Source organism: Ciconia boyciana, chromosome 4 (assembly GCF_034638445.1).
Source record: "Ciconia boyciana chromosome 4, ASM3463844v1, whole genome shotgun sequence".
NCBI classification, from domain to species: Eukaryota; Metazoa; Chordata; class Aves; order Ciconiiformes; family Ciconiidae; genus Ciconia; species Ciconia boyciana.
In genome coordinates, this window is record NC_132937.1 from 51,352,744 (window position 1) to 51,474,639 (window position 121,896).

The following is a 121,896-nucleotide window of genomic DNA, read 5'->3' on the forward strand; positions in this document are numbered from 1 at the left end:
AATATCGAGAACAGATGAATCAATATTGTGACCAGCAACTGTTAACAGATATAAATTCCTTTAATACACTCTGGTTAATCTGCTATTATCTCAAACCCTTCGTGCCTCACACTGGACACCAAAAAGGACTGTCGTGGTTTAACCCCAGCTGGCAACCAAGCACCACACAGCCACTCGCTCACCCTCCCTCCCTCTCCCCCGGTGCGATGGAGGAGAGAATCTGAAGAGCAAAAGTAAGAAAATTCATGGGTTGAGATAAGAACAGTTTAATAATTGAAATAAAATATAATAATAATAATATTAATAATAATAATAATAATAAATTTTAATGAAAAGGAAAACAACGAGAGAGAGAGAAAAACAGAACCCAGGAAAAAACAAGTAATGCAACCACTCATCACCTGCCGACCAACGCCCAGCCTGTTTCCGAACAGGAATCGCTGTCCCCCAGCCACTCTCCCCAGTTTATATACTGAGCCTGATGTTATATGGTATGCAATATCCCTTTGGCCAGTTTGGGTCAGCTGTCCTCGCTGTGCTCCCTCACAGCTTCTTGTGCACCTCCTCGCTGACAGAGTATGGGAAGCTGAAAAGCCCTTGACTTAGTATAAACACTACTTAGTAAGAACTAAAACATCAGTGTGTTACCACAGTATTTTCATGCTAAATCCAAAACACAGCACTATACCAGCTACTAGGAAGAAAATTAACTCTATCACAGCTGAAACCAGGACATACAAGGAGTGGCTAAGGACTCTAGGTTTGTCTAGTTTGGAGAAAGGGAGGCCGAGGGGTGACCTCATTGCTCTCTTCAGCTTCCTGAGGAGGTGAAGGGGAGAGGGTGGTGCTGATCTCCCTGGTATCCGGTGATAGGACACGTGGCAATGGTTCAAAGCTGCATCAGCGGAGGTTTAAACTGGATATTAGGAAGCATTTCTTTATCTAGAGGGTCATCAAACACTGGAACAGGCTTCTTAGAGAGGTGGTCGATGCCCCAAGCCTGTCAGTGTTTAAGAGGCATTTGGACAATGCCCTTAATAGCATGCTTAAACTTTTGGTCAGCCCTGAAGTGGTCAGGCAGTTGGACTAGGTGATTGTTGTAGGTCCTTTCCAACTATTCTATTCTATTCTATTCTATTCTATTCTATTCTATTCTATTCTATTCTATTCTATTCTATTCTATTCTATTCTATTCTATTCTGTTCTATTCTATCCTATCCTATTCTATTCTTCTGTTTTATTCCGTCTTCAGATTGAATGGCAGCCTAGACCTCAAGTGTGTCACTGGTGTAAATCTGAAAATACCAACTTGATTTCATCTGCAAACTTGATGAATAAATAAGGACAGATGATAAATACAATAAATAAATAGGACAGATCCCAGGATAGACCCTGTGGTACCCCATGTATTACCAGCATCCTGATACAGTATATTCTATTACCTACTGGCCTCTGAACCCAAACATTCAATCAATTTTCCTCCATCCAGACCCTCGTGGGTTAATGCTGACTGTTTCCATTAAGATTCTTCTTCTTCATGTGCCCTGAAATGGCTATCAAGAAGACTGGCTCCATTATCTTCCCTGTGACCAAATTGGGGCTGATGAGTTTGTAGTCCCTAGCTTCTCTTTTTGCCCTTTTTTGAAAATAGGAGCAACATTTGCCTTTATCCAGTTTTTGAGGACTTTCCCTGATCTCTATGACCTTTCCAAGATGATGGCCTTCTGACAACATCAGCTGGCTCTCTCAACACCCTTGCTTGCAGCTTGTCTAGTCTCATGGACTTATATAGGTCCAGTTCTCTAAAGTAGCTCTTGACTTGAACCTTGTCCACTACTCATCCATTTTGTCCTGGAACCTTGTCAGTAGACTCAAAATACTGAAAGGCCTTGCCTTTGAAGACCAGGGCAAACAAGGCAACTAAACTTATCTGCATCTACTGTTTCTAAATCACCTATTCAGCAGAGGGACCACAATTTCCCTGTTCAGAATTTTGATACTAATATAACACTAGAAACACTTCTTGTTGCCCTTTGTGTACCTTGCAAGGTTGGAATTTAGTGGAGCTTTGGTTTTCCGAACACCGTCCCTGTGTGTCCCTGAAGTGCTGCTTCTATATTCCTTCTTTGTTGCCAGTCCCTGTTTCAACCTCCTATACATGTTTCTTTTCCATCAGAGCTGTTGTGAGTTTCCTGTTTTGCCACATTTGTTTCTTGCTGTGCCTATCCTTTTTTCCACTGAAAGGAACCGTTCTTGCTATTGGAGAATGCTGTCCTTAAGACCTGCCAGATTTTCATTGTCCTTCAGTGCTGCCTCCCATACCAGTTCCCTGGATAAGTTGAAATGTGATCATTTGAAGCCCCTGGTCTTTGCTCTGCTACTCATCTCCTTTGCACCCTTGAGTATTTTGAACTCTGCTATACCATGTTCACTACAGCCAAGGCAACCATTGCTACATCAACAACCAGTTCTTCCTTATTAGTTGATAGTATATCCAACTGTGCATCAGCCCTGATTATCCCATCCAGTACCTGTATCAAGAAGGTATCTATCTGTGATGTCCTCCTGAAATCTTGACTGCTTACACCCAAGAGTTTTGCCTTGCCAGCTGATATCAGGGAAATTAAAGTCCCCAGTGAGAACGAGGATTTGTGACACAGACTTCCTCCAGTTTGAAGAAGGCTTCATCCACCTCCTTACCCTTGTTGGACAGACACACTCCCACCATGGTGTCACCATTACTGGCTTGATTCTCTGTCCTGGCCTCATGAGCTCTCACCCTGCTCTCATCAGCTCTTGACCTCTTCCTACACTGCATCTCTTCCCATCTTCATAACCCTCTGCAAAAGGCCCATCATATTGAAGATGGTCACCAAACCTCACTTGCTGTGGCCATGTGGGGTTTTATAGCTGCTGGAGGAGGAGGAGGGAGAAACTTTCATGTGTAATCATAACAAGTGTCTGCTGGTGCACTGACTGTACAAGCACCTCCAATTGTACAGTCACAGTAGACCTGTAGTGGCCTGTCTATTTATCCACACTCCTTCTCAAAACGTCAAATAAAACTCCCAGACAGCTGCTGTACAGTGATTCTGGCTGGCACTGCCCATGCCCACAGCCTTCTCCTCCTTAGCCACATATCTGGCAGAAAGAGTAGCTGCCCAAACCTCTCTACCATCAGCCTTTAATTTTAAAGAGAACAAATTGCAGGCAGGTAAGTAAAAATTCCTCTTATCCTGTTTTCTTGCAAGCTCTGAAAAGATACAAATAAAAAAAACCCCAAAGTACTCCAGGCATTATACACAGCACTGCCTAACTGCAAGACTGTGGGATCTGGGGCTTGTAACTGGTTTTGCAATAATCTGTTGGATGACTTTCTTGGTTTTTTTTTAAATTTGCACAATAATCAGGAGTTTGCCTCCTTACTTTCCTTAAATTATTTCATTGCTACCAAATGGGTAATCTCTGCTTTGTCTGAAAGCCCAGAATTATGAAAAAAGGACACTGTTTCATATTTCAGATATGAATTTTAAACCTTTCTCTCTAAATTCTCTACTTATAATGTAAGCCTTACAATCTGGGACTTATCCCAGGTAGGTAAGAAAGGAGTACCTGGAGAGATTAATAATTCTACTTTAGCACAGAGTTCTCCATGCTTCCATATTTGCTAAACATGTGGTTTTGTCTCAGTTTGAAGTATATTATTTTTAAAATTTAAAATATTTTAGTGAGAATAATTCTGGGGGGGGGAACCACCAAGCAAAACATGAGGAATAGAGACAAGTGCCACTGGAGATGTAGACTGACAAAGATTGGGAGTAAAATCCTGTTTTCTCACTTGGTTCCTCACCCGGGCATTTTACAACTTTGTGAATTTTCAGTATGGTGTTAAAATTCCTGCAACCTGACCATTAAACACTTTATTTTATTGAGTTTCCTCTACACTGAACCTTTTATTTTGCATTTGCTGAAATGCATTTTCCATGACGACCATGGTGCTGAAGGAAGAGATACCTTATTTTCAGAAGCACCTTGTCTGGTTACGTATGATCTGCTTCTCCACTAAATGAAAGAACTATTCAACATCTGGTAATTTTGTCCCCTGAGAAATTACACTCAGTAATTAGATGGGATTGGGGTGGGGAACAGTTGTTTAGTTTTGGCTTAGGTATGGTAAGTGGGTTGAATTCTTCAGGTTTTTTCATGTTAGGCTTTTTTACTATTCCTGAAATACTTTTTTTATCTCTTGCAGAACTGGATCAGAGTATGGCTCAACACATAGACTTGTTTTCCTAACAGGACTTCAGATGGGACTGAAATCTGTATGTGTAATACCCCATAGAGCCTGCTGGAAGAATTCAAATAGAAAAACATTAATTATGAGACAAAATTATCACATGTGTGCATTCCAGTGTCAACATTCATTATATCTATATTTTTTCTCTGTTAAAATATCATGACTCAAAAATATGTATTTCATTTCTGTATAAATGTAAATAAAGGGACAGTCTAAATATAGCAGGAAAATGATACAGACGCTGAAATATTTAGACAATGTACCATCTGTTTTTAGTTGTCTTTCTGTTTAATTTCACACTGTAATTTTAGATAGAAGTGAAATTGTCACTAGAATAAACAAGTATTCTGTTTGAGGCACACTCATAAGATGCTGTTTTGTCTCCAAAAACCTGCACATTTCACAGATGAGGTACAGTAATATCTAAAAGGCAAGTAGCTAATTCTTTAGCAGGATGCAGAGATTAAAAATAAAAATTTTTATGAGATATAGTTACAAGAAGAGTTTCTGTATTTGTAAAAGGGTTAACAAGCCCCTCCTATCCCCTCCATTGTGCCTATGCAGTCCAGCAGAAAAGCCCTGCTCCTCATCTTCTCTATGACTTGAGTCAGGGAGTTGTCGTCAGTGGTCTCCAGGAACCTCCTGTATTGCTTATGCTCTGCTGTGCTGTCCATCCAGCAGATATTGAGGTGGTTCAAGTCCCCCATGAGGACCAGGACCTGTGAATGTGAGTCTGATTGCAGCTGTCTGAAGAAGGTTTCATCTACTTTTCTTCCTGATCAGGCAGCCTATAGCAGGCACCCACTATAGTGTCACCTATGCTGGTCTGCTCTTTAATCCTTGCCCAAAAGCTCTCATTGATTCATCATTCATCCCCAGGCAGAGCTCCATGCACTCCAGCTGCTCTCTCACATAAAGGACCACTGCCCATCCTTGTCTTCCCAGCCAGTTCTTCCTAAAAAGCCTGTATCCATCCATTATAGCACTCCAGTCATGGGAGCCACCCCATCATGTCTCTGTGATCCCAACAAGATCATAGCCCTGCAACTCCACATGGATCTCTAATTCCTTGTGTTTATTCTCCATGCTGCAACCATGTACAGGCACTTCAGAGAGGCACCCCAGCATGCTGATTTCCAGAAAGGCTCTGTGTTTTTCCCCCTGTAATGATGTCATGGAGGCACTTCCTTGCTTATATGCAAATGTTTGAGGTGGCTCTGCTTAAGCCCTGTTCTGCTGATTACGTGTTCCCTTTTTTTCACATCACCCCAGGCCCTTTGCTTGCCAACCTTGTCCGTCACTCCCGCACAGAGCTGCTGGTAACTCTCTCCCTTCCCCATCGTTCCTGGTTTAAAGCCCTTCTTATCAAGTCAGACAATATGAGTTTCTACTCTGCTCGGGAACAGAACAGCAGCAGAATCCAGCCAGCGGCGACTCATCCAGTAGAGGTCACCCTCCTTCTGCACTACCTGAAATATGCTGTCACCAGCACCCTGTCCCTGCATTTGGTGGGGACCAGCTGCCACCCTCTCACGTAAGAGTTGCCAGTACTAAAGAGGGTACAGAAAAGAGAGAAACTATGATCAGACCCTGGGTTTTAGCTGACATTCAGAGTCTTGATGTCATTCTCCCCTTTCGGGGAGGATGGGGTGGGATGTTTGTTTTGCTTTTACTTCCATGGTTCGCCAGCTAATAATGGAAGCAAAGAGGTCTGGCATTCCAAAACCATGTACACAAGATTGTGTGCTTTAGCTACGTGAAAATCAAATATTTGTATGTAAGAAAGAGGAAGCTCTTCAGAGGTATATACAGGGAAAAGAAGAAGATGGGACAAGTCTGGCTGGTACTTGCTGACATTTGCTGCATTAGTGTCTGCTGCTGTTCAAGAAGGCTCTAGAAGTCATGGCAGTCACTGTTGTTGTGTCTAGGGACAATCCATAACTTCCTGACACCCTTTCTCATTGCAGGGTTTCAAAGGCACTGGACTAAGTAGTCTCTAAAAGCTGTGAAAGAATAAAGGAGAACTATTTAAAAACAATACTAAGTTCATCTTTGGTGAAGTGACTGCTGAAAGTGTTGATAGAAAGACAGAATTCCTAGTTCTCAACCTCACAAATATATTGATATGGCAACCACGTTGTTTTGCTGGGCTTCTCTGTACAGTACCCATTCTCTGAATGCCACGTTTTGCTGTTAGTGGGTGGAGTATACTATAGATGGTCACTGCCTTAACCTTGCAAATTTTAATCATGTTGGTGCTGTGTGAACTGCAAAGCTGGAGACCTTATCACATGTAAATATCTGCTTCAGACATCTGCTGTGGATAAAAGCCCCACAATGGGACAAGAAGTGCAATATCTTCATGGCTCCTTTCTTCCACTAAGCACTGCTTACTAAATGGTGAATGACTAACCTATACAGAAGTTACCTTCAGTACAGCTTGTAGAACTGGGACTTGCAGGTCTGTAAATGGCTTGAAAGACTACTGCAATATGGAGGGCGCTCGGTACATAGTTTATTATTACACGGATTTTTCCACTCTTTAATTCAACTCCAGAAGATGACTCGGAGAGAAATACCTCACCCCTTTTCACTCCCGAGCACTGATTTGCAAATCAGCTATGTTCAGAGACAAGCAGAAATGCCCAGTCTTTGGTATTGTCTTCTTAGAATGAAAAGAAACTACCAACTGAGAATGTTTAATGGTCATATTCAAAGATTATTTCTTTTACATTCTTTCAATCTATAGATGCCAGGCAACAAAGTACCAATTCAAACTGCAAATCTCTTGTAAACTTGCAAAATCCTAAGGAGCTTAGTCTCCCATGTAGACTTCTTTGCATACAATGCATCCTCCCTTAAAAGAGAAAAGGAGCATTGTTAGCCAAAAAAAAAAAAAAAAGGCAATATCCATGCTAATAAACAAGAAAATCAACATACAAAGACCCCAAATGTTAAGCACTGGTCGAGATACTGAAGCAGCATTTGTAGTGTATGGTCTTCGGAAAATATATTAGTTGCAGTAAACAGATAAAAAGAGGACTGGAACAATAAAAAATTAGCTTTCTCCTTTCCTTCCTTCCTTCCTTCCTTCCTTCCTTCCTTCCTTCCTTCCTTCTTTCCTGCCTGCATCCCTCCTTCCCTCCTTCTCTTTCTTCCTCCCTCCTTTCTTCTCTCCCTCCCTTGCTTCCCTTCTTCCTTTCCTTCCCTTCCTGCTTTCCTGTAGTATAGCAGCTCCCACAGGCAACAAATCTTGTGTGCAAACTCATCCTTGATTAGAAGGTCAATAGGTGATTAATTTCTGTGAATGAGCAGCACAGAAAAAAAGGGCTGAAAAAAGCAAAACTGGTGGTCCGTTCAGTGGCACCAGTCCGTACATAAGGACCTCTTAAAAGGAAGCAAATCTTCAGAAAAAAAAGTGATGGAATAACATTTCACATTATTTCCCAAGCCCTATCAGCAACAACTTCACCTATGTCTTTACACTTAAGGACATGAAAGTATACATACAATCCAAGCTTTTGTTTATTTTTTAGTTTACTTGTCAACATTTGACCTAAAAAATCCAAATACTTTCAAGTTAGACTTTCTCTGTTAGAACCTGTTTTCGCTTATTAACAACCTACTGATTTTTTTCTCCACAGATTTCTGTTAAGAATAGAAAAAATTTAAATAAATTATGTTTATATCCAGGTCTACATTTAGTAACAATGTAAGATAAATTATTTTCATGATATAAAATTCATTCTTTATATTAAAAAATAGTTAAAAATTATTTTATGCATAAGGAACAGTCATAACATTTTAAGCTTTCTGATGCCATGGTAGATCAGGTAATGAAGGCTATTTGGCTTTCCTTTTAACTTTCTACATAATTGCTCTTATTTTCCATTGCAGAATATCTTTAATGTGTAAACCATTATCATTTATTCACTTACAGTTTGTATAAAAGTAGAACTTTAATATCTTTAGCTGATGATCTCCATATGATATGAGACAAACACAGTATGTCCTTTATTCACATAGCAACTCATGATATATTTTCACAGAGTGATTCTGTATTACTTTGTGTCACTTGATCGGTCACTCAGCAAAACTGGGTTGCTAATGTCATCAGCAGAGACCTTTCACTGCTGTTCACCAGCTCCAACTTCTCTTGCCAAAGTTCTTATCTGTCTCCTTTCATTGTTTATCATCAGCAGAACTTTTTCTTCTTTCTTTCTTTCTTTCTTTCTTTCTTTCTTTCTTTCTTTCTTTCTTTCTTTCTTTCTTTCTTTCTTTCTTTCTTTCTTTCGTTTTTCTTTTTTTTTAATCTTTGGGACAACTGAAATTTGAATCAGTTTCTCTAAGTTGACAAGAATAATTTTTAAATAAAGCAGAGCTCTATTTCTTCAGCATCATGGCCTTCTATAGGACATTTTTTATTTGACAAGTGTCAGTTAAGTCCAATACTTCTTTTTGTCTTTAACCCATGCACCACCACATGTAGCCCTGTGGGCCTGTTTCCCACAGATGTGTGGCCGTGACTACATCTTACCTGGAATACTTTTAACAACAGACTTTTTTGGTTGGAAAATTACTGTCTTGTTGAGGTGGAAACATTTTATGAAGACACATCAGTTCCAACAGAGTTTTTGACAAGAAGCTTTCCTGACCAAATTTTTTCAATCAGAAAGAGAGAAAGAGAGACCTGAACTGAGAAACTGATGGCTTTATGTGATAACAGACTTTTAAAATTTTTCAGCTTCTCAAAAGCAGCCAATAGTTCTGGTAACTCACAGAATCATTCCTGTAACAATCTCACAATGAGTTGCATATTTCAATGGATGTCTTCCACCATTGGTCACAGGCAAAGCAGTCTAAAGTTAGAGAATTTATTTGACATATTGTCACTCAGTACAAACCTCCAGTCACCAACTCAGGAACTATGAAAAGCAAAACATGAACATAAACATTTACATAAACACCTACATAAACACCTATCTTCTCCCCATTTATAAGATTTCCCACATTTTCACTGCAGGTTATGCCTCCAGCTTAGGTGACAGGCAGCATGGGGAGTGAGGCTGTGTGCCTGATGGCTCCTTTTACCCTTGGTCAGGGTCTCATGCTCCTTTGATCCCTCAGGGGTGTCCTTCCTGCAGCGTGGGTCATCCACAGGCCCATCCGGGATGTCTTGCCCTGGCATGGGTCCCTCAGGGGTGACCTGTTGAAATGTTAGTATTGATGCAGTCTGTGCATCTTTTTTTCCTATTCCAACTTTATCTTCAAATTTCAGCTATAAGGCATGAAATGTCTTCATGTACTAAATTAAGGACCCTGTGTAGCAAATTTTAGGTTGTAGTCACCATCCAATTAAATGGTCCCATGAAAAAATTACTCATAAAAGTTGTTTAGTTTACCATTACAAGGCATGCTTTCTTTAACAGTACATTCTTATAGGTTTTTCTGCTTCCTTTCTTCAGGAAACCTGGCAATAGCACTAAGGAAAATATGGTTAAAAAACAATAGGTGGGTTTTTTAATATGTTTTCAGCCCATATTATCCACTCGCTAAATTCTTCTCATTTCTTCCATGCATCACCAACAACTTTTTTGATACAAAGCTGTGCTCCTAGAACTTTACATAGTTAAGATATCCTCAATGCCACCTCCAGCAATGACGTAATCTGGATGATACTAACTTCTTTAAAATGCAATTGCTCCTAGCTTCCGTAACCAACCATGTATCAGTGATCTGCTTCTGTTGTATAGCATTTCCTCTATCTTTGGATCATCCCTGCTGTCAGGGAATAACTTATTTTCTTCCAGATATTTGGGTGATATCAAAGTGATATAAAAGGCTGATATCAGCTTGGAAGATGTACTCAAATAACATACTTGGAGATGAAGAACAAAAGCTGATGTATCTAATAATTTGGCCAGTTTTAAGCAAAGATATTTCACCTTCAACTTTCATCCGCCATTCTTATTTTTTTAATAAGCATGTGTGATATAAAGGTGTTTTCCTTCATAGTTATGCTTCATACAGGCTACATCATAATTTGGTACACATTGCCAAGCTACTAGATTGCATTGTTATATCTTTTCCAAGCATTTATCTTAGTAGCTGAGCTAGGTAGAGTTTTTAGGAGTATTTGGAGTATTTGAAACTTTCTTTCTGCTGCATCTCCTGCTGGAGGTGCCTCTGTCTACACATAAGACACAGCAGAACAGAAGGCTCACCTCCTTTTCATCCACAATAGTACCCTCATGACACCAAGCTGGTGTCAACATCAAGGTTTTGGCTTTTATGATCACAGGACCTTTGAGGTTCAAGGACTGCTGGTAAGTTAAGTGATAGCTCTGGCAAAGTGGGGCAAGAGCACTTCTGTCAAGAGGCAGGCCAACCTGGTCAGAAGAGCTTTAAACTAGGACAATGGAGAAGTGAGATTGCAAACCACAGTCAAGTAAAGAGATAAACAGTAGAAAAGGGTGGAAAGCAAAGGGTGCAGAGCAATGGTAACAAGAAAGACCTAAGGAATGACAAAACAGGGTGGAAGGGGACCAACCTCAAGTACATGTCCACAAATGTAAGCAGCCTGGGAAACAAGCAGGAGTGACTAGAGCTCCAGCCACACAATTGGGATGTTGTTTGAAAAACTAAGATATGGTAGGACAGCTAGCACAACTGCATTGAGCGATGGACAGGTGCAAGACCTTCAAGAGAGACAGCATAAGGAGAGAGGCTGCCCTTGCTGTGACGGAGCAGCTTCGATACGTGGGGCTCCTTTCTGAGATAGGCGAGAGGTGAGGTGAGAGCTCATTGGGCCAGGTCAGGGGATCACGCCAGTAAGGGTGACACCATGGTGAGGTTGCGTCCACCCAACCAGGGTGAGAAAGTGGACAAAGTTTCTTCATACCATAGGAGGAAGTCTCTGTGTCACAAATCCCAGTTCTCATGGGGGACTGTAACCTCCCTGACATCTGCTGGCTGGCAGTGCAGTGAGCTTCAAGCAGTCAAGATTTCTGGAAGGTGTTGGGGGTCACGTTATGATCTGAGGTGACATACAGCTGGATCTACTGTTCACTGACAAGGGAGAATAGGTGGTGGATGTGATAATCAGTGGCTGGCTTGTCTGTAGTGAGCACGATATGGCAGAATGGTTATGAAACAAGTTCTAAAGCAATTTAGTCTTCCAGAAAACCATGACAGTATCAGAACAAATAGTGCAAAGGTATGTGTTAGTCTGTGAAGGCAGCTGACTTTTTTACTCTGAAAAATTGCCAAGTGATTACATAATTAGAATGATGTGCTCAGGTCATGGTTTTCAAGATCTCCTAGGAACCACATAGGATTTAGAAGAGTGAAATAAAAAAAGAGGTTCAGCTTGGAAGAGGATTTCTTTACATGTAACAGTCAAATGAAAAGTCTGTAATCTGTAAGGTACTGAAATGGCAGGCCTCCTTTCTTGCTCTGCATGTGCACATGGTGTGTGTTGGATTTTTAATAATTGTTATTTTAACAGCAAGGATTACTCCCTTGAGATCACATCAGAATCACATGATACAGATTTTCATTTTCTTTTAGTGCATTTACAGCTATGTCTAAATGAAATTAACTGTGTTGACTGCTATGTATGAGATATAAATAATCCGTCTTTTTTTTTTGCAACCAAAATAGGGCAGTAGAAGAATATTTTGGGCCAAAGACACTGTGGAAGTTCATGCAGATGATTTTAAGGGATAAACCAGTATTGATGGTGAAAAGAAAAAAAATACCTAAGCATATATACCTCAGTATTAACTTAATGTTAACTCATGATCAGTAAACAAATTCTTTAGTAACTGCATCAAAACAATACGCAAGCTATTTAATGATCCCTCACTTGACTTGGCAGGGTGCTTGCCCATAGAGAAAGTAGTATCTACTGTAACTACATAAGATGGACCACATAATTACAGTGGTTTTGAAATAGATATTATTAAAATAACAATTCATAAAACATATAAAATAGTAAAAAACTTGAAAATACAATTATTTATGCTTACATATGAATACATTATATCTCTATATGAAAGGTTTTAATTGTATCCCTAATTATATCCCTAAATTCAATAAAGTCTCAAAAAGTGTTAAAAATCTTGAGAATCATAGAATCATAGAATGGTTTGGGTTGGAAGGGACCTTTAAAGATCATCTAGTCCAACCTCCCTGCCATGGGCAGGGACATCTTTCACCAGACTAAGATGCTCAAAGCCCCATCCAATCTGACTTTGAACACTTCCAATGATGGGGCATCCACTTCTCTGTGGATGCCTGTTCCAGTGTTTCAACACCCTTATCATAAAAAATGTCTTCCTTATATCCAGTCTAAATCTACCCTCTTTAGTTTAAAACCGTTGCCCCTTGTCTTGTCACTACAGGCCCTGGTAAAAATTCTCTCTCAATCTTTCTTCTAAGCCCCCCTTTACATAGTAAAAGGCTGCAATAAGGTCTTCCTAGAGCCTTCTCTTCTCCAGGCTGAACTCTCTTAGCCTTTCTTCACAGGAGGGGTGTTCCAGCCTTCTGGTTATTTTTGTGGCCCTCCTCTGGACCCTCTCTAACAGGTCCATGTCTTTCTTATACTGGGGACTCCAGAAGTGGATGCAGTACTCCAGGTGGGTTCTCACAAAAGCAGAGTGGAGGTGGAGAATCACCTCCTTCGACCTGATGGCCACACATCTTTTGATGCAGTCCAAGATATGATTGGCTGTCTGGGCTGCAAGCACACATTTCTGGCTCATGTCCAATTTTTTATCTACCATTATCCCCAAGTCCTTCTCTGCAGGGCTGCTCTCAAGCAATTCATCACCCAGTCTGTACTGATATTGGGGATTGCCTCATCACCTGGTCTGTACTGATATTGGGGATTGCCTCAACCAGGTGCAAGACCTTGCACTTGGCCTTGTTGAACTTCATGAGGTTCTCATGGGCCCACTTCTCAAGCTTGTCAAGGTCCTTCTGGATGGCATCCCTTCCCTCACGCATATCAACTGCACCACTCAGCATAGTGTCATCTGCAAGAGTCATTGAGGGTACACTCAATCCCACTATCTATGTCCTTAATGAAGATATTAAATAGTATTAGTCCCAGTATGGACCCTTGAGGAACACCACTCATCACTGGTTTCTGTTTGGAGTTTGACCTGTTGATGGTACTCTTTGGATGCCACCATCCAGCCAATTTCTTATCCATGTAACAGTCCATCCATCAAATCCATATCTCTCCAATTTGGAGGTAAGAATTTTGGGGTCCATATCAAAGGTCTTACAGAAGTCCAGGTAGATGACATCAGTTGCTCTTCCCTTGTCCACTGTTGCAGCCACTCCATTGTAGATGGCCACAAGATTAGTGAGGCACAATTTGCTTGCTGTCTCTAATCACCTCCCCATCTTCCATATGCTTCAATATAACTTTCAGGAGGATCCGTTCCATGATCTCACTGGGCACAGAGGTGAGGCTGACTCATCAGTAGTTCCCAGGTTCCTTCTTTTTACCCTTTTTAAAAATGGGTGTGACGTTTCCCTTTTCTCCAGTTAGTGGAGAATTAGCCTGACTGCCATGACTTTTCAAACATGTTGGAGAGCAGCCTGGCCACTATGTCTGCCAGTTCCCTCAATACCCTGGGCTGCATCTTGTTGGGTCCCATGGACTTCTGTATGTTCAGGTTCTTCAGGTGGTCTTGAACCTGATCTTCTCTTCCAATGGATGAGACTTCATTCACCCAGTCCCTGTCCTGAGGTTCAGGGCCTTGGGGATGTGAGAAGAGTGATTGCCAGTGAAAACAGAGACAAAGAAATTGTTGAGTACCTCAGCCTTCTCCACATCATTGTCACTAGTTTTCCTGTGAACAGGAAGATTATTTTCATTTGTAACGTCTAAATATTTATTTGTGTTGACATCCAAACAGAAATTCAGGATAGAATTTGAACTGTTGGACACAATGCTATTCTTCATCTTCTCTAAGATAGCACATTTGCCTTCACTGGTTTGACGCAGCTTTCGATGCAGGGAGGGTTTGAGTAGGAAGTTGCAGCAACATAAGTACAAACTAGGATACGTTCATTGATAACACCACTAAAGCTGTTTTGGGAAAATCCTGTCTCTACAATTGTGGTCTAACCCCAGCTGGCAACCGAGCACCACACAGCCACTCACTCACTCCCTCCCAGTGCAATGGGGGAGAGAATCAGAATGGTAAAAGTGAGAAAACTCGTGGGTTGAGATAAAGACAGTTTAATAGGTAAAGAAAAAGCTGCACATGCAAGCAAAGCAAAACAAGGAATTCATTCACTGCTTCCCATGGGCAGGCAGGTGTTTAGCCATCTCCAGGAAAGCAGGGCTCCATCACGTGTAATGGTTACTTGGAAAGACAAACACCATCACCCCGAATGTCCCCCTTTCCTTCTTCCCCCAGCTTTATATACTGGGCATTCCATATGGTATGGAATATCCCTTTGGTCAGGTGGGGTCAGCTGTCCCAGCTGTGTCCCCTCCCAACTTCTTGTGCACCCCCAGCCTACTCATTGGTGGGGTGGGGTGAGAAACTGAAAAGGCCTTGACTCTGTGTTAGCACTGCTCAGCAATAATGAAAACATATCTGTATTATCAACACTGCTTTCATCACAAATCCAAAACATAGCCCCATACTAGCTACTATGAAGAAAATGAACTCTATCCCAGCCAAAACCAGCACATTCTCCACCTCTTATTCCATAGCATTTACGTCATGCTCAGGTCCCACTCTATCCAATATAGCCTCATTAACACACCCCTTCCCATCCTTTGATACAATACACAGATATCATTCCCTTAGTCTATGGATTACTTCTCTGAAATGTCCAGAAATGTCCACAAAATGTCCATTGAGTTCATTTAGTCCATGACTTTGGGCTCCATCTGTTATGGTGGTCACTCAGGACAGGAGAGGTGGTGTGTTGCGTGGAGTTACTGGGCACCAAAGCCAGCTCAGGTCAGGTCACTGCTGCACTTGCACTGGTTCTTGTAAGGCTTCTCCTCCATTGGTTCAGGTGGTTGCTGCTATAGTAATTCCTGCAGCATGCAACTCAAATCCTGGGTTACAACAACTTAAAGGTATTTCCATTACAATCTTCACCCGTGGTCCCTTTGGGCCAGGTTATAGGGTTTAACATTGCAATGAACTCCTTCCCTCTCTCCTAGCCTGGCTAGCAACAAGGGGTTCCCGCTATAGTACTTCCCATACCATGCAACTCAAATCCCAGGTTACCACAATTTAAAGGTATTTCATTACAATCTCCACCCCTGGTCCCTTTGGACCAGACCATCAGGTTTAACATCACAATGAACTCCTTCCCTTGCCCCTGGTCCGGCTTGGACTTATCCACAGACTGCAGTCCCTTAGGGGAGTACCTGCTCCAAGTGGAGCCTTATCTACAGCCACAGTCTCTCCAGGGGTACGCCTGCTGTGACATAGATTTATCCACAGCCACAGTCACTTTGAGGTGCACCTGTTCCAGCGTGGCCTTCTCCATGGACCACAATGACTTCAGAGACATACCTGCTCCAGCGTGGCCTTACCCACAGCCACAGTCCCTTCAGATGTAAACCTGCTCCAACATAGCCTTACCGATGGCTGCAGTCCTTCCAGGGGGACTCTGGAGACAGCCATGTTGTGGGCTTATCCATGGCCACACGCTTTCAGGTGCTCCAGCATGACCTCATGCACAGCCACTGATGCTTCAAGGTGTACCTGCTGCAGCATGGACTTACCCACAGCCACAGATGCTTTGAGGTGTACCTTCTCCAGCGTGGACTTGTCCTTGGGCCACAATCCCTTCAGAGGTATACCTGCTGCAGCACAGACATAACCATGGCTACAGGCACGTCAAGATGTACCTGCTCTGGTGTGGGCTTATGCACAGCCACAGATGCTTCGGGGCATTCTGCTCCCACGTGGGTTCATCCATAGGTCACAGTCCCTTCGACTCAATTTCACACTGGAGTTCCAGCCTGCCCAGTACAGCAGCACACAAACAGCAGCGATGCCCTGGCCATCTGCCAGCCCACACACATGGCCATTGCTGTTATCAAAAGGTACCCAGGCACAGCAGTCAGATGATCAGCAGTACAGCAGTATACCAAGCAGCAAAACCAAAAAGCAGCCACTAATGAGCACGAGACTCTAATGTACAGTAAGGCAAGCAAGCCCCATGGCAAGAACAGGAGCCTGTCAATAGTTAAACAGCAATAATAGCTATAATTTCCATCTAGCGCATTCCAATCAAACCTGTTGTTATCTCAAACCCTTTGAGCACCACATTGGGCGCCAAAAAGGACTATCGTGATTTAACCCCAGCTGGCAACTAAGCACCACACAGCCACTCACTCACTCCCTCCCAGTGGGATGGGGGAGAGAATCAGAAAGGTAAAAGTGAGAAAACTCATGGGTTGAGATAAAGACAGTTTAATAAGTAAAGAAAAAGCCATGCCTGCAAGCAAGGAAAAACAAGGAATTCATTCACTACTTCCCATCAGTGGGCAGGTGTTCAGCCATCTCCAGGAAAGCAGGGCTCCATCACACATAACAGTTACTTGGGAAGACAAAAATCCATCACTCCGAACATGTCCCCCCGCTTCCTTCTTCTTCCCCCCAGCTTTATATACTGAGCATTCCATATGGCATGGAATAGCCCTTTGGTCAGCTGGGGTCAGCTGTCCCAGCTGTGTCCCCTCCCAACTTCTTGTGCACCCCCAACCTCCTCGCTGGTCGGGTGGGGTGAGAAGCAGAAAAGGCCTTGACTCTGTGCCAGCACTGCTCAGCAATAATGAAAATATCTCTTTACTATCAATCAACACTGCTTTCATCACAAATCCAAAACATAGCCCCATACTAGCTACTATGAAGAAAATGAACTCTATCCCAGCCAAAACCAGCACAACAATGAATTCAACTAAATGAGCTCAGGAATACAAAAGCATTGTTTCAATTTTTAAGTGTCTTTACTGGAAAAAGAATAAAGTCCACACAGTATTTCATAATATCTATAAGTATGACTTTTAACTGCAATTATAATTGTAAAAAGCTTTTTTTCTCTGTCTGATTTGGAAAATGTATTTCAGTTATGTTTATATTTGTTTAAAAAATACTGAGAGACTTTTGGTTCTGTCCCTCCAGATTCATAGTCATATAAGTATTCTTTGTTGATACAAGAAACGTATGTAGTTACTTGTCATGCAAGAATTGCTGATTTGCATGAATGTGTCAGTCTTGGTCTCTTCTGATGTCTTTTTGTCTCGCACCGACTTTTGTCTTTCTGTCTCACAGCAGGTCCCATAAGAAATTAAATGTACTTTTCTTTTTGGTATTCTTGACAAGAAATCCATTTGCTTGCTTCTATAAGAGATGATGTCCTTGAGTAGAATGAGCACAGTTCATCATTCTGTTCCCCATTGAACTTATGATCTTGAAGTATTCTTGGTCACAATGACAAATCCCACATGGTAAGATTAGAAGATTGATTGTAATATATTGATAGTAATCCATTGCAATATTCAGTTTTCTTCATGAAGAGTAATGTAATTACATCTCCACTGAAAATTAAAGTTTTTATTATTGTTGTTGTTCTTGCTGTTGTTATTATTATTATAATTATTATAATATTCCATGTATTTTCCAGTATGATTATTACACTGGAAACAACAATGGAATTCTTCTTCTCTTCATTTTTGTTACTTCTTTGAGCAATGAGTATGTTTGAAAGCTGATCATGCCGTTCATACATTTGACAACTTCTAAAGCTAACATATGAGCTCTGAATACATTGTAAAAATAGCCCCAAGCAGCCCCATTTCACATAGGAGCAGAATCTGACTTTTTACTTACTGGTTGGTTTCATCCATTACTTTGATTCTTTTCTAAAATATACACAGCTCCTTTGTCTGTAATGTATTGTATTACACATTACAGCTTTATTGAAATGCTGCTTTGGAATGACAGTGCAAAACCAAGCTGTTAATCGAAAAAAGTTTGAGGTCTGAATGCTCAATATCTCTGAAAATCAGACCTTCAGTGTTGTTCAGGGAAAAGAGTAGTATAATTCATGGATTGAAATTAAAGTAGACCCAGATAACAAGCAACCTGTAATCATAGTTTAGCCAGGCTCAGTTCTTTCACTTGGAAAACAGTGCTTATTTTCCACCCATGAGATGACCTCAGCGTTGATGATGATTACTACAGAGACCTCCTCTATGGAAAAGAAGTCAGATTTTATCATAGGGTATAAAACAAAACTCTTTGTTTCAAATGCCCTTTCATAAAAATAAAAAATTTCCACTGCTTAACTTACTTTTTAATGAAAAGGTCTATTTCACATGTTTCCTTTTTGGTGTTCTGCAATAAACCTCTTCCGTGAGATAAACTCATGACTGGTGTCAATGCCTGCCCATATCTGTCTTAATACCTGTAAGAATTCCAATCTCCTACTCCAGCCATCACATGACCCAAAAAAACCTCTAAATATTTAATATCTACAGTGAACACATATAATTTCTGCCAGTGTTCAGGAGTTTAAGACCTAATGTGACATTTACACAAAATATAGGAGTAAAAAAAGTAATGGGGCAATCAGCAGTTTTAATTTTAAAACTCTGAAAAATTTCATGATGGAAAAAGAGACAAAACTTAAAACCACTGCACAAAGTTCCAATAGCTTTTCACCAAATCAAATATGTTCTAAAAGCTTTAAACCAAGATGATGTGTATTTACCAGGAATTTTAGCTTGCATTGGATTCTGCTGCTGTTTAACATTATTCTGAATCAATTTATACAGAATCTATACACGTTAGAAAAAAAATTGTTTTTTTTTTCTTGTCTTACTTTAGATCAAGGAAAAGCCTTACTTAGTTTCTAACTTTATTCTGCTCCTGTCAGGTGAAAATAATCACACAACTTATTTTATCCTTTTTCTTCTTATCCTCTTATCCTCTTCTTATCCTTAATAGTGGGATATTTCAATGTTTATAGATTCCAGTGGTTTCTCTAAATAAATTCCCCCTTTTTCAGGTCTCCTCTCTGGGAGATGGATGTGCCTAGAAGAAGATATCACATGCATAGTGGATGGGAAAGCTGAATGCAGGGAAGCCTGTGCTGCTGACAGCTGCTAAGCTGACACCCTTGTAAAATCCAACATGCCTGAGTTTTTTCTTATACTTAGATTTGAAAATAGATATGGCTTAGTTGTCTGCTTCCTCAGTTTCCTAAGCGTTTGCATCAAAAACTGTTTGTGAAAGAGGGTCTGCATATATTAATTTATTATTCAGATTTGTTTTCCAGCTACACAAGCCTTGAGCAACATGCTTGCTGAGGAACACAAAGCAGGACATTATATGGGGGACTGAATATAAATAGTTATCTTTTTCTTCTTGCTCATGCTAGGACCTGCAGAGGACCAGCTTGTTCTCTCATTCAAATGAGATTTGCCTCAAGGGTCTCAGAAAGCACCACCATTAACCTCTCAATGTGGACTTTATCATGATGCTTTAATAAAGTACCTATTACCCCACTACACTCTTTACACTTATTTTAAATGTTCTTATAAGATTTTGCTACCCTAACAGCAACTTTTTTTTTTTCATTTGCACATATTGTTCACATCAATCACTGCCCCTATTTTAAAAGAGTATAAATATTCAGCCGACTGTTTGAGTTTATTAATTTATTCAATTTTTATTTTATTTATTAATTATATAATTATTATAATATTGTTATCATTCATCTATTTACTCATTTTAATCTTTCCACTATTACAATGCGGTTTAGGTGAAAATAAGATAATGATACGTATTTCATTTCTTTAAGACACATAGTCATAATTCCTGACAATTACTGAGAATTAATTAGATTTTGCACAATGATAATGAATTACCTTGGTAAAGACAATCCTTGCTGGAACTATTTGTTAAGATGCAATCAATTTGATCAGGGACATATAAATCTCGTCTCACTTCATCTTGTATAAAACAGAAACAACTTCCCTAGAATTTCACAGCTGTGTAAAATATGAATTTGTCATATCACTGATGCCCAAAGGAACTTAGGCATGCTGAAATGACCATTCTGAGGAATATTTTAATGATGTAAGTCCAATGAATGACACCTCTTTTTTCCTGGGCATTACTTGTATATTATGAGTAGAAGATGATAAAAGTGTTGTTTACATCAAAAGTGTGGGGAAAAGAGCAAACTAGTCAGTCTTTTTTCTTTTAACTCAAACATTCCTAATTTTTAATATGTTTTATGTGACTTCAAATAAAACTAAGAAACATTCAAAGGAATTTCTTCATGACTAGATGTATGTATAGCTTCTTATCTTAAGAAAAGCAGCTCTACCTTTATCAACGTTTCTAACTCAATACAGGAATTCATTATAGAAAACTGGGTCTCTTCCCCAACAAGGAAGCCTCTTGCAGTTGGACCATTCCCAGATAAAGACTTGGTCAATCCCCTGTAGAGAGACCCACACAGAAAAGAGTAGCCGCTAGTGTACTAACTGAACAACTGTAACACTGAAGTCTCATCCTACAAGCCTGACACCTACCTGCTCTTTGAAAACTCTTGTACCACTTTCTCCATGAGTAAGTGGCTGTCATCCTCCAGCATTCAAGACAGAGAGCCTTTCTGGGCCTTACAACTCATCTTTTAGACACATCACAAATTATTACCAGTGTTTGCTATTTAGTAACACTTGGGAAAGCTTAGAAAATCCTCTAAAATTACTAACCTGGTTTGGAATCCATGAGTTGAAATATCAGTGTATTTTCTGGTTTTAGGCTGTTCCCTTTATCTAAAATAAGGCAGTACAAAGTGCAGGCTTATATAATAATTATGATCTTTTCCTTCTATGTATTTGATGTTTTAAAGTATGTCTTTTTAAGTTTAAATTGTGGGTATTATCTGTCATTATCATAGCAATAAATAGCTTTGTAGAGAAAAAAAAAAAAATATTGTCATCTATTGCTATTATTCAACATTGTAGTCTTCAAATAATACTTTTCCAGGACCTTGCAAAGCGTATCTCACAGAATCTCAGAATGACTGATGTTTGAGAAGACCTCTGTGGTCTTCTGGTCCAAACCCTCTGCTCAAGCAGGGTCAGCTGGAGCTGATTGCCCAGGACTATCTCCAGGCAGCTTTTGAACATCTCCAAAGATGTTCACAATGTTTCTGGGCAACCTGATCTAGTGCTCAGTCACTCTGACTGTAACAAAGTGATGTTCAGAGGGAACCTCTTGTGCTTCAGTTTGTGCCCATTGCCTCTTGGCCTGTCACTGGGCACCACTGAAAACAGCCTGGCTCTGTCTTCTTTACACCCTCTCTTCCCTTCCCAAGCTATGTACATACATTGATAAGATACCCCAGAGCCTTCTTGTCTCCAGGCTGAACTGTCCCAGCTCTCTCAGCCTTTCCTTATGGGAGAAAAGCTCCGGTCCCTTCAGCATCTTCATGGCTCTTCATTGGACTGTCTCCAGTACGTCCATGTCTACCTTGTATTGAGGAGCCCAGAACTGGACACAGGACTCCAGGTGTGGCCTCATCAGTGCTGAATAAAGGGGAAGGATCACCTCCCGTGACCTGCTGGCAATACTTTGTTTAATGCATCCTAGGATCTCATTAGCCATCTTTGTGGCAAGGGCATATTGCTGGCTCATATTCAACTTGGTGTCCACCAGGACCCCTAGGTCCTTTTCTGCCAAGCTGCTTTCCAGCTGGGTTGTCATATTTACTAAGCAAACCTCATTTAATCATTGATTAGCCAATGATATCCCAAACTATCACATTGTGGTTATGATGCAAATCTTCCATATACCACCATACTGCCTGTTAATAAAGGGACCAAATATTTTACCTTTTGCAAAAATGCTAAGACTACATCTAGGTTTGCAGCCTCCCAAAGCATATTGTAACTGGTTTTACTAAAAGCATGGTTTTAGTAAAAGTAAGATACTAATTGATCTTCATGAATAATTACTATTATTGCAGATAAACTTATTATATCTAATGTTAAAAACATAATTTAACAGGAAAAAACACTTTTAATGTTTTAAAGAGTCACTTTGTATGATCATTGTAGGGTCTAATTGAAATTCAAAAATTTTTACACATACAAAAGGATGTCGAATGTACAGTGTAAGTACCTGTCAGTAGGATTTGTTGAATGAAACTGTTAATCAGGAGCTCAACATCCAATTCATGTCAGCTAACTTTAGTCTTCTACACCCAAATTAGCTGTGTGGCTCTCATTGCAGGAAATGGTGGGAAATAGGTGTTGTTAGAACATGATTCATCTGATCTGTTTTATACATTTATTTTAGAATGAGATACACTGCATTCTGAAAGTAGCTGTTTCTTTCTGTTGACTGTAAAATGAGCCTACAGTGACTAGTTCAGATGTTGACATCCACAGCTAGACATTATAAATCCAAGCCCTGGTGCCTGATGTATAATAGCCATCATGTCGAGCCTTAAAAGGTATTTCTGTTCTCTTATGTATAGTGTATCATTGTCTTTCAATTCAACCCTTAAAAGCAAAAACAGTCTGAAGAAATAGATAATCTTAGCAAAACATACAAAATCAAGACTTGGATGCTTTCAAATGGAAAATTGCTTTCTCTTTGACCTATAATACAGAGACTCCAAAATTCAAGCATGCTAGTAGCTCTCAATTGTCAAAGCCTTCTTGCAGAAATTGCTGATCACTGATACACAGCTAAAATTGCCTTTTAGTACCAGCTGAGCTTCCAGACTAATGCTGAAATACAGCTATGAGAGTTCATTGCAATTTGAAGGGATCAGGGCAATGAAGCGGAGGTGCTCTGAATGAAATCTGTACCACTTCAGCAATCCTATTTCCAGGACATCTCACTGAAGAGGTCTCCATGAAGTGGAGGAGAAAGTCATCCATACCTCTTACTTCTTTCCCTTCCCCCCCCAGCCCCCGCTCCCTAGATACTCAATGGCATGTTTTTGGACAGGTGGGTAGCAGGCCCTATTCTCTGTCACATTGATTAAATTGTTTCTGACAGTATCTCTAAATTCCTGTTCTTTCAATAAACATCTTTTCTGAAAGATGATACAAGATACGGTTATTGATCCTCTTTTTATCTCTCCAGTAACAGTAAAAAATACATATATAATTTACATTTATCTAGTTTCACTTTTTCTGACCATGTTTATTTATAAAGTCAGATGTAAAAATAATGTGTTCAGTGAAATATTGTGAAAAAGCCTTACCAAAGTCCACCCAATCATCCAGTCTTCATTTATTGAGCTAACAATATAAATTGATTACATTATTCCTGCATGTGAGCAGTCTGTTTTAAGGACTTTTGCTGCCAAAATGACGTCATTGCTTTCAGAGCACTCTCTGGCCAAAGAAGTCCAAGGTAACTCGTTCCTTTGGAAATGTCCCGGTGAGCACAACTGCAAAGCATGTCACTTTTTATTTCTGAAAAGTTGTACCTTTTTTCTTTCTTTGACTGTCATATCTTGCCATAACAAGTATTAAATGCAAATATATACAAAATTAAGAGTGCTATATTTAGTTTTAAAAGAAACTGATTTCTTTAAAATTTTTACATCAAGATTAATTTACAGCCTCTTTGACAAGTCTGTCTTTCCTAATGAGATTAGCCATTCTTGCATATGTCACATACACAGAGTTGGGACAAGAATTGTTAGGTATTTTTAGGTGATATGTTTTATTTCTCTTTATAGAAATGACAGTGTTTAAATACATTGTCTGTGTATGGCTTTATACTGGACCACGGTAACACTTTTTTCTGTAGGAGAAAAAAATCTAGCTTTCCTCAGATTCAGTGAAGAGTTTTCCCTTCTTACAAATTCATTATGGATTTAATATATCTGCTGTAGATGGTCAGTGATAGACTTGAACCTTGCTTAAACTCTAATTCAGCTTTTACATTACTGAACAGCTTTTCAAATACTGGAATCACATCACTAAATCTGACATGTTCTCAAACATTCAGTTATTTTTAAACTAGATATTACTTTTTCTTTAATTGAAATAATGTTATTCCCAGGGGTACACTCCCTTATAAATATTGTGTTTCTCTATCAGTAGGGCATAATGAAATATATTTGTCTAAATTAACCCAGTAGTTACTACTACTTATTCTGGGGACAACAGTGAATAATACTTAATGCAAGTTGAGAACCAAACCCTCTTGTATTGCACATGGACACATTCTATATTGTTTGCAACCCTTACTTTACAATTAACCATTTCACAGGGTGACAGTTACAGAGATTTTTCTCTTTAATATTAACACATGATGTTTTCATATTGGAGTGATATTCAAATGCTAAGTGGTCTTTGCAAATTTCATGTCAACATTTTTTCATCCTTTGCATTGATTTCTCTGCCCTATCAAACAAAAGATAATTTTCTTCCCTTGAAAGAGCCTTCCCTGCCTATTTACCTCCCTACTGACCATGTTTCATTCACTACTGGGAATGACCATGTCACCTATTTTTATCTGCCCACAGGGTCAGACATCATTTTCCTTCTTTCAAATGCATTCTGCATTTCCTTAGGCTGTCATTCAGACTTGGCAGGATCACCTATACCCAGATATAATATTTTTTCATTGATTTTCTTCAAATTTTCCTAGCTGCAACGTCTGCTAAAAAGTCTAGTAACAGCTAGTCTGCTATTCTGCTGAAGCTATGCCCTTTTAGCATGACAAGTATTGTCCTGTGTGTTTTTTTCTGTTTCTGTACACCTACAGTTTCTTATCTTACGTCAGGTTTGATTGTGCCCTGTGTTTTTTACAGTATTTTACACCATTGGTTCCTAGGCAAAGCTTCTAAATGCAATACTAATAAAAATTATTTGATCAATTTAACAATGAACCCAGTGCCACCCACACCCTGCCTTAAAAATGCAATATGAAACGTGATTGATACACTTGCAGTCTTATAGGAGGAAGCAGTATAGATTAAACAGTGAACTGAGCGAAGAACTTTCATCTGGAAAATGAAAGACATAATACCTCCAAAATGCTGCAATGCATTCAAAAAGCCCTAGAAAGTGTAAAGAAACTGCAACATTAGAAAGCAATTTTATTCTTTACTTTTACTAGTAGAAATGTCTTCTTTGTTTACTAGATTAAATTTTTGGGGAGGCCGCCTTACATTTCTTGCATTTGACAATATTTTGTTTAGACATGAGGTCATTGTTTTCCCTGCATTCAAGTCTATCCCTAGATGAACAGGAAATGTTCTTTACATACGTTGAAAAGTTGTGTTAAATGCATGTATTTCAATTCATTGAAACAGGATGTTGCTGGTGCTAAGATCTTTGCAAGATTCAACAACAAATAGGTATTCCTATTACAAACAAGACTGAAAATTCTGCAGGGTATTGTTTCTGCTTGAGATTCCAACAGGCTGGAAGTATGCTGATGGTGAAAGAGCATGCAAAAGAAAAAATGAGGATGACTAGACTGGTCAACCTCACATCAATCCCATGAAAAAAAAATATAGAAAACTTAATAAAGTATCTTGTTAAAAGAAGGTGGAATATAATTATTGGAAGTCCATATCGATAAAATAATCTTAAAAAGAAGATTTTTTTTTCTTCCAAAATCTATCACAAGCATATTGACAAGTTCATTCAAAAAATGCAGATAGATGTAAGCAACAAACTATGGCTAAATGTCCTCTCTTTTATTTCTGATACAAAATCAATGACAGAAAGATTATTACCTAAAAAGATCAATTTACTCTGAAAAACTGAAAATGTATTTACAGTACTCACCCTTCTTAGGAATATTTTGTTCAGCAAATAGCTCAACATTGTCTAAAGTTATATATGTCTGCCCTCATTAGACACATATTTGCCCTACATGCTTGTTTGATCCTCTTGAGTTCTTTGCTCAGTCATTTTCTTCAGAAGTTATCACAGAGCCTTCTAGTCAATAGAAAACATTATGAAGTTTTAAAGGATTTCTGTGACATACCAGTAAATCTTTCTGTGTATTGGAGCCTTTAGTGCTCATGGCATTTAGAAGTAGTCTGTGATCCTTGCCTGAAATGCACATAATGCAGTTTTGACCATTAGTAGTGGAATCAGATTTCATAGTTGTTTTTTTCTGCAAAGTGAGACCCCCTAGGGTTTAGCTTTAATGTGTCCTGCCTCATTTTTAAATCTTCATTCAGTTAAGGATTTCTGAGCAACTGGTGACAGTTCCACTATAAAAAATACTTCATCATGTTCTCTTTTATTAACTGCCCACAGAACAGAAGGTGAGTCGGCATTTCTTTCTGGTTTGCTCAGGGAGATTTTCTTTTGACATACAACCAAAGTAGAACCCTAAAACCACCTAGACAATGCTAAGAAATTGAGTAAGTGTGTAGAGAAGTTAAAACTGTATTCCTAGCTTGTTAGATTGTAATGTATAGAGTTCCTACTGTGTTGCAGTGGCTAATACGTTTTTACAAAAGAAACAAGTTTTTTCAGGCTAATAAGATAGTTCATAATATACAGTAGGGGATAATATCAATATCCTCTACAGATTATCAGGTACATCAAGGGTTTAGATCTGATCTGTGACCTTGATGCTATAAAGTATTAGTGAGATTTTTCAGGACTGTTCCGTAATGAAATTCCCAAGGGCTTTAGTTAGAGTTATGGGACTTAGTACTCCTTAACATCAGTTCTTAACATATATCAACTTCAGTCACAACTGGAATGAAACACTGCCCCATTTTCAGAACTAATGACTCAGTAGCAGCACTATAAAACAGTCTGCATGTTGAAATGAACTATCCTATTTGAAAATACTGAGACACATTAAATGGGTATAATACAGTTGTCCAGACTAGTGTTGATCAAGGACTCCGTCATTTTGTTGCAAAAAAGTGTCACTAGAACTTTGATATTCATAAATAACAAATATGAACTTCAGTTTCAAAAGGGATCTGCAGATATTTCTTCCAGTAAGTAAAAAGTTCGCTCTGTGCAGTGGCAAAGGATAGTCTTAAAGGACAGACTGCCACTGTTATGTCATTAACATTATCACTCACAGCAGCCTCCCTTGCTTTTTCCCATACATTTTGACTAAGTTGTGAGACATGATCTAAGGTAGCTGTAAAAATGCAAAAGAATGCTTTTTATGGCCATATATGGTTTTCAAAAATAATAACAAGTACCTCTTTTTCCTCTAATCAAGAATTATTTGACACGTCTTTTAGCCTTGATTTCCAATGCACCAGCATCAACTTCTAACTTAGCAACTGAAAACACTTCCAAAGACATTGGCATGACAAAAAATATCACAAAGTTTAATTAACACCAGAAGATCTTCACCCATTTAACCCATAAAAGTTATTTTCATCAAAGCTATTAAGCTAACTCATAAAGCTTGGCAGGGGGGATTTAACATTCTGTTTCTTAGAGAAAGCCATTTGTGGTTTCATATTAGGAATTTCTGTCAATAGGGATGGACCTGGTCCACAGTCCAGCAAAGTCAAAAGAAAGACTGCTATTAATTTCAGTGGGCTCTGAGAAAAGCATTGACCCTGGAGACAGTAGCTATTAGTTAATTGTGTCTTCTCTATAAATAGCTAAGTGTCTTTCCTTGCACTGAGCTTCTGTTTTCCACCTACTTCGCAAATATGTCAGTAATTACTCTTTAAAGATAAATTACAAAGCAATAATATATTAGGTTGGTACAATAATTCTCCACAAAGTATTTTTATCTGTGAAACTTAAGATATTGATCATTATTACCCAGCGCACTCATTATTTGCTTCAGACCAGAGGCTATGTGTCTATCAATGGTAAAACACAAATTTAAGAAAAATTAATCTTCTGCCAGTATTTTTTTCATTTTCAAGGCCTGGAACAAAATGCCGCATGACAGTAAGTATAATCCAGCAGGTTTTTTACCTCATAACATTGGAAGATTGTTTTTCAAGCAAACAACAAAAACCATTTCAGCAAAGAGGAAAATACAGATTCAGTTTCTTGAAGCACAGGGGACTTGATTCTCACTAAATATAAATCACTGTGGCTTGTTGGACATCAGTGGCCACATCCTGAACAGTATAATTTGTTGGACCTATGACAGTTTACCCCAAACAATGATCTGGCCTCTTATGTCTTCAATTTCATCGTGCTTTATAATGGATAAAATGTGTTAGACAAACACTATCTTCGTCCTTGAAGATGATTCGATCTGAAAGGGCAGGAAAGAGAATAATATAAATCAACAGAATCATCTAGCTTGTTTTGGGTTTGTTTTATTTCAGATTTGTTTGGATTATAGGTTTTTCATTGCTGACTTTTACATCAGTAGCAAAACTCCCATTTACTTCAGTAGCTCAGGATCTTGCCCAGAAGACTTCTACAATAAAAACAAAGCATATAATGCTAGCCCTCTTGATAAGAAGCTCCTCAGAGTGGGGGCAGAGGAGAAGGAATTTCCTGAATACTGTGTTGGCAGGTGGATAGAGGAGAGCATGGGGTAGGGTGGCAGGTGCATGGCGCTGTTGGTGATGGACACCTTAATTCCTGTAAACTCAATCTCTGTGTGCAGAGACACCCCCCCGCCAGGCTTCATTGACAGCCATTCTGGGTTCAATGACCATATGAAAGTATGTTAGACAATTTCCTATATTAAAGTTCAGAGTTTTACGTTGCCCAGCTGCCGTTGCAGTGTGCCAGTCAAAACAATATCTTCACTGTATACGCTCACAACACAAAGCCAGCTTTAATATCAATTTTGGCCCTAGGTCTATAACATACCTTAGTTCCTTCCTCTTAGGCTGCTAAAAAAGTCACATTTAATCAACAGTCACTTACAAGTAAAATTCATGACTCCAGACTCATTGTATGTATCACTCTGTAAATTCAGGAGGGAAGAAAAAAGAAAAACCCACTTTTTCTACTTTCTGGAAGCTCTATCCAATCTTGTGCCTTTGTCAGTCAACTGTTTCTCTGAAATACTGCTCTCAAATCTTACATATATCTTCAAGAGGCAATAGTGATGTGTGTTATTTTGGAGCTATTTCGAACTCCTAGACAAGTGCTACTTATTTTCATTTTATGCCTATCTGCAACACTCTTCTAGGTCTCGCTCATTTCTCTGTAGGCAGTCATTTGTCACCTCTATTGCATCATTTTGAAACTGCAGATCTCTCTCTAGGCACTCGACTGTGTTTGGTGAAAGTAATAAAGACTCCAATCACTTATATAAGTTTCCCTGCTGAAGGTGAACTCTTGAACTACAGACAAAGACTAATTTTTCTGCACTTTGCTTTGCAGAAGCCACTGCGGGGCAATTTCATCTTTCAGCCATACTTAAGCTCGTTGATATCATCCCAGAATAAGAAACATGAAAGAACATGGAGAACATGTTGAGAAATTATTAGCATTATTATGACATGCATTTAAGTACAGTGGCTAAAACTTTTGTTTAGTTGAATGGAACAGTATTTAACACATTTTATGAAGTAGATATGACTGAAATTACTTACTCTGCTTTAAACTGTTCATAGCCTATGTGAGACTAATTATGAAAATTTGGTACTTTAAGAAAAGCAGTACCAATTAGTCTCAAATATGATTTGACTTGATTTAATAATTTTTTTTTTAATCAGGTTCTCCAAAACTTCAAAGAAAAATCTTGTCCTTTGCCTTATTTATTTTTCCTATATATGAATTTATAGTTGGTCCAGCTTTCAAGGAAACTAGCATAAATTTTCTCCCAATGAAAACAGAATTAGCTTTATTTGGGGGGGGGGGGGGGAAGTGGTTAGTAGGAATCTGAGAAAAACATTATTCAGTCTGCTGCATGAAGATTATAAAATTATTGCCCATAAGACAGATGACTCGTTAATGCTACTTTAATTATCGTTAATCCAGATTTCTATCTTACAGTAGAATACAGTACAATATCTACATGTTTTCCAGAGAAATTAATAATATTGCTCTATGTACGAGATGTATCTTAGTACGTATGGGGCTTTCAAAATCTGACACAACAAAGGGAAGACCGTAGGAGGAGACTAAACAATTTCAGGAGTGTGTAGAAGCCTCATGTATAATCCAAACCATGCAAAAAAGTCTTTTTATTTCTATTCTTTCAGAATGGTATTTCCAATTCCGTAAGGTTGCACTAAGTGGAGTTTCGTGTTGACCACTGGTTTGACTTTCAATTCTCTAACAAAAAGGGAGAGAATATAGACTAGGACAATACATGATAGAACTAACTGGGAATCACTGCAGTTCCTTGCAACAGTAAGTATTACTTTTGTGGTGTTCTAGTCAGCAAATAAGCCTACTAAAGGTTAACCTGTGCAAATGAGCCAAGTCTTCATTGTAAATTGCCACGCTCCCTCAGGCTCACTGTAATTCTATCTGTTATTAAAACCAATGGAGTTATGTTGATTTGCTTTATCTTAGACTGGAACACTGTCTTTACCACTACAGCAAAATGGTTATTTAACAGACCACTAAGGTTTAAATGTTTGTAGTTGCACTCACCAATTCTAGTTGGAAGTAATTTGCTAAAACCTGAAGTTTGTGCAGCTAGGAGAAATGAGACTTTTATGTTTTCCTTATGATTATGTACCTTTACAATTTGGATGATAAATATCAGTAAGACCACCTTTTATCAGTTTCACTGCGTGGGCTGATCTGAGTAAAACATTTCTAGCAATAAGTTTCCCATTGGTTGTGCTTCCAATTATAAATAGAAATTTATCTGCTTTACATCAATTAACATCAGTGTTGTTTGTTGCCCTGTCATTTCATAATTTGTTTATAAATTCATACTCTTCTGCATCCACATGTTCTGCTAATGAAACTGCAGCACCATTTCCTGAAATCTGGATAATTGCTGTAATCTCTGCAGCTGTCTACCGATGTCTTGAGACATTAGTTTTGACTGCTTATTGCTTATTATATGCTAGAAAAACAGTAACATGATAGGCTGTTCTTTTCTTTTCTTTTTTTTTTTCACTGCTTTTCAGGAAAAAAAATTATTAGGTGAATTTTGTTCTCCTTCACATTAGCCTTGCTTTGTACTGTTAAGATGCACCAGCTAAAATTAGAAGAAATAGCCTAAACCTCAAAATGTAATGTGCTTATTCAAATATGCAGAACTGAACAAGCCTATGGCAACTGAAGAAGTGCAAAGGAATGGTTTACCTGAATAGACAACCTTGTTCCACTATATATTTTCTATGAGTTTGGTTGATAAGGATCTGTTTCCTGGCACTGACCTTTAGTGATTCTTTAAGGTACTGTTTCACAGGAGTAAAAATATGTGAAGCAGTATCATTACAATCATATGTCTTTTCATGTGTTCAGGAATGGAGCTTATGAATGAATACTATGTTCTCATACTCTAAACAAACAGATGTGTGTATTCCAGTTCTGGACTTTCTGCCTACTTTGAAAATGCACTAAAAAGCCTTTATCAGTAGGCTGCTGTAGGAAAGATGAGCATTTCATCTCAGCAATATCTTCTATTCCACATCCAGCCTTATTTCAGAGAGACAGTGACCTTGGTTAACTGGCCATGTGTGGTATTCAGTGCTGTCCTTCAGTGCTGCCTAGTTTGTTGGTCTCAGACATCTGTGACAAGAGATGCTGAACTGACCCAAGATGAAAGCATTTGAGTGCAAAAAACAGCAGACTCTTCAGAAGTCTGTTTACATTTCACTGTAAGATCTATGAACCTAAGCAACCGGAGAGAGAGCGGGTGAGGATTTTACAAATTATTTAGTGTAAAGTCTGGGCTGCACTTGTGCAAGTGATGACTGGAGAATCCCAAGAAGGGAGAGGTTGAAAGCTTATATTTGATTGAAGAAGAAGGATTTCCTGTCTGCCTTGAAAACTTAATTTTCACAACTGGTGTAGTACCAAACAGTCGGAGCAAAGGGGAGCAAACTCTGCCAGAGGTGTTTTCAGAGCCCATTGCACCTAAGCACTGGGCACAGGAAGAAGAAATGGGAGGTGGCAGTGGTTGGAGATTCCCTCCTGCAGGGAATGGGGCACCTGTCTGCTAACCTGGCATGTTGTCACAGGTGATTTGTTGATTGCTGAATGCTCAGATCTGGAATGTTGGACAGATACTGCCAAGGTTTGCCTGGGTCTCAGATTAATACCCCTTGTTGGTCATCTATGTGGGCAACAGTGGTGCTGTCAAGGGACACCTGGACTAAATGAAAAGGTACTACAAAATTCTGGAGGCAAACATGACTTCCAGAGGTGAGATTTGACAGCTACCAGTGGAAGGCTGAGTAATGTTCACCTACATCCTACAGATGAAAATGAAAGGCTTGAGTAGAAAAGGGCACAACTTGTAAATTAACAACTGGCTGAAGGGCTGGTGTTACATACAGGCAGCACTTTGGCTTTTATGGTCATGAGTCCCTTTCTGAGGAATTAAGACCACTATCAACAGATAGGATCTGCTTGACAAAGTAGAGTAAGAGCATCTTTGTCAACAGGCATGCCAGCCTGGCAAGAACGATTTTAAACTAGGCACCAGGGAGGCTGATGATAGCTGTTTTCAATTAACTCAAGAAGCAGAGGTCATAGGTGGTATACGCAGAGGGTGGGAGCAAGGCAGTTTTTGAAAAGGATAAAACAGGTTGAAAGGAGACTCACCTCAAGTGCCTGCACACAAATGAACACAACCTTAGAAACAAGCAAGAGGAGTTAGAGCTCCACACGTGGTCACAGAGCTATGCCACCACTAAAATGACTGAGACACTCTGCAGTCATGGAGTTCTCTGATGGTGGGATACAGGCTGTTCAGAAAAGACAGGCAGGGATGACAAGGAGGAGCGCATTGCCCTGTATGTGAAGGAAGAGTTCAAATGTATGCTTTTTAATGGGATGGGTTACAAGCTATGTGGAAGCATGTGACTCAGGTGCAGGCCAATAATGGTGACATCATGGTGGGAATGTATCCACCCAAATAGGGGGAAGAAGTGGGAAAAGCCTTCTTCAAACCCCTGGAGAAAGTCTCTGAGTCCAAAATCCTGGTTGCCATGGGGGACTTTAACCTCCCTGAAATCTGCTGGCAAGGCAGCATGGTAAAAAAAATTTCTCTATAAGATTTCTGGATATCAAGAGTTTATCAAGCCCACATGTACTTGATGGGCCAAAAAGGGCTGGCACACAAATGGATCTGTTATTCACTAATAAGGAAGAACTGGTTGTGGATGTGATAACCAATGGTTGTAGTAACCATGAAACAGTGGAGTTCGAGGTCATAGGAGAGAGAGGAATGAGAGCAGAAGAGCACAGACCCTGGATTTGAGGAGAGCAGACTTCGGATTATTCACAGAATTGGTATGGCAAGTGCCACTGAAGGCAGCACTGAAGGACAAAGAAAATCTGGCAGGTCTTGGGGACAGCATCCTTCAGTCACAAGAGCCATCCCTCTTGATGGAAAAAGGAATAGGCACAGCAAGATACCAACGTGGCAAAACAGGAAACTCACAACAGCTCTGATGGAAAAGGAATGTGTATGGGAAGTGGAAACAGGGACTGGTAACAAAAGAGGAATGTAGATGAAGCATTGCCTAGGCATGCCAGGATGGTGTTAGGAAAACCAAAGCTCAGAAAAGTTGAAACCTTGCAAGTCACATCAAGGGCAAGAGGAAGAGATTCCACCTCATACTGACAGTAAAAGGCTGAACAAGAAAAATATGTTCATGCTCTGGTGGGTAACAAGCGGGGTACCACAAGGACAATCCTGGAACTTGCATTGCTTGACATTTCTACCAGTGACCCAGAGGAGGGGACAGAGGGCAAGTACATCAGATTTATAGCTGACATCAAAGCGGGGGCAGTCACCACACTTGAGAGCCATGCTGCAGTCCAGTAGGACCTGGACTGGGGGAGGAAGGGGCTGACAGGACCCCATGAAATTCAGCAAAGATGAGGCCAAGCCCTTCCCTGTGAAGGCAGAGGCTTGCAAGGGTTCAGGCTGGGGCCAGCAGGGCCAGGGAGCAACTCTGGGACTGTCCTTTCTGCCCAGCACTTGTCAGATCCCTGCATTAGAATAAGTTCAGAGGTGGTCACCAAGATGGTGAGGCTGGAGCCCTTTCCCCACACGGAGAGGCTGCGGGACTGAAGCTGTTTCAGCCAGGACAAAGGACAGCTTTGACAGCACCCAACAGCAGCCCACCAATGTTGGCTTCCAAAAACACAGGACAGGTTCTGACCTAGAGTAAGGAAGAAAAAACAGCCACCTCGAGGACAGCCCAGCAGTGGAACTGCAGCACAGAGAGGTTGTGCCATCTCCATCCTTTGAGTTTTCCAAGATCCAGCTGGATACAGACCTGAGCAACCTGTTCTGAATTCAGTGTCAACTCTGCTTTGAGCAGGAGGTTGGACTAATGAGACCAAGTCCCTTCCAGCCTGAGCGATCCTCTCATTCTGTGATTTTGCTCCCTTGGCACCTAAGGTCTAGACAGCTACTTCTGCTTCTTTTGTAATTCTTCTTAAAAACATTCCAGCTCAAATCACTGGTAATATTAAATTCAACAGTTGGAGGGGGAAAAAGTGAAATTTCACATATTGAAACATCTTCTTGACTGCCTATAATGTCTCTGTATAAATGGGTGTCACTAGTACAAAAGCTAACAGGATATTAGAAGAGCAAGAAAAACCAAGTAAGGGTTTGTAAGAAATACAGATGAGGAAAAGACCTGAAGAATAGACAATTTAATCAGAAAAGGACAACAGAAGTAGAGATGAAGGCCTGATTTTAATCACGCTTTGTACTGTGCTTTATAAACCATTAACAAATTTGGCTGAGGTTGTGGGTGATACAGAACCAGTGCACTGAGTGCATATGGCTAGCTGAGCACTGCACTCACATGTGATATTACACTGGCATTGGCTTGAGATGAGTCAGAAGTGGAACTAAGGATTCCACTGTGGAATTGAGTGGGAGCACCAAAGAGTGGCCAGAAAGGCCTAGGAGTGCCATAAACTGAAAGAGGAAAGACATTATTCAGGACCCCTGTAGGGTCAAGCAGTAAGAAACAACCCGAGGCCCCAAGATAGGTGCTTGCGACACAGAGGAAAAACTCTAGAGCATAAAAATGGAGCTGTCAAAATAGAAAATGAAGAGTGGTATACTAGGAAGAATGAAAGAGAAAGAGCAGATCTAGAAGAAGACTGGAAAAACAATACTTTTAAAGTGAGTAGGCTGGCATTAAGGCAGAAAGAAAAAAAAGAAGTGCCTCTGATCCAAAAAAACATAATCATAGGATCCAATACCACTACTGTATGCTGACAGCTTCTTCCTAATGATGTGGATGCATGTGACAAGGAAGTCCTTCATTTTGGGCTGGTACACATTCATCAATGGACACTAACCAACATGAAGTGTGGGAAAACTTGGCTTGTGCTATGAGCGGCCAGACTTCATTTTTCCGCCTTGGTTCACACACATCAAGAGATATTTCTTCAAAAGTATCAAATGAAAAAGTGGAAGCTGAGAAAAAAAAAAAAAAGGAAATCAGCTTTAAAATATTTGGGTTGTCAAACTCAGGACCTTGACATTTACTCAACAATGCATTCGAGTCATTTGAAAATGTGCTGTTAGTGCTGTTACCACCTATCTGTGCCATCAATCTCCGTGCGCTTATCAAAAAGCCCTGCTCCCTTTACGATGTGAGATATTGTCAATTGCTTCCAAAGTTTGCCTAGTTCATTTCACATAAAATTCTAGATTTCTTTAGCTTACTGAAGTAAAATGGAATGATCTTATAGTTAAAACTGTAAAATCTATTCAAATGTGTTCATTTCTGAAATTTCTTTCCTTTTTCCCAAACCTGAAATTTATATAACTTTTTGCTTTTTCAGAAAAATGCTTTTCAAAGAAACATCTTACCAGAAATCATATTAAAATTAATGATCCAAATGTTTGTAGCCATGCTATCTCTTGTAAAAGATACTGCTGGGCTCACTGTGAAACTGGTAGCATAATCAAGACATTTAATATAATCTATGGCTTAAAATACGATACTTTTCCTGCAGACATGAACATCTGTTTGGAGACTGTTAAAGCACAAACCATTACATTCACAACTTTAACAAACTTCTATTGCATGATCTCACATACTCTTTATCTATTTCAGTTATCTAACCATGCACCATTACACTGTGATGACATATATAAATAGGTAAGCTGAGGGATGCCCAAGCACAGCTCAAGAGCAAGCACAGTGCAGAGTCCCAGATTCTCCGCCTGGGTAGCACAGAGCAGCCGGCACGCTTACAGCACAGTGACACCCTCGCAATGATGGGGACATAAGGCTGGAAGGTGAAGGTGTCAGGGACGAGCAAGGGCTGGCTGCTCCCCACAGGAAGGGAGCCAGGAGCCAAGGGTGAATGCCAGCCAACCTGGACACAGACAGCTGCTGAGCAGCTGAAACATGGCTCAGGAAGAGACAGCAGGGACAGCCCCTGCTAAGAAGCAGCTCCCCAGGGGAGGACGGCAGCCCAAGCTTCTGGCTTCTCATCAGTGATGCAGCTGACCTTCAACTTGTCCTACTGAGCATGACGTTGAGCCCCTTAACTCATCCCATTGAGACCCCCATGATGGGGTATGTACCCAGGGTGCTGACAGAACATGGGATCCTACTCAGATTTTTCACAAACATTTCAGAGGTTCTGCCAGCTTTACTGGAGGAGTTGGTCTTCATTTTTTGCCTTGTAATGTCCTTAGGAGAAACTCTGCAACTTCAGTTGAACTTTTTTCTTTTTTGTCAGGAAGAGAAGGAGGAATGGTTAAAATGACATTGTTTCTTTAACTGAATGTGAAAGCCTCGTTTGGTCAAAAAAAAAAAAAGAAAAATGTCATTTCATATTTTCCAGTATATACATCACAGGTTATGACACATCTGAAGAAATACTGACATTTTCAAGCTGAGGTAAAGGTCTTGTAGTACTATGTGATCCAGCAGCAAATTCTAGCATACCTGCCATCTCAGGTAATTCCTTTCCATGAAAAATGCAAGTTTACTTTTAAAAATGATTGACAGAAGTCTCTTTTTTCCAGTACTCTTCTCCTGACAACTTGCCTGCACTTTCAATAAACCTTATTTTATTTATGTGTAGCTACAGAGCAAAGCAAAAGTGAACCATCTGTGTTAACAACAATGATATTCTCTTTATAAAACCCTATAACTGTATATCATGTTCAGTGAATAGAAATGTCAGTTTTATATATAAATATCTGAAATTGTATTTCCCAGTTCAAATGAAAAGATGACAATGGCTTCTCATACTCACTTTAATAATTTTAGAATCTAATGAAATAAAAATCACTTTCCTTAAACTTTATTATATAATACATATAGTTTCATTCTGGAAAATTGTATTTTCACATCTTCACATCTAGACACAGATGAGGGTTAAATGTGCTCTGGTAACTCGCTTTTCACAAAGAGAGATCCCATGCAGCATTTGGATTCATATGTGAACCCAAATTTTCTGAACATTTGTGTTTGTACTGAGGTGTTTAGATATAGGAAACAGAAGGTCAGTTCTGACTCATCTTCAAAGCCCCCACTTATCATGTAAGTGATATTTAGCTCTGCTTTTTTTTATAAAAGCAGCGTTATTTTCTTCTACTGGGAAGGAAAAAGAAATTCAAAACAATTCAAAGCTGGCTCTGTAAACTGAGGAGTTGGCTTATTTTGTGGAAAGATTGACTAATGATTGTACTGACAAGGAAAAAGAAAGGAAAAAACCCAAACAACACTGAAAACTAACAAAAAGAAGCTAAGGCATTTAAGACCTAGCCAAGATCCACAGGTGATGTAAATTATGGATCAGTTTATACCAGATGAAGATGAGGCTGTTGGTTTCCAAATTCTCAGAAGGTTAAGACTGTGATGATGAAGGTTACTACAGTTGTACCTTCATTTCAGATGCTCATTTTCCCACTGTCAAATTCATCCACTTGACCACTCCTATATTCAGTTCACAAACACTTGCAGTGTGGTGTCATCACACTAGAGATGATACACAAATAACAGTAATAACACTAAACTACTTCCCATGCAACTTAGGCAAAGTTGACAAAATCTAATTTTTTTAGGGATCTATGTGTCCTGAGACTGGGGAATAAAAATCTTAGTGAGCTATAGTAGCTCTCAAAGTACATCATAGTTTAAAGAAGTTGTAGAACTTGGGCAGTCAGTAAATACCATAGGGTAGCTCCTAGAGAACTGATGGTTGACTGTATAGCTAACAACATGAGGTAAGACAGAACCAGCACATCAGCTTTCGTCACCACTCAAGCACAAATAGAACTGGCTATATTTTTATAAGATTTTCCAGTAGGTTAGGCCATAGGCCACAGCTAAACCTCATGTGGCTGTGTAGAGACCTGTTCTCAGCATGAAGAACTAATGTTTACACAAGGAAAATTGTGCAAACTATATGCGAATGTCTAGCATATTAACTGTCTTTGCAGGGCTTTTAGTCCCCCCAGGCAATTAGTGAGCTAGTGGTTCACACACAGACTTTTTCCTCATTACCTTGCTTATGTAGACAAGCCCTTTTTGAACAGAGCCACAGAAACACAGACGTTGTACATTTGGATAATCTCCAAGGTCAAATCTTTCCAGGCACAGTAGGGGAGCAGGAGTCTCTAAGGGCAAGAATATTAAAAAAAAAGACTGTAAAAGGGATTGCATACCGCCAAACTGTTTAGCAAGATTTTCAGCAGGAAACCCAAGGGAAAATATGGGGGCAAAGAAGGGAAATGATCCTCAGCTGTGCAGCTCTAGTAGTCTGCTGAACAAAATTCATAGGTGCTGGCTACACAGAAGGCTTACCAAAGGTTGACATCATGTCCACCATTATAAGGGGAAGTTTTATCATGCCAGGTAACCCCAGGCAGTGTATCCGTTTGCTCTTTTTTACTGAGGCTTTGTCTAAGGAGCAGGATTTATCCCTTCTAAGCTTATTATGAATTTGCTGTATTTGCTAAATATTCATAGCTAAAACCTGTGTGCTTCTTCCTTGATCTGGGAGTTCTTTTCAGATAAAATCTCAAGAGCTTTTTTACTAGCTCTGGTTTACCTTCTGATGTGATAACAGTGAATTTGTGTTGCATGTGTCCCAATAGACATGTTCAAAGAGAAAAGGTTTAAGCTTGGAAAGAAGCAGGATACGGAATAAGCTAGTAAAGAAAAGAATATAGGCTCAAATAGAGAACAAAATGAAAACCAGAAAAGGAAAGAGTTTCATTTAAGTATTATCTAATATTCCTGTCTGCAAATGGAGAATGAATTAAAGATATGGAGAAGTGTACTAAAAGCCTTGATCCTACATTGAAGCAAGCTATAGCATGTTTGGTTATACAAGCCACAGATGGCAAGGTTCACTGCTGTGGTCCATGGCAGGTTGGCAAGAATAAACACACAAAAAAACTGTTTCTGTAGCCTGTCAGAATTGGGTGCACTCTCACATTTTGACTTGCATACAGAGAAGCAAAAGGAGTAGGTAATGCGTTTTCTGCTCGATGTCAGTTGCACTGTGGTTGAACCTTTTCCCAGAAAACTTGTTAATGTGTTGTCTTGGTGCCAGTGAAGAGGTTTCTTGACAAAATATTCTCACCCCACTGAAAGCCATCCTTATTAATGGGAGTAAGAGAGTAAGAGCTTGAATAAGGTCAGTTTTGCACAGTGGAAATTGTCCTTGCAAAGAATAGAGAAGCATTTTGTTCATTTCACAGGCTGTTTTTCTCTAATTTTTTGTCTCATTACCCTTCATAGCACCTGTTCAGCATTTAGCATTTCAGGATACTCCAGTATGATCATTGCCTTTTTATTTGATTATCAAAATAAATAGTTAAACTGAAAGCTGTAAGTTTAAGATTGGAGTGTTTCATTTTCTAAATTACTTATTTTTGTAACTTACTTCAGCCTGATCTTGAAAATGCCATTTGAAGAATTTTTTTTTTTTTAATGTCTGTTAAATGTGAATTTCTCCAGTGTTCTTTGACTGTTTTCAAGTGAGCCTTTCTTTCCAAGTAATTAAAAAAAAAACCCAACCTTCACAGTTGTTCTGTTTTGAATTCAAGTATTTGTCTCTGACCTTTGCTAAAACTTGTAAAATCACAAGGAGATAAGCACGAAAGAAATCATGTGCTGTTCAAGTACTTAAAGTCCAGGGAAATGCACTGAAGTAGAAAGGGGATTAATAGAAGGAGGGTGAGGCCAAGCCATACTGTGTTGGTAGAAGAAGGATTAGTAAGCAGACTGAACCAGGAGAGAAATTAGCAGTGCTTATTTTGGGTTAGACACAGCCGTAGGACGTGCAGAGATAGAACAGAATCTTAGCAGAGGAGAGGTACCAGAGAGGGAGAACAGGTACAATGCATGAAGCATTGTAGCTTCCCTTTCTGGTAGAGCTGCCATTAGAGAACAGCAAGCGAACACGGAGGGGAACTGTTGAGTAAAGAACAAGATACACTAATTAAATGCAGAAAAGAAAGGCATGAAGGGCGGGGGAGGTTCAAAAAACTGGTGTGTTACACAGGTTTTAGCATTTTGTGGTAGTGAGGTAAATCTGGTTGGCAGATGTACAACATGAATGAACATTTGGGAAGCACTTAGAAGTCAATGAGCAAATATAGCTCTAGGTAGTTACTATCTTTTCTGCAGATAATGAGAGGAAAGAACTTTAGTGTCTGTAGTTAGAGTTCTTGCTTTTCCAGTTAGAGTATTGAAGTGCACGGTTTGGAGGCACTTTCTGGGCTGGAAGGGGGAGCCTGGAGGTTTGTATAACTTGTTTTTGTTCTTTTCTCTTTCTCTCTTTCTTTCTCTCTCTCTCTCTGTAGAGGGAGCTGGGTGTCCCATCTCAGGAGAGGAGAAGTCAGCGTGTGTGGACCGCCGGCTTTCGGAAGGAGCCGGTTGTGCTGGATCCCGCCGTCATGCAGCTCCCCATGCTGCTGCTCCTTTCCCTGCCACTGCTTCTTAGCATGCTCGGCCAAGCTGGAGCTCAGTTCCCTCGCCAGTGTGCTACCGTTGAGTCTCTGAGGAGCGGCATGTGTTGTCCAGACTATTTCCCTGTGTTCGGGCCAGGTACTGACCGGTGTGGTGTTTCTACGGGGAGGGGCCGGTGTGTACAGGTGACTGTCGATTCGCGACCCCATGGCCCGCAGTACATCCATGATGGGCGGGATGACCGTGAGCAATGGCCCATACGCTTCTTCAACCAAACCTGCCGATGCAACGGTAACTTCTCTGGTTACAACTGTGGGTCATGTCGCCCCGGCTGGACTGGACCTACCTGTAGCCGACAAATCAATATAGGTAAGACCATCAGAAATATGACATGAAAGTTGCCTGTTGGTAGTGCTTGCTTCTAAATGTACTTACCGTATTTCTTTTCTTTAAAATATAGAATGTCCCTTATATTTATTTAGCAAATGTACATTGCCATAGGGATTATTAAGGCAGCCGCCAGATGTACCAAGCACCTACCTTTACTACCCAATAAAAGGAAGAAACAAAACCTGTAGGCTTTGGGACCAAGGACCAAGTCCATTAAAGAATAGAACATCTAAGTTGAAAAAATTGTATTATTTGGAATTATTTAAGAGTAAAACAATGTATATAGTTGCTTAGATGCTGGCTGGGGTTAAACCACAACAACATATATGTGTGTTTGTGAGTATGTCTGGGAATAATACATGTCTAGATATCATGTTTAATACCCTGCAACTACTTTAAGTGTGACAGCAGCTCTTTTGATTCAAAATCTCTTGATACATTTCTAAACTATGTACCTGGCCTTGTAAATTTTTACTTACCTAGTTGCTGTCAATGTCTTTAAAAACCTTAACTCATGACTATCAGCTGTTCAGATGAATCAGTACAGGGACTGGTGGGCCTTTCTGAGAGTTCTCCAGTTTCAGTTTAGTCCAGAATATCAGTAAACAGATGTCTAAAATTTTTTGAAGCGGTTATGAAATCCTTGTAGGACTGAAAAAATGCTGTATATTGCAGGTTAATTGAAAAAGACAAGCAGGCTTGGGGACAGATCCTTGTCCTCAAGTCAAAAACATCTGAATGAACAAAATTTCAGTCTTTATTAGTGAAAGTTTAAATGTGTTATTGAAATCCTGTAAAATCTATAATCCCTCAAATGAATGATGGGTTCTGTTGACATGAGAAACACCAGGTCTCTAGCACAAATGTGCAGTGCCTCTTGCAAAAACAGAAATCAGCACTGCCATTATTTTCACTAGATAGGAAATGCTCCACAAATGTGAGTGCATGTTCCAGCAAGGGTTAACAAAGGACCGCTTACGAATTCAAAATCTTAACAATAAGATTCCTTAAAAACAACTTATTGAGGGCTGTGGGAAAGACCTTAGGATTTTATTTATCCTTTGAGCTCCAAGAAGCAAACTAGAAAACAGAAAGTATGACACATGAATTGGATCTGCTAAGCCAGGTTGCACCGTCTGATGCTCTGGCCTGCTCTCATTAACAATGATGATAACTCTGAAAAATAACAAAGAAATAAATGTTAACACACACTAACTTAGCAAAGTAAATCTGGAGATAGACAAAAAGCATTTTTAGCTGATTTTCTAGGGTATACAGGAGCATTTTTTACTTTTCTTGCTTATTAAATCCTTTACAACTCAGTAAAATGCTAAGCAAATCAGATTTATCATGCATGACAACATGAGTTTAAATAGAGGAAATTAGCTTCTTATTATGCTTTAAGTTTCCACATGGAGGTCACCTCTTTTGTCCATCCATAGAGCTGGCCCCAGCTGCTCAGACTTTAGAAACAATTATTGGATTACTGCTGGCATAGCCATATAAAATATCTGTAAAATGCAGTTTAGTGCCTTCATATCTTCTAAATGCATGCCTAATTTTAATAATAGTCTGAATTTTTTATTGTGGTTCAGGCACATATTCTGAAAAATAAAAAGGTTAAGATGTCTATGTAAATGAAAATTAGATGGATATTTTTAGTGCGCTACCTAAAATCAACAACAAAAAACCCTTCAGTGACCAGGGCTAGCATATCAGTTCAGTTCTGCAAAACAGAAAAGCATGTTTCAGCATACAGAGTCCTTGGATGAAATTCATGCTTCATAAAAGTGTTTCTATAAACTTCAGTGAAGCCAAAATATCCCCCACTGAACCAACTTTATATAGTGAAAAGTAATTCACTTTTATTCTTCATATTGATTCATGCTGAAGACCTGTTGCTTCTCATCTGAACATACTCTATCACTCATTTGGGCAATTATGGACTTTGCAGTATTTTTTATAATGAAAATGAGTGCATGTTGAAGAATACCTGTGAGGACATCTACCCATGTCTTAGTCTAAACTTAACCTGAAATCTTCTGAGTCCAGGTGAAAGAGTGCTGGACTGGGACTGAGGTGATGTGGGCTCTGTTCCTCTTGCTGATATACTGGTATTTCAACAACTCAATTTTCTTCCTAGTTTCACTGTCTGTTTGCAGAAAATGATATTTTTAAATGGTTTTGAGATATAACTGCTAAAAAGGACTAATATATGGCTGTTGTTAATACTAGAAGGTAGTGACATTAAAGAGAGATGTTGTACTGTGTGAAATTCACAATTCACTGGTGAATCTGCCATTTTTCCTACAAAGGTTCAAGCATAAACAATGTACTTCTTCACTAAATTGTCAGGTGGTAGAGCTTCTGATTATTATAAATTGCTATATAGTATTCTTTTCTTGTAAAGTAATACGACAGGAAACCTTAAGTATATGGGATGAAGTTCTGAAAGGTTTGTGTGACAAAGAACTGTCTTTGTCATTTCTCTGATAGGATGGAAGGATAATCTGTAACAACACTTCTAAAAACACTAAAACCACAAGGTTTTGCACTTTATTTTTATTCAGCTCAACCTTTCTGATATTAAATAACATTTTCTATTTATGCTCAGTACTCTCTGAATTGCCCCAGTAAAAAAATGGATGAATGCTTGAAGAAAAAGGGACTTGCCCAGAATTATTAGGAGCAAAATAAATTAGTCTTGTGAGATCAGCCTTGAGTGCCTATTACTTTGGTAACTTGCTTTTTCTGTATCCTCACAGTCAGGAGGAATCTTTTGGATCTGAGTGCAGAAGAGAGGAGGTATTTTGTGAATGCCTTACACCAAGCCAAGGTGACAATCCATCCTGACATTGTTATTGCCACACGAAGACGTGAGGAAATATTTGGACCAGATGGCAACACACCACAATTTGAGAATATCTCCATTTATAACTACTTTGTGTGGTCTCATTATTATTCTGTCAGGAAGACTTTCCTTGGTGCAGGGCAGCAGAGCTTTGGGGGAATTGATTTCTCTCATGAGGGACCAGCTTTTGTCACGTGGCATAGGTACCATCTACTGCAGCTTGAAAGAGACATGCAGGTAAAGTTTGCGTTAATGCTGAGCCATGTGTTCATGCTATGTTTTGTACAGCTACAGAACTTCTCCCCGTATTCCAATAGGCAAAAATCATAGCAGTTCTTCCTATGCATTGAAATAATTCTGCTTCAATTTCAGTAACTCATTAGGTATACTAAACTTAATAGAGTGTATTTAGGTTTTACTGTCATTGTTATAGAGATGCTGAAAATAATATTTCAATCAGAGTAACGAAAAATGTAAAAGTTACATAAAAATCTCCTGTAAAAATAGATACAAATTCTAGATATATCCATAGAAGGCATTTTATTGGACCAACAAAACTTACTGCCAGTATTATTTTTAATATCAAGGCCCTGATTCTTGACTAAGTTAGACTAATCAAAGCAGCAGAAATTCTAAAGAAAAGTATTACAGAAATGGCTTGGGGATTCAGAATCACATTTTATTTGTATAATTAGCGTAACTGGTTACAGAAATTAGTGCTTTGTTACACTTTGTTCCATAAATCAGTGATTCTCTTGTTTCCCTTTCCATGTGCAGACCTATTCATAAAAGGAATACATTATTTTATGGACCATCATCCTTCTTAAAGAAGAGAGTATTAAGTTTTCAAGGTTAGGATTAAATAGTCTTTGAAATAACTTCAAGTGTTTCCACTAGCTTCAATGGATCTGCAACAGGGTGAAGCAAAAAATCCTTTCAAAACCTCACATTTGACATCAGTGGCATTTCATTGTGTGGAAGCCCTAAGCAGTTCTAGCTCTTGGTGATTTAATATATATTCCTATTTATGTTAGTAAACTTGATGATTAGTTAAGCTAATTTGGCTGGCCAACACCTCCTGGTATATAAATATTGGAAGTCAGGACACACTCTGGAACTGTTCAACTCCAACCCATACTAAACCAAACAATGACAATTTGAAGGGCCGGTATCCCTTTTCCTTGCTTTACCATCTGCGTAGTTGTTCCACAGTTGGCTTAGTTATTCTGCGTGCTACAAATGCTGCTGTTGTTGACAGACCATGAAAAATATTTGGAAAAATGGGGTATCAGTATTAAGTGATGTTTCTTACTACTCCCAATATGGTTTCATGGAAGAAGTACTGTCTTATTAATGAGGGAGATCCATGACTCAATGCAATAGTCCAACTATCTATTCTGTTGAACAAAGGCATCAATGTCAAAAACTACCAAAAGCTTTTATATAGATTTCATAGATTTTCCATAGATTTCCTCCCCTCCATGAGGCAGGACTCTGACTCTTACTAAGATGTATTTAACTGTTTTTTAACATCCTTCTGGCAGTAAATATTATAGCTGTTTGGGGCACACATATATTAACACCATATTTATGTGGTTTAGAACATGCTGCAGGACCCCACTTTTGGACTGCCCTACTGGAACTTTGCAACAGGACAAAACACTTGTGATATCTGCTCAGATGACTTGATGGGAGCTAGAAGCAATTTTGATGTCTCCCTTATCAGCCAGAACTCGATCTTCTCTCAGTGGCGAGTGCTATGTGAAAATATAGAAGACTATGAAACTTTGGGAACCATCTGTAACAGTAAGTATAACTGCTGGCAGACATTTGGAGAGGAAATCCTTTCAATAATAAAGAAATATACTTTACATTGCAATGGCTTTTCCCAGCCAAAATGTCTTAAAGTGGTTTTTGAATATTCTTGATGCAAGTTTCATCAGTCTTCTGGCACAGTACATACTTATCATCTGCCTTGCACTGAGGCACCAAGCAGTTCAAAATTTGATCAGGAGCTTGTAGCAGAGGGAGAGCTTTGACTTCCCTTCTTATGCAGTACCTATTCATCTCCTGTGCCATAAATAATTAAATCTGGCAGTGTCATTTCTTAACTGAAGCTTAAGTTTTCTTCTGACCACTCCACTTACCACCTTTATTGCATTCTGCTTCTAAAAGGAGAACATCTAATAAATCCCTGTGTTAACTATGTGGAGCATGTTTTGAATGTGAAGAATATTGAATCCTAACACATCTACCTCAGCCACAAGAGCTAAAAAATCCCAGCAAGATTCTTGTATATTCATCACCTTCAAGCCACAACTCAGCATCTTCATGGAAATAGGGGGAAAAATAGGGAAAAAACACAATATTGGGTTAGTCACCTACATAATCAGCTACAGTCCTTTCCCCAGATACTCTGTCAGGACATCCTTGAAACTTTTGTCCCACGTCTCATTAAGAAATCACATTGAAAAACTATAGAAAATTTTCCCAAAGCCCTTACAGAACCACAAATTTCAGTAAGAGGCTTCTAGATGCTTTTTTAAATCCTGGTGAAAAAGGTCCAGCACACAGGACACCATGAAGATTCAGATTCTTTGCCTGACATGAGGAACTGACCCATTCGTTCAGTTTAAGTGTCATTTGCGAGGAATTTTTTTTCCGCCATGGTTCAGTCATTAGAAGGATGCATTCTGTGGCCTACTGTTTTGCATCAGTATTCTTTTCTCTCTTCTCTCCACCCCCAGGCACTGAGGGTGGTCCCATTCGAAGAAATCCTGCTGGAAATGTTGCACGGCCTATGGTACAGCGTCTCCCAGAGCCCGAGGACGTTGCTCAGTGTTTGGAAGTTGGTGTATTTGACACTCCTCCTTTCTATTCCAATTCAACAGACAGTTTCCGTAACACAGTAGAAGGTAAACATGGCAAATCAAAGGACCTGGAACAACTCCAAATAAGTCAAGGGAGCAGGCTTGCCATTTTTCCTGTTGGAAGTATGAGTTTGGAGACAGTCTATTGGACACTAAGAACACATTGTTTTTAGCATTAAGTATTAGCTTAGTATTAAGGGGGAAAAGGCTCTGGGTAAAGTACTTTATAGCTTATGTCAGCTCTTTAAATGTGTAAGAGCCTCAAAAGTCTGTCACTGGTGTTCTAAGTAGAAACTAGCTGAGATCAAGTCCTTGCGACCTAGTAATAGGTTGCCATTCCTGAAAACAGAGAGCCCTTGCCTGCAGATTGATGCAACTGCATCCTTAAAGGAGGCAAAAAAGTGCTCAGAGAAGTTACTCTTGTATCTGAATTAAAACAAACAAAAGAAAGCAAAACAAATTGTAAGCCTTGGTAGACTTAATGAAATGGTATTGAAGTAGAAATTGAAGTCTGGGTACAGGATTTACTGCTAGACATGTTAGTCCTTCTCTCTGGGCCATTTAACTCTGTTCTTCTCTAAGCTCTACACATTTAAAATGAAATTTTCAGTCACTGGCATCTGAATACACACCCCCTAACACAGAAACCAGTCTAAAGAAAGCAGCCCATGCTGTTCAGCCAGTGTACTGCCAGCTGCTTCTTCACTTTAATAATCCTGAGTTCTTGACAGGAAAGACTAGGATTCATGAGAAAAGATTACTAAGTTCAGATCCCTGACAGACCTCCCGTAGATCCTCTGGCTCTTTTGAAGAGGCTTAAGTCCTACGAAGGGGAAGATCTGCTCCATTTGCTTTCTCTTGGAGAACAAAACCAAGAATCTGCACCAAACTTTTAAGTATATAGGAAAGTTTTGGATACTTACCACATTTCACAAATGGTTATCAATATCTAGGTATCTAAACATGGCTTTAGCCAATTAACTGTACAGACCCTTCTCTGGACAGTTTGGCCAGAGCTTGAAAACAGGAGGTTTTCATGATGCTTCAGATCCTGACACCTGACATGAGAGTTACAAGGTGTTGAGCACTAACAGAGTTACATAGGGTATCTTCACTGAAAAAAACAGAGCATGTGAAGCTTTCTGAGATGTGTTGCAGTAAGCATGGAAATGATGTGTGGAAACATAACAGCTGGCTCATTAGAACAGATGGCAACATATACACACTTAAGTCAGCAGTTAGAAAACACATGCAATTATTTCAGTTATGCTGAAAGATATGTAGGTCCCAAATATATACCCTTATTTTCATGCTATGATGTGGTTTATTTTGGCCATTTTTGCATTAGATCCCAAGAGCTTTGCACTCCACATTCTCAGCATTCTTTTGTAAAGGCTATTTTAATCTGCAAATTATGCATGCTAGGGACATTTCTCAAATACCAGTAGGGAGAGAATTTGCTGCTCATTTATGTTAAGAAAGGCAACACAATAACATGACAGCCTTTCAGAAAAAAAAGTATCCAGCTTGGACTGCAGCTTCCAAACAAAACCTTCACTGGGATTTTTTGTGTTCTTCTTTGTTTGTATATTCAGGGTACAGTGATCCTTCAGGGAAATACGACCCAGCCGTTCGAAGTCTTCACAACTTGGCTCATCTATTTTTGAATGGAACAGGAGGGCAAACTCATTTATCACCAAATGATCCCATTTTTGTCCTCCTGCACACATTTACAGATGCTGTTTTTGATGAGTGGCTGAGAAGGTATTCTGCAGGTAAGATGTGCTCATGGACAGAGGTGGGATGGGTAGTTGTCAGTCTTTGTAGTCACAGGAGCTCAGCTGCTCCATGTGGGACAACAAGATGCCCCTAAGCTTAGGAGAGAGGACTGGAATTTTAACAGGTAGTATAGTTAACAAAGACAAAGTAATAGCAAGCAAGCTCCCTTCCTCACCCCACTGACATCCATTTTCAAATCACTGGGACTTGGCCAGAGATACCAGGCACAATTCAGGAAAACAAAATGTACAAATACATTGTCTCCGCAGAGCAAAGACAGTGTAACCATGGAAGGTCCAAACACTTCATGGACATTCTGTCATTGTGTGCTGTAAATATCTATGTTTCTTCTTGTCAAACAAGATCAGATGCCATGCACACCCTCACGATTCATTTTGACCACCTTTGTGATTTACTACCAGCATTCCATAACCATTTCCATATCCTTTCAAAGGATGGTCACTGTTGCTGCCCTGCTTCTTTAACTCTGAAAAGAAGAGAGAAAAGGAGTAAGGGAGGAAGTGAAGGAGAGGGAGGAAGGAAGGACAGAAAGAAGGAACTGCAAGGAAAGAAGAACAAAAGAAATAAAGAAGGAAGGAGACTGGCATCAGTGAACTAGGCAGAGAATTCTGTGTAACCCCAATATCTGTGCATTAGTCTGCACAAAGCTGTGACTGTATTCGTCTTAGGACAATCCAGCCCCCTCGTCCTTCTTCCACCGAAGACAGCTGCTTCTGCAGAGGACAGTTGTTGCACAACTGAGACTCCTTTGTGCAGCTTCCACAACTTGCCTCATGTATTTTTCCCATGTCAACTATCAAAGAGCAATTGTATCCCCTTGTGGTACTTACATGACCTGTCACAAGCTTTTGCACTATCTTACCAAGATAGACTTTTTTTTCTTTTTTTTTTTTTTTTGCTTCGGCTGACTTTCTCCTGATCTACTATAACATTGCAAAAAAATTCCACTGGAGTTCATATCAACTGCCCTCCTGAAATGCATGAGAGAGCTCTTCATCACTGTTATAATCAGACAAAGCCAGATTGTAGCAAAAAGGTTTTCCAAGTCCTCCATATATACATATTTCTCCTTTTCCATGTGAGAAGAAATGAAAAGCCCAACACAGGCTGAAAGTTTTACAATTTACTGGTGGTTTCTGTTAAAAAACAGAGATATCATTAGTGGTCTTGCTTTTGGACAGAGCAGAGCCCTCCATTCTGGCTCTGTTATACTGGAAAACCAATCCTAGATTAATTTAGGTTAGGAAAAAAAAATGGAGGTACTCAAAACCTTGAGTCACTGTTGGAAAAAAAATGAAGTAGTGTAAATTACTTTGATTTTATTTACAGAAGTGTGATTTGACTTTCAAATTTAGATATCTCAACATATCCACTGGAGAATGCCCCTATTGGACATAACCGACAGTACAATATGGTGCCTTTCTGGCCTCCAGTTACCAATAATGAAATGTTTGTTACTGCACCAGAAAACCTGGGATACAGCTACGAAGTCGAGTGGCCAGGTAAACTGTCCAACCTATATGCTGCCTCTTTTTTTCTCATCATGTCTTTCTCCCTTTAAGTTTATGCATCATATAACAAAGTTGGTTCAAATTTCATAAACAATATTTAATACCTTTGTAAAGGTCTATTTCTTTTTTCTTGCTGGGCTTTCCAAATCAGTTGTGTTTGGGATTTAGTACAGCTAATAGCTACTGATTATAGATTGTTCCTGCATGAAGCTCCCACCATCCACTTCAAATTTTGGAGAAGTTCTTATTTGGATCTAAACCTTGCAGAAGGTCCTTATTCCTATATCATGTGCCTTCATTAAATCACTACAAAGAATGCAAATCCCTCACAAACCAGATAGCAGAAAAAAGGTCCAGGACTGTTTTTAGAGTGTGACAAGAGAGACTGAAATTTTCTCACATTTTGGAACAAATAGTATCAACCAAAATTTAAACTAGTTCTGCTTCATGACTCATTGAATAATGAGAGATACTGAGCTTCGGTCTGTCCCTCTGATGTTTATCCATATACTTGACATTTACTTTTAATAACTTTCCCTTTTGGTCTCCTTCTTCTAGGTAGGGCTCTCCGTGTCACAGAGATGATAACTATCGCAATAGTGACTGCACTGGTTCTTGTTGCAATTATCTTCGCTGCTGCTGCATGTATTGTACGTGCCAAGAAAAATAAGGATGAGTTGCATCAGCCTCTTCTTACTGACCAGTATCAGCATTACTCAGATGATTATGATGGCATACCAACACCGAGCCAGTCTGTTGTTTGAAGAGACAGCACTTTTTTGCATCTGACTGAAACTGTTTATTTTGCTGTATTTTGTAAATGGTGGTCATCCATCTGCTTTAAAATAAAGAGCATAAACTGTCAGCTGTCTTGATATGTTTGCTTCAGGCTTCACCTGTTTCATCACACCTAGGCATCAATAAGTCACCTTTACAACGCTAATTCTGTGTTGATTTTAATAGAATTCAACTAACTCTTCGGGGCTCACCTGCAAGCCTTTTTCATGCATATTTCTCTAAAATCTGGTAAAATTTAGTCAAATTGCCAATGTCATCTGACTTCACCTAGCCTTTATACCCAGAATACTTTTACGAGGTACTTTTCTGAAAAGGTCAAGTCTAGAATGGGACAGAAGCAGAATCCAAAATACAAGTAGACACCTTTGCTAGGTGAGTGGGAATGTGTTTCAAAACAGCCAGCGTGCCAGGCAGAGAGCTACAAGGGAATTCTGAGGTGAGCAGTGTTTTTGAAATCCAACTTTATTCACAGAACATAGTTTTGATCTTATTGCTGCTTTTAGCTGGATCTGTGAAAAGAGATTCACCACCGAGAAGCCACTCCAGCATTTGGACACTTCAGCTGTATGTTCAAATACAGCAGCCTGAAGGGGACATCCATTTGAAAGGATAGCTGGCAGCAGCCTTTGTTTTATTTTCATTTTGATTTTTCACTCTCACTCTCTTTCTCTCTCCCACTATCCCCATGGCAGGGCATTCTCCCCTGCAATGAGAAACCTTGCTTCAATTCTTTCCTGCAGGAATTTAAACCTGTATCTCTTGTACTTTGAGAGAAGGCCCTAGGCATCAGACTGTAGAACAGACTTGGAAAAATAGCCATATGCAACTGCTGTTTAATTTATTCAACATGAGCCAAAAGGAGAGCAACAAACTGACACCTGCCTTCACAGCCTGAGGCAGGGCTTGAGGAATCTGGCTTCAAGACTCACCTTCTATCTCATCATAACTGGTTACCAATAAATAATCTGATTGTCTTCCTATGATGGCTTATCAAATCTAAATTAGCAGTTATTAGCTGACATACAGAGATGTTCCTGGGTTCAGACTACTGAATCCCACATCATGTACTCAACCCTCTAATTGTCAGACTATAAAGTCAAGCTGTCTCTTGTCTCTCTGACCCCAGCTTCAATAGAAATGGCAAGTAATTTGGATTGAGCTCCTTCAGTCTGAGGCAGCTCTCCTAGACATTAAGTTATTAGGCAAAAGCAGGCATCATTTATCTCCTCCTTCCAGCCATGCCTTCTACGTGCTGTGTTAACCTCAGTGGTTTCAGTGAGTACCAGGTGTGCTCAAAGCACATTTACTCAGTTGCACAGAGATACGTAATTTATACATTGAGGATGATGTAAATAGGAAGACAAGTACTCTTGGCTAGGCGAGTGGAAGATGAGTTATCATCTTAACCCATCTTACCAAGCATGGGGCATGGACAACAACAAAAATTTACACACATAACTGATATTTAGGAAGAAAACTTTCACCTGTGGCACTCACAGCACAAAAGTAAATTAGACAAAGGTCTTTTGGGTTGCGCTCTTGGTTTTACCTACAGTCTAGCCAATCAGCATTTCAGGTACACAAGCAGCAGCTTGGATTTCAACTTAAATGCCTGTTTCTGCCATTCTTGCTTGTACTGAGTAGCAACTTAACAAGTCATCCACTTTAGTCATTTCAATGGATTAAAGCAGGGTGATCCAATGTACTTTGGATTGGGGTCAAGAGACCTGGATTTTATTCTTAGCTCTGTTACGGACCTGCTGAATGTTCTTAGCATATTTTTACCTCTGTGACTCATCTGAATCATTTATAAAATGAAGATAACAGAATTTCTTTTGTAAAGTGTTTTTACTTCAGTGGATGAAAAGAAGCATACAGAAGCTTGATCACAGAAGGAAAATGGCATAGCAAAATCAGATCTTGTGAAGAGGACGTTAGCCATTAAAGCCATTCAATCCTTAAAGCAAAAGCATACACTCACGTTTTGAGCAGGCCATAAGTCTTGTGGGTCAGAGAATGAGGAGACCTGCCTGTTAGTTACAGCTGCCACCCATAAATGAAGGAAGCAAGGTAGATTTTTATAACAGACTTAAAAAGAAAAGGAACAGCAAGCACAGGAATTAGAAGGGGAAGGAAAGTGGAGAACTGTGTGTGTGACCCATTCTTGATAAGAGTCTCACAAGTCCTTCTTTCTCTGGTCACTATTTGCAGTACTCTGAACTATGTCTGGGTGTGGAAAAAAGTTCCTGCTGTTCATTGAAGCCGCTTGGTGTTTGTTCCTGAGCTAATCTGATGGGGAAAAACTGGTTTTGGTTTGAAATCTGAAATGGCCAGCATTATGAGAAAATTAAGAAAAATAAATAAACACTAGAAAATTGAGTGTGTGATAACTATAGGCTTTCACTTGTTATATGCAGGCAAGAACAGGTAGCAGAAGTCAATGAAGAGAAGAAAGGAACTGAAAAGCTGGAAAAAACTGCTAACGGAGAAGTCCTAGGTGCAGCAATTATGAAGCATGTGATGTCACTTCTCCCCATGACTGTTCTTCTCATGAAGGTTTATTCATATAAGGGTTGTATAAGACAGCTGTAAAGGATATCTGGAAATGATAAGAAAATAGAGCTAAGTTCATGTTGAACTGATAACCATGCCAAAAGGAACTGTGACATAGGTAGCAAAGGGTTGGCACCATTAAGGAAAAACTGAAAGGAGCCTCAGATTTGGATATAAGCAGAGATCTCTACAGTGTTGACAGACAGAAATTCTCACACAAATTAGAACTGTGTAATTCGTGTAAAATTTGGAGATTGCTGAATAAGCGTTGATAATGATGCTAAGGGAACCAAAATCCATGTATACAATTGGTGACAGACCCTTTTTCCACAAATAGTTATTGGCCTAATAAAATGTCATATTGCTATTGTTTTGACTTAGATTGCAGTGACTGTATCACAAAAAAAAAAAAAAAAAAGAAAAAAAAGAAAAAAAAGAAAAAATATTTTTAGGCCTCTTAGGTGTCCTCTACAACTGGGGATGTTAATGATTTTTTATGGTTATTTGCCTTCTTAGCTCTCTAACAGTATCTAAGTTTGGCGTTTGAAATTTATTTCTTATAAAAAGCAAATTAGTAGACAGTAACCAGTGAATTCAAACAGTAACTCAGATTCTCTCCAGACAATATTAAATGAACAGAGGTTTTGAGAATATGCAAGAGAGAAAAGGAACAGGTCAGGAATTTTAGAAATAAAAAGAAAGCTGCCAAAGCTTTCTGGAAATGAAATATTGAAAAGGTTCTTTGACCATATAAATGAAAATGCAATAAATGCAGAGTCAAGATTAGCACTATCCAGGTACATTTTCCTATGTCAGTGATAGTCAACCTCCATTTTCAGTAAGATGAACTATGCTGGTCTTGTACAGGAAGAGTCAAAGACTTATGGAATGAGAGACAGAAATTGCCTTTTCCTTGCAAGAATTATAAGACAGAAGTTAAACAATATATCTGCATCAAGACAGCAGGTAATTTCCATCCAAGAACCTAAAAATTATATACGAAACTGTAAGTCCATCTGTAAGGTGTTTGAATAATTTTATCAGGTCAGCCGAAGTATTGTGCAATTGAGAGCAGCAGTATTTTATGGGGAAGAGAAAGTAGAAATGTTCTGTGCAACTACAAGCGTATTAATTTAGACTCAATAGCATGACAGTCTCCAAAACAAACCATGAAAATACAATTGGAATCAAATACAGCACAGATTTATCAAAGTTAGACCATGCTAGCTAGCTTAATAGCTTTCTTTGAAAAGATAATTCAAAGGTTTTATTTAGGAATTATATTGACGCTGAAGCCTTTAATAAAGTGCCATGTGCTTAAGCCTGAAAAGTTAGGAATTGGAATAGGATCTGCAGACCGGGAAGCGAGTTAACTAGAGGAGAGATGATGTCCTGGTTTTGGCTGAGATAGAGTTAATTTTCTTCCTAGTAGCTGGTATAGTGCTGTGTTTTGGATTTAGTATGAGAATAATGTTGATAACACACTGATGGTTTAGTTGTTGCTAAGTGGTGTTTACACTAGTCAAGGACTTTTCAGCTTCCCATGCTCTGCCAGGTGCACAAGAAGCTGGGAGGGGGCACAGCCAAGACAGTTGATCCAAACTGACCAAACGGCTATTCCATACCATACAACATCATGCTCAGTATATAAACTGGGGGGAGTTGGCTGGGGGGCAGCGATTGCTGCTCGGGGACTGGCTGGGCATTGGTCGGCAGGTGGTGAGTGGTTGCATCACTTGTTTTTTCCCTGGGTTTTGTTCCTCTCTCGCTCTCTTTTTTTCCTTCTCATTACAATTTTTGTTATTATTATTGTTGTTGTTGTTGTTGTTGTTGTTATTTCCAATTATTAAACTGTTCTTATCTCAACCCACAAGTTTCCTTACTTTTGCTCTTCCGATTCTCTCCCCCATCCCACCAGGGGGGGAGCGAGCGAGCGGCTGCGTGGTGCTTAGCTGCCGGCTGGGGCTAAACCACAACAGATGATGATACAGTACTAAAATAAGTACCAGAGCTACAGGGCTAGTCCCTATAGCCCTTTACTAGCAGAATTACAAAGACTGAATCAGCCTATTTAATTCTTTCAAGAGAGATGTTGCACAAAACCACACTGCGTGGATAGTCATCACCCCTAGGACAGTACTGAAAGAGAACATACAGAGGGATAAAGATAACCTGCAGAAATACCTTGTGAACTTTAAGATTTGAAGAAAGGTGAGAGGAAGTGAAACAGCACAGTAATGATATCTTCCCTCTTCCCCTACATTCCAGTAACATGAATTTCTATTCCCACATGCAAAATTTTCCAGTAAAGAATAAAAAAGCATTGCAAACAAGCCTATAACAGAAAACCTTATGCCACCAATGTGATACTAGTGTGAAAACAGCAAAGGCAGTTGGTCAGATGAGGTAGCATAGTTTGTTCAATAAATGTACCATATATCCTGGAAGTTTAAAAGATTCTGTAAGTTGGCTGCCCACAATAAAGGCAGCATCTGGGGAAAAATCTCCCTTGCAAACTGGGATTTCTACATGAAAAAAAATATTTTCAAAGACAGATTGAAGAATTTAGTGGAAGCTGGTGCGCGATTAGGCTGTCCAGTTATGTTCCTCTTAAATGGTGGGTAGTAAAATCATAACTTGCATTAACATCTGCTTTGGACACAAAGCTGAACTATTTTTGTAACTTAGAGAAACATTTCTAACCTCAGAAGTTTCACCTCTCCTATGTGTGGAAAGGCTAAGCAACGCTGGTTAATAATGGCTTTATGTTGACATAGAATTGGAATGACTCCCAAAACAAGATTTATTGCTGAAGTGTATTCAGTTTGTCACCTTAATATTTTTTATTGTCCAAAAAATGCCTCCCAGCTAAACATTTGACTACCGAAAGAATAATTTGACAAGGAAGCTTGATTAAAACTGAGATGTTTATTTTCAAAATATTAATTTGGAGCAAAATGTATGGATCTCCTCTCTCAAAACTGAATTTTAACTTGAAATCTCATTTAAACTCCAATTTAGAATGAAAGTGCTGGCTTTAGCAGATGCTTTGTTCAGGTGCTGTTTTATGGTAAAGGGAAAGGGAAATGGCATTCACAATATTTGCTTCTTGCTGCTCATTGGAGGGAATGAAAATAGCACAACTCCAACTAAAATAAACCTTGGATTGATTTCTGTGTAGATTTTTAAATATAGAGCATAGTGTGCATTGTTTTTTGTCATCCTGCCAATCCCCCCCTTAATGCCCAGAGGTATCTAAGGTAAGCCACTGCCAATTTCAATTATGTGCATCTCTTTTCCCCCTTCACCCCTCAAATGCTGGAGGCAAAGGAGGGGATCTAAACAGTAATTTTACAGTAAGTTAGGTTTGCATGCACATAGAAACTGACTTTAAGACCTTTGGCAATCAGTCAAGCATGGATTTGGATTTTATAACTAGTAAGAGGTCTTCAAGGAATAGGACTAGTATCTTGCTGAAGTCAGTACCCCTGATCAATACAACAGGGACCCATGGTCCTTTGCTTGAAGCAAAGGAAGCTGCAAGGGAAGACACAAGCAATGCTGTAGAATTAAACATCCTTAATTTGAGGCTGAATTGGTGATAGGATGACTGCCTAAGAGGATTTTAAGCGGTCCACACAACCTGTCTGTTTACTAGTCTTGTTAAGTTTTATTTTGCTTCAGTTCAGAAAGGTTGAGAGAAAACTACTGATATAGATAAAAGGCCTTGTGCTGAAGAAAATTTTTCCAAAGAAAAAAATGTCAAGGGAGGAGAGAGGAGGGAGAGAAAATGTTTGTTTAGAAGCTGAAAGTTGTGTTGTAGCTGAAATGGTCTCAGGCTATTAAGCTTGAAGTTTTCAGGAAAAACAATATCTCTCTCTAGACTACCAGATAATATACCAGAAAAAAAGTAGCTCCAAACAATATTGTTGCACCTAAGGCCTCCAAGAGGAATTTTGTCTCTTTGTATCACCTTCTACAAATCAATATATAGGAATGATTCTCAGTATGAGCAACATAGTTAAAGACAAAGAGTGAAATAGAATCAAATAGTATCGAGTGATTGAATTATTATGTCATGCATGAATCAAAAGTGAAGATGCTGGTTTCAACTGGACTTTGGATAACACAGATCATCTGTACTTCTTATTTATTAATTTATATGGCAAAAAAAAGTCACCCTTGATAATGCTTACTAAGCAATTGCATTTAATATGAGCATAAAACAAAAGTCTCCTGTTTAAAATAAGGTGAAATTTCCATTTTACGTCTCCTTAGGAACCGTATTTTACTTATACCATGGCTTCAAGATTGCTCGCAGTAAAATTCCCTTGTGCTGCGCCCACATCCAAGCAGGGACTACACAATGTAGGGCCTTCAGCCGCAAACAGGGTTTGCTGCTTGCCACAAGGTGGCACTTCACCAAACAATTCAAGTTGTTTTCTGACATGGAATAGAAACCTTCTCTACTTAACTAAAAAGTCACTTCAAGTTCCAAACACAATTTTCTAAGAAGGTATTTTGATTTGTGCCCCTCAACCTCCTATTCCAAGAGAAGTCTGGCTTCTTTTTCTTTGGGACACTATTTAAATTGTTGCAGCTCATTATTTTAAAAACAAATCCTTAACAGAAAAAATACATGCCTAACTGTCTCATATCTGCAATTATTGGTTCACAACAGCAAGTAAATGCTGTCCATTGGGGAAGGTAATTTTTTTTTTCCTTTTTTTTTTTTTTTAACAGGGCAGAGCAGTGATTGTCATATTGTCTTTTTTTATCCCTGCATCTACAAGTGAGAAAAAAATGAGGGCCTACTAAACACTGATACTATTTGACATTAGCAATTTATGATCTGAATTTGTCCTTTTAGCACTCCTAATGTTTTTCTTGTGGAAGTCTTGGAAGATAAATCAGCAGCTGCAGCAGCAGGGCCTGCAAAAAGAGTATCAGTTCTTCAAGTGAATAAGAATTCAGAAAAGTGATGCTGATAACAATCAAGCTGGCATAGAAGTGGCCAGATACAATTTTTTGAGCTGGACACCATCACTCAATAGCAGCCCCTGGCCTGGATTTTTACCTCAGTTTGGTTTGGGCATAGGTGCTGGCGGTAACCTAGAGCAACTCCAATGCTCTGGAGTGCATCTATTCCCTGAGGCTCCCTGCGGACCACCATGCAGCTCTTGCCACTGTGCCTTTCCCCTGTGGTATTCTCTGCAAGGGTGAGCAAAAGATATCGCAGTGGCACCGCATGAGAGACCTGTTCATCCATTCTTGAAAAAATGTATAGTAATCAAAGATAATTTGGAAACAGGCTAAAATTAGGCTGTGAACTACAGAAAAGAGGCTGAAACAGTATTTAACTGGTGGTGTTTCCTTTTTTGAGCAACTTTTCCACATGTTCTGTCATCAGTGTGAGGATTGTGTAATTACCTTTAAAGGGCTCTTTAAAATGTCTTTTCTAGGAATGGAGATTCGGGGTCAGAGAGGAGAGTACTTCACATTTCAGCTTCATCACAGACAGCAAGTGCTGTTTCTGCACAAAATTACCTCAAAACGATTTCTGATCTAGATGCAAATAGCCATACATTTTAATTATAGCTCTTACCCTTCAGATGTTAGTGAAGTGGCAGGAAAAATAAGGTCTGTCCTCTTAGCTATGGAAGATGAGATGAAGTAAAATGAGGGACAGTGAAGGATAATGACATGGAAAGCAAAGTTCAAACAACGTTCTTGGTAATCGATCAATAGTGGCTATCTGGCACAAATGCTGTGAAGCTTTACATCTCAGGGTCATGTCCTGTATCATCTTCAGGGGTTGCATTTTACTTGCTGTGGACCAGGAGCCTCAGCTCTGACATTTGCTTCATGCATGGGTCATGTGAGGCTGCAGGAGCTCCCCCGATGTGCCTGGTTGGTGTCAGTGGTTCACCCTCTGTTACTGTGAAAAGACCCTTCTTGTTCTGCCTCCACGCTCAGCCCTTATTCAGATGCAGCCCAGCAGTGCTGAGGCTAATGGGTCAGATCACAAGAAAAGAGAGAGTTTGCTTTTCAAATATGTCATCAGCCTGCAACTTGGAAACCTGTAAAGAGTTACTGGTGATACCAGTACTGGAGAGCTGGACAGGTCAGGAGAACTCCATAAACAGGAGGCCAGAGAAGAAAGTAATTATTGCTGGTTCATTCAGGAGGAAAGTTATCTCTGTCCATAATGTCTGTTCACTGAGTTTTCAAAGGACTCGTGATGGCTGGCATCATGCCTTGCTGAAAGAAGGCCCTCTGCATGTGGATAAACTTCACTTATTTGAGGGGAAACTTTGCCTTCTGGAAAAATATTTTCATCCAAACTTTTGATTTGAAAATTTCCATCCGAAGTAGAATAATCGATTGCTTTGCTGACAAATGAAAAAAAAAAGAAAAAAAAAAAAGAAGACAAAAAAAAAAAGAAGAAAAAAGAAAAAAAAAGAAGAAAAAAGGAAAAAAAATATAATTAAGAAGGATTGAGGGATGCGAGGCCATAAAGGGAAATGAGAGCTAAAACATAAATGAGTTTTGCTTGCTTTAATCAAGTTTTGGGAAGATGTTTAAAAAAGGAGTAATGAGTATTCCATCATGGAAATATTTGCCTGTATTTAAACTGCTGTAGTTTCCCTCCTGCATGGGTCTTTCTGTTCAAGTATCTCTTACTCTATCACTCTAGCACAGCCTTCTTTTCAGGATAGCCATCCCTCTTGTTTATTGTTTGACATCCATGTGTTTTGTGCAAATAAAATGTGCTATGCCTCCTAATAACTTTCTCAAAAGCTCCAAATCCAAACTGAAACAGCCTCTTCTAATCACCCCTTTCTGTGGGCAATAGCCTCTTCTAAAATCCCAAGAGGAATACACTGCAGCACTGGCTGTTCACAGGTCTTCCCCAGGAGCTGGATGTAGCCATCAGTGCAGCTCGTTTCCAGGGTTGCCTTCATGGTCAGGCCTTGGGACTCTCCAGCCACCCAGCAGCTCTGCAGGCTGGGCAGCTGTAGAGGGGCCAAGGTCCCCGAGCCCAGGGCTGGGGCCGGTGCCCTGTCCCCGGCGTGCCGTGATATGATGGTATTTCAGAACGCTGCTGCGGCTGGGGGTGGGCGCAGGGTCCCGGGGAAGGGCTGCGCTGCCTGTGCCTTGCACCCTCAGCTTTGTAGGTGCCAGTGCAGCCCTCCAGCCCTTTCTGCGGCATATTTTACTTCCTGCTTTTAACAAGCAGATTAACTTCAGCTCCTGTGTTCAGGCACTTCCAGGCACAGCTTCTGGTTTCTCAATTGGCTTGCACTGTGTTTCCACCCCAGAGAAGCGAATGGAGTCCAGTAGCTCTCAAATAAAATTGCATTACTGTCCCAGGTGTGCACAGTCTGGAAAAGAACAGGGAAATTTTTATCATCTACCACCAGGTGTTGGTGACATTGAATTTTCACTTGAAGCTACCTAGGGGATATGCTGCTGATAGTCCCTGAGAGATGGGTGCATTATAGATGATACGTGGAGACATGACTCCTTTGACGCCTGGGGAATGAGGCCAAGATGCCAGGGAAAAAAAGGGCAAGATCATGACTGCATTTTGGCTACAGCTTTGCTTCCTCCATAGGAACGAGGGTCTGAAAGGATATCTGTGACACCATAAAACTAGCCAATGAGGTATTGTATTTCCTTCTGGACTTGTACTTACTTCAGTGAAAAGGGTTTGTAGACCAAAGACTGTATTTTAAAAATAAAACAGAATTTCAGAATAACACTTTGTGGCCTCAAAAGCCAAATGCTTGGGTGACTATTTACTTGACAACACCATGTATTTTTAACTGAAGAGATAATTCCCTTATGGTTCAATTTTTTGAATGAATTTATCATTATATAACAGAAATGCCATTACTGTCTAAGTCAAAAGACTTTCCGTATGTCTAAACAGCACATAGAGTCAGCCCATATAACCTCCACATCTCTCTGCCCCAGGCTATTCATTGTCACAGACCATGCTTCTGGACCTCTTTTCATGAAGCACAGAGGGTAACTTCCTTACAAAGCAGAAAGTTAATTTAAATTCTTTAATCTATTCCAGGGTTAGAATTTGTGCTGACACATTCTTCAACTATGGCTAGGCATGGTGTTCTTCCATCTAAAACCAATGATTTCAGACATCACCTTGCTAGATACAGGTTATCGGAAAAACAAGCGTAAGATAGAGTAGATCAGCTAGGGGAAAGGTTGGTGCCAGGAGATCTTCCAAAAACTGCAATTAGGGATCACGAAGACAAGAAAAGTTGGCTTGAGATATCTGACTGTATTGAAGACTTCACAGATCCACCCAGGGCCACCTGGCAAAATTTGTGTCTGTGGTAGTAACAATCAGCTGGCTGCAATTAACCTTACCCTGAAATCAAACCTAAATATGATCACCTGACCTTTAGGCTTAGTTACCTTGTCAGGCTGCAATCTGGGTCTTCTCCTGAGGCAGGCAGAGTTTAATCAGGATCAGGAAACACCAGGAGAGGTGATTTAGGCTACAGTCCCTGCTAGGTAACTGTTGCCATCAGGGGCTATCAATCTTCTAACTTGCCTAAGGCAAGCTATAGATTAACCAGTTCAAGCCAGTCGGAGGGGATCAGCTGGAGTTAGAAAGTTAGGCTTTGTACGGGCTGCCCAGATAAGTTTAATGCTCACAGTGGCTTGTCTTAACTAAGTAATTGTAGGTCTAGGCCACGCAAGCACCATCAGCTAAGGTAAAGCAATGGGGATGATATCACAGTGCATGTATATGTAATTCCATATTACTGCTGATAGGCTAAGTCCAGCAGGGTCAGACCTGCTCAGGGTATGGGGGTGGACACTGGTAGGGGACTGTGAGAAATGAGGATTACTTGCCTAAGCTGTACATCTGCAGCCAGTGCTGTAACTAGAGACTTTATTTAGACTTGAGTAACCGTGTACAGTATTCTAACTGGTTTGGAAGGCTTCCTCCAGGTCTTACCTCAATTTATAGAAAGTTGATGGGCTAAAGCAATGATAGTATTGGGATTAATATTCATGCTGGCAAGGAAGACAAGCAGTAAGAATTACTTTTTTGAAGAGAAGAGTTTTCAAGACTAGGTCTGTGCTTAGTGAAGGTGATGTGGAAGGGTAGGTGGCTAAGGTCATCAAGAGGCATTTAAATACAGATCATTGTGTTCCTGGCTCGGGTTGCCAAGTATATGTTAAAGTGGATGCCTTTAAGGGATGCCTTGTAGGAAAGTGCATACTAGGGTACACATAATGTCTGCAACATGTTTGCTAATCTGGATTAAGGTTGTCTGCCTAAAGAGAAAATATTAAATCAAATTAATATTAAAGGAAATAAATCAAATTATAAAAGCCATACGGACTTCCAGGTGTCACTGGTTTATTATGAGACTAGGGCTCAAACCAGCAAGGACTGCTCTGCTGGTTTGGCAGTCAGAATTTGGATTAGCAGAATTTGGTTTAGCAGCTGAAAATATCCCACAGGCTAAATCTACATTTTGGGTGTGTTTGGGTTCAGAGCAAATGACGCTGCTAGACCCACATAAAAATGGCAAAGAGAATGGCTGAGGCTGGTTTAGGGCTGACCATTGGGGCTAGGGATCAATCAAGGATGGAGGTTCAGACTAACAGGCAAAATGAGGTTGATGGGGTCATTGGGACAGACCTACAGACTATCCTGGTTGAACTTGCTGGTTGGATGGTGGCACAGAGCCACTGTGCTGAGGCTGAAATAAGGTTGGAGGTGTGCTGCATGCTTACTACAGTTGGAACAGATCTCCACTTCACATGAAACCAAAGAGCATCACTGACACAGAAGAACATTCTGGTTGACCTTAATGGACACTGGTGTTTGCCATTAGTTTGTTAATACTTAACAAGGGTATAAACTGAAAATCTTCAGCTGAAAATTGCGTGTAACCAAGTTGGGCATGTGTTAGAGTTTCGGTGTGCTTTACCTATCTAGGCAGGAAATAAATCGGCCTAGGAATTTTTTTACCCCTTGATCCCTGCCCATAAATGTTAGTGAAGTTACTGTTAAAAGCTGACAACAGGAAGACTATTGATTCCACTGTGTTTGTTCCATGTTAAATATTTTCCCAGTAGAACTGGGAGGGATGGAAAGCAATTCAAGCCACTTAAAATAATGAGCTATTTCCTCTCCTTCCAGCACTTAAAACAATTGTCTTGGGGGAGGGTAAGGAGTCATTCCTGGCAATAATTGAATGGGTTCTCTTCATTTTATTCCTTTCAAAGATATCAAAGTTGTCTGTACTAAATGATTCTTCTACAACTGGCAGCTTTGATAACACTGTTTACTCCCCATAATAAATAGGATCAGCCTTCAGCACCATTTTCATTGACATTTATCTTGTGACACTGTTTTCTATCAGTGCAAGGCTAAACACAGACCTTACCATGTTTGTGACAGGTCTTGAGCCTGTCTGCATAGCTGCTACTGTAGTGAATAAACATCTGCCCCCTTTATCTAATAAGCAAAGACTAGCTGACATCAAGTGGTGTGCAAAGGAAAAAAGGGGAGAGGTTGCACGAGGACTGTCTTTAATAAAATGTCAAAAGTGAATCTTTCAACAGCAAGATAAAAAGTAGGACAGCAATCGTGACCTCCTTTGCATGCACTTCTTGACCTCCCATGCTCTTCCACTGTCTGCCTGGGGAGGATGAGAAGCCTTGTGCTTTGAATAATGAGTGTGGTATCTCTGCTAGGAGAGCCCAGAAGATTTGTGCCAGGTCTGGGTTTGGATTGCTATCACCTCCCTGGGAGACTCTATTTATCTGCGAAACTCAGAGCTGGTAGAAGAGCTAGTAATATGCTCTCAACAAGAGTACTGCTGTCCTAGTTCAGAAGACAGAACCGTTCTGCTATTGTCTTGAAATTTCTGGGGAATTAAGGTTTGTCTTAGCAGCAAACCACACCAGCTAATACACATTATAAAATACTGCAAATCCAAGAGACTATTTTAGCTTACTTACCAAATCTATTTAATTCCTGAAGTGAACTTATATAACATCAGAATCCAGAGGATTTAATAAAAAAAGAATCCAATATAGTGTCTCAAAAATTAAATAGCTTCATTCACTTGCACTTCTAATGTAAGGAGGAAAAATCCTTTGTACTGGAATTTAAAATAGTATTTTTCAATAGAAATTTTTGGAGACAGACTGGAAAGTAACCAGTCCTTTAGAAGCTGTACAACTTCTGGCACTGTCAAAAGCATTTTGTCTCTTTTGAGTTTTCCTTCCACCCTCTACCCCTCAGCACTCCCACAGTGGATGGACACAAGAATGTTCTTGTTGAAAATTTGACCTGCAAAAGTTTCTTCCTGATTGCCAAGAATACATGAATACTCTTTTTTAGTGAAATTAAACGTGGAACAGAACAAACTCTCAAACTTTTGAGCTATTATCTAGGAGCCATGGCCCTGCAAGACCAATCAAAGGTTCTGAAGATGGAAGATCAACAACGAATGTAGAGATCTATTGAACCACGCTGCATGGAGGCACTCCAGAGGAAGGATTGAGTGGCAGAAGGAAGTAGTGTTGCAAATTATCAGCAGTTTCCTGGGGTAGGGGGAGAGGTAACAAGAAGCAAGGGGACAATACCTAAATTATGGAGTGCAGAAGATTTTACATGGATCTTTGCATGATGAGGAACAACCCTAAAAGTATTTAGACAGTCTTAATGGGTGTCTCAGTGTCAAGTTACATTCATGTGGTTTCTCTGCACTAGGAGTTTTACTGCTTGGACCTCAGTAGTTCTTTCATATAAAAAGAGATGAAGAGTACCCTCCCTAGAGATGGAGTTGATGCAGGCTGGGAAAAATATGTCTTAGCTCCTGTTGAGACTGTGTAAGCTCTGGTGATGCAGTTTTGTCCTTCATAACTGTGATTCTTTTTCTTTGAGTTATTTGTGCCTTGAAAATCTGACCAGCTTCTACTGTTAGGAATATAGCTAACCTGAGTATTTTTATTTTGAAGTCTAGAAATAAGCATAATGCTGATGATAAATATATCATTAAGAAGAAGCATCCTATCTTCCACTTCTTAACATGACAAATGTGTGGAATACCTTAAATCTATGCTGTTGGAACAACAAAAATAGGAATGAGCAGTTTGTTCCCTGTGCTTTTGCTGAAACTGAAAATATGCACCTTCACATTACTCAGTTTCATGTGATACAAAAGTTTCAGGATCCTGAATGTCTTCATGGTGCCAGAGAGTAGTTAAACATCACAATTGGCTTACAAAGCCACAAGGTTTTCTCTGTCCAGCCAAGCTGAACAAAAATAAATTTGAATGGCTTTGCAAATCATCTGTTCCTTATGAATCAGTCTAATAAAGAGAATCTTACACTACTGTTTGTTCATTGGTTAGATTGGCACAACCGTATGTGCTATTATTGTGGCTCTTCTTTGCATTAATGATCTCGCTTCCCATGCTTTCTCTTTTCATCTCTTGCTCCAGGCAGGATTTAACTATTTTGCTACCATTTTCCAAGTAAACAGACTTCATTTCAATATAATATGAAAAGATGCTTCCATTCAGGTCTCTTCGGGTGGAAAGTAGGGTGTGGTTTCTATAGCTTACCCAGTAAGTTGGACCTAACTGGCCTCTGCTTGAACCTAGGTCTATTTAGCTCCTTTGGCATTTCTCAACAGTATTAGAATGGCTGTAGTCCCAGGAGTAGTTTACTAAGCATATGAGCTCCTTTTAGCAATTCTTGAAGCCCTGAGTAGCTTCACATTGTCTGTAGTCCAATTCTGTGCCTAGAAGTAGTGATAGCCCTTTCTTAAAATACAGCCTTTCTTCACCTCTGTCCACCTTGGACAAAAATCTGCAAATTAATATGCAAACACTTACATTTGGTAAAAATGGCTAGTTCTTAAGAAAACTAGTTGGTTCAACTTCTCAGTAATCCACTGTATCCCAGAGGCATAACTTCAGCCTTTTATTCTTAGTTCTTTCCAGGGTCAAACCATGAATCCTAAAGCCACAGAATCCTTTTTATTTCTATAAATCTATTACAAACTCTAAACTGTTTCACAGTACTAAAACAATGAGTTCACCAGATGTCTGGCCATTTCCAATAGCAAGGCTGAAACCTGAAATAATACTGGTTTTATTGTAACACCTCCTAAAAGAGGAGGCAAGCTGCAAGGGGTAATATGGTGGGTCTTCTGTGCTGGCCAAGGAGAGTCAGTCATGGCAGTGACATGCCCTTTTGGCCTGCTGAGCACAATCCACCTGCAGCAACCTTGGGCGAGTTTATGTAGCTGGACTTCTAGTAAAACAGTAGATTTTCATGGCAGCTACTGAAATAAAATAAGGGAAATTTTGTGGTTGTTTTTTTTCTCCTTGTTTAACAGAGGAGAGGTAGAAGATATGTGAAAACTCAGATAAGAGGTATAAGAAAGAATCCAACAGTTTTCACCAGGCAGAAGAAAATGGGGGAAGGACCAGGAAAAAAAAAAAACCAACAAACTGACAAGTCCATTGTTTTACATTTGGATACATGCATTAATTTTTCCTCTCAGAAATTGTTGCTTCTCTTCTAGCACCTCTTTGCTTTCCAGGTAAAATGTGTATAATATACCCACAAAGCCTGTAGACCTGACTGTTGTTGAAAAGGATACCTTACTCAGTTGGCTGGCTTTCTCCACCCTGAACTCCTAAACCCCTCAATGATTTATGCTCCCTCATGTAACATGCTCCCTCAATGAGCACAGTGGCTTTGCTCTATCCCCTTACAACCAAGTGCAGTGAGAAGGCACATACACCATTTAGTCAGTCACTGACTGCTAGGACAGATCCTGATGTTTGCTTTCCACAAGTCCAAATCTGAAAGCAGAAAACTACTCTCTCCTTCATTTTTACTGAGCCCACCATGCTGACCTTCAGGAAGTAAGGGAAAGGAACTGTATGTACTGTATGCTGCAAGAGGAAAAAAAACCAAACAAACCTGGAAGTCAGGTGTAGATTAAGGACTGGGAGAGACTGAGTGGAAGGGAAGCAGGCAGGTGGAAGATGAGGGGGGAAAGTGTTATCAGATGAAAAGTGAAGGAGATTCTGAAGAAAATGAGTGCTGGAGACTGATCTGAAAAGGAGCTGGCTTTAAGCAAAGAGATGGAAAAGGAAGGGCTTCCTGGCCTTACATGATGGTTCTTAATGGTTGGGAGGTATACTGGGGAAAACAACAGCTGGCTGGGCTGTAAGTGGAAGACAATAAAGAAGGAGAAATAGGATATTGTTGGACTTGGACTGGGACTTGATTGGCAGAAGGGAAATTAGACATTCAGCAGTGAGCTCAGGACTAAGAGCAAGAAGAGTAAGACTGAAATGAGAAAGCTGAGAAGAGAGCAGGGACTGAAAGATGTGGGTGAGAGAAATAACGTTGAGTCAGGAAGCAATTGAATGGGGAGAAGTAAGACGTGGGTGAAAACAAAGCCTGTGATCACATAATTAAAGGTAATATTGAGAGTATACAGCAAGACAGTTTGCACTGAGCTGCACAGAGTTATATGTATTCTTGCAACACTTTCCAAACTTTTGAGAGCTTTATTTCTGAGACCACTACTGGAGTCAATATGTACTGTTTGCAGGAAGAGGTAATTTTGTTAGCAAAGAAAGAGGTGGCAGGGCTAAATCTTAACTGAAAACTCATGCTGCCTAGTTTTCCTTTAATTGCAGTTGTTATAGAAGAAAATTTAAATTTTCTCCAAAGACATAAATGTAAAGACACTGAGTTCCAATGTTATAGTCCAGGTGCTTTGAATGTTTTCATCATATGCTACAAGGGTCTACCATTTTGCCATGTATGCTAGACTTGGAAACAGTGAGGAAGAGAAGCTTGAAGGATTCATTTGCAAGAGTATGTTTATCCCATGACCTACCTTCCCAAGTCTTTTTACAGAGAAATATTTCTTACATACATAGTAGGAAGAGATGCAATTGCACTGTCGGCCATAATAATGTACAAAGTTTATAATGTAGAAAGGAAAGTTAAATCAAAGCAGCTGTTCTTCACAATATATTAAAGCACAGGACTGCACATGGCCAAGACTCAACTGAGTAAGGCTTCATTTGAGTTTGCAATGCTGCTGACACACCTCTGACAAGAAGGAAATTGTGAAAAAGACAGAGAAGGCGGAAGGGTAGCATGTTCCTAAATGCTCAGGACAAGTTCTCCAATACCTTTTGTGTTTTGTTTTTTGGGGGTTTTAGAGTAAGCAGTAAACAAAAAAGTGTATGGTTTCTGAGGCTACCCTACTGTACTGCCAGCCAACTCACCTGTTCCTCTTCTTTGCAAGTTGCTAAGGAAATTTCTGAGAAACCTGCTGGATTTTATTGCTTCAGTATAGCTTGCTAGAAGGACTGAAAGTTGTACTCATAAAAACTGAACAAAAACTGTTGCTGTATGCAAGAGTATTTTTGGCACTTGCCTGGGATACACTTGATGCTTTCATGAGGATACGTGAGGATTATGTGAGGAAAGACCTTGGTGTTCTGGGCCTCACAAAGGTGGTTGAGTTTTCAGTAGCATGGAAACTCCTTCCCTTTGTGGACAGAGATAGACAGATTATGTTTTGGAAGCAAAGCACCAGAAACTGAAGTAAGTTATAACCTCTGACAATAATAAGATACTTCATTATTCTACATCCAGATAAGCAAGAACTATCATAATTAGAATAAGGCTCCTTTGAAACCCTTTTTTCTTATGGAAGATTTATTTATGTCCTTAGGTTTTACTATGCAATTTGAAAAGCTTCTAACTGAGAGGCCAAGTTTAATTCACTCTGTAGATAGGGACATGATACATACAGACCTGAAGTGATTTTTCTCAAGGCCTCAGAATGCCTGAATACTCAACTAAGGCCTCCTGAATGCTAATTTGGTATTATTTGACTGTTTGTGCCATGCTGATCCACCCAGCTTTTTCCCCTGGGGTTTTTTCCCCTCTTCAGGACAAGAAATGATCCTCAGGTAACATTTCTACACCGGTATGGCACAGACTAAAAATTGTCCCCATAGATTTTCTCTGGCTAGTGTGTTAGATATCTTTCACCTGATCTTTCCACTGTGGATGCTGGATGCTGTTTTCTCAACTCACCACACAGGCTGAGATTTTTAACAGAATAAAACCACTGGTGCTCGTGTGTGTGTCCAACTCTGTCAGCAGCAGAAATGAAAATGGCTCCAGCAAAGTGATGGTGTCTGAAAATGCTGTTGCAATAAAATAATAACATTCCATTTCATAGCAAAAGCAGTTCCCATACTCAAGCTTTGCATTATGATGCATCTGTGATATTAGAAGGGAAGACAATCGAAAGATTTAGAAATTCCCCTAGGCAACTCTCACACTTCCTCCTGTAACTTGTCAAAACAGCAAAGGATGAGCATGATTCATAGGATGTTGTTATTCTGCTGCTTCCTTATGTGTCAGATCTGACTGCTTCTAGAATTTTAGTTTGCATTCTGCTGTGGATGAGATGTAACTCAATGCTTGGGCCTGATGTGAGGGTTTTGGCACAACTCTAGGAAAACTAGATGGTTGGAGGTTTTTTGTCCCAGTAAAAAAGGCTTCAATCTAGACTGTTGCATTGACTAGAGTTCTCTTGTCTATTTTATTTGTAAAACTGAAACACATTATTAATTTCACAGCAGCTAAAGGACTCTTCTGTTGGTGCAATGGGAACACAGTTCGTTGAAGTAGTTTTTTAATCAGTGGCTCACAAACCTTGGGAGATCTGTGGACTGCTTCTTTGTTAGGCTTGTTTTGCTAAGGAGACTGTAAAAATTACTGTCAGTAGATTTAAAGCTATTGTGCAGCAATGTATCTTTCTGCAGGAAAATATTATGCAGTTTGCAATTGGGAAAAAAGTTTAAACCACTGGACTTGGAGGTTGCTGAGATGGCTGCATGTTCTTGGGTGTTGCCCAAGAGTCTCCAGTGTTGCTTACAGCCTTATATAAATCAGTATAGTTACCACTGTAACTGTGAGACAGATGCTTACCACAACCTTTAAGGCTTTTATATTGAGCTTGACCCATAGGTGCAGTTCATTTTTCCAAGTATTTTTAAAGTAAAGGCTGGGTTGTATAACTGGTATCTACAATCTTTGCCCAGTGGCAGTAATGGCTAATGAAATCATGTATGTACCTGGGCAAAGCAGCAGAGAAAGAATAATAATGCTTTAGATATGCTTCTATATTCTCTATGTGCAATGATTAATGCCTCTGAAGTCAGTAGGGTGCATTAGTACAAGTTGCTGTGAACACATTGAAAAACTGGGCCTTCTCTGTATGCCTTTAGTTCTGATTCATCTGTGTTCTTCTACAAGCCTGTGAAACAGCAAATCCAGCAGTCTCATCTCCTCCCTTTAAACAAAGTCAAGAAAATACTCATCTGTGTTCCTAAATGCTGTTCCTTTTTCCTTTTTCTGCTCTCTTTTCCCAGCTCATGGCAAGGAGCTCAGGAAAGGGGATTAATCACTTTTAGAAGGCATTGCTGAGGCAATGTGTCAAGACTGATAGAAATAAAATGCCCTGCTCCTTTCTCCACCCCCATGTTCATGTTCCACTGTTCACGGGCCTTTAGGCGTAGGACAACCCATCGCAGCAGTATTCCTGCTGCTGCTGAGGTAACAGTTTTTCAGTTCAAGGTGCCCTTGATAGCCATTTCAGACTTTCACAGTTCTCTTTCTTACAGCCAGATACAGTCTTAAATTTGGGGAAAGCCTGTTTTGGGGTGAACTACGTACACACTGCATTGCCCCAGATGAAAGTTCTGACTTTGGTTGGTATGACCCAAACTTTTCCTGCTCCGTAAGCATGCACCAGGCTTTATTTTGTTAGTGGATTTGAGCAATAGTCACCTTGATGATGACTATCAATGGCTTCTGTTAGTCTGCCTGAGCTTACTCACCTGCAGTAGCTCTTCAGTTCTAGAGTACCTTCATTCCTCCTGGAGGAAACTACTTAAGAAGTTCAGCATTACCCTGCCCGAGCAGGAGTCACACACTGTGACACTGAAGCATGACCAATGAACATCCAGCTCAAACTGCCTCACCCTCCTCTGGGTGTTGGTTTGAATAAACAAATAATGACTGCTTCCTAGAAGCTTCTGACAAAGAACATTGGCATTAGTGAGATAACTAGTTGAAAGCAGGAAAGGCAGGACTCCTGCCTACCACACCCTGTGTTGTCATGTACCTGGAACTCTTTTAATGCTCCTGCAGCCTTTGAAAACAAAGGTCCTACTTCTGTAGCCCATACTTCCAAGGGAAGGTCCACTTACAGCAATTATTTACGTAAGGCTTATTTACTTCAGTGAGACTGTGGGATTCCTTCAGGAGCCAGATTACTAAAACCTCATCTCTTACAGTTTATTCATCAGAGCCCCCAGCTCCTTGGCATAAGCAATGCAAAGAATATTTTCTCCTCTTTATGCATGGTATTGTCTTTGCCTGACACTTAAGAAGAAGTATAATTTATTATTGGGAATAGTTTCCTCATTAAAAAAAGGCTTTTTTATTACATCATGAAGAATAACCCCTACAAACCTGGCTGTCCTCCAGGAAAGTTGTTTTTTTAAACCCTTACTCATCCACAGTCTGATATGACATAACTCCAAGTTAAATATCAACCAAACTTTTTGCTGTACTGTAGGAACCTGTCTGACACTGTCAACAGATTAAAGAAATAGAAGATTTGTATGGACCTAGGTACCTGCTGGCTACTTTCCAAGATATTCTTCCAGCATAATTTTTATAAAGGGGAACTAGTGATGACAACATCTGAGCACTCAGCTCAATATGGCTAAGCATTTTATGTTGGCCAAAGGTTGAGATCTGATTGCCCACCCAGTTAAGGGGAAACCTTCGGCAGTCTCTGGATTGGGCTAATCTTTACAATATCATTGAGTCAAATTCATCTTGGACTGCACTCTAGCTGAGGGAGGGCCTGACTATATGTGTCCCCTTTGGATCTGGCTTCAGGAAAATTCCTACATTGCAGAATCATATTACAGCTACTTTTGACCTCTAAGACATCTTAAAGACTTTCTTTAATAGGAATTGAAAAAAGTATTATAAAGAGATACATTATTATTAAAATCGATGATATAAATAACCTGAGCTGCTGTGTCTCATCCCTTAAGTATAACATCCCCATAAACAAATTTGCTTTTGTTTTGCTGTTCCTTTCCATTTTGAATTCTAGCACTCCTTGATAAGCACCATCTTTTATGGAAAGCAAAAGAAAGCATAAACTGAAAACAAGCCTCTTCCTTCCCAAGCTGCCTATTGTTGTCTTGTTTAATGACTTTTGTCCTCTTATCTCCCATGGGATTAGCCTCAGCAAACATTCAAGCGCTAAATCTGCAAAGAACTACCATCAAAATAAGGATCCTACCTTACAGGCTGGAAAGTAGTTAGCTGGTTGAACTACGTGCCCAAAGTTCATAAAATCAAGTTGACAAAGTGATCTTTGTAAAATGCAGGTGTGTTGCGTGATGGCACTATGGTTTTGTTTACAGCATTTTCACCCTTCTGGACAAAGACAGTACCGTGTTCCAGCCTTCATAGGTTTAAGGTGCCAAGAAAAACTATACACTGGAATCATTTTAGGATCACCAGTTTACTTTCAAAATGTTTAGCATAACATCCACTCTTCAATTTCTTATGTAAAGTCATGATTTGACCTAAGGCAAGTCTAAGGCAGTGCTCAGTAGAGTCACGTGAAGAAACTTTTATTCCTTGGCTCTTACACCCAGTAGGAGATGCAGATGAGATGGCGTGACGACAGAGAGCCTATCCAACAAGAGGCAGAACAGCTTCATTTCTTGTCCACAGAAGCATCCACACTTTGCTGGACTGAACTATCAAGACTTCCGGCCACAGAAAGAATGAAGTGGTTGATAGGAGGATTTAACAAGGCATTAAAATCACTGAATATGTCTATGTGGACTTTAAAAAAAAAAAAAAAAGCTAGCAAAGACTGATCTAAATGGCCTTATTTAGAGATTTAATGTAAGAGATTCACAAAGCTCTGAATCTCACCCAAAGAGTGGACAGCACAGGGCAGAAGAGAACAGGCTGACACAGGAGGACTACAGAGATGCTGTTCACCACAGCAGGGAGAAAATTTGTGTGGCCAAAGCTCAATTAGACTTCAAGATGGCCAGTACTGTGAAGGACAGCAAAAAAAGGCTCTTTTTAATATGTTAACAGCAAAAGGAGGACCAGAGATAACATTGGTCCGTTACTTGATGAGGTTGGTCACCTCACAAATAGGGACGTAGACAAAGCAGAGATGTTTAATGTCTTTTTCGCCTCTGTCTTAAACACTGATGATGGGCCCTGGGACCCCCAGAGCCCTGTGTTGGAAGATTGTGACTGGGGGAATGATAAACTCCTAGCTGACTCTGAACTTGTCTGAGACTTGCTGCTCCAGCTGGATGCACATAAATCTATGGAGCCCAATGGGATACATCCCAGGGTACTGAAAAAGCTGGCCAATGTCATTGTGGAACATCTCTCTCAACAGTCTTGGGAGTCTGGACAGGTCCCAGTTGACTGGAAGCATGGCAAATGTTGTCCCAATTTTCAAGAAGGGTAAGAAGCAAGACCCTAGTAATTACAGGCCTGTCAGTCTCACTTCAGTGCCTGGTAAAATTATGGAGATTTATTGAAAAACACTTGAGAGACAACATAGTCATTGGTCATAGCCAACAGTGGTTCATGAGGGGAAAGTTCCTTAACTAACTTAATTTCCTTTTATGACAAGGTCACCCATCTAGTTGACCAATGGAAGGCAGTAGATGTAGGGTTTTTTATTTTAGCAAAGCTTTTGATACTGTCTCTCACAGTATCCTTCTGGACAAAATGTCCAGCATACAGCTAGACAAGTCCATAACACATTGGGTGAGCAATTGGCTGACAGGTCAGGCTCAAAGAGTTACAGTAAATGGGGTCATATCAGGCTGGTGGCCAATCACTAGTGGGGTTCCCCAGGGCTCAATTTTATGGCCAGTACTCTAATGCTTTTAAAAATGATCTGGATGCAGGAATCAAATGTACATTAAGTAACTTTGTCGATGATACTAAACTAGGAGGAGCTGTGGGCTCCCTCGAGGGTAGAGAGGCCTTACAGAGAGATCTGGATAGACTAGAGAGCTGGGCAATCACCAACCATGTGAAATTTAACAAGAGCAAGTGCCGGATTCTCCACCTGGGACGGGGTAATCCTGGTTATATGTACAAACTGGGGAACGAGAGGCTGGAGGGAAGCGGCAAGGAAAGAGATCTGGGGGTTTGGGTTGACGGAAAATTTAATATGAGTCAACAGTTTGCCCTGGAAGCCAAAAGGGCCAACCATGTCCTGGGGTGCATCAAGCACAGCATAGCTAGCCCATCAAGGGAGGCGATTGTCCCACTCTGCATTGCACTGGTGTAGCCCCACCTTGAGAACTGTGTACAGTTTCGGGTGCCTCAATATAAGAGGGACATCAAACTATTAGAGTGTGCCCAGAGGAGGGCAACCAAGGTGGTGAAAGGTCTTGCAGGCAAGACTTATAAGGAGTGGCTGAGGTCACTTGGTCTGTTCACCTTGGAGAAGAGAAGGCTGAGACATGACCTCATGGCAGTCTGCACCTTCTTCAAGGGGGGCTGCGGAGGGGGAGGTGCTGATCTCCTCTGGTGACCAGCGACAGGACACGAGGAAATGGAATGAAGCTGAAGGGGAAGTTCAGATTGGGCATTAGGAAAAGGCTCTTCACCGAGAGGGTGGTCAGTCACTGGAACAGGCTTCCCAGGGAAGCGGTCACGGCACCAAGCCTGTCAGGGTTCAAGGAGCGTCTGGATGATGCTCTTAGTCATATGGTTTAGTTTTAGGTAGTTCTGTGAGGAGCAGGGACTTGCACTCGACGATCCTTATGTATCTCTTTCAACTTGAGATACTCTGATTCTAAAATGAAGATAGAGGATCTGTCCCACAGGACGAAAATACAATTTAGACACTGTTTGACGTACATGTTTTTGTTTACTTAAAGAGAAACCGATTTCCCTGAAATGCAGATTAGTCTACCAAATCTGGTAACCCTGAAGATTTAACAGGGTGGCTTTTAACATAGGCATATTTTTTTATCTGTGTAACTCAAGAGTAAACCCGTTGACTTGCATGCTGTTATACTGATGGGACATGAGAATCAGGCCATCAGATAGTAAAGCATAAATTCATGAATGCATAGGGTACATTATATAGTTTACTTTCTGAATGTTGCTCCTCTGGAACAACAGAAAGGACTTCTTTTCATTATTTTCAGATTATTTACAGTAGGGTTCGGGGAACTTTTTTATCAATAGGAACACTTTTTTTAAACTAATATGAAACTTTGGATTATTTCTTCTTCCATTTTCATTTTAAAAAGCTTGATAATTAACGTAACTTGAAATCTTAAAAAAAAATTAATCTTTCAGATCTTGTTTTAAAAAGTCTCTTCAAAAAGAAAGCTTGAATACAGCTGAATCATGGTCTTTTTTATAGGATGCTTACAAGACAACCCTCCTTTTATAGTTCAATATTGTAGCAACAGTAATATAAACTTAAACTTTTACTTAACAAGATGTTCATAGTTCACATAGGAAGAACTTCAACATGATCCTTGCTAATTTACAGAATGGCACAAATCAATATTAATATTTGAGGTTATAGAGAAGCTGTTCTCCAAACATCCACAGATTAAAATAGAACTGTACGACACATTTGGGGGTGGTGGCAGTAAGGAGGATTCTGATTTTGTGTGTGTGGCTGCTTTCGGCTTTCTTTTCTGACAAGAATATTGAAGTTTCTTTCTGTCATAACTAAACATTCCCAGCAAATATGAGAGACATAAATGTCTTTGCATATGTCTCAAGCAAAGGATTTCCAGATGGTCTGATTATATTGATGCAATAAGGGTCCTGGCCTAAAATCAATGCCCCTATAAGATTATCACAAATGTCTGTGGGATTTTTGTTTGACTGTACTAAACCATTGCAAAGTTCTCTGATCAATAACTCTTAGATTTTAAGACACTGATGAAATTATTTCACAGACAACATCCAGTTTGCTGTAACAATATTTTGTTTTCCCAAGCTCACCACACCACTTTTTCTGATTCTAGTTGCTATAAAGGACCTGGCACCCGAACAGAGTGGCTGGCCTCACTCTCTCAAGCCCCCTGACATGCATCAGCTACAGGTCCACGGATGGGGCTATTCACACCTCAAGTTTCATGCATAAAAGGTTTTTCCACGCTGTGACAGGTGTATGCAGCAACACCCCAGGCCAAGGAGCAACAAGGCACTGCCAGCACTGCTATCTGAACGGCCAGTGCATGCCTCGCTATCAGTTACAGCAACTGGCTCAGCTAGTGAACTTTGATTTTTAAAGAGGAGGAAGGGAGTACAATATTATTATTATTATTATTATTATTATTATTATTATTATTATTAATAATAATAATAATAATAATAATAATAATAATAATAATGAGGCGGGGAGGATGGAGGAGAATCAGCCTGCCTGCAATAAACCTGTTTGACAAGTGGGAATAACATTCACACTGTACTTATACCTATCCCTGTTAGAAAGTGATCTAGGGTCACAGAGCTCTGGAGACTATTTTCTCTTTTTTTCACTTTTTCTTTTGTCTTTTAATCTGTTCTTTACCCTCTCCTCTCCTCTCCTCTCCTCTCCTCTCCTCTCCTCTCCTCTCCTCTCCTCTCCTCTCCTCTCCTCTCCTCTCCTCTCCTCTCCTCTCTCCTCTCCTCTCCTCTCCTCTCCTCTCCTCTCTCCTCTCCTCTCCTCTCCCTTTCCTCTCCCTTTTCCCCGAGGGAACACGCTGTTCCCGAGCCCTGCCCGGGACCTCCCGGGCGGGGGGCCCACTCCCCGTCGTGCGGGGGCGCCTCGCCGCGGCCGCCGTGCCGCGCCTCTTCTCCAGGCATTACGGTAGGAGGGCCGCGCCGCGCCTCTTCCACCTGCCAGCGCGCTTTAAAGTTGCAGCCGGCCGAAACGCGCGATGACTCGGATCCCGCTGCCCGGGGCGGGCGGGCAGGCGGCAGCAGCCGCTGTCTCCCGCAGCCGGAGCAGGGCCGGGGCGCTGCCCCGCGTGGCTTACGGGGACTTTTTCTCCGTCGCTCCCGCCTGCCTGGTTTTGTCTTTCCACCCGGTGGCAAAGGAGGGCCGGGGAAGGGCGGGGGAAGGCCGGTTCGCCCAGGAAATTCCCATGTCTGCGGCGGGTCACCTGCGCGGCTCGGCCGCCGGCCCCGGCGCTGCCGCGGATTACCGCGCCTCCGCGCCCCTGCAGCGGCCGGGCGGCCGCGGGTAGTGCCAGCGCCGCCGCCGCGGGCCGCCCCGGGGTGAGCCATGGAGCCCGGCACCCCGCCAGACCTCCGCGACGTCGAGCAAAAGCTGGGGCGCAAAGTGCCCGAGAGCCTGGCGCGGCCGTTGCGCGGGGAGGAGCTCCCGGGACGCCCCGCCGCCGCCGCCGCGCCCGCCCGCGGCCCCGCCGTGGCCCCCGGCCCCCGCCGCCGCCGCGCCGCCGCCCTGGCCAGGCTGGAGACGAAACTTCACCTCCTGCGGCAGGAGATGGTGAGTAGCCGGGCGCCGGCCGAGGGGCCCTGCGGCAGCGCTTGGGGCGTTTGCAGCCCTCCCGCACCGCCGCCTCCCTCCCGGCGGCACTGGCCCTCCGTGGGCAGCGCTCCCCCGCAGGGCCGGCCGGGGACGGGGACGGCTTTCCCGCCGCCCTGAGGCCCGGCCCCGCTGCAGGAAGGTGGTGCTGCCCGCCCCCGGGAGCCGCCGCCGCCGCCGCCTGGCATCTCTCCGGTCCGGCCATGCCGCGACCGCCGCGGGCCGGTGCCGCCGGGGTGTTAGCAGGGAGGCTGCAACCTCGCTGCTGCTGCTGCTGCCGCTGCCGCCCAGGTGAGGAGGCCGTTCAGCTGAACGGCGTGCAGGGCGTGTGACTAGTCGGCTCTTTTTCTCGCAGAGTGGCAGTTAGCTAGTGACTCGCTGTTGGCTTCTGTTCCTCTGCCAGCTCCTTAAAAGTACTGAAAGCTGGTGTCTCAATAAACAAAATAATGCACTCCTCTCTCTCTGTTGTAAATGCATTTTCTGCATCCCACCTGTTTCCTGCTGATGACTTGGACCTAAAGAGACACTGGGTGTTTTCGGGCTGAAAATTTGGCCTGGTATTCAGTGACTCAATTTCCGGACATTGGTCTTCAGAGACTTTTTTAGTTCCAAACAGACAGTGCAGAAGATGCGCAGTAATTCTTGAACAAACAACTATTTATAGTTTGGCTGAGAGGGTTTTTTTGCCAGTGGTCTGTGATGGGACTGTGCTGTATTTAGTTCAGAACTTCTGACTTGTTTACTATCTTAATGCAGGTGCTTGTCCTACTTTGTATGTCACCATCTCAATAAATTTATTTTTTGATGATGTCATAAAAATGGCTTTCTTTTTTTAAGGCAAACCGAAAAACACTCTTTGCAAGCAAGTGAGCAAGCAACTAGTGAACACTCAGCAGATATGATTCTGACAGTGCAGAGTATTTCAGATGTGCAAGCACAGTTGTCTTCCATTTTTATTTGTGAGGTCCCAGAAGACTCTTTTTGGTAGCAGTTCTTTCCATAGCTTTTGCCACTAAGCTTATTTGAAAACAGTATGGAATTTGATCTTGTTGGGATGAGGATTTTGCTGGCAACATGTTGAGATGACTTTATGCAACTATCTTGGAACTCAGCTGTTTACAGCAAACAAAGCGATCTCATCCTATGTGAACAAGTATAATGCCATACCATCAGTCCCTGTGCAACGTTACATACGTATAGGCAAAAGGTGGGTGGCTTTGTAAAAGTTTTAAAAGAATAAGCTTGTTAGGAGAAAAGGGAAATCAATAATGGATATTCTGAGAGTTAATAGCCAAGATGGTGACCTTAATCTTGAAAGGTAATTTATAAGTCACAGTTGCTATTGTATGGCTTCATATGGTTTAAGAGATCCTACAAATCAAACTATCAATGTGTTTTAGCATAATGATCACTGTGAATTTCAGTTTTAACACTAAGTTCCACATTGTCAGCAATCTCATGTTTATTTTTGAATTTTAAGTTGCACAAGAGTTGGAGAGTGACCTGCAGGTAGCTTATAATGTAACACTGTTAGGGATGTCAGACTGCAAAGGAAACAAATAAGGTAGCCAGAGTTCTTGGCATGACTGCCTAGACATGTCATGACGGTTAGGCTTATTAAGGGTGGGAAAAAATGAGTGACTTGCCCTCATCACCCTTTCCTTTCAAGTTGGTCTCTTCACCTACTTTACACTTGCAAGTTTCATGTCACAATCTTCAATTTGCCTTTTCTTCCTCCTGCCACCCGGTTTCCTCCCCGCCCTCAGCATTAACGTGGTTTAGTCCCAACATCCTTGACCTCTCCTGTTCCTTGTCAGTTCAATGACTGACTGACTTTCACATCTGAACTCATTGCTCATGCTAAGTAAGGGGAGTTCTGTTACACACCCTTCCTCTTTGACTTCTAGGCTGTGTATGCCCGTTGAACCACCAATATAATGACTATTTTTAAAAGGTGAAGTATTGGTACTCTGTCTACATCTTTTTCGTGCTCTCAGCTGTCTTCTGTGATCCAGAGCAAGAAAGTGAACTATCTTCCTGGGGTTTTCCTCTACTCTCTTTAGCAATTAAGGATTTTCCTCTATCCTTAAAGTTTTTTCAGGTTATTAAACTGTCACTTTCCCCTCTGCAATTTTCTTTGTGACATTGTACAGATCTGATCAATTTAAAAACAATATCAGATAAAAATCACACTGTTTCTTTCTATGTTTCTTTCTCCTTTTTCTGCACATCATTCGTAAAACAGAGCCAAAACTTCTATCTAGCTTCTTATTTCACACCTCTTTGTAGCATATTATTCTTTGGCTTTGCTGCAAGGCCTAGGAGGCCTTGAACATGTAGAAAAGTAGTTTGTAGCTGCTGCAGTAGTAAACAGATGAAAAAATGGAAAAGATTAGAACATGAGAAAACCAAGTATCCATCAAGCTATCTTTTTCTAGTTGCGCTGTGATGGCAGCTTCTGCAGCCCACTCACTGAACTTTGGGTAGACACATCCGTGCTTTTTTTGCTTGCTTGCTTCAGACTTGAGAAAAACTTTTTGTAAGCATTTACAAAACAAGGTTATTCAGGCTCTTCTTTTCTAGTCATATAAAAAAACTTGACACTGGTTACTGTGCTGACATCTTGATCTTTGATGCTGAGCAGTGCTGTCTCATTATCTTCATGTATTCTTGTTTTTGTTAATGAAGATATTTTGGACAGATGTGGCTATTTTCTGGTTTGTTTGGTTTTTTTTAAACTTGGCTTTATACAAATTGTGCAATTATGCAGCTCAACTTCTGTCCTTTCCCACAGCTATTGTTTGTCACAATGACTGTGCCTGTGCTGACAAATTTCAACTAAATCTGACAAAGTGATTTTATAGATGTTTTGACTTATCATTGAATTTAAATCATGGTGATCCCAAAGCTCTTGACTGTGCTAAGGATGTATTTTACTGTTAACTACGTTTTCGTGTCTCTTTCCAACTCATAGCTACCGTAAAATACCTCTGTGTTCGCCTGACATCCTATTGTTTGGCCCCTGACAGTAAAGAACAAGGGAAGCATACCTGAATCTGTTTGTAATGCTTGGGAGTAGACACCAAGCCGTAGCTCAGGCAGTATATAATCCTTCCAGTGACCAGAGTAAATTCAAACATCCAGGAGTGGAAGTAGGTGAAAGTTTTTGTTCATTTAAAACTGGAGGGCCATCTCCTTTTCTGTCACTGCACACTTTGTCCTTCCAAAGAAATTGGTCTTCTGTTCTTCCAGCCATCTTGTATAGGAGAAGCCAGCGCTTATCTTGCTTCAGAACAAAGTAGCGATATCTGTTGGATGGGATACCTCTGAGGAAGAGAGAGATGGTGGAAGCTTTGAGAACTCTCTCTCATTGAGTTGCCATGTCCTTGGGCTGGAAGAGCATGAAATGGTGGAAGTGGTTACCCCTCCTGTGTCATCTGCTGTAGGGGAATGTTAAGAGATAAGCATATTGTTGTGTCAATATTGACTTAGACATGCTGGTTTTGACTGTGAGTTAAAGCACTTGGTGGATCAGTGATGTGTATGCGTGGCAACTGTACATCTGCTGGCTAAAGGCCTTGAGGCTTGCATCTTGCTTCCTCAGATCCTTTTGCTGTTCCCAGGGTATGGGTCTTTTCCCCTCAAGCCTGATTTTGCTGGTAATCACTGGAATCACACACCAAGCACCATGGAGTATCTTTCTTGAAATATGGACCTGCTTGGACAGGCCTCCTTCCCCTTCTTTACCTTCAGTTTTCCTCACCGAGGCCATGATGGAGACTGTGTGGGATCCTGAAGACCTTTGAGGCATGAGGCCATCAAGTAACAGGAGAAGCAAGATGTAATTGCCAGTGTGGATCAAAACACTGTGCTCTGGTCAGCCTAGGATGGGATGAGTACCTCCTACTAGCAGATGTGCCCTTCATTCAGTGTGAAATTTGTCAAAATGTTAATGTTAAACTCCTTCCTCCTGTGGTATTTTAGGTGGAATCTTCCATTGGGGGATTGATAGTAACCCTTTATAGCTGCAGCCCTGTTTTTGGTGTACCATGCTTCTGAGGTCACCATTCAATACATATGACTTCAATAGCTACACACTACAGTAAATAATCAGTGAGGTTTGTTCTGCAGTTCCCCTTCAAAAGCCTCATTTCTCCTTCACAAGTTCTGGGGTTACTCAAAGGGAGATTTTTGTCAACACCTGAAGAAAGAGTGCATTTTTTTTTCCTTTTCATTCAAAAGTTTCCCAAATCAACTTTTTATTGCCTCTTTGAAAGCTAAAAAGTTAAACAGAGTATAGTCTGCATTACATGCAATAAAAAAAGAAATAGCATGCTTTGCATAAAAATGTTTCAGGCAGAAAAGGTAAACTGTGTCTTGGAAGTGAGGGGTAAATGGCAATGCTGGGACTTCTAGATGAGATTCCTTCCAGTGAACACTGTTGATGATCAAATATTGTTAATGAGTTTGAAGGCCAAACTGGGTATTCTGAGTGCAGCACTTTTTAGGGTGAAGGGATAAAGAAATTGAAACAATCCTATTGCCAAGAAGCTGAGTCTGTCAGATTCAGGCTAAAGCTATTTGAGCTGGAGACATATGCCTATGCTCTCTCATTAGTTGAGTTTTCTTCCCCTTTGCTCTCCTAGTTCTATTTTAGTATAACTATTTTTAAAAGGCTAATTAACATGGAGCCCTGACAAAATGAAGCAGAACTAAAAGTACTTTTTACTGATTGGAATTAAGGCAAATATGATCATTACAATGCCAGTCCTTCTCTTATTCTTTGCTTTTTTTTTTTTTTTTAAACACATCTTTAGCGTGTAACTGAAGGTGCAGGTTGGAGGACAGAGCTGCTGTAACTATTCTACCAGTTCTTAAGAGTCTGAACAACTTCAGATTTGCTTAGATTTATTAGATCCACAGTTGTGGGGGGTCTCCCTTTATTAGTTTATTTAAAGGACCTTTTTTAAAAAGTTAACAACTGTGACTTGAAATATCTCTTTAACACATGCTGTAGGTACAGGCTGCTGTACATTCACTGTTTTGTATGATAACATCAATTGACGCCAATATCTGGTTCAGTGTGTCTAGTCAGCAGTGCAAAGCTGTGTATTAGATGCTGTTTTTCTATTAGATTAATTGGAATTTTTGCTTAAAAACTTGATTGAAGATAAAATCTTAAATATAAAATTACTAGTGGCTAAGCCTCAGGCCTGTGTAGGAGGGTTTGATTAACCTTGATTTCTTAGTGAGCAGTTATTCAGTGAATCCCTAAAGTGAGGCTGCTCTTAGAAGTAGAAAGAAGGCATAGAGAAATAGAAATGAACTTATTTCCCTAAGTTCTCCTGAAGTTCATTGAAAAAGCTGGTAATCTTGGATCTTGCTAACGAGTTCTCTCCTTCATACCCTCTAATTTGCATGATATGGTAGAGGAGTTCGTAATTTTTACATATAACGCAGATTGGGCAGTGACATCAGCATACTTGAGTTAAAAGGGATTTGTAGATTGATCCTTAGGCAAAATGATCAAATCTAGCAAGAAAAAATTGCAACTTAATTATAGTACCAGCACTTTGCCAAGTTTTCCATCTTTTCAGACCATCTTTGGAAGGACGAGGTGAACAAGGTTATTTAAATTAATGCATATTTAAACATATCTTTTGACTGGCAAATCTCACCCAGTGCCTGGCAAAAGGATTTGAATTGTGGAACATCTCCATGTAGTAGTCAGTGCTTATGGCCATTCTCATTCAGCTATAGCAGCCACTGAAGGGTTTAAGTCCCCAGGAAGTACAGATGAATATGTGCTTACATTATTAGCTACTGCTTGACCAAGAGTCTGTGAAACATTGCTGATACCTTACCTAGCAGCATCAGTGTGAAATACTTAGCAGTACAAGTGCTTCTGTCTCATGTATGGATCGTCACAGCGGTGTCGGGGACACTTCACTCGAGACTTCCAGTTAGACTGCCCATGTACAGATGAGACTTTTGCCAGCTCTTATTGCAAAGAATATATATTATCATTTCATGATGTTTCTTTCCTGATTACTTTGTTTCAAGGGTAGAAGAAGCATTTTGGCTTTGAAGTTGCTTTTCAAAGTCTCATTGCTGATAATTTGTAATGAAAAGACATGAAGACTAAACCCCTTCTGCACAGAGCTCTACAGTTCAAGTGACTTATAATAGCTTTTAGCAAATAGATTACAAACTTTCTGATGAAATCAGCAGAACAGCATGATTTTCACAGGATAGCCCAGACTAGAAGGGACCTTGAAGATCATCTGGTTCAACTTTTCATGGGAAAGGGAGCCTGGATGAGAATATTCTAGCACCCTGTCCAATGGCATCTTGAAAACCTCCAGTGATGGGGGCTCCACTATGTCCCTGGGGAGGTCGTTCTAGTGATTGATTGATTGTCCTCGCTGTAAAAAATTTATTTCTTATATCAAGATGAAACCTCTCCTGGTGCAACTTGTACCAGTTGTCCCTTGTCTTCTCCACGTGGCTCCTTGAGAAGGGATAGCCTCCATCCTCTTTGTAGCAGCCCTTCAAGTACTGGAATACTGTGATGAGGTCGTCCCCGCCACCCTCCAGGGAGAAAAGGCCTAACTCCTTCAGTCTTTCCTCATAAGGCAGGTTCTTCAGCCCTTCGATTGTCATCATTTTGTGTGGATACTTTGGTGTGGATACTTATGGCTAACAATAATTGAAAAGTACCTTTTGTGTGTGAGCAGGAAAAACTTGAAAAGCACAATACCAAATACATATATTGGACAGAGGTGATGGCCAACAAGTGCGTTTCTACTCTTCGATACTTTGTTTTCCCTAACAGTAAATAGTTAAAGAAAAAGAATACATTTTCAATTTATTTTTTAAGGGTTACAAGATCCTTTGTCTGTTCTCTGCCTTCAAGCTCAAAACGTAGTCAAGTTTCCACAGTGGACATGTTTATTTCCTATGTGTCTCATTTCTGTCCATGTCCTGGAAGAGAGGCTGGACACTGTAATTTGGAGCAAATGAGGATGAAGTTACAGGAGTAAAAAGGCAGAGGATCTCAGCTGTTGAAAAGCCATTGGAATTTAATTAAATTCGGTGCAGTTTCTCTCTTGGATTTTCACCTGCATTTATAACCATGGAAGTTGGGCATCTTACATGTAAGCAGTTCCAAAAGATGGTTCTCAGATTACTGTTAGTAAAGATGAAGACCTCTGAACAGAAAGTTATGGGCATTCTTATGATAAAAGGGAAACTTTTTCGTTGCAAAGGCAGACTTGTAGCATTTGTTTTCCAGCGCTTACTCTCATAAGTGGGGCTGCTAGTTATAAGCATTTGCTTGTAGTGGATTACTTTTTGCCTTCATTCCAGTTGTTCTCTGTGTTGATTTTTGCCTTCAACCACCCACTTATCCTTACTGTGTAGTAGGGCAACTGGAGTGTGAGATGGCATCAGTGTATTATTTAGCTTCTTAATCTGAGAAGTCTGTAACTATTTGGATAGCAATGCTAAGGCCACCTCAGATCAGAGACTGTCCCCTACACAGTCTGTAATCTTGTGTATAGATATTTTTAAATTCTTACTGAAACACAGGTAGCAAGCAGTGCTTGAAACTTTAGCATGGTTTTTGTGAATGCAAACCTTCTGTACTGGAGATATATAGGAAAGTGATGACTTTATAAGCTGTGGTGACTCAGAAATAGCTTAACTGAATATTACTCTAAAAAAACTGCAACAAAAATGGCTTTTTGCAGGCTTGTCAGAAAGCTATTACATTATTTACAATGCTGAAGGAACTGTTAATTGCAGCTGTTAAAAGCAACTAAAGAAGGAGGCAGGAGAAACTTGAATTTGGACTGAAGTGTGAGCATGTCCATCAACACAGCAATTTGGAAAAGCAAGATTACCCAGTTTTGGCCCATTAGTTTACTGAATGCTGAGGGGACAAAAAAAAAAAAACAACAACAACCCAGACCAAACTCTAAGACTTTTGTATGTCTGGTTTTCTTGTTAGGAAAGTCTGGATGTATTTTGGTCCCTTAGGCTGTTCTGTCTTGCTGCCCTGTGGCCTTGTATGAACTGTAGTTGTTTTCAAGCACAGTTTTGAAATACCATCCTTGTCATTGGATAACTTCAGTTCATGCCGAAAGGGAATCATAAGAATTTTAAACCTGTGAATCTTGGTCTTTTGAGCCATTTAAGAAAAACACTTTTTTCTGGCAGATGGGATAAGTTGTTCAAGGACTAGAGAAGGATTGGAGAGAGAACTGGATAGGAGTGACTGCTACAGAGTTTGAGGAAGAGGTTGAAACATTTGTTCTGAAATATATAGCTACAATAAAAGCCAAGGAGGAGATTAACAATTAAAACAATGATGTTTCTTTAATGAAGAAGATAAAACATTCCTGAACATCTGTACTTTGCAGTTAAGGATATGACTATGAGGGGCTCTTCCTTCAGCTGAATGGCTACAAACCAGATCTAGCTGGGAAACCTTCTGTGCCTGCACTCACCATAGTAATGCTGATTATGAAGTAGTAAGCCTTGCCCTGAGGGTAAGTCGCTTTCTGAGCTTGATTTTACTCTGTAACATGATGCACGGAGCCATGTGAGTATACAAATGGCCTTGGTATCCCTAGAGCCAAGTATGCTCTTATTTTGAGTCTACAGCAAGCTGTAGCTGTGCTAGGAGTAAAACCTAGAATGACAGAGACAATATTTTTGTATGCGTCCATTGAAACAGTTGCATTGTAATCCACATGGTATTGCTATTTCTTTTCCTGTGGTAGATAGGTGTCTGACTAGGATATTTAATTCAGTAGTTGTTGAATTCACAGCTATGTAGTGGCTTCTGTCAAATTAAAACATCACTAAGGATTGTGCCTGCAACATGTCTAGACTCTGTTTTGTAAAGTAACCAGTATTGGAGGATGTGGTGTGGAGAAAGATTTTAACTATACTTATTGAAGTAATCTTCCTTCTTTTTCACAGCTTTTAACATGCTTTCTCTTTGTTATCAGTTATTTACAGCTTAGGTGTCAATGCATGTCTTTCCATGTCTGTCTTTGTCTCTAGTGAGAGCTGGGTTGTGTCCAAAGTGACCAGTGGGCCCAGTAGGTACATCCTGAGATGTTCTCTTCAACAAGTTCTGAAAAGCTGTTCAGCCATGTACCTGAGCAGTTTGCAAGCTTCAAGGGATGCTTGACTGTGTTGGGGAAGTGTTCATGATAAACAACTGGAAGGAACCCTAGTCTGGAGGGTGACCAAAATACATCCAGAGGGTCTGTAAGCCACCTGGTATTACAGCTTTGTATAAACAACACAGCTCAAGTTTTTTCAAATCTAGAAGCATATTTGGGTGGTCAGTTATTTCAGAAATATCCTGTGCTGTGTTCCAGCGGTGAGTCCCTCTGGCTGCCTACCTGCAGATGAGCATGTGGAATAAAGTGTGTCTGAGGATTCCCCTCTCCAAGTTGCTCCAAAGGAGGTTTCCCTCCTTCTGTAAGAGGAGGTAAGGAGAGGACACTAGGGAGTATATATATGTCAGGTGTTAAAGTTAGCTACTCTGTTTTTTCAGAATATGCAACCTCTCCTAGAGCTTCTGTAAATGCAGAGAAGAGCAATACTGGCACAGCTATGCAACCCTGCTCTCAGCAATCTAATCCTTCTCCTCCCTCCCCACCAACCTGGCATTTTTTAATACTTATGTTTTGTCAAGGGAATGGTATGGCACATTTGTTAATTAACAGGAAACACTAGCTAAGCTGCTAGGAGAAGTTATCTGAATGTTTCATTTGCTGTGCTGTAAAATAAACTCCTCGCGCTACTGTATGGCCCCGTTGGGTGCAGTGTCAGGTGAAGTGAAAGCATTTACTGCCTGTAACAATGCTAAATTGGTATTTAACTACTGGGAGTTTCAGATTTTATAAACACTTCACTGGCTTAATTTGTAATTTTGTTCGCTGTTGTTAGATACCAGCTGCATTCATGACTAAAATGCTTCCAGAAGGAGAGTCATTTTACTGCATTGCTGCTATGGCCATAAAACCTACCTATCTCTAGGTACAGAAGGAAGCACACATCCAAGAATTATAATGTAACAAATGTGTTGAGTGTTTCGAAGCTCCCACGTTTTTATTCGGAGGTAGAAACAAAGGTAGAACAGCTCTGTTGCTTTGTATTTTTCTGAGTATTATTTTTTTCTGTCTTCCTACAGAATTTCCACTGGTTTAAGGAAATGTTCTATTTGAAATGATTGCACTGCTTTTTGTAACTCAGATATGTGCTTATAGCAAACAATGGACATGACTGTCATAATACTGAGTGTTTGCTGAAAAGATTTTTTAATCTACAGAGCTTCAGATTCTGACCTTGACCCTTCCAATAATTATAAATGACTAGGAAAAACAGTCCTGACAGCAAGGAAGAAACTGTGAAGCATTTCTATGTAAGCAGAAATACGATCTGCATTGGTTTGCCACCTCTTCAGAGAACTAGTGAAGTGAATATCTGGCATCCTTCCTGGGATGAGACTAACACGTATGTTTGGAAGGTGCCTGGAGAAGGCCTGTTCCAGCCACATTGCAAGCCTGAATTTGTTCTCTAAGTTTGGCTGCTAATATAGACTGTTTTCTCTGTTGCGCAAAGCCAAATGATGTGTGTTTAGAACAAAGTACATGATGATAAAACAGTGGCAATGTAGTGTTTTTATGTCGTTTGGTACTGAAGAATCCTTTCCATGGGCAGGAAGGTTTTCTGACTAACAGAATTTGGATGGGTCTGCGCAAAAACATGATAACTTCGAGAAGTCATTCAAGGAGTCATTGTAAACTCTGACTACAGACTATTGTTCTAGTCTTCTCACAACTACACAGTTATGAGAGGAGCGAACATGAAGCCAGAGCAATAATTTTTAAGAGGACTTTGCCTGATCCGTGACTGCAAGAGCATTTTGCCTTCACAGGGTGACTTCAACCACTGTAACTGTTAATGGGCTATCCATATGTCATAGGAGAATTGTGCCATACACTGAAATGTTTTAGGCTCAAGAGGTGGCTTGTGGCAGGTTCCTAGTGTTATAGGGTTTGTAGGAGAAAACTGTAAATCCTGCAACAGTAGAGGAGAAAGCCTCTTTGCAAGGGAAGAGCAGTACTACTAGCATGCCAAAGCAACAGTAATTTTCTTCAACTTCAAATGCCCATGGAATTTACATACTCCTTCATTAGCGCCTAGCACTAGTTGCTGTGACTGGAGCAACGGAGTGGAGGCACGGTTGCTGTTTTCCCCATAGGCAGATGAGGTAGTTCACAGTGACCACCAATTCATATAGCTGGGTATGCTTTCACCAGTGCAGGGCAGCAGTCCTCCCATTTCAGGGGAAAAAGAAATGCAACCCAAACAACAATACGATGTTTAAGCTTTTGTCATTTCTCTCTGTAATTTTTATTAATTGGTACTCCGTTGAAGTTTAATGACAAAATTACTTCAGAAGAGCCCTAACCAGCCCTTTTCAAATACAACTGTGCTTCTCCAGTCCCACTCTGTTGTCTCCCAGATTTCCTTATCTAGTTCTCTCACTTCCCAGGTCATTCTTGATTATTGGCAAAGGCCATATTTGTCTTTTCCTAGACATCTGGTGCAAGTCTTGCACCTTATTTCTGCTCCCCAACTAGCTTAGTAGCTAGTATTTCCTCAGTAGAAGGAGAAATGGGAAATGTAACCATGACCTTGATTCCTTCCCACTCTACTCGTACCTCTGGTAACTGCATTGCTAGTTATGATTAATATTCTTTGCTGAAATAGGATTAAGCCACACTGTCCCAGTAGTCTGCAATGTAGAAATCTTTGCTAAGAGCAGGTTTAGGTATTAAAAGAGCGATATAACATGAGCTAGAGTGGTGTAGGAGAAGCTGAGGTCTGTACCACATGATGTGGATGATGGTTATTGGTCAGAGGAGGGATCAAATAATATGGAAAGACTGATACCTAGAGTGCCTGGTTTTGCCCTGAAGTTTATAGTTCATGACTGATTACTGCTGCTACCTTCTCCTGAGATGTCCTTGGCTAGAAGTATAGGATTTCTGTTTATTTAATTTTTAATATATGCTTTCGCATTATTACCTGGATAATCATGCCTTGTGACCTCCAGAACGTATTACTGCGACGTGTTCTGTAGGAGCCAAAAGGGCTGAAAAGCTGCAGCTAGTATAGCCTGCAGCAGCCTGCTTGGCTAGTTGTGTTGGCCAAATTCAGCATTTCAGCTTGCTAAAAATGGTACTAGCCTCTCGTTTGCTTCTAGCTTTTTAACCTGGAGATTCCAGATGCAGGTTGGCTGCTAGCTGTTTGATACCTTCTTAGTGGGTGAGAAAGAACTGAAGTAGTTAACTATTTACAGATATCTGGAAGTTTGTAAGGGTATTTTTTGTTGAAAGATTAAAAATAGGCAATTTTGCTTCATTTTATCTGAAAGATCTCAAATTTGATAGTACATTCAGATGGGCACAAAACCTGTGTATGAACTATATTTTAGCAGGATGGTGATTACACCAATGGGGAGATTTGGATGAAGTTTTTTGTTTAAAAGAAAAAATAAGGCTGAATCTGAAAGGCATGCAAAGTCAAATAGTGCACAGATTAAACTTAAGGAAAAAAACCCAAACCTTATTTGATAAGATGTTGACTCATTTTTATTCAATAAATTTGAAAAGATTTAGCATTGAAACATGATGTTCATGAATTTTTCATAGGGAAAAAACCCCAGTGATCAGCATATCATTTTCTAACTCTATTAAAGCAGTTCTAAGAGGACATGTGATCACTTAGAATTACAAGGCTGCCTTGAAGTTCCTTTTTGTTCTTATTCAGATAAAACCTCAGTAAATAGGGCAGGAGTTTGCCGTTAGTAAAGATTTCATTGTTAGATTAAAAATATGCTTTTAACAGGACCTACCCAGGGTCAGAATTTGAATTCTGGGGAGATTCAGACAAAGATTTGAATTTTTTTTTTTAATCTTACATGTTTCCCCAGTGGTATTGCAAAGCAGACTTGAATTTCAAGAAAGTTCAGAGTTCTCAGTAGTAATGTTGTCGTGTCTCCTTTCTGATGTAATGAAACAAGTTGGGGGTTTTTGTTGATTTTTTTTTTCCTTTTAAAAGTAGTAGTGAGGCAAGGATCACTGTTTTCTCAGTAGAAGCAACATTTTCAAACTTTGGGTATACCTGTAAGCAAAACCCATGATCTTCTTTCACTTTTATTTTAGTTCTGTGCTTTTGAGCATACTTACACAGTGCCAGTATAAAACTAATTGATTTTAAAGGGATGAGCAGGTCTGGAGTGCTCATTAACCAAACCTAATTCAGAAATGAACAGATACTTTATTCGGTTTTGCACTGTATTTTTAAGAGCATGTTTTGGTCAAGACAAGCATAAATAAGGCAGAGAGTGAAATCCAATGAAAAAAAATCTAGATGTGCTATTGAGCCACAGTGCTGCCTCATGTTGGTGGGAAAGACACATACAGTCCTGCGTTGTGACTGGTGTCCAGAACATGTTATAATGATGCTGTGATGGTCCATCTGCTGTTACACTTTCTGACACCCACAGACGATTGTTACTGCTGCATATTGACCTGAATGTTTGCAGTGGTATTATCTTGTTTGTCAACATATGTGGATCCACAGTATGGATTTTTCTAGACATTTTCACCTCTGTCATAGTAGATACATTTCTAAGGTCAGATGCTGCTTTTATGACAGCAGTATGGGATATTTGGAAACATTCAGGAAAAATTTCCCATAGTATTAGAAGCTTTTTGCTCCTCTTAAACCCCTACATTTCCTCACTGCTCCCTTTCATGTTTATTCAAGCTTTAAAATATTCAGGACCTTCCTTTTATATTCATTCATCCTTCTGAGCCTGGATGTTTCTCTCTCTGAATTCTGTGGTGCTTCTGTATTTAAAGAGCTAGTTTAGCATTTATTTTATTTGGGCAGGAGGTGATGAAATAGGAACTTAACTAACTAACCTTTATTTTTTTTCCTGCTACTTGCTGTCTGATGTATAGCATGTTTCTCTCTGATAATTCTCATCACATCTACTTAGTAGGTATTTAAATTGTTTCTTCTTTTTCACAGTAAAATAAAAAATGGCCAAAAAACTAAAACAAACAAACAAACAAAAAAAGATTTTCCCCCTGAGAATTTTGTGTTACACTTAAGCATACTTCAAATAGTATAATGTTAAAAAAAAATTTTACCCTACTGAGTGAATGATTCATGCAAATCATTGAGATTTTACTAGGTATTGATGCAAATGGCAGGCTGCCTACAGAAACTCCACAGAAGAGGATCATGCACATTTCAGGGAGGTGGAAAAAGGCCTTGAGATCCACTTTTTTCATTACAGAGATAATGTAATTAAACAATTGCACAACTTGGTGGTATGTATTTTGCTGTCAAGTCTGAAGAGGATCAATTAGTATGTATAAAATAAATATATTAAAATAGGGTGTTATAAGAGAAATGTAAATCACCAATACTGTAATTTCCTATACCAGATGATAACCATACTAGCATAATATTTTGTTCATATATTTGCAAGAGATGTCCTTGAAACCTGTTCATTAAATTATTTAAACTCATTGCTTACTGAGCTAACTTGCTCCCTCATGAAGTTGCTGTGCCTCCTGATTATTCTGGTGGTGGCTCAGATCTGACCTGCCCACTTCCTTGCTTTAGCTAATGGATGTTTGGTAAGCTCTGCTTACAGAAGGAGAATCCTCTTCTGGCTGATTGAATCACACTGTCTCTTTCTCTTTCTCCTTCCTAGTTAAAAAACACTGTTCACAGAGCTGCGTTATGTTGCTGCCAAATTTTACAGAAGGACCTGTAGAAATATTTATCATAAGCATTTGGTGCAGGATTGCACTGGAACTGCAGCAGGTTGAAACAAGATCATGACTAGGCTAGAGCTTCTTTTAAAACTAGCAAGGTTGAGGGTGCAGACAGAAACTGAAGACAATGACTGCTCACTTTCTGAACAGCTCAGACTTTAGTGATTGCAATGAATGCTGCCTAAAAATCTGCTATGAGTGTTTTAACAACTTTGGAGTCTTCAAGAGAAACAAGAGTATAAATAATCTCTTTTGCAAAAGAAGGCAAAAAGTAAGCAATCAAGACTGCTTCTGTAACTTGCCACAATGTTTTTATTGTGACTCATTACAGAGGTGCAACTGAGAAGGGTCAGTGTAACTTGCTCAGTTTGCAGAAATAAACTAGATCAGCAAACTGCAACTACAAATCAACGATGGGTCACATAAATTTAGCTTCTGTATACATAGCTTTTGTACGTGTTCCCTCATTGTCTGAAGATTACTACAAGCCTGAAAAATATGAGGAAAGAAATGGGAAAATGTTCCAGCAATACATTATAACACAAGTCCATGCTGAAAGAAACCAGATGCACAAAAAGCTGTTAATCTACATATATCACTGTTGACTGAAATTTAATTTACCTAAATCAGTGTGAGGTAAATCACAGTTGGACATACATGGCATAATGATGAACACTGGAGCACCTGCCTTGACTCACTGACAGTCTAATCTCTGCCAGACTTGGGTCACCACATCCATTGTTTAGGCCTATGAAGAAGCTGAAGAAATGAGAGCTCACATACGTTATCAGGTTGATTGGCTTAGCTTGAATTATTGTCGTACCTGAATTAATCCAAGCTAGTTGTCTTTGCGCTGGAGTGGACGTGGAGCATTCCCACAAGCAGTTACAGTTCCACCTGTGTGTAGATGATCCCTTCCAGCTAAAGATAGTAAACCAGTGTTCTTGTGCTCTGTCACATAAAAGCTCCCTGGCTTTTTGGCAGGTGATGCTGAAGATTGTGTTCAAATTCAGAAGTCAGTCTAGGCATTCTGCTTTTTCATCTTGATCCTGAAATACCATTGCCCAAAGTGGCTTAATTATGTGAAGAAACCAATGCAAACATCCTGAATCAGTGGGACAATTTTCAAGTAGGTAGGAGGTTTAAAGTCATGCACATGCATATGTGCTAATGAAAGTAGGATGGAGCTCATGCACAGCCCATTAATCATCCTGTGTGTTTAAGGAGCAGACATTTGTCCCTTATCTGTCATTTGTGTTTTAATTTTAGACATGTTAAATGGAAAAAAAAGTATTTCTTTTACTCGCTGGTGTTGAGAAGTTATTGCAGTATCATTCTGAGCTTGCCAACCTTCAAGTGGCACACTTCATGCTTTATGGTGGTTGCTTAGTAAACAACACCTGTGTGTGACCACACTCATCCCTGTTGTAAACGTCTTAGCTCAGTGACGCCAATTAAGTAATGCTTGCATTCACATATTCTGAATTTTGGACTTTGAATAGGTTGCTTATGGTCTTTTTAGCTTGTTATTTATATTTTCTCACAGAATTGGTTGATGAGGTGTTATTGATGAGTTTTATATCCTTTTATAGCTGCTTACTAAATTTGTATCTTCATAATACTCAAATAATTCGACATTGCCAACCAATGTTTATTTTATTTTTCACACTCTAACCTTTCTCCTTGGGAATTAATTTTCTTAGTTACCTGAAAAATTGTTACTCAGTGTTTGTAATAGCAGAACACCAGGAGAAAGTGGAATAAGGTTAGCTTTTGTGAGGAAAGAGAATTCTCAGAATTCAAAACAAATTATTATTTGGACACTAGTTGTTAGATTTTTTTAAATTTTGTTGTTGTTACATCTCAAATGATTTCATGGAATTCATTTCCCATTCCGTGGGAAACTGAGGTAATTTGCCTTTAAAAAAAGAAAGGGGAGGTAGGCACATAACCAGGTAACCATAAAGCTGTTTATCCTGAATGACATGGGAAATAGAAGAAATTGAATGGGAAATGGAAAGCTGTCTCTGATGCACCCTCGAAAAAGGAAAACAGCAGTAGCATTAGTACTCCTGAACCATAGTGGTCACGCACACCTCTTTGGCATGGAAAGATTCTACTGGTTTGAAATTCTGTTTGTAAAATGGGTGATAGAGATGGGTATGGCAGTGTTTAACAACAGATGGAATTGGCTCCAGTGCCCATTTCATCTAACCTCTTCACGTGCTAATTCTCTTCTGCAAGACTGCTCACGCACTGAGCTTCTGAGTGGCTTTCAGTGGGGTACTGTATTTTGCTACTGTTTCCATCCAGCTTCCATTTATTGTGGAATATCTGTCCAAAATTATACTGCTTTAGAAACACAGATTCCATAGTAGCCAAGCCTAGATCAGTGTTTGAGTCCTGATCAAGATCCTGTGCAGAGCAGATCTTCTGAGCTGAGTGACTTAAATAGCTCCCTGAATCTATTAACCTGTAAGTTTAAGATTTTGTGTCTTGTAGTGACTTATTTCACTGTGCTCTGGCGAAAAGATTTGTCTTGAAGGAAATACCTGGTTATTCAGGCTCATTCATTTCCTTTCTTTTTACTAGTGGGCTCTTTACAGCACACAACATAAAGGTGTTGAGGAAAAAATGAAACTAAAAATAAACTTAGGAGTATCTTTTCCTCAGACCACATTTTATGGTTACCATTACTATCCCTGCAGACTTCCTGTAGTTAAAAGAAGAAGCAGCAGCAGCATGTGACCCCAGGAATCTGAAAGAAAGTAGTCTGCAGAAAGGAACTAGAGTTGCAGACAGCTTTGACAGATTAAAAGCATATATTGAACAGAATTTCTAGCTTTGTCATTTTTGGAGGGGAAGGGGACCCACTGTGTTTGGAGCCGACTGGAAGCTATGTCTGCAGAATGTGCAGCAGGAAAACACAAGTCCATTCTGCCCGTAGTCCACATGCGAGTGTGACTTTGATCCAAAAGCCAAGTGACCAGGCTAGGGACAGCTAATGCACTATTCTGGGTGGCTGCCAGGAAGCGATAATTGTCTTTCTTAACAGCCCTGGTCATTAAGAGTTTTATTCTAAAACCAATAACCTAGTCAAGTCCTTTTTTAAAAACACTGTATATATAAAAATAACATTAATATTTTTATATGTCTGTGTATACATATATGTACACAGATGTCCATATGTTTGTATATATATAAATTCTCTTGAATAAATTATGACAATGTTGCATAAGTTATTATGGAAGACCGTAAGCAAGGCTAGTTGTATAAGGAAGAAATATCTTGTTAGAACAACCAATATGAGAGGGAGGGAGGCACAGGCAGGTGTCTAGGCCAGTTATCCCTTCCAGACTGAAGATCTGGTTGTGTCTGAATGCTGATCTGTTTTGTCCACCTAGGCTACCAGACTGCATTACTTGAAAGATGCTCACTGTCACTTTAATTTCATTATTTTTTCTTGCCGTGACTAGGTGTTTAATGTTAAACATTTATGATCCTTCCTGGGGATCTGCACTATTGTGATTATACAAACTAAGCAAAAAGATATAAAAGCTAGCCTGTAATCAGAATTTCTTTTTTTCTTTCTTGTCACAATTAATTTCCTCTGTACACCACAAGTTTGTGCTGAGGACTGATACATGCTCACACACACCTTCTCTATGGTAGTGCTGTGCTCTACCTTTAACTCAAAATGCAGCTGTAGAAACTGTTCTGAAATACCTATATTAGCTATGTCACACTCTGTTTAGATTATTTCTGAAATGCACCTGTTACTGTGCATAATGAATGGAGCTGTCAAATATGATGAGATTTTATTGCGTTTGGTCCCTTTAGTTGAACCATCTTGGAACTGACTTTTTTACTCCAACAGTTACATGGGCTGCAGCTACATAAATGAGTACGAACTAATGTGATTGTGTCTGGGCTAAAGCAGGTAAGAGGCAAGAAATGTCGTAGTGACATTTTTGTGTTATCAAGAGTTGATGAAGTTAACCATGTTGAAGAAAAAAGACACTTGGTGGACTACTTTTTAATGTTTGCTTTAGGAAAAGCACACTCTTGATAGGGGAGACTTGGGACGACATTGTAGCTTGGAGGAAGAGGACTCAAGTACGCAGGAATGCAAAGAATTACTCCCAGTAAGGCTGTTCCACACAAATGCTGAAGCTGTGGGTCTATTTAGAGCAAAAAATGATTTCCTGTGAACTGAATCTGAAATATATGAGATGTCTACTTTATCTAAAAGGGACTGTTTCATTAGAGGCGTATTGGTGCTAGCTCTGTTAAACATTTCCTTAATCAGCCTTTTGGGAAATGTGCTGTCTCCAAGCTTGCTTATATTCAGCAAGTTGCTGAAGTCTGTAGTTGCATTTGAGACGTCGGGTAATTTGCTGCTTTCATGACAGCCTAGTTGCTGAGCAAATGGTTTATAGTGATTAATGGGTAGGAGTAGAGGAACTGGCTTGTGCAGGAGGGCTACGGAATGGTCAATCTGTTTTCAGAACCTCACATCTGAAACAATGATAGATAGGTAGTATTGTTAAAACTGTGAATAGTAAAGCTTTTTTGCACAGTACCAGGTTAGCTATGTTAAATCCTGTGATACTGGATTGAGGATAATTCATAAGTCATTCTGGGGACTGGGGAAGGAGACTGGGAATACAGATGAGAGTTGCATAGTCCATATATTACTAGCAAAGCTTGAAATATCTTTGTGTTGGGTTGACCCTGGCCAGTAACTAAGCACCCACCAGCTGCTCAGTCACTTCCCTCTCCCCCTCCGGTGGGATGGGGGAGAGAACTGGAAGAACAAAAGTGAGAAAAACTCATGGGTTGTAATAAAGACAGTTTAATAAGTGAAGGAAAGAAAGAAAAAAAACAAGTGATGCAAAGTCAGTCACTCATCATCTCCCACCAGTAGACCAATGCCCAACCAGTCCCCAAGCAACAGCTACATTAGAAAGACCAGACGCACGTGTTTTATTGCTGAGCACAACATTATATGGCAGGGAATATCCCTTTGGTCAGTTCTGGTCAACTGTCCCAGCTCTGTCCTCTCCAAACATCTTTCCCAGCCCCAGGCTACTTGCTGAGGGTGCAGAGTGAAAAACAGAAAAGGCCTTGATGCTATGCAATCACTGTTCAGCAACAGCTGAAACACTGGTATGCTGTCAACAGTGTTTTAGTCACAGATATAGAACACAGCACCATACTGGCTGCTACAAAGCATCCCAGCCAGAGCCAGTACAATCTTCTGCAGTATCTAACAGAATAAAAATACATTAAAATAACTTTTTGAACAACCATGCCAGGTCAGTGTAATTTAGGATATTGAGAAGATGGCAGCTGAGTATAGAAAGGACCATGTCCAGATTGTACTCTTGGCAAAACAAGATAGAGTCTTTGCTTCCTGAGAATACTGATTCCATTCCAGTCCATTGTGGATGAATGGTACAGGTGCTATATCTCTGTATAATTGTGGACTTGGAGAATAGCATAAAATATCTATTGTCTGGCATAACAGATCTTAATTTTTTTCTTCCTTGTTTCTCAGTTGAGTGAAGACATTGAAATTTTCAATATACTGTATTGTCTTTTTTGAATTAATAATCTGAAAGTTAAGATGTTAGTGCCCTATGGAAGAAAAAACATGTAATGTATGTGTATATATCAGACATTATGGCACACATATTTTTGTAGAGAAGTACACTGAAATTATATGCAAGGGAAAGTATCTTCCAAATGCATGTATTAAAGCAGTGACATATCTGCATGTAGTATGCTTGATTAGTACAATTAGAGGATGTAAGTACATGTGATAAAATATGACACAAATTACATGCTGGACATGGTATCCCTATGAGTTAATCTGAAATGACTGGCATCTTTTTTCCAGTAGTTTTAAGCACACATGTCCTATGTTGACACTATGACAAAAGTTCATCTAGGCAGAGGTCTTACACTGGAAGTGATGAAACTGGAAGTGTGTCTGTTGTGATGTCAAACATTTAGTAGTGCTGAGGTGCTGTTGGAAAGGGCTGGAGAGTTGATTAGGTCACAAACTAGCATTGTCTTCTCACAGAATGGATGGAAGTAGCTTCTGGCTCTCCACAGTTATTATGGTCAAACACAGAATCATCTTCAGTTTGTCAGACTACCTTTTCAGTATTTTTACTTGTTTCATGTGATGAATAGGAGGTCACACATTTTTTTTTGCCAATACTTGTGATGTTTCAGATGAAAAGAAAGAAGCAACAAATAAAACCCTTAGGCCTTACCTTTATGTGTCATCTCATTGTGGAAATTTGAGTAAAACAGTGGTTTATAAAGTTTGACTGTTAAGGAAAACGTGAAGTCAGTTAACTTAAATATATCTGTGAAATGCAGCACTGTAATATTCCACTGTGCTTCACCATTAACACTTCTGTGTGTGTGCATCAACCACCACAACTAAGTTGGAAAGTAGGACTTTGTGCTTAATGTGTATTTTTTATTTAGTTTTTTTTTCAAATTGTTGCTCTTTATGTTAATCTATAATAAGTGGTTGACTGTGAACTCATCACCTCCATCTAATAAGGGTTTAAATAATTTGAAATTTACAGTTTCAGTAAGTTCAATATCTCAACTCTCAGACATTTGTACAGCAGCTTGCAACATAAACGCAGGTTATTGTGAAAAAAAGTTAAAAGTCCACAAGCCTTTTTCCAAATGATGCACTTCTGAAAATTTTAGATCACCCAAGTAGCCATAATAAGAATAATTTGGGGTGAATGCTTAGCTGCCTGGATCTGCTAAGTAGCTTAGAGTAATTGTAAATGGAAATGGGTTTGTGTCTTGCTTCTCCGAGTAATGAAAAGCTATCCCCAAGAGTTGTCATAGCAGCTGTGTTTCTCATCTAAATAGTATTGTACTAGTGCGTGTACAAGTCTTGTCATTGACTAGCATTCCTGTTAATGGACTGCTTATGTAGCCTGATCAGGTTCCCACTTGAACTTAATTGAAAGTATTAGTATAGCAATACTTTTACTTTTTTTTCTTTTACTAATTATTTAAATAGATTTGTCCTAGGTGTGAAAAGTGGATTTTTTCTGTGATTTTTTAACCCATTCATTGCCTGCAGCCTGCTATCTAGAGTTTGATTTTGAAGGAAATGAGTAATTTTTTTAATCACTTTTGCCTTGTAGGTTAATCTCCGAGCCACTGATGTGAAGCTTATGCGTCAGCTACTCATCATCAATGAAAGTATTGAATCAATCAAGTGGATGATTGAAGAGAAGGCCATTGCCAGCAGAGGTAGCAGTTTGAGTGGCAGCCTGTGCAGCTTGCTGGAAAGTCAGGAGACATCCCTCCACGGCAGCTGTAACAGTTTACAAGACTGTAGTGATGGACTGGATGGAATATCAGTGGGGAGTTATTTGGACACCTTAGTGGATGATGTCCCTGGTCACCAAACCCCTTCAGATATGGACCAGTTCAGTGATTCTTCTATTATGGAGGACTCACAGCCTCTGCACAAGCATCCCAAAATTGATTCTGATGAGTACTACTGTTTTGGTTAATAAAAACAAGTTCCAGTGGGACACAAATGCACTTGTACTTATCCTTTTTCTTTGCTGCTATTGTATTTCATGTGCAAAACCCCCAAACTTCTCTTGGAAGGAAAACATAATATGATACTTTAATTCCACTTCATAACTTTTCTGTTGCTTCTAATACATTTTCTCCTTGGTGGGTTGGGCTTTTCTCCTTCTCACCTTTTCTTTTTCTTAATTTATTGTCGCAATTTTTCTTTTTTGTTTTATTTTTTTACAATGCTGTATTTACAGGTCTTTAAAAGTGGTGAAGGAAAAGCTTTATCTTTAAAATGAGACATCAGGGAATGAGAGCAACAATTTTGTATTTGATGGCAATAAAGTATCTTCTGATAAATACGTGTTGTGGTAAATTTTCTTGACTACCAGGTTTGGCCTTTCCAAAGACACTGTTCTTATTGAGCCTTAAATCTGAATCTTGAATACCTCTACAAAATAATTCTCCTTTTGTAAGCAATGATACTTGATTCTGTTAAGCCATCTTCACTTGGAATATAAAGTATCCTAAATTTTTCTGTGTGGGGTTTCTTTCTTCTTGAATGTTCTCATCCTTCTTGTCTAATTATGATTTTAAATTCTGGGCCTCATTGGTGTCTTGCAGTAATACATTCCAATACTGGAAGCTCTGCGTAAGAGTTTATTTCATTTTTGTGCTTCATACCTTTAATTTTCATTGAACCTTCTGTTTTATAGGCATAGTCTATATCTGTAAAAAAATGAAAGAGGCATCCCACATTGAAAATATCCAATTCTAATAGTTTGGATACTGAACCAAAATTCCTCAGCAGAGTTATTTTAAAAATGTAATTTAAAGTCTTGACAATTTTTACCTTGAAATTTTGAGGGATTTAGAGGGCACTGGTGAAACATTTTACCAGGCAATGTCCTGATTTGCTTTTGTATGCACACCCTCATCCTTAACAAGTTTACTTTGTTTTTACCAAATATTATTACTTGGAGTTCACTTTAAGCTTTTTGTGCCTACTGGTACAGCTGAGAGCTATGGCTAGTTATTAATATTGGAAGCATCTGAGAAGAAAAAGAGGAACAAACTCCTGTGTGGAAAGTCTCTGGCTTTGAGACTCTCTGGGCCATGCTTTTGTGCAGAAGATTAGGAGGCAGATTCTTCTTTTAATTGCTTCAGAATCATAAAGAAACAAGATTTTATCCTTCTACAGTAGAGAAAAAATAAGAATAAAAGAAATAAAATTGAACTGGACACTTTAAGAGGGTAATGAATGTGTATTTCCAGCTTACAGATAGTGAAAGAGATGTTGATACTTACACATCATCTAAAAGTGTCCTGTCTTGCCATGTCTGTATTCCTACTGCCAGCAAAGCATGAAATTCCCTCACTGAAGAAACTAATGGTTGCCAAGTATAGTACAGGCTCCCTATTTAAAATATCTTTTACACATTCTGATGGAATAAAGCTAGTATATGCAGCAGTTGACGTATGTTGGTTTGGTTCATTTTGGGATAAAGTAACAGTCAAATAAGGTTCTGCTCTTCCAAGCCATGTTTCCATGGACCTGCCTTGTCCAGTCTTGATCAACACCAAATTTGGAGAAAAGGTAAAAACTGAAGAAATTGAAAGTGGCAATTTGTGCTTTGTGGTTAGCTCCATTACTTCTCAATACAGTAGATGTCCATGGCCCTCAAAATGAAAAAACAAGATATGTATATTTTGCTTCGGACATCATGGTTTATTCAAATAGAATGAGAGTGAAGAAATGTGTGGTTACCAAGAATGAGGCTTCTCATTTCAACTTCGGAGATCAACCAGGATATTGCAGATAGCTTGAAGGAAAACAGAGGCGAGCCCTCAAATGACAATGCTGTGCTGACTTAATATTTTTAGGTTTTTTAATTCCTTTCCCAGCTTATGACTGCTGGACATAGTTTGAAAAAAAAAAGTTTGAAGAAAAAACCTTGGAAAAAATTATTTCTCAGTGTACCATTAAATAGAACATCAACTGTGAATTCAAAATAGCTTTTATTACTTTACTTTAAATTATTTGAATCTAGGGAACAGAACTAACTCCCTGGTGTTATACTGTGACTCTCTTGAAAGTTTTTCTACCTTTATTGCTTGGCGTGCAAGTTAAACATTGGGATGTATACTCCTCTGAATGTAATGAATGTGCAATATAGACAGCCTTTTCTTCTCCAACTGAGATTTTGGGCAGTAGGCCAAGACGCACATAAAAATTTTCTACTATGAAGAAAATTCAAAAATATTCTTAACGTACCTTCTCAAATATCCCCTAGAGCTATGGTGAAATTACTTCAAGGAAAATACAAGCTGTAGCTGTCACCCACCCACTCACAGCTGTAATACTGGATAAAGAGTAAATACATCAGTGATAGATTTATCATAGTATGATTAAAAAGTTCATTTAAATGGGAATCGAAGCTGGCAGAAAAAAATCCTACTACTAGAAGTGGTGAAATAAAAACTGTATGTGATTAGAAGCTTTTATTCCTGTATGTCTCTTGACTGGAAATGGAGAAAGAGTACAAATGACAAAATAGGCCAGGAAACTGTTAGAAGGAAACAAGAATTTCCAGTGTTGTGTTTCTCATATCCAGGAACACCAGGAACGCCTTGGTTTTTATTTTTGAAGCATAAAACTTCAAAGATTTAGGTTTGACTTAGATTCCTTAATTGCATTAATAGGACTTCATAGCCAAAAGATAATAATTTACTCTGACTTCCCACTTAAGACAAACCATGAAATTTTGTTATCTCCTAAAATGAATCCAATAACTTACAATTGAACTACAAGTTCACTATTTAGACAATGGAAAATGTTCAATGCTCCTTAAAAAAATATTCCCATTGGGTAATTAATTTTGCTTTTAAACAGTTTACATATTTCTTCCAGCTTTCTCTTGACTCGGTCAACCTTGGTCTTGCAAAATCTTTGTCCAGTAAAAAGGGATCTGGATGCCCTCTTCTAGCGTTTTGCAGAGCTGGGTTCTTTTTTCCCTTAGGTTTTCTTGTAATTTTTTTTCTGATTGACAGAACTAAAAAACAATATTCAGTAGTATAGGGCAGAGTACCTGAAAGCACTTTACAAAGCTATGTCTGTTTTAAATGGATAAAAGCAACAGATTTTTTTTTTAAAGTGGAAAAATAGCAAATATCATTCAGTTATTCTCTGTCATTTTCCACCATCTTGGTTCTTCTGTCACTTAGCTTGCTTTCAGGCATGACAAACAATTTCAAGACAATTTGTGAAACCACAGACAACAAACAACACCCAGTCCATTCTTATTTCCATACTGCTGAAGTTTTGTCTTTGAAAGACATTCCACTATGTAAGCTGTGCAATTCAGAGACAATATGGGACAGTCAAAAATATAGATTCAGTATACTTTCTGTTTTAAAATAACTGTTTCCTGCTAATAATAGGAACCAGCTAGTAAATTGATTTGCTCTAGTTCACAAACAAACTATTGAAGGAGGGGGGGGGGGGGGGGGGGAAGCTCAAACTTTTACATCTGAAAACTCTGGTGCTTTAAAGATTCTGCCAAGACAGTCTAGCTGTGAAGTTTTGTTGCACTTTCGAAAGAGCAATTAAATTCCTTTGAAATGTCTCTGCCAGCTGCCGGGTCTAGTATTGATCTCCAGGTTGCATGACTGTCTCCACAAATGCTATGAGAGGATGAAGAACCACACAAAAGCTCTTGGATCCATCAGTAGGCCAGAAATGTTGTATTAGAACACTGGAGACAGAACAGCATCTCTGCCTTTGGAAGGCACACTACCATTATCCTACAAATTGAAACAGGATGACAAAAAAAGGCAGAAATCTGGTGTATCTTCTGAAAATGAGCCCTGACTTTTGAAGGGAGTGGTAAAATGCTGGCAGTACTGTCAAAATGTTTGAAAGTTTGAAGTTTCAAAAATCTTTCTCCACATTTCCCTTTGAAAAAGAGAACTGGTTAGTCAAGGTGAGTTAAGTGCAGTCTGAAATAATGCCTGGTTACACCACAGAGCTGCATCTCATATAACCCTATATAATCCACTGAGAAACTGTGGGGTTTTTGTTTAGTAATCTTAAGCAGTTACTAAGCTGTCTAAAAAGCCTGTGCTAGTATTTTCATGTTGGCAACACTTCTGAACCAAGCCTAAAAGATGTGTCTTTGATATAAAGAATTAACATATACCCGATAAACATGAGATCAGTAGAAAGCATCCATCACCTTACAGCAAAGGGGGCTTTGTTTCACTTTAAATGTGCTCTGTTACAGCAAGTTTGTCTTTCTCAGAATAGCTACGAATTTACTATAGAAACAGTATAAGAGCATCCTGCCCTGAAACAAATAGAAGATTTTCCCTTACATAAATTTTAAAAAAAAGACATTAATGCTGCCTGCAGTTGACCTCTCCATTGGTCAGAGATTAAATTTCCCTCGTAAATATATCTAGAGTGAAAATAAAACAATTTCTTCTTTTTCCTCCATGGAATTTTCTATGCTATGGTATACCACTAAGATAAACAGTCTTTATGAAGTCTTTTTAAAAACGTGCTCTTCTATCAAACATGCCTGATCTTCAGGACTGACATTTCTCTATAGTCTTGCTTGGTTTTATTGGCTCAGTCCTGACAGAAAAAGATAGGGGCCAGCAGAGTTTTCAAATGCGCCCATTTGAAATGGGCCAGCAAGGCCAGCAGAGTTTTGAAATGGACCCATTCAAAAGAATGTTTGAAAAGATATGTCTTTTAGTTACTGTGAGGGGACTACATGATACAAATGTCTGAGAATAAATATCAGTAATACAGTTTATCTTTTTTTTTTTTTCCCCAAAAAAATTGGCTGCAGAAACTATGTTGGTATTCCTGAGCAATTATTTTTTTTTTTACCCCATTTTTATCTGACATCCATATGGACAGAAAGCAGCAGATTAAGTCCAAAGGTCTGAAATCATGCTTTTACCTGTGGACCGTAGAGCGTGCTTATCTTCAGTGCAAACTTGTCAGCGTTGCTGGGTCCAAAATTTTATAGATAACAGCTATAACATTATAATACATTAAAACCCTTTCATATGATCACTGTATTGACCAGCTTCTGAAAACCTGTGAGACCACTGAAACCTTTTTAATTTAGAAAGGATACTGCTTTGATTTTGTGAAGGAAAATGTTGTTAGAACAGCGTTAATTTTGGTTTATGAATTATGAACTCAAAGGACAAAGTATACAGTACAATTAAAAATCTTTCGTGTTAGGTCTATCTTGTAGTAGACTGTGCTTCTCTTCAATGTTTGTTATACCACTTGAAAATAAAAAGCAGTTTCCTTTTTTTCAGATGGCATTATGTGAGGTTTTGCCACAACTGTTCAAAGTTGTAAGAGCAAACAGTTGTAGTTCCTTATTTAAAAGAATGCACTAAAATAATGAGTTAAAAAATAGATTTTAAGCTCCAGAAATTTTAACTGTAAACTATTTATTGTTGGGCAATATGGCTCTTGCTACTGATTTAATTTTAAGGAAAAAAAATCTCATTTTTGACTCTTGAGTTCTTTTTTATTTACATTCCAAGTCAAATTCCAAGAACCAGCATTACAGAAAGAGAACAATAAAGGCTATGTGAGAGTATTTGTAGAAAATGACTTGGTTAATTCTTTGTTCAACTTTTACTGTCAGAAATGTTCCCATCATCTTACCAGATGAGTGTCTAAACAATAGTGTATGATTTATCAGGCAAATCAGAATGAAGTAATACAGCATAAAGTTGTACTTGTAATAAAGTGATTGTGTTGCCTTTTTAGAAAAAAAAAAAAATTCTCTAGGAAGGAAAGGAAAAGAGACAATAACAGAGTAGTTATCGATGCACCCAGTCCTGTGTGCATCCAGATGATAGTGGATCTCAGTATGTTAAGGACAGATCTAACCCTATGACCAAGCTTGCAGGAGGCAGCCTAAGTGGTTTGCACATAGAAAACAAATCTGAATGCCTCCTCTGCATTTTCCATTGCAAACCATTTTCTGAACTCTATCTGAAAGTGTTTGTTAAACCAAGGAAAAAAATTATTTTGAGCCTAGCATTTGGTAGTCTGGCTTCCTAGATTGCTTGTTCTACTCCTAAGACACACTAATTTCCAGGGGACTGCTCAAATGTTGAAGACAAAGTGCTACAGTTGTCTTAAAGTAGTACATGAATATAAAAAAACTATTTAACAGGAATATTTGGTACTTATTTTTCCCCTATCCATTTTTTGAGAACCATATCTTACTCATAGTTTGTACCATTTTTTTCTAAAAGGCAGGTTTTTCCTGTGAACATGAGAGAACTCTCCCAATATTTATACATTTTGCAATCAAATTCTTTAGGCTAAGTTATTAACTGCCCAGTTGATATCACAAATTATCAAATTAGGGAGAACCTATTCACCTTTTGTGCATCTCTGAGAATTTTCATTGCTCAGAAGACCATCTCTTTCCATCAGCAATACAGCACCCTTTGTTTCCTGACAACTGGCTATCACACAGTTTGCACAGTCAAGTAATGCTAAAAATATTTTGATGATGGGGGAGGAGAAGGGTAATTAAAATGCTCCTCGCTTTTTGCACAGAGAAGCTGTGTTTGGAACAGTGACATAATCCTTATGACAAATATGGCTTTCATTGTCCCACCCCACCTCCCCATTGCCTGAAGTAATGTAAATATTTGCTTCAGTCCCTGAAGCTACCCGAAGTCATTGCTGGGTCACTTTCTTTCTGGTATACAACATGCTGATATCAGCACAGAGATTTCCAAAATGAGCCATAGTGCTGTATGGGAAGCTACCAACTTGTTTTAAACTTCAGATAGAACAGATTGCTTCTTCAGAATACCATCATTAGGAAAGGTAGAGTTGAGAAAGGCTTTTACAAAATAATTATATTTTTATTTAAATTAATGTAAGCCTAGGGATTTCAGTCTTATCATTCCATTTGTCGTACTGTAGCTTAAATTACTTTGGCAACTGAAGAAAGCTGAAGGGTGAGTTGCAGGTTGTAACAAGAAAACTGTGATTTACTGATGACCCTTTTATGTGTAAGCATATGTAAAAGAGAAAGATAACACCAAAAATATTATGAAAATACTATCATGGTACTTTTTCCTCTGAAATTAATTCAAATTCAGAATATAATCTTGGATTTGCTGAAAGACTGAGAGAGAGAGAGAGAGAGAGAGAGAGAGAGAGAGAAGATCTCCAGGGAGTGTAGTTTCTTGGTGAACTGGGACACACAGATGAGGGAATGAATGAATATGAAGACAAAAATCTGAATAAACAGAGTAGGCCACTGATCCTAGTGAAGTATGAACTAGCAATGGTCCTGAAAGCCAATTAAAGTATGAATGGATTTCCAGACATAAGCCTTACAAAGGACAGGGAATTTGATACAGTATTTGTGAAGACTTCCTTCTGGGTAAAGGTTTGGCAGCTGTGGGGTTTGGGTTGAGGTTTTTTTGGTTCTTTTGTTGCTGTTGGTTGGTTAGCTCTTTTCCTTACTGAATGGTAAAGTAAAAACCTTACATTCCTACCAATCTATGGTTTAGGAAATCAAACATCTTCAATTTTTTCTGTCTGTATTTTCAAGTGCTTGGCTATCAGAGCCAAAAGAGGAGCTCCTCAAAAAGTTTCAGATTAGAAGGGCATTCACTGAATACTGCTAATCTGTAACACCATGACTGGAGTTGGACTTTCTGTTAAAATGCTGACATTTCTGTACCTTTAAATAAGAACACATGAAATAATTTAATATATATTTGAATTTCCTCACTAGAAAAATAAACTTGAAGCAGATTTACTGAGGAAGTCATTCTTGTACCAGGGTTTCCTTACATTTCTGCACAATGTGAATACTTTAATTTTTGCAACTCTCTTCCATAATACAATAAATTATAGAGCTTTTTTCCTCTTCCCTTTGTCATTTGGGCCAACAAAATTCTAGCAAGACTGTTAAGCTCTTTTATTTCATAAAGATGTAAGAATCATTTAGAAAGACAGAGAAATTTACTGTGGTTTTTCTCAAGGAGTTCAAAAATTGTATATGACTTACAAGGCAACATCTATGTCCTCAGATCCTTTACCATAGTAATTAGGGCAGTAAACAGTACAAGTTTCATTTACTCCACATTTCTAAGTGAATGTTAATCTTGATATTATGACAGGAATATTTAAAGCCTGAATTGCCAGTTTTTGCCATGTCATCAGGCTGATGAGCCATTGACAATGTAAACATGATATATTGCCATGGTTTAGGACCAAGTGGCATATGATTTAGCTTGGGAAATGCTTTCAGTGCGGCATCCTAGGAATGGCTGATTTGTGCTACCAATCCCAAGTTGATTTTTTGCTTCTATGCAGATGAATATTAATCAGATAGGAGCTGGGGTGGTATCTGGAATGTACAGTACACAGAAGGCTGTACCATTGCAGTCTGTCATGAATAATGAGCAATTCATTCAATTTATTAATGCTCTGTTTCCCCTTCAGGCAAATCATTTCACCAGTGTGTGATAATAAAGGGCTTCAGTCAGACACTTTTGACAAACTTGACATGTTATTGGACAGAAGCCATGTTCTCAGACACAAACACACGGCTTGCTTTGCTGGGTTTTCTCACAATCAGGCCTGGAAAAGGAACACACGTTTCTATCAGTGCCAGGTTATTTGATGCAAAACTTCAGAGGCTGTTGGCATGCATATGATATTGAAGAGAACTGTTTAGCAAGAAAGATTAGGAGTTGGAGAGAGGGGAAAAAGGATTATAACACAGCCAATGACAAAAGATTCTGGTGTTGTGTAGGTTCCAGATGGTGACTGAGAATCAAGAGCACAAAGCAGGATCAGTCATGAAAGACAGGAACCAGCAAAGCAATTGCATCTCCTTCATCCGATCTATCTCCTTTCCGCCGTTGCAGATCTCATGGCTATGTACACTTGTAGGGCAATCACAAGCCATCATTCCTTTTCACTGGCTGTTTCTACACATATAGGGGATAATTTCATGGACCCCTTAAAATGCTACAGTTTGTTTGCCTTTTCTGTCTCTTGTCCCAAACCACTTTCCTTTTTCACCTTGGAAAGAGCCTGGAAGAAACCCTAACCTGTACCTTTTAACACTCAGGGAAGGAATCCTGGCAGAGAGAGAACTGGCCACTACTCAACCCACCTCCCCTTCTCAGAACTGCACTGCAGGCTTTGCCAGCTGCTGATTTGTGTTAACCAGTACAGTAAACAGAACTTTATTAGCCAAAAAGTAGTGGTGAGGGGACAAAGTTTATAGGTTTGGTAAATCCTTAATTCAGCAACAGTCTATATTCTGATTATGTTTCAGCAGCTTGTAGGCACCCAATACAAAGTAGGGCGTTATTGTGTCAAAACATCACATAGCAGGTAAGAAAGGCTAGATTTTGCCATGAAGAAATTAAAAAACAAAAAGAATTATCTATGTTTTTGATATGGAGCAATAAGGTACAAAGGTTTGTCACTTTTCCCTGATGATGAGGGAAGTTCAAAGTACAGTTTGGAATAAAGCCCTACCTGAAGTCACATAACTTTATCAAAGACTACCTTTTCCTGTTGACAAAATACTGTTCTCTGCTGTAGGTATCTCATTTTCTAACAGGGCTTATGACTTTCATCCTCTAAGGGAAAAAAGTGATGTACTGTGTAAATCTTCATGTTTTCTCAGTTTTTTATCCTTTATGTGTAGAACATATATGTATATATTTTTTTCAGATGAACAAGTCATAGTAATTTCTTGGACAGTTATCCTCATTTTGGAAATTTGGCAGGTTTTTGTTCTGTGTACAGGCTCATTGTCCTTTTGGTGTTTAAAATTATTTTAAATGACTGACTCATCTATTTTTTTGGAGCATCTTGTTTCATAACGCTAAAGCATGAACATTGATTTCTTTCTTTTGTTGCTCTGTTTGAAGTTAAATAAGAATAATAGTACCATCTTCCCTTTCAGCTTCAGTTTCTTTACAGTTGAGAATGCTGATCATTGACAGTGATAGGGGACTTCCTTTCAAACTTCTGAAATAATGCTGTTGGGATATTTTGGCCTTTTTGAAAAACAACCAACATGAATAACATTTTGCAAATCTTGCAAATCAATCAGCACTTGTTCTTTAATTTCATTTTAGAAGTGCTTCCCAGGAGGAGGATTTGCTACAGTAATAAACTCAGTCATTAAGATTCAAATATGAGAAAATCAAGTCCAGAAAATATTGACTCTCTTGACACACAATGCAAAGTGGAAAGAGGTTACTCTATGCTCCAGCATAATCTTCTTAAAGAACAAGGCAAAGGACTATTTTGTCTGTTTTACCTACTTGCCCCTAGCTATCCTGGCAGTTCAATGAGGTGGAGAAACTTACTGTTTCATGGGAAAGCTCTAACAGACTTTCCAAACAAACATTACAAAGCTGATTCGTAGCCAGTCTCTGGCAAACCAGTTTCCAACTAGTGTTCTGCAAGCATAGGCATCCATTTCAGAAAGATACTTAAGTATGTGGTTAACTTCAAGTAAGTGAGTAATCTCATTGACTTCAATGGGACTATTCATGTCCTGAAATGCGTCGCTGAATCAGGAACTAAATCTTCCTGGTTAACCTTTCAGCCTTCACAGAGCTGACTGTGCAGACACTGAATCTTTCCAAATTAAACTTTGCCAAACAGTCTTCACTTGGTATCCACAGTTCATTGTTTTCACTGCTTCTGAAATGCCTCTGTAATCATCACATTACTGGACGATACTTCACCTTTCAGTTGTTTCCTTCTTAATCTTTACAGAGATCATCATGTAGCAATATTCTCTGATAATGCTGTCACTGCAATTGTGACCATACCAGGGTTCAGTCAAAAAGTAGGGGGTTTACTAGTCAGAGTATGATTTAGTTTTATTCTTTAAGAGCCAGTACTTGTTTTTAGGGGTGTGATAATCTTGGCCAACTTTTCAGTCAGTCTTTCTAAAAAAATAGAAAACATGCATTGGGCCAGGAGTAGGGGAAAATGCTAATCATTCAGCCATAGCTAAATCGGTACTACTTTATGTCATGGCACCTGCTTAAAATGTTTAAAATTTCTAATTTCTTTCTAAGCTTGCCAGATATCTTCAGATTAGCCCATGAAAAAATGAACTATCAATGGCTTTCTTTTTCTTTTTTTTTAAAGGGTAAGGGAAGCTGTTTCATCATACAGAGTAAAGACTGTACTTCTCAGTTCTTTCACTGAAGAGCAGTCCTATACATTGCTAGTACATACTCCTGTGAATTGTGTGCTAACATACTGTAGTGTTGTGTCTGAAGACATTACATGTGTTATTAAAATCCAGAAAAGTGAGAGCAGAAGAAGGAAGGATAAATCTATTTGTATTTCTCTAACTGCTCTGTATGGATACTGTTGCTAGGTCCCTATTATACTTTTACTGATATCCTCATTCCATGAATTGTCAACTGGTAGTGACTTAGGTTGGACTGTAGACAAAGGCTTTTTTTTGCTAATGCTTCTTTTCCTGCTGGAGTTCCATCGTTGTCTAACTACACAAAATAAGCAACAAAAGCCTCTTCTTTTTTATTCTCTTCTAAGGAGCCATGGGAGAAATACCTAAAGAGCCTATTGCTAAAGGAGAAGCCGCTGCCCGAGCACTCGCACACCATTCGGGGAGCGGCACACACACCGCCCGAGACTTCAACTGCTGGGACCAGAGTCCCTTCGCAGCGGCAGCTCCCCTGAGCTGGCGGGTGCCCCTTCCGACTCCTCACTCACACATACGCTCACTCCCGGGCGCTTCCTCTCCCCTTGGCTCAACCCGAGGTTTCCCGAAGCAGAGTCTCCGATACGACGTACGCCAGACGAATTTATGGATTGGTACAGCGGTGAAAACAGCTCGAGCTGGGTGCCTCCGGAGAGGGACCCAGGACAAAGAAACCCCTGGGCAATTATACCCTTACAATCTGAATTCCCCTCCCGTCAGGAGACAGTGTGGGCCAATAGTAGTATTTGGGTCTGGGGTCTTCCTGTTCTTCACTGGGCCCTTTCCTTGTCTCTAAGCAGGCCGATTCTTCTCTTATCTCGAAGATCGCAGTTTCTTCTAAGGTTGAAGCCTCCTTATCTTTCTGGTTTGCACCGGTTTTGGGGGCCTTCCTTCATGTAGCCAAGTAAAAGTTCAGTGCACGGTTGGTGGATCTAGGTGAAAGTTCTTGTGGCCTAAGACTTCAGCAAGCCTTGATACTAATGCTAAAGTGACTACTACCACACTATGAAGTCATGAGACTGCCACAGACAAAGGGAGAGAAATGCAGCAGAACGTATCCTTCTAATTAGGGATATACAAGAGAAGCAGTAGCGCTGTGGAGGACTATATATATCTTGTGATCAAGAAGTTCAGACATGTTATTGAACTTCTCATACAGTGTCCCTGGAGCTGGGTATGGATTAACAAAAGGAGATTCCTTTTTTCTCTTAAAAAGAGAAGAAAAACTTAAATATGTCCTAGCTATTTTCATGCTTTCTCACAGACCCTATAAACAAAAGATAGATAGATTTGGTAGTTCTAGGGATGAGGAAGCAGAAATGTATAGAAATAGCTGGCATTTAAAATGAAAATATGAGAATAAGTTCTTAGCATGAACTAGATCCTTCAAAAATGCTTGAGGACTAACCCTCTTTCTGTCAACAGCTACACACTTGCTCAGATTTATTTATCCAAATAGTCCCAGGGACTTTGATAGAATGACTTGTGTGTGACAATAAACAGCACATAGTATACCAAAGCTTAGTCCCACATAGTGTGACCAGTGTAATTTATTGTTTTCTATCTGTGATGCTATCTTTTTCTCACGTGTGTGTGTTGTGACCTCTAAAAATCATAGACCTGGTAGGGGAAATCAAACCTTAATCTGAGAGCATCAGCACCTAGCTAGTGCAAATCCAGAAGGTGTTGATAGACTTGGAGTCTATCAACAGTCTTTTTACAAAAAAGAAAGGAGAACCAAACCCTCATTTTACAGATCAAATCCATTTCTGTTATGCATTGCTTGTTTTATTTCAAATGGAAAACTATCTTGCAAGGAAAGTTCCAGCTATTTAATCCTCATTTCTTTAATATAATTCACTTTTTAATTAAAAAGGTGATTCATGCTTAGCAGAATCTGCATCTATTTTGTTTTCAGCAGAAATGCAAGATTGTTTAGGGAATACTTGTTTGATTCACTGTGAAGCTCAAGGACATTCAGACAAATGGCTGGACATTCAGACATTCAGGCTGGATCACATTTAATAGATTATACCAAATGGAATGCAAGAACCAAGAAACCTGTATAATAGGCTGTGGAATTAAATAAGTATTGACCAGTGCATAAGGAATCAATGGCTGTTGAAAAAAGAATGATTACAGAAGATTGCATCCCCTGGGTATAAGCATATAAGCACATAGGAGTGTTTGAGCTTTTGAAGCTTTGTTCCATTTAGGCACTGGAGCTCAACAATAGAAAAAAAATGTGGAATTATTATTTGATCTGATTGTTGCTCTCAATGAGAGGGAGAAGCAGTACAGGGACAGTTATTCTGGTCAAAATATGATAATATCTTTGTGGCAAAAAGTATGGGTAGCATAAATTATTTCAGAATTGTCTAAAAGATTACAAGGGCCTGATCTAGTCTGACAAGAGCTGGAATGTCTGTAATCTCATTAGGACAAAAACATCTATTTATACTCACTTCAGTCTGAAAAGCTATGTAGTAAAATGGCTCCGGGGGATTCCATGCTGATTACCTAGGAAAGGCTTCCAGATCATTGTGGAAGAACACAGAAATATTTTGAGCCAGCACCTCACAGAAGTGTAGGACTAAATCATAAACAGTATCAGCGTAGGTAGACAAAACACAATATGCTTGGCCAAAAAAGTGAAAATAGAACTATCATACCCTCTTCTCAAAAAATCTGGTGTAGCAGAGTCCTTGACATTTTTGTACTGCTTTTTGGAGATATTTCTGTATATGAAGTTCATATTTACATTTTCCCTATGGAAAGTATGTAGCCTGGTTCTTTCAAAAGAGTATGCAGCTACAGTCAATTATTTTTCAATGTGAATCTCTTATATGGTTGATTTACTTCCTCTGCCAACAGAAATAGATGAATCTTGATGTTCTTTCCAATATTATGAGATACAGTTTAACTACTTCTATTAAATTCAATGAGAGTTTACCTATGACTTGAATAAGTTGTCCTAAAATAAAGGTCAACAGCTTAAAATTGTACTGTCTAAAACTGAGCAAATAAATCCACATTTAGGAACACAAGCAAGTGGTCCAGCTTCCCAAAGCACTGAGCAGCAATGTGAAACTAAATGCTTATCACAGTTACACTTTCTACTTAGCAGAAAGTATTGCCAACATCTTAGCAGAAAGATACCAACACCTTAAATTCTCTGTGTCTGGAAATGTGTAGCAAGTGCATAAATGCGGTGCAGATAGTGAAGTCCTTGAATTCTATAAAGCAGGCCAAAATGCCTGTGCTTCACAGTTAGCTTGAAGATTTTGTCTCAATTGTATTCATTAGGAGTCCTACTAATATGGCTCTGGCTGCTTACTTAACTCTGGCTAGCGGCATGACTCATACCCAGATCGAAGATCTTTCCACTAAGAAAGATTAATTTTACCAGCCCTAAGTCCCTAGTGGTGACGCTAAGTTCAGAATGCACATTAACTTCATATTAATCAATTAACTGTGCATGTGACTGAAGAGCTTCATTAATGATTTAACTCCATCAAATTCAAAATTGACTTGGACTTTATGAGTGTCAGTTAAGATGTGGATATGACTTGGATAAATGGATCTGCACAGGAAGTTTCTACAGCCTAAATGAGTCCTATGGTAGAGATCTATTTTTGTTTCCTGGCTTGTTTTATAGTAGTCTTTGCTGAGAAACGCCAACTTTGCTACATTAAAGCTATTTATAAATCCAGCCCTAATTCAGTTAATGGTTTAGGTTGAACTGAAAGGAAAATTGGGGATCTCAAGAAAGTTCATTTTGACTTTTTGGAAGCACACTATTTCAAGTTTCCAAGCCAGCCTTAGAAAGGGGAATAAAACCCCATCTTCTGCATTAATAAGAAGGAAGTTCTTCCAACAGTTTTTCTTCTTGAAGTCCATTATTCAGCCTACCATTCAGATGTGAAAATCCTGATTCAGATCCATTCTACACCTGATTTCAACTCCTTTGCCTCCAGATACTTGAGTAGCACGGTTTATAGGTTAAACCAATCCCCTAGGAACTGATTCATCTGAACTTCAGTCTTGCTGTCAATAAGTATATAAGTATTTTGTACAAAATGAAACCACATCATCAGGAGAAACTGAAGGACTCATGCAGAATACCTCCTCACCTGTTTCTAAGGGCATTCTTCTGCGAAACAGCTAACCTTTGTCCTAATGTCTTCTCTAAACCAAGCTGAAAAGGAAGTAAAATTAAAACAATATTTCAAGCTGGATAAAATATTTAATTTGACCTAATTTTTTTTTCCAGTCTGACCTCTATACTAACACATCTATTTTTCAGAGGGTTTTGAAGTAAGATGAAAGAGGTCATCTGGAAGACAACAGAGAAGGTTTTTTCAAGCATATGGACATTATGAAAGTCAATGTAGAGCCAGATCTTCTATGCATCCTATTTATCTTCTTCCTTGGTGATAACAGTCCTGAAGTGTTTGAAGAATGTAATCGTATCTCCTCCTAGTAACTATTCAGCCAAACCAAGGCATTTATTTCATTTAAGCTTTCCTCATAAATTAATCCCTACAACCACATGTTTATTTCTGTTGCTTTCTCTGAAGTCCCTCCAGCTTGCTGAATTTTTTTGGCGCAGTGGTGCTTGTAACCATAAACAGTATCTATCTGTGGTGTGGTCTCCTTTATACTACACAGACAGGAGCTGTCTTCTCCCTAGTCCACAGTATTGTGCCTCTACATGCACAGCCTAAATTTACACTGGCATTTTTTGTTGCTGCGTTCGCTTGCAAGCTCCCTTATAAGTTGCTATCTGGTGTCAACCTGAGGGATTTTGGCTGAATCCTTCTGCTGCTAAATATCTGTGTTCCAGGTTATTTTTCACCTAGATGCAATAGGCTGCATATTTTCCAGATTTGACTTCATTTTCTTATTTCCTGCCCAAGCTTCTAATCTTTCTCATTTCTCTTCTGGCTTTAGTGTTCTTTTACCACACTAAACCTTATAATATGTAAATCTCATTTACATTCCATTTCTCATTCTTTTTAATTCATCAATAAGTAAGTTAAAGGAGACAAAATTTAAGGTAGATCTCTTTTGTGTCCACCACCCTCTCTCTCTTACTGGCTATTTTGCTACCTAAAGCATTATTTTTTTATTAACATTTTTGCTATAACCCCTAACAAAGTCTGAATATGTGCTGTCAGACATCTTTTTCTTGCCCAACTTCTTTCCTGGTAGCTGGTAAAATGAGAATTCAGATTAGTAAAATGACTTTGGAACTTACAGGCATAACTGTGTCAATGCACTCTACCTTGAGAATTTATATGTACATATTATTTTTGCATATGAGAACCCCAGAATTTCAAATTTAATTAGCTTGTCATTATTACTGTCATAATGCAAATGCAGGACTAGGGCACAAAAGACTGAAGCTGTGACTAACAGGAAATCTGGGTTTGCCATGCTTGGACCCTAACCACTACATCATATTTATGAACTGTGAGTTCTTGTCCTAAGTAACTCTTATAGAAATTTAAATAATTGGAGAGAATGGGTAATATGATTTCATTAAAATAAAATAATGAAACAGTTGAAAAAGATGTCCTGGAAAATGCAAGAATGAAGAAGCTTCCATTCCTATTATAGAGAATTGTTCCCAATGAGGTAAAAACTATGTATTCATATGTAGACAGAACAGTAATGTTACAAAAAGGTTTAATTTGCCCATTAACATTAATTCCAAGGCTTGCTTCAAATTATTTACTCTGTAATCACTGTGTTGTTGAAAAAGAAGGCTGGGGCAATGCAAAATCACCACTCTAAGCTATTCTGAGCAAGCATCAAAAGGAGTTTAATAACAATACTTGCAAAAACTTTGTAGATTAATAATAACCATGGAAAGACTTGTATTTCTTAAGGAATGAAAGACGGTTGATACGGCTTTACTTGGAATGTGGGAAGGTGTCAGTTTTATTAAGTACAGACCTGGATTTCACTTTCTTGTTAATGGAGGACCACTGATGAGATGGATGTCTGTGATCTGAAAAGGAAATAATATTTTATTTGCAATCTATTACAAATAGGATGGAGAAATATGCCCCAAAATGTTTTAGAGGCTTACTTAATCAGCAAAGAACATACCAAATGGTTTTCATCAGGAAGTAAAAAGAAAGGGTGATGCTTTAAAGTTAAATTTTTCAAGTGTAGATTTATTAGATAAGGGATTTTGTTTTGTTTTATTTTGGTTTTTTAAAGAAAAAAAAAGATAAAGCCTTGGAAACTTAAAGTGGTACCCCTAAAAACTGTAGTTCTGAAACCTTTCCTTAACTGCTACCATGGACTTTGATCCAAGGTGCCATGGATATTGCCAAAAACCTATAGCATGTCCAAAAGTACTTCTGGAAAGTGAAGACTTCTTTCCTTGAAAGACATTACTAATAGGCAGTTAGATGTTAGTGTGTTACTAGTACATACATACTGCATACATACATTGATGAAGGTATTCCACAAGTTCATGTTTACTGGAAAAGTCTGACCTTTCCCTTATGGGGTATCAAATTGCTGTATATTATTTTATCCTATCATAGAATCAGAGAATTGTTTAGGTTGGAAAAGACATTTAAGGTCCTCAAGATCATCCAAGATCATTGTTTAAGATCATCCAACCATTAACTTAGCACTGCCAAGTCCACCACTAAACCATGTCCCTAAGCGCCACATCTACACATCTTTTAAATACCTCCAGGGATGGTGACTCAACCACTTCCCTGAGCACCCTGTTCCAATGCTTGACAACCCTTACCATGAAGAAATTTTTCCTAATATCTAATCTAAACCTCCCCAGTGCAACTTGAGGCCATTTCATCTTGTCCTATGGCTTGTTACTTGGGAGACGAGGCCAACATCCACCTCGCTACAACCTCCTTTCAGGTAGTTGTAGAGAGCGATAAGGTCTCCCCTGAGTATCTGTCCTCCTTTTCTCCAGGCTAAACAACCCCAGTTCCCTCAGCCACTCCTCATAAGACTTGTGCTCTAGACCCTTCACCAGCTTCATTACTCTTCTTTGGACACACTCCAGCACCGCAACGTCCTTCCTGTAGTGAGGGGCCCAAAACTGAACACAGTATTCGAGGTGTGGCCTCACCAGTGCCGAGTACAGGGGGACAATCACTTCCCTACTCCTGCTGGCCACACTATTTTTGATACAAGCCCAGGATGCTATTGGCTTTCTTGGCCACCTGGGCACACTGCTGGCTCATATTCATCCAGCTGTCAACCAATAACCACCAGGTCCTTTTCCGCTTGGCAGCTTTCCAGCCACTCTTTCCCAAGCCTGTAGCGTTGCATGGGGTTGTTGTGGCCCAAGTGCAGGACCCAGCACTTGGCCTTGTTGAACATCATACAATTGGCCTTGTCCCATCGATCCAGCCTGTCCAGGTCCCTCTGTAGAGCCTTCCTACCCTCAAGCAGATCAACACTCCCACCCAACTTGTGTCATCTGCAAACTGACTGAGCGTGAACTCAGTCCCCTCAGCCAGATCATTGATAAAGATATTAAACAGAACTGGCCCCAACACAGAGCCCTGGGGAACACCAATTGTGACCGGCTGCCAACTGGATTCAACTCCATTCACCACAACTCTTTGGGTCTGGCTATCCAGCCAGTTTTTTACCCAGCGAAGAGTACCCCTGTCCAAGCCATGTACACCCGTCCAAGCCATCATCTCACCTGTTCTCTTTTTTCAAGAGATATTTTAGGAATTCCATTCCCAAGACAGTCTGGAAGCAGACTTTTTCAAAATCCACCAATCCTGCAAAACATTATGGAGACATAGAAACATCGCAACAGGTCCCTGGAATCTTACTTGGCTCCTTTGCCGGACTCCACTGGTTCGGGCTGCAACTGTGGCACATAAATGGGAACAAGGTGCCTTGGTAGTCTACTCCAGAAAACAGGTAGATGAGGTCCTCCTGTTTGCTCAGCAAGAAGTCACAGAACCAAAACATTTCCGGTTCAAAAAAAGAGTGTTTTCTAACAGAACTCGTCAAGAGAAAATGTTTGACCAGACCTAACAATAAATAACATTAAAACATACTTGGGTGCATTTGATTCTAAAATGAGTCAGAGTAGGGGAAGTTCAATCATGATATAAAAAATCTCGAGATATGTAGACATCGATTCAGGAATTCTGCAGTGAAAGATTCATACCTATTTTTCTTTAAACCAGTGCTATATTACTCAATGTGATTTTACAGAGTTCTTCACTGTTCTTGAGAAATGGTTTGTATGCTGTACTGCATGTCATAGATTTTAGAGTGTTTACTATAGAATCTAAACATAATGATTCTTTTGTCAAAATGTGTTAGATGCTTTTTCAAATATCCCAGAGCAATGGTCTTTTTCCCAAGGAATTAAATCTGAATAGTTTACAGTCCTGCTGATAGTTCCTAAAGGAAGGTCCTGAAGCTTGAATGCTTGTGTAACCAGCTCTGTCCTTAACCTTTTTTCAGATCTTGGACAAGTAGTTCCATCTCCAGAGCTTCAATGTGGTGATCCGTGTATAAGAGTGCATATCTGTAAAGCACTGTGAGGTAAAACTCAAAAAGCACTCTTTGTCATATTTCCATACGGATTTTCTCATTGCTTTTTCTCTTCTTGGCCTCAAAAAAACACCTGTGCTTGTTTCAGCATTGTTCTAGGTGTGCAGTGAGGCACTACCTTTTGGAGGATGCAACATACTACTGCATTTAATGAGAGGCTTTTGTGTGATAGGCAGAGGAAGGAAGCTCTTACTCAGTCCCATACAGCATCACAGTGCAAGCACAACTGCTGTCATATTCTTTTACCCCCTCCTTCCCACACATGAGGCAAGATGGGGTTTGGTTTGTTCTGCTTTCATTTTCAAAGGAAAGGGAAGTGCAAACTGTTTTCCCATGGTGTTTCAACTATGATAGTGCAGTGTGTAAAATTTCAGACCCAGTGCTCTGTGCTTCCAACTCCTGTGTTTCTCTTGCAGAAAGAAGAGATGTTTGAGGGAATGATTGCACCAGGTATGCTTACTGACATGCAGTGTTTTGTTTTTCGCATTTGTTTGAATAGCAATGTGAGGCCTCGTTGGGCAGTTTTCATTTCCACCTTGAGGGAGCAACCCCTATGTATTCAGTAAAGCTCTGATATGGACACCATCGCATCTTTCTTTCTGTGGCTCACATGAGTCTGGAGTTGCAGAAATATTTATAGCCTGCTCGCGAGGAAAGTGCTACAGAGTAACACTGTGGTCCTTTATAGACTTAACAACTTATTTTTTAATACTTAAAACAGTGCTGCAGAGTAGGATGATATCTTCACTGTACAAGGAGTCAGAC

General features: G+C 39.6%; 2 protein-coding genes across 2 annotated transcripts; both read left to right on the forward strand.

Moving 5' to 3' along the window:
* The first annotated feature begins 41,307 nt into the window (after nucleotides 1-41,307).
* On the forward strand, nucleotides 41,308-51,506 carry TYRP1 (tyrosinase related protein 1). Its single transcript, XM_072859410.1, has 7 exons — nucleotides 41,308-41,689; nucleotides 44,476-44,798; nucleotides 46,163-46,367; nucleotides 47,309-47,476; nucleotides 49,027-49,206; nucleotides 50,587-50,733; nucleotides 51,301-51,506. The coding sequence occupies exons 1-7, from the start codon at nucleotides 41,308-41,310 to the stop codon at nucleotides 51,504-51,506; spliced, it is 1,611 nt and encodes a 536-aa protein (XP_072715511.1).
* Nucleotides 51,507-78,539: 27,033 nt separating this feature from the next.
* Nucleotides 78,540-101,256, forward strand: LURAP1L (leucine rich adaptor protein 1 like). The gene is made up of 2 exons (XM_072860970.1): nucleotides 78,540-78,764; nucleotides 100,882-101,256. Exons 1-2 carry the CDS (start codon nucleotides 78,540-78,542, stop codon nucleotides 101,254-101,256), a joined length of 600 nt encoding a protein of 199 aa, XP_072717071.1.
* The last annotated feature ends 20,640 nt before the right edge of the window (nucleotides 101,257-121,896 follow it).

Excerpts from the sequence above, each read along its gene's own strand:
- TYRP1 (XM_072859410.1), top strand. The coding sequence starts at position 41,308 with ATGCAGCTCCCCATGCTGCTGCTCCTTTCCCTGCCACTGCTTCTTAGC. Across the intron at positions 44,799-46,162 it reads AGCTTGAAAGAGACATGCAG|AACATGCTGCAGGACCCCAC; the intron begins GTAAAGTTTGCG and ends TATGTGGTTTAG. Across the intron at positions 47,477-49,026 it reads TTTCCGTAACACAGTAGAAG|GGTACAGTGATCCTTCAGGG; the intron begins GTAAACATGGCA and ends TTGTATATTCAG.
- LURAP1L (XM_072860970.1), top strand. The coding sequence starts at position 78,540 with ATGGAGCCCGGCACCCCGCCAGACCTCCGCGACGTCGAGCAAAAGCTG. Across the intron at positions 78,765-100,881 it reads ACCTCCTGCGGCAGGAGATG|GTTAATCTCCGAGCCACTGA; the intron begins GTGAGTAGCCGG and ends TTTGCCTTGTAG.